Genomic DNA, 135,752 nt, shown 5'->3' with positions numbered 1-135,752 from the left:
AGTCCAGCTGCATTTTCGCATGAATAAGAACACATGTGTGATTGTGGCACGTGCCTAGCGACTGCATAAGCTGAGCGAATTTGGTGCCCGAGAACTTCTGGCTTCTGTCCTATTTAATGTGGCATACGAGCTGCGCGCAGTGAGGCTTCATTCCGAAATGGCGATTTCGGAAAGCACTGTTTATGTGGCATTATATGGCTGCATGGCAACGCCTCGTTCAGGGGCAGAAATCGAAAATGGACGTACTAGCAACTCCACTTGCAGCAGGCCTAAGCTTTTTGTGAGCGTTGCTGGGTTTCGATTCGCTGGTTTGGTTGCAATGTTTCGCTCGGAGTGAAATGCAAGACACACCTGTGTGCTTTAGATAGAGCTGCACGTTGAAGAACAACGCCCAGGTGATTAAAACTACTGCAGCGGGCCTCGTAATCACATCGTCGTCGTGGCATGTGAGACTATCGAAATCGCCAGTTGTCAAACGCTTGGTTGTCGAGATATATAATTTAGAATATCAATAATGAGGTTCACTGATTCTTTGACGTTTGAGTAGGGGACTGTAGATTTTAAAGAGATGCTGCAGAGAACAATGTCTTGGTTTGGATTAACAAACTGGACTCTGAGAACTTTAATGCCATATGTTTCACAATTGCAAGTCCATTAGTAACGGAGAAAATCAAGGTTGAAGTTTCATTTTTTTTTAAAATTTCGCGCAGAAATTTCCGCACACAATTTTCGCACAATTTTTGAAATGTAGTTTGTATTTTCGCGAGTTTGTCCCAATGAAATTTTCTGAAACTTCGTGTGCCTGTTCTATGGAACCCGCAGAGGACAATGTAGTTCACTTTTGTCGATTAGAAGCTATTTACGAGCTAGTAGACACCTTTAAAATCTATGACGTCATGGTGTTTGGTGCAGCAATCTCTCGGCTTCTCCATTCGCATTTGCTTTTCTCCCGTTTGCTCGCTTGCTAAGCGTCGTGGTGTTATTGGTATTGTGAAATTGTGCTTTACTAATACGGGAAAAATCGTTATGTTCTCTAGTGTCCCTCTAAAAATCACTTCAATGGTTATATGGCAATAAATTCATTGACCTGTCATCTCATTGTTCAAGAGTTCATTGCATTGTTTCTATGTAGAGGGGGGGGGGGTACTGAGAGGTTGAGGGGAATGTTTTTTTTTTGCCAATGTCTCTGGCTTTAAATGCTTCTGCAAGACCTTTCCAAGTCGCCATTGAATGGATTTATGAAAGGAATTTATTGCCTCTGAAATGGACCGCTGCAATTTTTTTTTTTAAATTTATGAACTACGTATGGAGTTCGACATTTGTCGCTCGCTGTAAATGTTTTGTCTCTTGTCGAGGAACGTGCTGGAAGCTAAGTAAGGGGTTATGGCACGGGTCAAAGAAGGTGTGGCGCGCGCTGGTCGTGTTTTCTGTAGTTTCTTTGAACGCGGGACTTGGTTTCTGTGCGATCACAACCGAGCGGGCACATAGCGGCCTCCTGTGTCCATTGCATTCGTTGGCTTTAATTTTAGGTTCCTTGCAAATTATTCCCCCGAGTCGGGACACCTTACACGACAGAAGTTCTCGCGCTTATTTGATGCTGCAGTTTCACCGTGCTATTGTTGGAAAGAACCTCTCCAAAGGTGTAACCTGCCGAGACAAATACTACCTATTCGACCGAGAAGTGCTTTTTTTTTAAGAGGCCGTCAACTACCAATAAATATGTGCGGTAAATGATAACCCAAGGGGAAAAATAGTCTTCTCTGCTGCATGGAACGCCTGAAGTGTTTTGGCTTGTGTCAGCGTACGGTAGCTTTTCTAGACGGTTATGCGAGCAGGGCCATTGTTTTGCAGCGATGTGCTTCTCTGCGCCGAGACCGCCGAAGAGCGAATGCATGGACACCCGATACTACGCTTCTAAGGGTGCTGTGGCGTCGAGTACGGGCGGTGTCGTTTCTACGCGAGCTGAGCTGCAGAGGCGCGTACCCGGAAGGCTGATTCATCGCCGGTGCTGGGGAGGAATGAGTCTGTGACGTGTTCCTCTGTTTTGCGCTAGGGTGCCTCCGCCGTACCACGTGGCTTGTGCACTGCACACGCCGGGATCGGGGATTTCAAAGGTGGTGGGGGGCACCCGTTCTTACGAGGTGACCTTCCTTGTTTGGAAGGCAGGGCCTCAGAAGCCTCCTGTGCATTGTTCGCTGCCAGGAAAGGGCTCAGTTGAAGCCAGTGTCAAGGAATGCCGTCTGTTTGGGAGAGCTCGCGCTTGCCGTTGGTGACTGACCCTATCTGAGTGTCTGTCCGAGCTTTCAGCGTACTCGTCCGAACACTGGGTGGACCGGGGAGGTCGGGTGACTTTCTTTCTTGGCACGTGCCGGTGTCTGATTGGAGTCGACGCCTTCCTCTTCTTTCGAAAACCCGCGCCGCGGTAATCGCATGCTCATGATGCCTCTCTTTTTGTCTGCCGCGCATTCCATGCTCGCCTTTAGTCACGGCTCGTTAGGCTACGGGAAGAGCCCCGTGCCGTGCTCTTGCCCTCGCAGCGGGGGAGGGCATTCGTGGTGGTGGTAGTAGTTAGAAGAGGAAAAAGGCACCTGATTTCTGCAGCCCGGTAGGGAGCACGGCGCAGTGCCTGCATTCGTCTTGGCGCTATCGGTGCGCCGTGCCCCCTCCCCCGATTCTTCGAGGGCTGCAAAATACAAACCACCACCCCGCCGGCATTGTTCAGGCGTGCGCCTGTGTAGCACGGTTGATACCGGTTCAGCTGTCGTCCTACCAGTGACTTTTTCCGGAGTCAAGTGTGGCACTCGCGAAAAAGTATTTCACGAGGACCTCTTGTCACGTGGTTGTGTGACAACCAGCAAAAAGGGCGACGACGGGAAGGGGATAACGTGGTCCAACACGCGCTTGACTCCCCGAACTGAACCACTTCTAGGAACATGGCTGTAGGCTTTGTTGTGCCCCTCATTGTGTTTGAGAACTTGTCCAACTCGTGTTATTTTTATTGGTTTACGCGGGCTCTCTCCACTGGTCCTGACGGGCGACTGGCGGATACCGTCGCGCGCCCCCTGTTTGTTGCCGGCGGGATACTGCGTGAACTTGGACGCTGCTCCATCATAATTTGCGGTGTGAGCGAAGTGAAGAGTCGCGGCTGTACTGCGGCACATCTTTGCGGAAGACCAGGCCAGGTCAGGCAGACCGACAAGTGGTATGACATCGTTTCTGTTTGAATTCTCGGTAGGGTAGTCTGTTTTTTATGTAGAGCGCCGGACGCGTTTTTCGGCGTTTGTTGGTTGGGTCTCTACCGGCGGCAAGTTCATTTTTCATCAACTTTCAATTCGTTCGGTAGAGTTTTGCAGTCTGCACTGCAGCGCCAGAATGCATAGCCTATAGCGGATAAAAACAGAAACCTTGCGACGGCCTCAATGTAAATGGAACGCTACGCGCGCGTCTCGCGCCCTTCATTTGTCGGCGGATTGTGCCCGGAAAACATTGGGGTCTTTTCTGTGTGTCCCTAACGGCGAATGTCAGAAACTTTGAGTTTGGGCAGTGGGAGCAACGCAGCTCCTTCTGGTCGGTGTGCGGTGCCTATTGGTGTCGCTCAAACCTGACTGGTACCAATCATTCTCTCTTGGTTTCATTACGTTGTGTCTAGCAGGAGAAACGAACCCTCGATAAATCCAGGTCTTGCGTTTATGTTGCTTATGCTTGGCTATTGACATCGAACTGGTATAGTTGAACATGCGTTGTACGCTTTTCGGAAACGGCGCGTTCGCCGACGAATCGCATTCTTAGGCCGCGTTCACACTGAGCATCCCGGCCGCCGAAAGTGCTCCGAATCCGGTTCGGCGGCAGCGAGATCCGCCGAAAGGGCCCTCTCCGCGCCGATCGCTCTCGGACCGATTTTTGCGGCGTCTGCCGCCGAATCGGTCACCGCGGACCAAAAGGAGCGCTAGTCAAGGAATTTCGAAAAATGGCGGCCAAGCCCTACTCACTTGTTATGCTGCACTGTACGTAACTGAACGTTGAAACCAACGGGAGTTTAACCTACTCTGTGCCTACTTCGCCTCCGTATTTCGTGAAAGAGGTGACCGAGCTTGCTGTTGGCGTGGCCGAGCTTGTTGCGGTCTTGCAGAGCAAAACGAACCCACCAACGCCACTGGCGTCGGTGGTTTTTCTGCTCTTCGTGCATTACAAGACAGCCACTTGCCAGCAAAGTAAGCAGTACTGTCTTTTCTTGCGTACGAGAATCGTTGAAGTATACACCACCGGATAGCGTAGTAGCGTTTGCGAGCCGCGACAACAACCGGGTGACAGCGCATCCATCCCGCGTTCGCCCCGTAGTAGATGGCAGATTCGGCGGCGCGGGGCGCGTCCAGTGCGAACGACGCTGTGTTTCGGCGGCAGGGGAATTTCGGTCGCTGTAGAAAGCGGATATTTCAGTGTGAACTAGGCATTACTGTGCGGAGCGTCCTCCGCGCACATTCCGTCTTCCGCGTGTGCCGAAGCGGCCGAGCGCAGAAAAATCCTAGCGCTGCGTTTGCTTGCCGGCGCCCTTCTTTATCTAAAGCTGCGGCGTGTGCCACAAAGTCAAGTCAAGGTGGAGAGCGCAAGCCATCTCGCGAGATGAAGCGAACGTAAACGCCCGCAGCACATGCAAGTCGCTTCCAGCTAACGTTAACGTTCATAAAAGTCTTTCGATAGTTGTCCAAACGGCTCTGGTGAAGCTGCCATGCCGTGCGAAGTAAAGACGCGTGGCACTCGATCATAACACCCTCTTGTGCCACCAGCGCGACTCCCGCGTGATACTACGCTTAGTCGTATAGTTGGGCAATCGGCGGGCACTTTATTTTAACAGTATATATATGCATCTCAGTCCCCACGTGGGAGCTGCCCGCAGCACAGTGATCTGTGTTTTGGAGGACCAAATAAAAGTTTATCCAATCCAATCCAATTGAGGCATGCAAACTTCGGTCATCTGGTGTTGATAACGTACTCTGGTATTGCACATGTACGCATGCCGACTGGGATAGAGCCCCCCGCACCTGCACTCAAACACCTTTCGAAACGCTGTACCACCGAGACGGACTGGGCACGTCACTTTATTTGAGATTTTATACAAGGAGCGGAGTTAATGGTGCCACTCTCGAGGTGAGCATAATGACGCAGAAACACGGAGCGCTTATTGTGAATGGGGCCCTCAGTTTAAGATTTGATACCTACAAACGCGACACAATAGCATTTTTTTTGTCCCTCTGCCGCTCCGCTGAATTGCAAAAAAAAAAAAAATCCACTTAAGATACTCCTTTCAGGTTTGACATTTCCCGCGTCTTTCCATTGTTTAGAGCCACTACCGGTCGCAGGGACGTTCGCTGGGCCGTTCGGATTTCATCATTGTTAATATTGATGTCAGCCGCATGCGCTGTTACAGTATGCGTTCTGTTGTGTTTGTTACACGTTCTTGTGTTTTGTTTCTTTTTGGCGACAGTTTTACGAAAGGGAAAATTTGACGCGTGATCGGAAAACAAGAGAATGTCATTTTTTTTTTGTGCTACCCTACAACTACAGTTCGCAGTATTTCTGTACGTACGTAGGACTACTTCAGAATATGAGGCAGGAAAAGTAAATAATACGTAATGTAGAGCTGTGACAGTAGGTCAATTATTTCAATTATCGACAACGATTACAATACATTTGAAACAGTACAGCCAACTTTCCCTCTACCGTCTTTCGCTTTCTCCGCAGGTTTTTTTGTTTTTTTTAAAGGACACTGCGCAAGAATTCGAAAGACTGACGAAACTTCGAAATTCGACTCGGAAGATGCCACTGTTACGATAAACGGAGCTTATTCCCCGCTTTTTTAATCAGTTGGCTGTATTTTTCATGGATTGTCAGCGGCGGCTGCTGGCGAGCCGTGACGTCACCGAAGAGCATGCAGGATGCGCGTGTTCTTGTCCTCTTCCTTTTTTCCACCTCTCCTCTCATCCCACTTCTTCCCTTCCACAAAAGCGCTGGTGACTTGTTCCATCCGGAAGTATTGTTCGCTGCTGTTGCTGTTCATACCCGTTTTGGGAACTGAAGTGGGAGTCGAGCAAATCGAGAGACGCGGGCGAAGGCTGGCATTGTTGACTTGCCCGTTTCCGATGTGTGTGACGTCACCTTCTCTAGTTCACGGACACGGCAATCATTGAAAGCGCATTCATTTAATTATTTTCCCGCAGTTTCTGCCTGGAATGAAGGTTGATTTTTTTTTAACGATTTCAGGGCCCAGTCTTTCAATTTGGCTGAAAATCTTCGCTGCAAAAATTTTGTTCAGTAATTCTTTTAAGGTTGTGCCAAAAAAAAAAAAAAAAAGAACGAGCCTTCAAAAATTTTCTTCGTTCTTTTAAAAGCGTGCAATTATTCAGGGTGCCCCCCTCGCCTACCAGTACATGTGCGAGACTCTTCAGAGCTTGGTCTTTCATTTCAATGCAAACGAGGATTCGATAGCTTAGCGTTATCGAGCTTGCTTTGCTGGTCACACTATTTTAATAGTTCAGATATGTAACCGTTGAATCTCTCACCCCCGCCTTGCAGTAACCTCAGTATGTAACTCTTTCGTGCGAATCGTGCTAGCTTTCTTTCTCTCTGCTCAACGACGACTTCACACGCATGCATGCCGGTGACATTTGAGCGAACCCCGCCTGCCGTGTCTTCTGCCATTCTTCATTGGTAATTTGCCGCTGTGTGGCGGACTTGGTGCGCCGCGCGGTCCTCCTCCCTTCACCTTCTTCCATCGTCGCCGCACGTGCGTTTGATGCAAGCAGCTGAGTGCCGTCATCGATGACGTCGAAACGTCGCGCGCCTGCCTGCCTGCTTCCGTCGACCGGCTCGTGTCGACACCGCGAAAAAGAAAAATAGAGAGAAATGATGCGGTGCAGCCGGGATGTGTTTCTGGCGGGAAGACAAAAGAAGGTGAAAGGGGGCTCGCTTCATCGAGGTATCCCAGGAAAACGATCGAGCTCTCGCTCTCCCCCGCTCTACGGAAACGTCGTTCCTTTTCGAAACATGATATCTGGGAGTCTTGCGTCCCGAAACTACGACATGCTTATGAGAAACGCCGTAGTGAAGATATAGGACGGTACAGCGCGCCGAAAACCACTAGAGACACGCGATAGAGGGACGAGGACTTCGCTCGTTCTTCTTTTGTGTGTATCTTGTGGTTTTTAAAAAGTGGGCTCTACCGCCTTATATTGCCTTAGTACAGTACACGAGGGAGGGGGGTAATCTGAATCGATTGCTGTGTACGCATACGATTTCTGGCGTGTCAAAGAATACGTGTTAATAGTATACCTGGTGGGTTAAAGTGTCCAACACGTCCAGGTTAGTCACGCAGGTTACCTTAGACGGAGTCTTTGGAGGGAGTTTTTCATGTACTTACACATAACGTGGTGATACGTCCATTAACAACACAATATCGCAGAGAGAAGCAATAATGTCAATTGGAACTATACATTTGCTCCCTTAAAAAAATAATCACATATAGCGATCGCTGGGAGGTGTTCGATTGTCTTCGTCCTCGCTTCTTGTTCACCGTGACAGCTTATCCATGACGGCTCTTTAAGCGAGCACTGATTTTCATGATCTCGCTTTAACTGTTTTTACTGTATACCGATAATGCCATCCTAAACAAATAGGGGTTGACGTGGGGATTACAATAATACTTAGTGAAAACAGTGTTGATGTTATATAAGTCAGTGTTCTTTTATTTTTGTACTTTCTTTAAGTATCGCCGCTAACATTTTTACACACAGGTGTTCAACTCGTATAATATAGGACGCGTTTTTGTGGTGCGCGAGAAATCCGCCAAAATAGCTTGGGAAGTGAATTGCTACGCTCATGTTAGGTTGGTGTTGTGCGCTATGTATGTATATTTTCGGCCAAAGGCACCGCATTTTGATGTGAATGGAATGCGACAACACCCTCGCACCTTAAAGAAGGCAGCTCCAATGAGACACGGGAACAGCGCGAACGTTCATTACCTTCGCCTGTGTTGTGCAGGATGCATTGCCTACCCGACCAGCAATACCCCCGTTCTGAACATCAACGTCCTTAGATCTAGGTGCAAGAGAAAAATAACCCCTGGTGGCCAAGAATACGGATTCCGCCGACAACGACAGTGCCTCTTACTGCCACCAGGGTTTTCGCACGTAAAACCCCGTTAACGAGAACAGCACGTGAACACTTCCCTGTCCAGACAAAAAAAAAAGGGGGGGGGGAAAGACCAGACGTGTTGTGAATATGAGTGCGTTTGAGCACGCCGTCCTGGGCATGTTACGTTTATACACACCGTCAGATGACGAAATGATGCGAATGCGTCATTGCATGGTTTTGATAGCGATGCTGTGTCGATGCCGTCTGGTTTGTGCACGCGACAGGAAGCGTCGTTTTCTGTGTGTTTATCTGCACGAGTCGGTGACATCCCGCGGCCTTTGATAACGGGGTGTCTCCCAAGCGTGCGATTGAAGAAATAAAGTATAAAAAACGGCGCCGCGTGTTCATCCAGCCGTGACGTGTCGCTAAGCGTAATCACCGATTACGCTTCACTAACGACTGTTTCTCGCATGACGAGCACGCTCGTGTTGTTCGTTCCTGTTCGGAACGCTGAACTAGGTGACGAAAAAAAAAAAAAAACACGTTGTTGCGCCGTCGCAGGGGGAATCCTCGTACGTTGTCCCTATTAATTTGTGTCGCGTTTATGTTTGTTTTGATTACGAGAACCGTTTCACTCTTGTTTGTGGAAATAATTCTGTACATTTCGTAACGCGACGAAGTTGATGGTTGGTGTTGTGGCTAAGGTACTCGGCTGCTGACCCGCAGGTCGCGGGTTTGAATCCCGGCTGCATTTCCGATGAAGGCGGAAATGTTGTAGGCCCGTGTGCTCAGATTTGGGCGCACGTTAAAGAACCCCAGGTGGTCCAAATTTCCGTAGCCCTCCACTACTGCGTCTCTCAATCATATGGTGGTTCTGGGACGTTAAACCCCACATATCATTCAATCGAAGTTGATGGTTCTTTTGGCGCGTTTTTAGCTTTGACGTTCTCTGCTCTCTCTCGAGACCATTTCGGGGGTAGTGCGTGGTCGTGTACGATTCCCCCCCTTCCCCCCCATCTTTTTCCCGCGCTTCGTGACGGCAGCAGGCAGAGAAAGAGAGTTACACACCTCGCCATCCTGGCTATTAGCGGCGCTGAATAACACTCGAATATATACCGTTCGCATACAAAGAGGACGGGGCGGTGGCCGGTGCTCATCGGACGCGCTATTCGAATGTCGCAGGCTGGGTCTCTTGCCCACGGCAAGTGATGTTTTTTCGTCCATTCTTCTTCCTTCACTGTTACATTACATTTACTACTCACAACATCCCCTATACTTTGCCTTGAGTTGTTGTCTTTTAGTTTGAATTAATCCACTGTTACGTACGTTCTTCTCAGTTTTTTGGTGCGCTCTCCGTTGTCGGCAACTGCATTGAGCGCGTTCACCGGCCGGTGTCGGGGCGTCTATTTCGAGCATCACCACCGTGATGGTGTAACTGCCGGTCTAATTGCCTCCTGCCTGTTTGCTGATAAAACGGAAACCTGCTGGTGTTGACACATTGCTTCTCATAACGGGAGTGATCTCGCCTATGTGACTTCGACAATGCTGCCTATATATGTTATGCGATACGTTTTTTTTTTTGCCTGTAAAGGTACCTGCAGTGCCGCGCTGCTAATGCAAGGGAAAATGCAATATGTTTTTTTAATTTTATTTATTTTACCCTTGAAGCCAAATTGCTTTACAAAGAGGGGGGCTTATTTACAAAAATAAATTAAATGAACAAGAAGCAGTGATTACGGTTAGATCGTAAAAATAAATCTATTAAATGTACAATGTTAGCTAATGAATCACGGAAGAAGTTTTCTCTAATAGCAACAATGTCACCGGGAAGTCTGTTTCACTCCTTTGATGTGCAAGGCAAAAATGAATTGGAGTTTTTGTGTTGCATGAAGTAATGCCTACTTTGTGATGGTCGTCAATGTGGCGGAATATGTGCTGTGGGCGAAGTGGTCATGCAAGAAGGCGCGATGGTATATCTTGTGAAATAGTGTTAAACGGGAGACTTTTCTGCGTGATGTTAAGAAAGGGAGTGCAAGGGAAGTTTTCACGGTTGAAATGCTCGCGGTTCTGTTACATTTAGACCATATAAAACGAACGGAGTCATTCTGAACAAGTTCAAGAGAAGTTACCAGATCACTATAGGCGGGGTCCCACACGGCTGTAGCATATTCTAGCTTAGAGTGTATTAGTGTTTTAGAAAGCTGCAGTTTTAAGCCATCTGTAACGTTAAAAAAGTTACGTCGTAAATAGCCAAGCGTGTGGTTAGCCTTGTTAATAAGGTATTCATTATGAGGTGACTAGTTGAGGTTAGTTATGTGAACTCCAAGATACTTATAATTACTAACAGAAACCAATGAAGCGTTCAACGAGATAGTCCACAAAAGTTGGCCTCTAATCGGTCTACAAGGTAAATATCTTTTTTTTTCTTTAGGTAGGTCACTCCTCTGTGCCAAATAGTTCTGAACCTCCTGAAAGATGGTCAGATGGTCATTGTTCATGAAGAAGGTACCGACATGTTTGTGCACAAGTTATCAGGGGTTGGCACAAGCCCTTTGTGATACTGCGGGGAGCACGCAGCAGAAAGCGCTTAAAAGTAAAGTTTACGTGTGATATAATGATAGTGCGAATAGTTTGGCAGTGTCTGTTCTTGCGATGCCGCAGATTTTTTTGTCAGGGTGTGAATGTGCGTATCATAATCACCATCGCAATATCTGTGTTGATGACTTGGCTATGATATTTGTTGATAACTTGGCTATGGTACTATGGTATCGGTAACGTTGAAGTGAATGCTTCCGCTGACGTTGTTAACCGGTCCTCGCCGTAGTCTGTAAGCGTCGCCTAACGTCGGTCTGTGACGCGATATTTTTCTGGAACCAACGGTTCAACGCGCAGTTCGCGGGAATTTTTTCCGAAACTTCTACCGCGGTGGCATTTTAGCAGCGTTTCTGCCGTGCCTTCGCGAGAGGATATAGGGGGGAGTATTGAAATTGCAAAACAGGTGGACCTCGAAAGAATGGAGAAATGCTTGGACGGCGATGAACTTTTTTTCTTTTCTAGCAAGGCTTTATGTCCACTCGAAGTGAAGGGCTCTGCTCGTTCACGTCTACTGGTGGAATGCGTTTGCTACGAATATCCCAAGGACGAGTCGCATTCGACTTGCCGCATTTGTTTGTACGTTCCCGTTCCTATACCTGCACGTGAGAAGAACCGTTGGCACACGCTGAATTTTGTCTCTCCGCAAACCGCGCTATCGCTAAGTTTGAGAAGGATGATCGATTGACGACGTCGGCGCTGTCGGCGAATTCCTCCTTTCGCCTCGCACGCGGCAACGGGCGGTCGTGTGTGTATTTTATTATTTTTTGTTTGTCATTGTTCTAGATGTCGGTGCCGCGGAGATCCGCGTGTTGGCCGCTCCCTCCCGCCAATAATGCTCGCCGCTCTTCGCGCGCGCGCGCGTATTTCGCCCTCTCTCTCGCGCTTTGACGGCTCTTCTGTTCCCGTCGTCTGTCGGATGCCTACGCTTGTGAAAGCGAGCACGTGTGTGGACCTCTCTCTCTGCCTTGGTGTAGAATGTCGCCGGTGGCTCTTCTTGCAGTGCACTCTGTTGTGGCGCGCTTCTTTCTCTCTCTCTCTCTTCCACGTCGTGTTCATCGTCGGCGCGATCCGTCTCTCGCTATTCTGTTGCATTTTGCCGGTGCCCTTCGCTGTGCGCTGCTGTTTTGCTCCGTTAAATGGCGAACGCGCGGCAGCTCGTTACTCTTGTTTTGGCAGCCGGTGTAACGCGCGATCGGTAAGAAGAGCAGGGGGGGGGGGGGTCTTTTGTTGAATGCGATTGCTTTGCCTTCGTTTCGTTTTTGCTTTTCTTTTGGAGTCGTATAGACGTTAGTCGCGAACAAGCGCATCTGGTCTTCCGCTCTCTGTTCTTCGTTTTTGTCATTGTGTTCGCTTTCGGCGCAGACGGATCGCATAGCGTTTTGTGTGCGTTTAGAAACGCCGCGAGGCCGAGAAAACACGCGAAGGGCGACATTTGGAGCGCTGCGATGCGTATTCACTTTCTGGCCTGGACGTTTTTGCCGTCTTCGCATCTGGATTTGCCGTAGTTATTGTGTGCCTTCGCGCACATCGCATGTCTTCAGCAATGTCACCGAAACTTTGAAGAGGTGCTCTTCAAAAAATTCTTTTTTGTTTGCTACGTTGTCGGCGACATGATACGGCCGCCCATATAGCTCCTTGGCCTGGCATTTCAGAAGCTCTTGTTTAGAGAAATTCATTCTCACAAACAGTGGACGTTAGTAACATATTAACGGAACATTGCGACGGAACACAACCTGCACAGACACACCTTTTCTTCGTTGCTTTTATTCTTATTGGTTTCATTAGTGTGGCGAGCCGCCCGGCCCGCAGTCGTAGTCGGTCTGTGGACTCCACGTGGTCAGTCCGGCAAGATCTTCGAGCCGTGAACTATTCGAATGTTTTGTGGCTTTAAACTATTCCTGTATTCCGAATTTCCGACATGGCTCTCTCTCTTTATTTTTTTTTCTTTGCCACGTTCTGACACCGTCTATTCTCGGTTCTTGTCGCCACGTGGGAACAAATGCCTCCTGTCGGGGTGTTCCGTCGCGAACCATGAGCTCGTGTGTGTATGCATAGCGGATGGAAACAATCGATCACTCGTTTGTTTTTTTTTTTTTTTTCGAATAAAGCCTGTGCGCACGAGGCGCTCGTAAGTAATTATGAAATGGAAGCACACAACGTAGAAGCAGACGGAAAGACAGGGACAAGCGCTATAGGGATAGCGCTTGTCCCTGTCTTTCCGTCTGCTTCTACGTTGTGCGCTTCCATTTCATAATTAGTCATATATCACCAACTCGCCCAATCAACCATTTTGACAAATTGCGCTCGTAAGATTGCGTTGACGAGCTGCTCCTGCCGAGGGCGAAAAAAAAAAGTTTCTCCAGTGCGCATAAGCCGCGTGATCGCAACGTAGAGCGTCTTTCGCGGCATCGCGCGCGTAATTGAACGCTCCGTTTTTTTTTTTTTTTCAACAATTGGCACTTTCTCTATGCGTACGCATCGAAATGTCGCGCCAGTATTTCGCTATAACTTCTGGCCTGCTCGGTGATTGGCTGTTTCTTATAAATCTTATCTTTTGTCGAGGTGCCTGGTGATTACGTGGTGCCGCCTTTTCTTGTCGCCGGGATACCAATGCGTTACCGTCGTTGTTAATAAAGCCTGCGGTGACTGAATAGCTGCGCAGCTAGCTAAACGCGTGGATGCTGGTCTAATTCCCGGCATGAAGGGGGCGGCGCAGTTACCGGGGAACGTTGTGCAATGTGACATCAAAAAAAGTTGGGGGGGGGGGGCATTGCGTAACGTGATATTATTGGCCGTACCTGGAATGAAAGCGAAGATGATGAGTGAACGTGGTGGCCGCCCCGATCTGCAGAGAGAGAGAGGGAAGACGACGACGCTGCGATCATCAATCCGTGGGCCGTTCCTGCGCTACTCTTCGCGGCCTAATAAACGGCCCCTTTAGCCGTGTACGTCCTGGTCTTCTACGCGCGTAACGGAGTGGTGGAAGTGCTGTCGATGCTGGCAACCGTTGTTCACATTTGTGAGCCGGCCCAACCTCGGAGCAAATCCTGCTCATTTTGCGATGTTCGAAAGTTTGGCTGCGCCTTTCGGCGAATGTGCCGGCTTTCTCTTCTTCTGACGTTTGAGCGTTGACCACCTTGCGGAGCTTAAACACACCTTCGATATACGCGGTGCATGTCTCGCCCAAGGAGGTTTTAAAAAGGTCTGCCTTGGGCGACACCTTATATATATATATATATATATATATATATATATATATATATATATATATATATATATATATATATATATATATATAAATTTGCTGGAGTGGAAATTATCGCCCAAGAGTGAAGTCGTACCCAGCGTAAGATGGCGGCTGCGGCAACCATTTTTCTGAAGGCATGACGAGCTGTTTTTTTTTTTTCGTACGCCCAGCGAATGTAACCTGGCACCTTCTTTTTGGTCAGACAGTGCTCAAACGCCTTTACGTTGCTAGTTATCTTTAGTAAGCCTCGAATCCAAGGCATCTTTTATTGGAGATTAAGTCACCAATAATCGCCTCTAAGGGTTATTCCGTTGGAAAAAGCTATCTTTTAATTTATAGTTCTCGTAGCCTTTAGAACAACAGATCAAAGCCACTTAATGTCTCAGTGGGCACAACCAGAAATTAGCATGTTTCTGAGATCTTTGGCGGGCGAAAGCTGGCTTTGCTATTGCTGGCAAAGCTTCCACTCCAGCAATTTTCTTTAAACCTCCTTGGTCTCACCTGGCAGCTGCGCGCGTTGAGAAAATGTCTGCTCAGCCCGCTTCCTTTTGACGCCCGAGTTTTCGAAACACGCCTTCAGTTCTGCAACAAAAACGTCGTCGGCTTGCCCTCGTGGTGAGCTTGGCGGTGCCATTCTGAGCCGCTGGACTTGCTGACTCGCTCGTACTGGACGAGTCACGCGTCGACATCATCTCCCGATTTTCCTCCAAAGGGACTCGGTAGTACTGCAGCGGAACACAAGGGGCTGCTCTGGAAAAAAAAATATATATATAGTGCGTTGTGTACGCTCACGTCAAGCGTCGCTTTTCCCAGTGGAGCAAAAGCGCCCGAGTATTTTGCGATTCGGATCGCGCGCATGTTTACCCTCGCCGTGACACTGTTTGTCAACGGCGTTCGATCCTATCCGCAGACGGCGGGCGTTGTTTGAGCTGGTGATCAATATTCGTTTCGTCAGCGCGTGACGGGAATTACTGAGGTGCAGGAGGGACACGCACGGAGCCTGTTGGGCGTAACCTTCTTTTTTCTCTCGCTACTGTTGGAATGAATTTGTTTGATTACGCTGCGGGTGGTATAAACAGGTTACGACATAGTCGACGTGTTGAATTACTGCGCTGATTGATGCTTGTTTAATTGCGATGAATGAGCGGTTACTGTCGGAGGGATGCTCCTGCGGAAGACAGTCGCCGTGCTCGGTTTGACCTATATCTTGCCACTATTCGGTGAGCTATCGCTCGTGTTATATTAACGCCTGTACTTTGATGCTTCTTGGGTTCGAGTTTCAATCACGGGAGTTGCCGTAACCATTCTTCGGGAATAGTGTGCGGAACTGTTTAGAGTGATTTTCAGCGTTGCTTCGGGAGCCTACAGTCGTGGTGAGACAGTCGTGAAATGGACAGTAAATACAAGAAATAGCAATTTAGTTATTATTGAAGGATTGGGGCTTGATAAAATATCAATATTATGCGCAACAGTGTGTGACAATTGTAATTTGCAGGCCATAATTTGTACCAGTCTGGGGACGTAGCTGGCCATCAGTATATTGGATCGCTCTAACGGTCTAATCGCTCTAACCCTTGGGGAGTCTTCTGGCTGCTCGTCTTTAAAGGTCCATCGTAAGGAGCAAACTTGCAGTTATACGGGAGACGCTGTTAGCGGAATGCTGACGAGACATTTTAATGCGCTAGCGTTAGGAGGAATAAAGTGGGGAGAAGGAAGGCATGTGTTGGTGCTCGTGAGAAGCCGACTGACAGTTTCTGACTTGCCAGCGTTATAGCTTAAGTGTTCGCGTACTAATGACCAGCACTGCGCGGTAAGTTTGGGCAGCCTTGGCTATCGAGGTAATTACAGATAATAAGGGGTTTATGCTAGCGCGCATCCCTCTCGCGTCGACAGCGGAACGGCCGTTGGATGTACCACCTATCGCTGTGCGGGCTGATACACTGTTGCGTGCTTTGCGCACATCGCGTACATCCGTTACACGCTTCGGCTTTAGATGTAATGCTGCGGATGCGCTCTGCCTCGGTAAAAGCTAAGTGCACCAGAAACGAATGAGTGTTTTCTTTTTTCTTCTGACACGCAACGAGCAGTGTTTTGTAGTGATCCGATAAGCGCAGAGGTCGTAATGGTAATTAGTGCGGAAGGAGCAGGACCATGAATGCAGGTACGTGTACTGTTCAGAGACAGCGAGTCTTTTCTTTGATAAACTGTTTTGGTGTGAAGCATTTATGAAGTGAGTGATGAGCACTCGTGTAATTTTGTTACGTGGAATTAAACCGAGCTGCAATGTATACATAAGTTTGATTCAGTTGTAAGCGTATTCGGGTTTCTCGAACCTCTCATTGTGTTTGCAACGGATGCCTAATGGAGTCGCTCTCCTCCCAAGTAATCTTGTAATGTGTTCGTCTAATCTTGTACTCATTATACGTAGTTTCATGTGTTAGTTATTATGCGTTACTTGACACAAGTCATTTAATTCCACGACTTCAGCTCGAAAATTTAGACTGGCATTCCGTCGGGCCGGAAAGCCGTCCAAGAAGTTCCCCCGATTTACTTCTGATGGGAGCAAGCGCTTCGAGACAGGTGCCCGTATTCTAGAACGCCCCCTTCACTCAACGCTCCACCTTTACTTGCGAAACCCGATGGAAGTGCCATCTCTAGGCGGGCCAAGTCACTGCATGCGAGTGATACTTTGCCGCAATTCTTGAGTAACACAGCGTCGTTTTCAGCCGAGCAGCGGCGCACCTCTGTCAAGAGAAGGGTGAAAGTCGAGTCCGGGAGTGTTTGTGAATGCGGGGGAGAATTTCCCGGTGATCCATTTCCGATGCCGCCGCGTCGCATTGACGCTCGGACGACACGAAGACATAAGATAGACTGACAGAAAGGGTGGCGTTGCAGAGAATGTGTGCGTTCGAAGTCCGCTTGCAGCTTTCGCTGCAGTCGTCGCTGACTCGCCGCTCCTCTGTTCGCAGTGCCGTGTGACGACAGATTAGATAGCGCCCCGACGAGTGTCGTCGTCCCGTCCGCGCTGTGTGTCGATAAAGCCAGCCTTCTTGCGAGCAATTGTTTCGTCTGTTTGCCCACTTCTCCGGGTTTCTCTTCTCTTTCCGGCTCGGGTGTTCGCCCGTCGCTCGGGAAGGTTAGTGGCGCACTTGAGAATAAAAGGAGAAGAAAAGGCACTGTTTTCCTTTTTCCCGCTTCCTCCGTTATCGAAACGATCGGTTTTTGGCGGCGGTGTGGTGTTTGCGTGACGCCGCGTATCGCGTCTGCAACGGCGGATGTGATTTCTCTCGTCCCCCTCTTTTTTTTTTCTCGGCCAGGTGATCAGCGTGCGCCGAAAAGCGATAATGATTTCCCTTGATAAGATAGTAAGCTGATAGCGTGTCGCATCTACGGTAATTCCAAACGAAATCCTGTAGTACTCGAGGAACCCGGTTTTCGAAACTACATAGGAAAACGAGGACATTATTGTGGTGTGGGTCGCACATACCCAGAGTATAGATAGCTTGCACGTGACGTCATGCACGCAGCTTCGTAACGCACCGGTGCACCAGCGTGGTGTCCTTGATGACGGAAATAATCGCATCGCGCCTACATTGCTTCAATACGATAAGAGTACGCGCAGGATGTTATTGGCCTCAGTGCGTCAGTAACAAAAGAATTTGCAAGTGCAGTAACGATAACATTTACGCGTGACGTCAGAAATCTTGCGCGCGCCATGCGGTGCATCGGCGTGCTGGTTTCAGTGACGTTAGTGCAAGCTACGTTAGACGTCCTTTACGTGCCAAATAAAATGCGTGTATGCTACATAGTTATAAACGGTTCGCGCGGGAGTTTCAATGCAGCTTTCGCGTGGCACCGCGCGCCCACGTGCTTGCCCGGTCACGAGCTGGTATCGCGCGGACAGGTGATTCATGTGGCGCTTTTCCTCCCCGTTTCGAAGCGCCGCTCATTCGTGTCACGTCTCGGTTAACTGCAACGCGCTCCGCGCAGCAGTGTCGCACTGTACGAGGGAAAACATGGGAGAGCCCCTCCTCGTTAATTAACCGACGTCTATTTTTTTTTCAGCGCTCGGTGATTGTGCACCGGTGGATCTCAGCGGCCTAGGGCGTACGCTGCGTGTGTTATGCAATTATATTTGTATCTTTTTGAATGGTTGATATCTGGGGTTTAACGTCCCAAAACCACCGTATCGTTAGAGAGACGCCGTAGTGGAGGGCTCCGGAAATTTCTACCACCCTAAAAACTATATATATATAGCGATGGTGAAGCTACACCAGAGGGGCACTCGTTTTCAACGGTTTAAACGCTGAGGGAAGTTTTTGCGAAAGATATCACCGTCGACACCACGAAAGTCTCCGATAGTTGTTATTTAGCCCGCGTAAATTTCTACCAATCTCAAAATGCGCAGTCAACTGTGCTCGGCGTCTTCAGAAAATCCTTGTTTGTATTGAACACGACATGAGCTTTTGGGGTGCACTGACTCTTGTTGCGCTTAATACGCTTTGCATATGCACGCATGCGGATCAGGCCCATTTTAATCACCAGTCGGGATCACATTTGGCTAGTTGGTTAAATCGACTGAGGTCGCTCCGTGTTCCATCCCTTCCGTCGCGCCTTCGTTAGGGTGGAACAGATTTTTGTAGCGAGGCTTTTATGACTCGCATATTTCGGCGTGGTCCCTTGTCTCCATGTTCCCGATACGCCAAAGTTCCCTGAAATTATTATAGCCGTCATTATTTTTTTAGCATGACCTACAGAAAACTCGGGCGGTAAAAATTCGGAGTGGCTCGCCCACTGCACTACAATGTGCGTTGTCATCGTATCGTACTGTGCGAGACGCGGGAAAATGGTGAAATTTTTGTTTTGTCAGTCGTCACGGCGGGTGGCAATATGCCACGTGCGCAATACGCCGTTAGTGCTTTTCTCGCATAGGCGGTGCTGGGCTTTTCGCTTTCGCAGCTTCTCTGGGAGAATCATTTTTCTTTGCGGCGAAAGAACTCGCGCTTTCCAGCGCCCTTTGTCTTTCTTTTCTTCTTTATTTTTTGCGCCGTCTCTTTTCGGTGTGGTGTCTATGTTCTTTTTTTTTCTTTCCTTCGCATTATTGTCTCACTTTCCTCGATGTAACTCGTGCGCGCTTCCTCTTCCTGGCTGCATCATTTTTTTGTCGGTGCTTTTATATTTTATTTTTCTCTCTTCGTCGGCGGCTTTACGCCGGGCTCGGCATTTCGCCGCCTTTTTCCACAACTGGCGCCCCCATTAAAACGGGAAAAGCGATGGGTGTTTTCTGTTTCTTTTTTTAAGTGAAGGAGGGCGACCTGAAGTGAGACCGTAAAAACGTAATCACCGATCCGCTAAAAAAAGAAAAAAAAGGACTTCGTTGTGCAGCAACAGACCGGGAAGATATTGACAGCGCACTTTCATACAAATATATATATATATATATATATATATATATATATATATATATATATATATATATATATATATATATATATATATATATATATATATATATGGGTGCAGTAGCAGCCAGACGAGCGTTGGTTGCTTAATCCATGTTTCAGTTATGCAATAGTTTTGGACTCCTTCCCGGCGGTGGCCTTTCTTTCTCTTCCCCCTAACTTGCCTTGTTTCAAAAAGGATGGGGCGTACTAATTCATTGTTGTTGTTGCCTCCAGCTGCGGTCTGGCTGTAATAACCTTTTGTACGTATCATGGACCACCGCTTCCATCACGTAGGACTTCTTGGTTTAGACGGCGTTTATCAGACTCAGGGCCTCGAAATCGAATGGGCAGAGTGCGCGCACATGCGGTGACGATGAGGACAGCGAGGCAAATAGACATTGATGATTATGATAGGGCCCAAGTAAAGAAGACGTACATGACAAATGCCCCCAGTATATATTAAGCGTTTTCTAAGCGCATTATTTTATTTAAGGCCCCTTTGCAGTTACCTCACACATCGCAGACAGCGATACTCCCCCATTGATTCCTTGGTGTATCCGTTTCTTAGTTCTATGGCCATATACAGCGTTGCTTCTCGAGGCACTGGATAATCTCCCTTTTTGCGGGCGATGCCATATTATGTGCTTGTGTTAACTCTTTTTTTTTGTACCGCCTTTGTAAGTGCGTGGCACTTTTTGGAGGCCCGGCTAGTCGCTCATCCAGTGTCTCTTGTCACGCAGTCAGTAACCTTAGAACGAGGCTAACAGTCCCCACGACGAGTGCCGAATAAACCATGAACGTTAAAAGTAATATAAACTGCAGAAACAACTAATAATTAATTGTAATAACTTACCTAACGTCGCGAAAAAGATTTTTAAAAGCGCGCATTTGTAACGGCATCGATGGTTTGACAGTGCTATGCGTGCTTGTTCGTGTATGACGGTAACTGAACTGCATAGGATTTAGCGCGGGACTTGAAAACTACGCCAGGGCCTACACATTTTTTCCCTTTAAACTTCAGTGTCACCGAAGCGGCAGTAATCTATCCACCGTGTTACACCATGAAAGTCATGGTGATGTTGACTCACGGGTATTTGTTAAATATTAATATGTAAAACAAATCACCAGGAGTCTGGGGAAGAAGGAAGCTTGATGGAATTAGTTTGGTGCAACTACAGTGGCAGCCTTCAAGAACGCATCTGCTTGTAGAAACTTCGGCCGCCGGCACAACGCCTGCCTACGACTTTCCGTCTTGAATGTTATAGGCACTCCTCTATTTCGACCTGCGTTTACAAAGTAACTCCTTGACACTTAATCGAGGGGCGTGGAAACATTGGTCCTTTTTCTTTCTTTTAACCGCGGTTTCTTTTTTTGGTAACCGCGCAGCGCAGCAGATGTGCACAATAGCGAGCCCCCGCCGGCTTCGCGGCGGAAATGGCCTCAACGCGGTCTGCTTCAGCGGCGGCGTCCGTTGGGATAGCGCCTCGCAGCCAGAAAAATCTTTCCGCGCACGGCACCGGCAGGAACGAGTTTCTTGTTGCTTCTTACGTGACGCCGCACTCGCCGAGAAGCCCACACGTCGGCAGGGGGGCCGAGGCAAGAGCCCGCCAAACTGGTCGGGCGAGTGTTGCCTGTGAGCCGCGCGCGCCCTTTGCCTTGCCTCGCTTCGCGTAGCGAGTGCGTCAGGTTCCTTCGCGCTGTGTGCGCTCCATCGCGGAAAAAACCGAGCGTGAGAAAAAAAAAAAAAAAGGTAAGCTGGTTCGCGGCCGTGGTACTACGCAGCCGCTGGCCCTCGAGCGCGCCTGCCTGTGTGTTTTGCGTGCACAGCGACGGCGCCGAGAAAAGCAGACGACGCGGAGTGAGCACGTCGTCTGCTACGCTAGTTTGTTTCTCCGCCGCTACCTGGCGGCGCCGCCACTTGAGCGCCGTCTTCAGACCTCTCTCTCTGCTTGTCCTCTCTCTTGATGAACCGCTGGTGGGTTTCGTGTTTTTCTTATGACGGGTAATGGGTCGGCGTCAACGCTGGTGGCGCCATCTCGACGCCTCCGGGCGCAACTTGGCCCCGAGCGCGCGGACCTTTGCGCGTTTTGAAACTGGCCTTTCGGCGGCGGCCCCTGTTTTGGCCAATTTGATTATCGAGCGGCGCCAGCCGTATTGAAGCGCACGTCACGCGAGAAAGTGATTTTCTCGTTTGCTTGGGCCGTGTACGCGAAGTAATCGACTGCAGAAGCAATCGACGATTCTCCTAAGGGGACGCGTTATTATTTGCTGGACCGTACGTCTCAATTTCCTCGCAGATAGGAGGAACTCGCGTATTCGAATGCAGCTTGGGATACGGCTGTTTACCACCACTATGGCGGCATATTCATGGTTACTGGTTCGTCGGGGTGTTGAGCCGTTTCGTTGTGCTGCAAGATTTGTTTCAAAATTGGCCTTGTGTAAAGCTACCTCGAATGCAGTGCCGAAATTCTGGAATATTGTAGTACATGAGTGCCGAGAGCAACGATGTTTTTGAAACATGCATTGTGTGGTACTTGATTTCAAGGTGGTGTATCCCAGTATGACGAACCCGGATTTTAACGAAATCATCAGTGTAACGAATCATTTTCACTTCCTGATCTTGGTTGCATTGAACACTTTCTTCTTCTTTGCTATTCAGCAAGTTTTGCCACATGTGGAAGTTTCAGGCGATTTCAAGTTCGCACCTGAAGTCTCTGCTGCTAGTAAATTTTTTAAAAGTTCTCAAGAAAATGTGTGCGTGCAGTCTAAAACGGTTGGCAATGCTAGATGCAGTGAACCATTACATACGATATTTGAGGCAAGGCGGTAATTTTGCACTTACAGATAAAGTTTGCTACTGCGCATTGAGCTCTTGTTTCGCCTCACTCCATCACTGTCCTACTTGCTATTGTGTCCCAATGGAGGTTCGTTCGATTATATATGTCGATATGTTGGTACTTCCACATTCCAGGTGGTGCAATCTAGGACACAGCACTGCATTACTTCGCTATGTCACTGTAACGAAATTTGTCCATCGGTGTTGCGTAGTGCGTGTGGATTCGACCGTTGCCATCAGCTAGGTCATTCCTATCTCGTCGCACAACTGATGCGGTCAAGCTCTGAATCGCGTACGGGGAACATTGGGATGGAACACTTACTTGTCTGCGTCGTATCACCATTGCCCGGCCCTTTCTTGCTGTGGTTGCCTCGATAAGTTTCGTCACCTACTTTGCCTTCGTGCAACCATTGTCGTACTCGTACTTCAACAGCCATGGCTGTGGAAAGCTAGCACACCGAAGGATAGGTATTTGTATCAGCTTGATTTGCAAACTTATTCCGCCGCCGTGGGCCGCACCTTCTTTTATAAAGCACGCTTTGCCTGACAGTAGTGTTTTGTGGACCCGGTGAAATGGTAGAGGCCCGCGTACGTTTTTAAAGAACCCCAGGTGGTCGAAATTTCCGGAGCCCACCACTACGGCGTCTCTCATAATCATAAAATAGTGGTTCCGGGACACAAAACTCCAGATTATATGATTATATTATTGATAGACGAACGACCAATCTTTGTCGTAGTGTGGATCTGCTTAGTTCAGGTGGCTTGCGTCTCTCCTCGTGCCCGGGGAACCAGCCGACGCTGCTCCTGCGGCTCCGAGCTGGTCTGCGCAATCTCCTAGAAGGAATCTGGGGATGAAATAATAGCGGGGTAGCTCGGTGGGCGTTGAGATTCTCATATGCAGTGATATCGTGTGCTTCGCTCCACGGTATAGGGACAGTTTGGGTTAGGTTTTGTAAAGGGTGAAAAGACAGGGTAACGAACTAGCTCGAAGTTGCGGGCACGGAGCAGCCTTGCGTCGGTTGAGGCATTGGGAGAAACTTCGGTTAAGGGGTAGCAGAGTGCTTCAACGTTTTAAAAGGACCCGGGTGAAGGCATGTGCTCGTATTATGCACGGTGAAAGTTCGTAATAGGTGTCACGACGGGCAGTGTTTGCATTGCAGAAAACTGCGCCTTCCGCATTGTCCCCGTGCGTGATTGTGGGAAGTTTTTTTTTTGCTCGCCTTTGTTTTGGGTGTGTGGATGTTGCAGGGAGTGTGTGGTTAATTGTTTCACTCGCTCGAATTGAACGTTTACATGAGAACAGTGGCCTCTACGCGAGGGCTGTCAGGAGGGTGTTGCGACTCCGGCTTCAGCGGGTCTCACTTTGGTAGCGGGCCCCCGTCCTAGCACCCGTCGTTCCGCAAGTCAGATGAGGCAAGAACGACAAAGAATCATTTTCATGGTTAGGTAGTGAGAAGTCGACATAAGGTGATCAAGTAAGTAAGAGTTCGTTGAACAAATGAAATTATGCGAAATGTATCTCGCTTATATAGCGCCGTGTTGCCAACCCTGGGCGCATTGTCCGCAGCTTCAGCCAATACGGGGCTCGATGGTCACGAACAAGATTTTGCGCACGTTCGATGAGCCTAGCTGATCTGGGTTTCAAGAACTCTCCCCACAAGAGGGTGATGTTCGAAAAGCCCGGCTCCCGGTCCATGTGCCAAACTTTCTTCTCTGCGTTCGGGTAGAACGATGTAGCGACCTGGCAGGTTTATCACCAAACATGCCTCCCCATGTAGTCAACGGGGAATGAGGAGTTGTCAACTAATAGACAGTTATAGTTTACGGTTAACGTGATAGCGGAGGTTAAGGGAAGGACGTTACCGTGCAGCAAACGTTCGTTCTGGACAGCGTATTATAGTCTAGCGGGATAGCGTTTACGTGCTCTAGCTGGGACCGTGGCGCCACCTATCGGATTGTTAATAAGTTAGTGAAAAGGAAAAGAAAACGAGAATGTTTGCCTATGCCACCACGCGAAGCATTGTTACAAGTTTATTTTTACTAATAATAAAATCAATAAAGTATGAACCACACACCAAACGCGAAAAAAAAAAAGATGTTGCCGATTTGTTTCCATTGATCTTGTAGTTAGGCCTAGACGCGTTCGAAATGGAAGCTATCTCAAAAATTACGCCAACTTATCCGTAATACTCGGTCATCGAAGCTAAATGAAGGCAAGCGAAGCCAATTTAAACAGTCGTTTGCTGCGAACAAGGTGAATCTTTCAACAACTACGCGAAAATCGCTTCGAAACGGGTGTCCGAGAGCGCCGCCATGTTTACCTACACTTACGCTACCACGGTAACCTTAAATCTGAAAAATACCGCGCGTGCGATAAGCGGTAGGGGTAACGTACGTATCTGCGCATGCGCACTGCGATTCCGGTATCACGGTACGCCTGGTATACCAGTAAGCCTGGTATACTATAACTGTCTAATGTCTCGTCGTTTGCTAGGTGTTACTCCTTAACACCTGCCAATTCCCCGGATTCGCTTTCCTCGAAAGGTGTAGCTGCAGCCGGTTCGGTTTTAGCTGCCACCTAATACCACAGTGGCTTGGATAATGGCCCAGTCGTCTCGTTACTTGCCAGGAAGGCCTTGTATGGAGTCGAGGTCACAATGGCCTTTCCTGTCTCGTCGGTTTTCTTAGCGCCGAACTGGTCCGACGATGCCCTTGTTCACGCTTGACTGCGAGGAAATGAACTCGTCTCGGCTGCACAGCCTTGCTTGCGATGCTTCACAAAGTCTTCGTCGGGTCCACAGCCGCCGAGAGAATTTCAGTGCCGATGATGGTCATAACAACGGCTAGACGGCATTTCGGTCTTCGTAGCACTCGCATTTTATTTGTCTTATGCCGGCTGTTACGCACTTCGGGTGAGGCCCCGCCGATCCAACACCGACGTGCGGCAGACTCGCAAGCTTCCACTTTACGCTTCGGCCTGCGACGCCTGAAAGGCCTCGAAGTGGCACATTTCAAATTTATTTGTAGGTTGGTCGACCCGTGCGGGGTTGCACGTGTGGTGATGAATGAGCCTGACCGACGCACTCATAAGCAGACATGGAGTTTGATTACACATAAACAAGCATTTAATTAAAACAGGGGCAAAGGCAGGAGATTACAAAAATAACAAAGGAGGAAAAACTGATACGCGCGATAGAAACAACAGCGATATAACAAAATGTGCTAAAAACACTACAACAGATACAGGCTAAGGACAAATATGCGGAATGTTAATAAAATAACGACAAAATGGAAATCAGAAAAGAGGGTTACAAGGAAATAATTACAGAATGATCATTGGTCGCGCTTTTGAATTTCTACGTGCGTCGCAGCGCACACAACTACAAATAATAAAAAAAGGCTGGTTAAAATAATTTAACAGTTTAAGAAAAGAGTCACAATAAAAAGTTCCATACGGACCAGGCCAGCTCTTGGTGCACGTAGGGGAGTTGACGGGTGCCGCTGAAGGTCTCGCCGGCTTGGTAGACGACGAGGGTGCCCGGAATTGCAGCCGTCTCAATACGTTGCGCGGGTCACTCCGTGCTCGCCGCCTACGCGAGACTCGCGACACCGACGACCGCACTTGTTGCTGGCTGTACGTCAATTGCCCTTCCGATGCAGTTCAAACCACCTCAGGGGCGTACACGTGTTCCCGTCTCATCTGGGGCTAATTTCTCCTTGTTTAGATCGCCGGTGCCCCTTCCGGTACCGGTGCAGGGAAGACGAGCCGGCGCCACGCTGGGTCGTTATAGTCGCCGGATGTCGTCCTCCAACACAAAAGCGCCCTTCCCTGGTAGGTGGGGCCCGCGGCTGCTCCGAAAATTGGAGTCGTTTGTGACACCGGCCGTGAACGAAACTGCAGTCAACCGACAGCCAAAGGTATCAGGGATGATGCGGATTGTGCCTCGCGTTTCTGTTGAATAATAAAGGCGATTTCTTTTTCTTTTTTTTCTGGAGGGTTGGGGTGAAGGATGGGTTTTCGAAGTCTTGGTATAGTCCCTCGGTTCAAGTATGGTATACCGTTGAGGCAAGTGGCTTGAAGGAAGAACTGATGCTACCCTGAAAAAACAACTGGGGTGGGGGGGTGGGGGGGTTGGAGGCTTCAAGTGTTACATATTGCTTGTATGTCCTGTATTACAGTTTGTTTACTATGATGAGCAATCATAGCATATAGCATCTTTACAGAGTGCCCACCTACTGTAGTCCCAGTAGAGACTAGTAGTATTGCAAATAAATACTCCTGAACAGGCAGTGTCACTGGAGTGAATGTTACGACGAGTGGAGTTGTCATCGATAGGGCTGCCCCACTTGAGCCACTTGTCGAACCGTTTGCTCTAGGGGCTCTATGTTTGACGAGCAGTAATAAAGTGTCATCTCTAATATAGCGCAGCCGTTTTCTATCTCGTCGTTAGGTTGTTCTTGGGGTTGACCGGAGGTACGCAGAGACGAGTAAGTAAGATTCGGTTATTTACTAGGAAAAAAAAACTGGCCTGACCGAACGTGACAACGTGATTGAATGTCTCATTCTTACTGGTGGTTTTGGGACGTTAAACCCCACCTATCTATCAATCAATCATTCTCACTGAGCGAGTGAAAGTATGCCGTTTCCAAACTTCGTTGGACCTTAATCGGGAGGGTGTGATCCCCGTCTCCACCGACCAGTAATCACTATCGCCTGCTTCCTCGTTTCGCTCCATGTTGGCCTATTATTGACAGATCGGGAGCGGTGGGGTCAACGCAACGACACTCTCGGGGAACGGGTTAGGTTAGACGCCGCGACCTATTATTGCTCGTGTTTGTTTGTATGCCTTCCCTGTGACACGCACGCACTTTCGTTCGCGCCCTGCGGTCCCCCCCCCCCCCTTCTCTCCTTCCTATTGGCCGTCGTGGGCGATGAGGAAACGAGCAGCGGCGGGCGACCGACGAGTGCCAGCGGGCATCTATTTATCGGGCCACAGGCGTGCCTTACGAGCTCCGATTCTCCCGCCCGTATGTGCCGCTCCTCCTTTGGCGCCCTTTCTGTCTCTACCGCGCCGACCGAACAACCTCTACTCAATGCGCCGCTGTTGTTATATCTATACTTTGTTTATCTTTTTCCCTTTCATTGGCGCGCGGTGTGCTCCTTCCGCGGTTGCCTTTTGCTGGTACATTATTCGTCCGACTCTTCTGCGGCCGTCTTGCGTGTGTGTATGTTTGTGTACCGTCGTGCGCGCGCGCCCTTGCGAGTTCGACCTTGTCTCCTTTTCTTTTTAGGTCTTTCATTTCCGAGCTGTCTGGCGATGACCTGTTTTTGTGCTTTGATTGCCACTTGCGTAGGGGGGGGTTTTCCGTCTCTCTTTTGTTGTTGCGTTTCGTTTAGTTGTTGCGGTAGCGCCAAGTTGAGAGAGCTGAACGCGAGAAGGGTAATTAAGCGTCTCTCTCTCTTTCTTTTTCTGCTTTGCACGCCACCTATATGAAAGAGAGCGAACGGGCAATCGAGGCGAGGAAATACAGGAGACGTTGTCTCTCGTAATTATGACGTAATCATGAAGAAATTAATGTCGTAATTGTGAAGCAATGAAGCTTATCTGTGGTAGGCACCGAACCTGCAACCTTCGAATAACTCCCAGATAGCTCTACCAAATGGACTGGACATGAAATTTAAAAAAAATCGGCCAGGCCATCGTGCGCGCGTGTGTGTGTGCTGTGCATTTGGCGACTTCCTGTCGTCTTAGCTGTTTACTTTTCTTGTTCTCCGAAAGTCCCTCCGCCTGCCGAACTTCCGTGGCTTCGCGTTTTCGTCGTTTTGCAGTTTTCTCTTTTTTCTTTTCAATTTTATCAACCCGCTGCCTCGGGTTCTGTTCCGTATCTTAGAAGTGCGGCAGCTTGGGCTAGTTGGTATGACATGACGATAGTTACAGCGCGAGAACAGAACGACGACACAAAGACAACAAGAAGTGTCCTCCGTGTCCTTCTTGTTTCTGTGTCGTCGTTCTGTTCTCGCACCATGATAACTATCGTCTCTTCCGCGCCTAATTTGTTTTCCGGCCTTATTGTTTTTCTTCGTCCGCCTGCGTTTGCTTCCTCGTGCTGCCCGAATGTGTCTGTCTGTCTGTGGCCGCCTGCCATTCATGCATTCGTCGCCTCTTCGCTAATGGCAAACCAGGAAGAGGGTGAGAAAGCTGGTGGCGGGGTAAGGGGTGGGGTATTCCCCGTGAACTTGACCCGCTTCTTTGGCACGCGGTCCCACTTTTTTTTCGTTTGTTGGTGCGACCGTTTCGTCTTTTGTGTGTTTGCATTTGTAGTGGCTCCTTTTATCGTCGCACCGCTGACTCCGCACTTGTTATTGTGCCTTCTTTTTTTTTTTCCTTCTTTGTCGTCTACGTCTCGTTTACAACGTCTCTTCTCTGTGCTTGTCGGTTTGGAACGATAACAGTCGGTTCTACCGCCGTTTGTTGCTCGTTTACTCGCCGTTTTTTCAGCCTGCAGACCGTGTCCGTGCGTCCCTTTTGTTGATACTAGTAGCTTTCATGCACTCCGAGCTGTTTCTTTTCTTTGTTTACTTTGCTACTCGGAACCGTTTCGAGATGCTTTCGGTGGCCTAGTCGACTTTCTTTCGCCCGTTCGAGATCCCGTTTGTTAGTTCCCGGTTGGTGACGTAGATGCCCGTTTGTTTGGCGGCGTTGCCGTTTTGTTTGTTGAAACGCGAACTTCGGTGGAAGTTCGATTTCTCGTGCGATGGTGAAAAAAAGCTCCTGTTTGCATTGCCGACGGGCTCGCTGATCGAATTCGACGCTCGCGCGGGTGTCGCTTTATTTGCTTTGCTCCTTTTGTGCTTGCATGTCTCCTTTTGTGCTTGCACTACGGTCTCCGCTGTTTCGCATTTATAGTCAAGCGGTTGTAGCCGGGATAGGGACAAAAAGCAATGAGAGTCGATCATGGGACAATCGGAAAGCATGTGGCATCTTTTAATTGCCTCCAACGTCAGGGCAGGGTGCAAACAACGCTCTGCGCTGTTTGCGTTCATTTTTACACCCCCCTTCCCCCCAATACCTGCTTTGCTCTCGGAATAGTTGCTATTTTGTGCTGATCGGAAATCGATCGCTAGACTGATTTATTGCCCGCTTCGCAATCAAATTGAGCTACTTTCAGTTAGCGTCTCATTCTTCAAGTGACGTTAATTGCTAATTGCGTGTCTTTCGCGTGATGATCGGAGTTTTACTCTGTACGAGCCTCGTGGCACTTGTTGCGCGCAAAGCATTCGGAGAGAGGGGGAGGGTAAATACGTTGACTGAGGACAAAAAAAAAAAAAAAAAAGTCGCCTCCTGTGTTTCTACGGCAGTGGTGCGGAAGACGTGCGAGAAGCGTGTGACGTAACTCGGCGCCAGAGGGGGAGTCCCCCTGTCGTGGGAAAAAAAGAACGGTGTCGGATAAACAAAAGGACACCCTTCGTCGGCGGTATGCGCGCCGTTCGCAAGGAGACACCAAGGGCGCCGCTGTGTTGTGAGCGATGGAAACGGAGCCAGCCGATCTCCATTGTCTGGCGCGCATCGTAAGGCGAACCGCTGTTGTTGCAGCGACGATGAGCTCAGCACAAGGGAGTGTAGGAATGCATACGGTGCGCCCCTACGATCCCTTCGGCCGAGTCAGAACAATGCGTTGGCGTCGTTCCTGCATCGCGATCGTATCGTGGTGTCAGACGTAGGACTGCGGAAATGTTAAGGTTAGACTGTGCTGCGCTCTTTCGGAGAAATGAGCGTGCATACGTGTATGAACGATCTTTTGTATAGGGTGCGTGTTTACTATTCGCACCCCGTCTTCTTCGAAGGGAGTCACATACGTGGCTAATCATGACTTAAGAGAGTAATGAGGTGTGTGTTTTTTGTTGCTTATTAAGAAACCAAGAAGGTATTACGTAGGCGGAATTGCAGTGACTGTCGCAAATATTAGTTCAAGTAACAAAAATAACATTAAATGGTGCGTGAACAACCACATATGGCAGTATCATTCAACTCCTGCAAAAGGAGCAAAAGAGGAGGCTACAACACGCCCCCTTCCCATCTTCTAGAAGACTCTTACCGAGCATTTTCTCGTGTTATGATTATCGCGTTGTTGCAAAAAGACGATCTAACAGCACACGCGAGAACAGTGAGAGGTACCTACTTAATCTCCCTGCTACTGCGCGTCGTCGCGTAGCGCTCGGATGCTCTCTCGCATCTGTCGCGGCAGTTCCTTCGTTTTCCCATTCCTTGAAATGCGTGGCGCCATCTTTCGCTGGTTTTGCCCGGGCAACTTTTGATGTAGCGCGAAACGACACACCAATAATAAAATAATAAACGACACACACCAAACCCACGATATGATTATCGAAAATATTGACCACCTGGTGTCACTTGACATCGCACAGTACACTACCCCTTCGCCTCCATCGAAATGCGACCGCCGCGACAGGGGTCGAATCCGCGACCTTTCGGTCAGCAGCCGAGCGTCGTAGCCACGTCCACCGGGCTGGACGAAACTAGACACCACGGACCCGGGGAGGGCACCGCACAGTGTCACTATTGGCTTGCTGGATTGCCGACAAGAGCTCTCGCAAGTGGTGCCCCGTGCTCGGACTCCTGTGACCGTGTTTCCATCTTTCCTATCTCTCCTATCCCCTCGGTTTGTCGTCGCTCCTTCTGGCTTACCACCTCACGTCTCTTCCTCTTTTCTACACCTTTACTCCTACCCATTTTATCCCTCCTCACCCCCATCCCTTGTGAGCTACTGTTGAGGTGTCGCTCACTGAGGCAGACAGTTACGGGGCTCACTTTTCTCTTCCTTTCTCTTTTAAGAATCACCTTCTCTGCCACTATTCTAAGCGCGTTGCCACCATGTGCTCGTCTCATAAAATTCAGCGGCCCGATAGAAGTAAAGATGGAAGGGGGGGGGGGGGTGTATTGAGCAACGTCCCAGTGGCGGGCGAGCCTAACGGCGCAGCGACGGGCGAAGATGAATGAGAGCGCGCATTGGGGGGGTTGAACGTGATCACCGCGCCGAATTGGAGATGGCGGCGGGGTTGAATGTGGTTCGTAATGGGTCGCGCGTGTGTTTGTAGGTGTGCGCGTGCCGCCAGGGGGCGCCGGCGTAATGATTTGTGCGCGCCGCTGCGAATGAAACAAGAAAAATATCAAGTCTTACGTAAGCGAGAGTTCGACGACGCAGAGAGACCGCGAAGCAGCGTGTTTATGGTTCCACGCCGTCGACATGAATGAAATATGATAATTAGCCGTGTGGAGCGCGCGTATGTTTGCTATGTATTGAACGGGAGCTGAAATGGAGAGTTTGTCTTCAATGGGCGATCGAAACAAAAAACGTTGCAGCCGCTTTTGTTTGTTTAACAGGCATCCTTGCGCCAGATGATGGGTTAGCACTTCCTCAACTTCGTCCGTTTTTGCAGCTTTTCGGTGGCTGTGCGACATTTTAAAATGATCTGTGAGGCGAAATAATGTGTCGCATTACTTCTGCGATTATGCCTGCGTTGCGGAGACTTCTCATGGTGTGTCGAGAAAACTATGTTTCCTTGTATGTTGAGAAGTTGTGGTAATTTAACCGTTCTGCCCGAGTTGATGTGTGCACTTGCATTTGCTGAACGCGCAGTTGTTTATTTAGCTTCACAGCACCGTTCTCTAAATGTCTTTTGTTTAAATTACTCTCTGAGGATAAGTATTGCGTGCCTTTTGGGCGTCTTTGTTTGCGATCTAAATATTCGTGTAATTTATTGTCTTTGTTGTCTTGACACACACACACACACAACACACCACGTAAAAGTTTGTCAAACTGTACCGATCTTCTAGTCAGCTTCTCGACGTCACAGCGTGACTCATGACCGCTTTAACTGGCCGAATTATTCGCTTGTCGAGTTTGTTTCGTTTTACTTTTTTTTCCCCCTCCCGCGGTGAATTCTGGCGCGCTGTCTGAGGCTCTTTAGTCGCGCGGTTATTTCCGGACCAGGTTAGAAGGTCGGCGCTTTTTCCGTTTTACCAGCCGCCGTCGTATGTGCGTAGTTCTTTAATTCTCTCTCTCTCCCCTCCAATCCCAGCCAGCTTTCTTTGGCGGCGCAGTGTTTGGGACGCTTTCGCGCTCTCTGTTGGGTGGATGGATGTATCCGGCTGTGCCCTGTAGATCGGGTGGTGTCTCACGCCACCTAGCCATAAAGTTGAGTCTGTTGGCTTTTCTCGTGCCTCGGGCTGTGCCGGCGAAAACGATACTCGCGGCACGTCCCGAAGGAGCACGCATTTAGAAGAGTAGAAATTAGAGTTGGAGCTCGTTTGCGCGAGGAGTTCCCGAAGGACGCGCTCGAAATAGACGGGCTGCGCGGAGTGCGGTCGCTCACCGAAACCCAGGAGGACAGTGTACGGCTAAAAATAATTCTCATGTGTTTTGGCACGTGCTGAGTGCAATGTCCCGAACGCCGCACGCTATTGTTGTGGAACTTCCGAGTTTGTTCTGCCTCGGAACAGGCTTATTTATTCACAAAAAGATCTCGCAGCTGTAGTGAAAGCTTACATGCGACGTAAAGCATGACGTAATCATTGGCTTAGATGTTGCCAAAGCAGCCTAATCACGTGCCGATTAGCCGGTGGTAGTGACGTTGCTGGAACGTTATTGCGCCCCTGTGCTTGGATAGGAAAGAACGGCATGCGATGTACTGGCAACACTAACGTCAAATTGAGAAGTTCGCGTACTGCCTTGTCAATGCCCCAACGTGGCTGTTTCAGTGACGTCAGTGGGTGAAATCTTTAGACTGGGAGTATTCTACCTGTGTTGAGCCACTTTCCAACATACGCGACTGTGTGGGTCACAGAAGGCCAGAAGCAGTCCCTCCAGATTATCTACGCGTGTGGGCAGCTCTAATGACCAGGAGCTAATGTGGATTATCCAGCGTGCCTGGGAGGCAGCAAGTCGCCGGATTCGGTTTTAAAGAAGTTGTTCCACTACCCTACATCCTGGCCTCGCGGCTCGACAGATGACATAGCCCCCCCACAGTATCTTCCATGGCATACTTCCAGGCACGGTATGCGTCGCTGTACAGTGCAACTTGTACATTTTAAACACTTGTTTTTACTCTGTCGTTTGACTCCTGTTCACGCTTACTACAGCCAACTGGGCAGTCTAGCTATCCACGACAATATTGTAACCGCAATGCGATGGAACATAGATGCAAAATACGTACTAACGCTTCTGTGTGCTGCCTTGTCTAAGTCACGTGATCACGCGCTGCCTCCATTCGTCATAAAACCGTATATAACTAGCCCCGAAATCGGTTGAAAAAACTTTAATGAACTAGCATAAATGACGGCCAACATTCATTCGGGGAACGGGCTCTGGCTGTCTGTCTTGTTCCTGTCGAGTCGGATAACTCGCGCCAAAGCAATTCTTTTACTACGAAATTTAATGTGGGGGCGAGTTGGAAAGCTACCGTCATATTCCTTGTTCCGCAACGACGTTGCTTTCTGGGAAGTAGCGTGACATAAGCGTACTAAATATTACACAATATGAGCGTCGTGTTTCCTCTCCACTCGCGCATGTTGTTACACGTTGCGTTTGCCCAGGCGGCCGTCCGCTACTGCTTTGAAGTCCACCTCGATAAGGGCTTACTACTCTTGTGTCGGCGCTCACGGGGGTGGAAGTGCGGACAATCATCGTGCCTTATCTCGAGTTTTCACACTCTTTGCGGTGCCACCCAGAGGGGCGAGAGCGTTGTGTGTGTACACTGCACTCGCGTGCCAGGCAAGGTCACTCGAACGGGGTCGTGTTTATTCGACTGCACGCTTCCTCTTTATTTATTTTTCTCCGCCTGTAAAGGTCAAGTGACCCGTGACCCTCGTCGATGCTGCCGTCGACACCATGCGGAGGGCATTAGCGCTTATCGTTTTGAACCCTCAGAACGTTCCACGCTTGTCGACGTGTTCCCTTCGACTTATAACGTTTCAAGAAAGTAAACTGTGGTTTTTACAAATTCAACTGCTTGAAGGGAGCGAATGTCTTGCAGCGGAAGTTTCACGTCGTTCAACATGATCGTTATGCAGCATCCCGACGACTGTTTTCGCGGCTCGATGAAAAGTTGGCGTTAGACCAATGCGATCAACCGGGTGTTTCACGGTTGGTGCTCGTGAAAAACGACGCGTTCCGATGAAGTGACGTATTTTCTCGATAAACGTAAGCTAATAATCTCCCCGCATGAGTTGGTTTTCTTACGATCGACGATGAAGCTGTTCACTTGTTCGCTTATGGCTAATTCCGTTGGGTGAGAGCAGGAACACTCAAAAAGCACGCTGAAGGTGCTCTCTTCAGAGCCGGCGTGTTTCAGTGGTGCATTGTCATTCATTGGTTGAGCGGGAGTGCTTTTGCTGCGCCGAGGGCACCACTTTCCAGTGCTCTCGCCTGAAAAGCTGAGTAGGCGCAGTACGACGAGTCATGTGGCCCTTGACCGTCACAGTCCGCGAATTTTTCTTCTGCCGGCGAGTGTGGTGGCAGTAGTAGCAACCATGTGTAGTTTCACACCGCTGTTTTGTACGGATGGCTATGATAACAGCTGGACGTAGGCCTAACGCGCCGTTGCACAAAAAGCTATTAGGATAATAAAGAACGTGTGGCTGACCGGTTTCGCGCGTATTTTGCTGCTGCCCCACGGCGAATAATATGCCATCACATGGTCTGCCCACCAATCACCCCGTTTTCACCTGTTCTCCGGGAGCGCGCCGCATTCCAGTGGCAGGGGATTGCTTTCAGATGTCGGCCCCCTACTCCTCACTTCCCGGCTCCTGTTTTCTCAATGGAATTCGCCATTAGTACATATAGTCCAGCCCCCACGTGGGTTAGCAGCAAACTGGCGTGGAGCAGGTATGGCACAAAAGAATCGACGTTGTGTGTGTGTGTGGGGGGGGGGGCGGAGGTATCGAGAGAAGCGAGCATTTGTGCTCGTCGGTTTCCGGTGTGACGGGTCTTTGGCACGTGCCTCGTTGGGAAGGAAGAATGCGCAGGTGTGAAAAAAAAAATAAGTAAGGGGAGGGAGGGGGCACGCAGCCAGCTGAAGATACAGCAAAATGAAAAGAAGGAGCAGTGTGCGTGCGAGTATGGAAAGTTGACCCATTCTCTCGCCGTCACGCTGGCTTGCTGCGCTCCATTGTGTCGCACCGGCTGCTGATGACGGGCCGTGGAGACGACTTCCGCGTGACTGAGCCGAGAGGGAAAGCGACCGGTGTGTCTCTGTGTCTGTGGCGTGCTCGCGAGAATGGGGAAGGGAGGGGTGGACGCAATAAGAGAAGCGTGGAGGAAGCGAAGTCGAGAAGCTCGGCAATGATATCATCGCCCGTGTGTGTGTATGGACGCGGGAAAAAGGAAGAGAGAGGGGGGGGGGGGGGCTTTAGTTCGCGACACATTGCTAGCGGCGAGCAGCCTTGAGCGCGACCTTGGCCGATTGATTGGCGAGCGCATGCTTATAAAAAGAGGAGGATGCGACGCGCGCATTTCGCTTGGCTCGCCGCCGGGTCTCGCTTCTCTCTTGCAAAGGGGGGGGGGGTTGAAAGCGGGGAGGGGGGCGTGCCATGCCCACGCTCGTGTTGTCGGCGGGATGCTGGTGTGAGGGCGTGTGTTCGCTTTTATTTCTGACGAGATCGTCGTCGTCGGGCAAGAGGTTAGCGCCCTCCGGCGGTGACGCCCCTCCCTCATCCGCACCTACTGCGGATCGTCTTCCTCCCCCCCCCCCTCGTTCTCCTCTAGCTTGCGTGCCCGTCGCGGATAATCGTTCGCGATGTTCTGTGTATATATACGAGAGGTCTTCCGCCCGCGCCTTCCAATCTTTCTTTTCTTTTGCTGGCATTTTCTGGGTCTCTTCCACGTGGCTCCGCTAAATGAAACGACGTCGACTCGCGACGCTACGTGTCGGGATTTTGCGCGCACTTCGCAACGCGAGCGTTTGATTTTCTCTTTCGCAATGTTCGAGACGTTAGTCTTGTTGTAGTTGTTTTACGGTTGTTGCGTCAAATTTCGCTCGATACTCTCATTCGTGGAAACGTCCTAGCTTTATCGGACCCGAATATCCCTTTGCGGACACTATTAGTTTTGGAAGTTGGTTCTCGTCGCACACCGGGATTTTGGAAGATGGGGACCATCCCCATCTTCCGACGACACAATGGCCTCCTAAAATAAGGTGATGTTAACTTTCGTATTAGCTGACGGCAATAATGTGCCTAAATTGCTTCACTTTAGCTTACACTAGCTTGCGACGTTGCATCCACACCAGGGTGATTTATTTCCTTCACTATTCTAGTTCGTCTTGAAATAAATTGGTGTTAACAAGGTTTTAAAAGGTTTTAAAAGTGTGAGAGTTTGCTCTTGTAAAACAAGAACCCTGTACTTGAAGCCTAAGCACAAAAATGCGCGCGCGGTATTAAGTAATGGTGCTCGCGCTGCCCCCAGTACAGCTGAGCAGCAGCATTCCAGAGTGCCATTGTTCTTCTAACAAGTTTATTCAAACTCCTGGAGCATGTCAAGTGAGCCTAAATGGATGGGAAGGTGACTTCTAAAACGGTGTAATCTAGAACGGATGCATTGTATCTGTCCTCAGTGAAATCCTCGTCAGTGATTTTCTCACGTTAGTGTGAGCTTGAGACAAACTAACTGCAAAACAATCCCTTTTCCTCCCCTCCACGTGAAAGTCTTCTCTGCGAGAGCGTTTTGGGAGTCTGTGCTAGCGTATGCGCTCGTTGTCTTCGGGAACACCGGCGAACGACGATAGCGCAGCAACACGTGGTTACTATCCCTCGGTTTTTATAGCGCGGGGATGGGTTTCACGTGCCCAAACTGCAATACGATTGTGAGAGACGCCGCCTCAAGGAGGGCGCTCCCGAAGTGTCTACCGCCTGGTGTTTTTCAACGTGCGCTTAAGTCTAAGGACGCAGGCTTTTACCATTCTACCCTCCGTCGAAAATGGTACTGCCACGGCCGCAGTCGAACCTGCGACCTACACTCACTAGCCGAGAGTCGTATGTGCAAGTCAGCGCAATTAACAAAGAGGGGACAGAGAAGAGGGCACAGAGCGTAGCCTATTCAGCGCTGGGAGGTCAATGAAGCCATGTCGTACTCCTCGCGGTGCGTTCACTTGCTCGTGGTTTCGTAATCCGCGTGGGCTGATGCAAAAAGAAAAGTCCATTGTTGGATGCCGTTTGCATTTCGGCATAAGCTCGTCGGTAGTACGCGCGCGCTCGCTTAAACTGCGGGTGTCGCGTTTAAACGGCTCGTAGAACAAAGGGCCTCGCGCAAGAGCAGATTCGCTGAAGGGTACCGGTGACGGCCGCCGGCTTAGGCGCTGCTTTGCGAGGAAGACTGCTTGCTGGTTCATCGTAACAGTCATCATAACCCGCCTGCTTAGCTAAGCGGCGCTGCAGAAAACCGGGCCCTACACGTTCGTTCGGCTCCTTATGATGATGTGGCCGCAGCCGTGGGTCCCGGTCACGCCGTAGTGACGACCGTAAGCAGCTTACGTCATGTCGCGGCGAAGTGTCCTAGCCGTGGCGATTAACACTAACCTGCAAACGTAGTTACGCCTCAAGGAAGACTGCGGCTTCTTCTCTAGCGTTGTACAGTATGCTTGCACACACGGAAAAAAGATTCTCGTGACGTCGGTTTGTATTGCTACCGAAAATAGCGCGTCTTATTCTCGGGTGTGTTTACACGCCATGGTTGTCCACTGGTTATGGTTCTTGAAGAAAGAAATGCACCTCGTTTCTGTCTGCCATAAGGCGACACGGCGCAGTGCCTCGACTGCTTGGCTCGACTGCCGACCCGAAGGTCGCGTGGTCGAATACCCGCTGCAGTGGTCACAATTTCGATAGAAACGGAACTGTTCAAGGCCCGTGTGAAAGTTTGAAGTGGGTCGTTGCGCGAGGGTCTTTAAACCTTTCGGCCCTGGTGTCGTCAATTGACGACACCATACAAGTTTTCTCCTAGAACCTTAAAAACATTGTGAAATCAGCCCGTTCTTGCAGAGGTATTTCTTCAACTATCCGCAATGTGATCGACACCACCGTTGTTTCATTGTTTCCGGAGCATGGAGCAGTAGAATCTAGACCGAGGTCGTTGGTGACGACGGCGTGGGCAAGCAGAGGTTGGAAGGCGGCACTATCGGGTTGAAGTCCTGAAGTTGTTTTAGGAGCTTCAACACTTTGAAATACTACGCTTGTTCAGGTTTTGTGCACTCTAGGACACTGCAGCAAAAAAAAAAAGCGATTCACGTGATTTCTGGACTATATGTCCATGATAAGCTGATTTACGTCATGGCTGTAAATTCATAAATACTTACGCTACTGACTGAATTTTTCGTTTGTCGTTTTCTGAGACCTTCATTATTAGTAAAATACGTAATAAGAACGCGTCTGACAAAAATAAATTCCAGGGCTGAAAGGGTTAACGAAACATAGCAGGAAGAAGAAAAATAGTGAAGTACAAACACCTACGTAATCTACGGCAGCGTTTGCGTCATATTGTCACGCCACATATCGTGTCATGACGTGACGTCATCATACGATAGCGTCGCTTCGTCAAATCAGGGCCGATTCCGGATGTACTGCAATATGACGCACGGTGAATTTCACGGCTGACTGTTGTCCCGTCCGCGTTGTCCTCTTTTCGACGACCGCTCGCCGATGGGGGCGGGAGGGGGGGGGGGGACTTCCGCGGACTGCTCTAACCACCTACCAATCTTTACTTTCCTCTCTATCCATTTTGATCCCTCCTTATCCCTTCTCTTGTGAAGCACTGCAGAGGTGTTCCACTTTGCTGGAGATTGTTGCGAATCACTTTCTTCCTCTTCCTTTATTAACTTTTTTTTTGCCCACCCATGTGCGTAACCAATATTTCAGGAAAGTTTTAAGAATTTCCGTAGCGTTTCGCGCGGCTGATGCTGTAAACACATTCATATCCATAAGTCTGAACAAGTCGGGGCACGACGTGTGTTTGTGTCGACCGTCTGTAAGCATTACTGCTTTTTAAACACACATAATCATATATATATATATATATATATATATATATATATAATATATATTGTTATGACCGCCATCGGTAGGCGCCATGCTGTCGCTGAGAAGCGTAGCCGGGCCACGTTCCCACGCCTGGAACCCAGGTTTTCTTGGAACCAGCGTCGAGAGCTGACGGGGGAGCGGCGCTCTTTTAATCCTCAAACAAGTAGCCGACTCGCCGAATGCCTATGCCCGCCAGGTATTGTTCCTGCTAGCCGGCGGATGAGACGTCACGTCGCCACGAAGCGGTAAGCCGTTCCAGAAGGGACAACAAAGACAGCGTATTCCTTTGAAGAAACGGCGACCGCCGCCACAAAGTGCCCTGCTAATTGAGCGGACAGATTGGCGGACCGTTTGATGTCTGCTGTCCGAAGCTTGGGACCCCTCGACCAGCGACATACACGACGAGCAAGAGCCTCTCTGGCGCCACCTTTAAGTGCAGTGATCTTGACTCGAAATTGGATGTTCACGTGCGCCGTGCATGCTCGTACCCCTCACCTGTTGTGTGTGTGATTGGTGTTCCACTGAAGAAGGAGGAGCCCGACAGGGCTTATAACGGCGCCGCAGAGTGCAGGACGTCGCTCTGAACCAAGTAAAGGTTCAACCACCACGTTCGTAGTTTGTGAAGGCTCTGAACCAAATAAAGGTTCAACCACCACGTTCGTAGTTTGTGAAGGCTCTGAACCAAGTAACGGTTCAACCACCACGTTCGTGGTTTGCGAACTCCTAACCTTTCATGCTGTAAATATTTGTAAATAGTGCCATAAACCTGTTTGTTTTTTCGTATCCCCATCTTGTAAGCGCTCGTTTCCTCAACCCGAAGCTACACCACGCTACCACAGCACCCCGAGTTACAACAACTGGTGATCAGCGGTGGGATCACGACAATATATATATATATATATATATATATATATATATATATATATATATATATATATATATATATATATATATATATATATATATATATATACATACATACTAACCTTGACATCCTTGGCCTCCATCTGTGAGTCTGCCCGGCTCTTTCAAAGACCATGTTTACGGGGAAGCGGCCTTCCAGATTCCTTGCACGTTTCGCGTTACGCAAGGGAGCGCTTCTCGATGTGCAAGTTCGCGCGGTCGTGCTTGTTTCTTTTTTCCTATTGGTAAATAAACCGCCCGGGCAGCGTTACAGTCGGAGGAGCTGAAACCCCCGGAACACAAATACGTCAAGAGAAAATGAACGTCGCGCGAACCAGATATTGCGGAAAGGTGCCTCCTCGGCATTTCCTCCGAAAGAAAACAACAGCTAAAACGGAAGTAAACGAAGGCAAATAAGAGAGCGCTGCTCCCCGACGACCTTGAGGCATCGAGAATGTTTCGACGATCGAATCGGTCTCGCCGCTGCGTATTTTCACTTTTCCTCCTCCGCTTTTCGTTGCGTTTCTCCGTTTTTGTATGTGTTTTTTTTTCACCCTTTTATTATTCGGGCGCGCGGCTTGCTTTATTTGCTCCCTTCCCCGTTTTTCTTTTCGTTCCGACTATCCTTAGCTGGCTTCGGTGTGGTTTGGTTCTTTCTCATTTCTTTCTTCGCCAGGCATTACTTCTCAGCCCACTTATTCTTCCGCCATTTTTGTTTTATTCACATGCCTTTCGTTATTCTTGACTCTGCGTGGTCTCTTTCCGTCCGCGCTCATCACGTTGTCATCCTTTTTATTTTATTTTTGTCATCTCTCGGCTTCGTTTCGCTTCTATCTTTAGCCATCAGTTTTTTTTTTTTTTCGCTCAATGTTTCCACGTTAATGTTTGCTTCGAAGCGGCCGTAGTACGCTCGCCTCGGAACTGAATGGAGGAAGCCGGGAAGTAGCGTGGACCTCCCCTTTACGCTATCTTTATGCCCGTACGGGAAAGCTTTTTTGTTTTTTCGCCAGTCTTTTTTAGCTCTTCTTTTACATCGCGGGAGTGCTCCTGTTTACTGTTAGTTTTTTTTTTTTTTTTTTTTTTGAGGGAGCGGGGGTGCTAAGTGCGCTCCTTGCGCCGTTTCGTCGTTATGGTCGGCGGTCAGCCTCATGAAAGAGTCGTCCACTTTTTGTTTGTTTCCGTCAATTGCCTCTATACTTTGCATCGCCTTATCTACGTGTACCTCAAAAGCACTTAAGGGGAGGAAACAAACAAAGAAACGTGTATTCCTTGTTGGACACTGCTTAAATTTGTAGTTATCTATCGTTACTTTCGTCGTCCGTTTCTCTTTGACTCTCTGTTGGCGCAATCCCTCTCCTGCCGATATGACGATAGTTATAGCGTGAGAACAAAACGACGACACAGAGACAAGAAGGTCGTTTTGTTTTTTGCGTACGGCCCTGCGGTGCACGAGCAGCCCGCTTGGGGAAGAGAACCAGCCCTGTGTTGCTGTTTCTCGAGTGTGCCTAAGACTGCTGCGTGTTTCTGGTATTGTGGTTTTCGCTTCGTTTGTTCGATGCTTTTTTTTTTTGCACTTTGCTGTCCTGTTTATGTCGTTATTGACCGCCTACTGTCGTCCGACTTTTCATCTGCTATCGATTATTTAAAACTAGCGGTGTGCGAGTATGGAATTTCGGAACCGAATCTTATACGAATCGAACAGTGGATGACACCGAATCGGATACGAATACTAATCGAATCGAATCCTGTTCGAGGCCATTTTCAAAACAGACGTAGAACATCACAACATTTTATCTGCAACAAATCTTTACAAGCCAAAGCCCATTGCAGCTTTTATGGGCTCAAAATGCCACAATTGCAGAAAATAAGGTACATTGGTGTAGAACAGCAACTAGAGATTTCGAGATATTTTGTAACTGTATGTTCAAATACAGCATTCACTGAGCGTTAACAATGTGAGACTTTGTCGCCCGATTTTAAATAAATTTGGGACACAAGAACTAGACAATCTTAAACCAAACAACATCGATACAGCTAAATTTGTAAAGAAGCGGATCAGCCTATCATTACAACGTTACCTGCGCACCGAAAGCGTATAACTATCTGCGTTTAAATATACATCTGCAAAAGCAATTTGCGCAAACGCAACACTCGCATCCGTTGTTAGTCATGAAGCTGCAAGCAGTTGTTACGTGATGAAGACAGCAGGTGATTGATGCGATATAGATTCAGCGTCGTAAAAAAAGTGGACAAGTCGAGTTTTCAGAAGAAGCATGCTCATCTGGCTGTTAGTATAGTGTAGATAATCTCGATAAGAGCTTGGGCTTCGTGCAGATCACTTCAGGGATTCATAGAATGACCTCTAGCTGCTACGAAGTTTTGTTGTCTTGGGGTTTTCCCGTCGGTGCCGATTACTCGGAAACTATTCGATCAATATTTGGTCTTAGGAATATTTTCGAATGTGTACTGTTAGATTCTGGTACCGAACCGAGCAACACAGTGCTATTCGATTCGTTGCTCGAAATCGTCGCATATCAGCACACCCCTCTTTGATAAAATGGCTCCTAGAGTGAAACGATAGATCGTTTCAGTTTGATAACGCGTACTCTTAAGGCTATTGCAGTTAATTTCGCATTATTATAAGCCTTGTCTCGCATCATAGAAAATACAGGTGGTAGCTTTCATCTTTAAAATTTGGCGATGAAACTTTGCGCGTCACGTCGCACATCTCGTTGTGTGTTTACGGTATTACAGTGTAATTGTCTCATACGAGTTCTGAGCCATATTACGTCGTCTCTCAACTTTGGGGGTATAATGCGTACTTTATTATTATCGATCGCTTTTATTAACTACGTAGGCGCTAGCAGATGGCATGAAAATACATTGCGGGAGGTACGGCGATCGATACCCTGCACTTCCACCAAAATGTTACGTGAATGACAAGACGCTTGTTTTGTTGACTGTATTCAGGAGGCCGACCTTGTTCACCGATTACGCACGGGCTTTAGGGCGACTCCACGTGGACAGCGACCCCCTTTGGTCCAGGCAGCAATCGCTATCGGCCTAGGTTCCTTAATGGGTGTTTTAATAAGCGCTTCCCAAGAGGCGGCCCCTTAAAGGGGTACTCGCACGAAACTTCGCGGCCGAGATGGCCTGCGCTTTTGTGAGCTTTTCATGGGGTGGAAGGTAGATGCGCCGTAGAGGTTCGTTATTTCATAAAATGAAGTCGATGCCTCGTTCCCAGAATTCCCAGAGTGGGCAAGGGACCCATACTAAATTCAATAATTTTATCACGCTGACAGTTTCTCGGAAACCTTGCCGGTTGCGTGTTGACGCTCCTTTTCTAGAGTTTGTGGTAACTCTCTTCGAGTCACTTAAAATCATTATAGTGGGGGCAGTAGTCATCGCCAAAGCAATAACGACCTCTTCGTCTTCTACAGCTAGGGCACCTGTTCCACACACTCACGGTATACCATTGGCCATTTTGTTTGACCGCGTCCACGCGTGTGACGGATGGGTAGTCTTTGTTCTTTTCATCAAGGTATTTTGCCCCGGCTGACAGCCTCCTGTCATGTCTGCCCGGTAGTATGTTCTTGGGGAGAAGCTTCGCCAGGAACTGGCGTCTGATCGCCTGTGGTGACGAGGTGTGCAGCGCTGACCGGTTTAGCTCCGATGATGATGATGATTCCGGAAGAATGGCACTACCCACCACGGGGTGATCGGCCACATGGCGTGCGGCAGTATAATTAGTTAACCAAAATTAAGAAGTAATAAAAAGGGGGCAAGGGAGAGGAGAGAAAGGGGCTAAAATATGCGAAAAAGATAATCTAAACAGGGACAAAGATATTTGTGATAATTTTGGTCTCTTTCAATGCAGTTGCATTTAAATTTGAACATTGAACTAATTAATGGATATAATAAGGCGAAAGCACACAGGAAACATAGTGTTTTAGATGTACTGGTAGTTTTTGCATGGCATTCTCTTTGGTACTTGTTGATTAATTAATTATAAGCATGGAGGGCGGGGGGTAAATGACCCTGTCGCAGTGCCTTAGTGCCAGACGACCCCAGGTAGAGCAATGCCGATGTAGAAAGCTCCTTTTCTGAAAAGCTGGCTTTAGAAATCTTTGCCTTAGGCTCTGATATCTTCGGCACTCCATGAAGAACTGTTCGATCGTGTCTGATTCACTACGTAAGATGCATTGGGGGGGATGCAACGAATCCAGGCATGTGTAGGTAGAAATTTTTTTACAATATTCTGCATTGCAATTTGGTTACCGTAACTTCCCATTGTCTTGTGCTGCAACATGAGCTACTCCACAATTACCTAAGATGCTAAAAAAATGTGTTGCCCCGCCATGGTGGTCTAGTGGCTAAGGTACTCCGCTGCTGACCGGCAGGCCGCGGTATCGAATTCCGGTGGTGGCTGCTGCATTTCCGGTGGAGGTGGAAATGTTGTAGGCCCGTGTTCTCAAAGTTAGGTGCATGTTAAAAGAGCCCCGGGTTGTCGAAATTTCCTGAGCCCTCCACTACGGCGTCTCTCATAACCATATGGTGGTTTTGGGACGTTAAACCCCACATATCATCAATCAATCATCAAAATTGTGTCGCTCATTACATAAAATTAGTATGATCCTCGTGCAGACAATGATTTGTGTATCGTGCGATCGTTTTATTGCGCGATGGTTTTAGAATATTTATTTTAAGTAATATTTAGGGACAGGTCCTTTGAGATGCTGCCGCTAAGGTGTGCGCCGCTTCATTTTTATTCTAATCCAGTGTGGCCTGGGACCCAAACAAGACGGACGTTCCGCACATGATTCGGCATATACGAATAAAGCTACGCGAGGCAGCTCGACGAGTCAGATGCTGCTAACGCAGTGCACATGGGCAAGGACTCTGTTTCACCACTACTGAAGAAATGTGTGATGGGAGTTTTGCGCAGTGGAAGGGTAGTTGCCATTAGTTCTGCCTGGAGTATTCGTGTGAAATCGGGCAAGCGAAGAAAAAAGGACCAACTAAGATCCGTTTAGCTCCGAGCTCTAGCGTAGACAGCTCGTCGTCCTCTTCTATGGGCGCCCCCACGCCCACTGTGAGACTGTTACAGAAGGCGTGAAGAAAATTAAATTGAAAATTGCAGTATGCATGTAGAAACGGGACGCCACCTTGTTTTCATGCGGGAACTTGAAGGTGGCGTGGCCACCCGTATTTTATTATTGCGCGTTTTCTTGTGACGCGCGTGGCAATTTCGGTATTGCGAAGGAGTAATTCAGTTATACGAGAAAAAACAAGTCTCTCTAGCTTTTTTTTTTGTGTGTGTTTGACGTATAGTTTTTGGCGATGGGTTTTTGAAGCCAGCTGGCCTCCCCAGCTACGGTGCGGTACATTGTACGGGACGAATAAAGCGTAGCTTGGAGGTTTCCAATTAAAAAAAAAAAAAGACGTGTATGGCGGGGTTTACAACATTGAGAAAGGATGAAGGCTGCAAGCGTGTGCGCTGTCCGTGGCGACGACGACGACGAAGCTTTTCGTCTTCATTTCGCGTGCCTCGCGTTTCTGTATTTTGTTTGTTTACCGTGTGCCGCCACTGCGCCTGCTGCTTCCGTGCGGCGGCGGCGGACGCTACCGCTTTCGTTTGGTTTCTTTCGTCGCCTTCCTTTCTGCCCGCTCTTTCTCCTTCAAGGTCGGCCGTTCGCCTTTTTCAAAGCCTTGCCCCAGTAGTCTTTCTCTTGATGCCGCCTTTGCCGATTTCTTTTTTTTTTCTTTAGCGTTTTCTTTTTTTCCCCCCGGGTTGTCTCGTTCTCGAAGGGAGATGATTATTCTTGTTCGCGTCTCGCTTTTCTCTGGGGCACCCCCCCCCCCCATCCTCTTTCTCGCCGTTTATTGTCACCTCCCTCCGCCCTCCATTCGGCTTACGTTCATTCATTCGTTTTCATTCATTCGTCGTGCTTTTATTGTTGCCTCCCTCGCCCCGCCTGGGCAACCACGCTTCCGCGTTCTCGCCGACGAGTGTCCCCCCTCTTTTTCTCGCTCTTCTTTTTGTTTTGTTTCATCGCGGCTCGCTCGTCGAGCTTTCTTTTTTTATGCTCTACTCGTTTATTATTATTGGCCTTCTTTTCGCCGCTATCATTAGTCACTCGCGGATGCCCCGTATTTCTTTGCTATTTTGATCGCTCTTCATTACTTTTTTATTTCTGTATGCGTAAGTGATCGCTTAGCCTTTTTTTTTTTTTTGAGCACCGTATTGCAGTTGGCGTGGCGATTATGAACCGCTCAGTGTCGATGATTACGTCGTCGGTTGTTGCGCGATGTTTCGCGATACCCGCCACTTTGTTTTGTTGCCCTCTAGCTGCAGTTGTATTCAGTGCATGGTCGAAGAAGTCTGTGAGAGCTATTGAAGTTCTGCAGCTGGAGGTTAAAAACAGAGCCGGAGTCTCTGGTAATGGTGTGCTCTGAACCTGAATGATTGTCCTAATGTCGTTTTGAGCCAGGACCCCTTTTGTTGTGCTGACTTTACTGGTGAGATACATCGTTTGTGTTTTACCTGTTGCAAATATAGCAATTAGTTGGAACAAACTGTGCCGTTCTACTTTTATTTATTTATTTCTGTATTACGTCTCGGGTGTCAATTCAGCAAGGTAATAGGTAGTGCTATGCGTTGGGGGAGATCTATGTGTCTCTAGGGCGATTATGTGAACTGTTGAAGCTTGATTTAACAAAGTCACGGGGGTGCTTGAACTGTTGCGGTTAATTCGCACTTATGTCGAGGAGAGCTTTCGGCCATTCGTAACCTTAATTAGCATTGCCCGCGCACACTGCAGCATTTATTTATCGCTAATACACATCACCAAGTGTGGAAACATGGACGTGGATTCCTCCCATTTGTGGACCGAACGGATGAGGTAGAAAGACAGGGAGAATGAGTGCAGTTAATTTGCGAGTAGTCAGAGCATGAAAGCAACCGCAATGTTTCCGCGGGAGTATTTGCAGGAATAACAAACCACTACTGCCCAGCACCGTTCGACAAGATGTCGCTGACCATGGCGGGCAGCATTGTAAAGGCAAACCCTAGGACTTGAATCACTGCATTTTAGCTGATATAATTCTGAAAGACCTTTGTTAAATGAGGTTGAAGCGCATAAAGGTTTGTTATTCAATGTTATGACAGCATTGAATGCTTTTCTATGGATACATGCCGGCGAATGGAAATTTTTGTTGGATTAGGGAAAAAAAATCATAAAATCAGTCTTCATGTGACCAGGTGTAAATGTAACTTGAAGGTTTATTAACAGTTTGTGTAAGTATTCTAACACTTTAAGAAATAGTATGGCGTTTGCAGCTTGATCTGTCAGTCCGCTGTATCGGGTGCTTCTAACTTTCTGCGTGAAGTTAAGAATACGAACAAGGCACAGGACTTTCGAAAATGCGTTTCATGAAAAAAGTTGATTTTGAGTTTTCGCGGTTTAAGGTATGTCACCTCTCGAAGTGTCACTAGTGTTTTCGATTGACGCGTGTTTGCTATTTTTCGGGAGTACCTATAGAACAATAGGTCATTGATACGTGAGCTCGCAAGCTGATTTTTTGTGGAGCATGTATTTTGTGAACCCATTGGAAACGGCTTGCCCATTATACCGATCTTATACTTTTGTGAAGCCATGCTTGTTGCACGATGGTTGTACATCCGTAAAGCCAGCATTTACTTGGTGTGAAATCTGATTTGTAGACAGGGTCCACTTGATCACACTGGCTTCTTCCTTTCGTGTCTCCTCCACAGCTTGGTGGCACCATGCACGATCCTGGTGGTGGTGGTGGTGGCGGCGCCGTGCCTGCAAGTGCTGGCGCTGCCCCGGCCAGCGGGGCTGCGAGCGCAGGTGGTCCAGCGGCCAAGCGGCCCTACATGGGGCCCGCTCAGTACACGCAGTACCAGCAGAGGCAACCCTACCCAGGACAGCCGAGGCCGCCTAGCCAGGGATACCCGCAGCAGCAGGTAGGTCTCACTCTTCGACGTACACTGCTGCTTGCACTGTTGTTACGGTGCAGATGAGGCTTATCTGTGGAGGCCCCGCAAGCATCATTCCTCTGGTTGCTTGGATAAAGAGAGGGCCAGTGGCCGTCGCATTACCCGCATGGCCATGATCTAGAAGCTAGTAAATATTTAAGACTACAGCTACTCTGGCCAAACTTCTGATGTGCACAGCCAGCCGGTGACAAATTGCAGCTGGCTAATGACAAGTGGGGTGCATTCCGCACACTATTTTAGGCTTTTTCATTTTTAGAGTGAGCGTGATTTAATTGGCTGTTAAGTACGCATGCAAAAGTGTAAATGAGCAGTATCTGTAATGATTTTGCAAGGCCCTTGGTTTTAACTACAGCAAGCCCGAGGCCATTGGGAAGTTCTTTTTTGGTGAAAGGCTATGTCATACTTCACGGCAGTTGCTATCTGGCCTGAGTTTCAAGCGAAAATATTTGAGAAGCCAAAGTTACAATAAAGCTTTATACGGGTGTGTTAGACCTTTTCTTATCAATAGTAAACTTTGCTCCAATGACACTGAAATAATGCATGTTGTTTGGCTAGTTGGTTAATCGATCTTGAAGAGTTGTCCAAACAACGCGAAGAAAACAACGCAACACGCTAGAGACACATAGAACATGCACAAACGGAGCACACACTGCACTTTGTACGTGCGTGTTATATTGTGTCTAACGTGTTGCTTCACGCAGTTTGAACATGTCTTCAACTTCCACAGACACAACCACACAGGAACTATAGAGAGGGTGGGTGCTAATACAAAACATGCCCGAAGTAGCCCCTACGGCATGTACTAATATTATGATAGCTCCTTTGAGGTTGTTTAGAAAACCTGTAAATTATTAAGATCATGCTCAGTAAAGCTTAGGACTGCTGTGTGGAAGCTGGAAAGTTGGACCGAGCATTAAAACACATTTTTGAAGCAGTCTTAGCCGTGAATCATATGAATTGAGTTTCTCATTTCTGTTTGGCACTTGAACTAAGAAAAATTACAAAAGCCCCTTTGTGAGTGCTCATTGCGTTTTTCTAGTTTATGCTTAGACATGTGTGTTGGGAGGAAACATGCAAGATATTGGTCACACTGGTGCATTTGTAAATGGGATTCATAAAACTTGGAGTTTCATCGTTGCTGAGGCAGTGCTGTGTGTGTTGTGTACTTGAATTTTTAGGGCCGTTGGCAACAGGGTGCGTTGCAATATCTCATTTCGATTTGTCAGTTAGATGATGGTGTGACAAGCGAACTTGCTGGCAGTGATAGGGGAGAGTTATTCCGTATTGTAGAGTCAAGTTTCTACGATCAACAGCAGTTCGAATAGTTAATTGAGGTAGAATGAATTCTGATGATAATTTTAAAATGTCTCACATCCCAAAAGCTGTCAGTGTGAAAACCCGCTCACATAAAAAATATTTAATATACGGGGAAATTACAATTTATTTTGCATAGACAGAAGCAATTGGATATTAACTGGGAAATCAAATGAGAGCTGTATATTTTTTTAGGGTCAGCTAAGCACTTTTTAAAGTTATGCAAGCAATTGGGATGCAGTTACAGGCCATCATCATCATCAGCAGCCTGACTACGTCCACTGCAGGACAAAGCTCTCTCTCATGTTCTGCCAGTTAACCCGGTCCTGTGCTTGCTGCTGCCAATTTATACCCGCAAACTTCTTAATCTCATCTGCCCACCTAACCTTCTGTCTCCCCCTAACCCGCCTCCCTTCTCTGGGTATCCAGTTAGTTACCCTGAATGACCAGCGGTTATCCTGTCTACGCGCTACATGCCCGGACCATGTCCATTTCCTCTTCTTTATTTTAACAACTATGATATCCTTAACCCCCGTTTGTCCCCTAATCCACTCTGCTCTCTTCTTGTCTCTTAAGGTTACACCTACCATTTTTCTTTCCATTGCTCGCTGCGTCGTCCTCAACTTAAGCTGAATCCTCTTTGTAAGTCTCCAGGTTTCTGCTCCATAGCTAAGTACCGGCAAGATACAGCTGTTATATACCTTCCTCTTGAAGGATAGTGGCAATCTACCTGTCATAATTTGAGAGTGCTTGCCAAATGTGCTCCACCCCATTCTTATTCTTCTAGTTACTTCAATCTCGTGGTTTGGCTCCGCGGTTATTACCTGCCCTAAGTAGACATAGTCTTTTACAACTTGAAGGGCACTATTACCAAACTCTAAGCGCTGCTCTTTTCCGAGGTTGTTGTACATTACTTTCGTTTTCTGCAGACTAATTTTAAGACCAACCTTTCTGCTCTCCTTGTCTAACTCCATAATCATGAGTTGCGATTCGTCCCCTGAGTTACTCAGCAATGCAATGTCATCGGCAAAGCGCAGGTTACTAAGGTACTTTCCAATAACTCTTTCCCCTAACTGTTCCCATCCTAGGCTTCTGAAAACCTTCTGTAAGCATGCGGTAAATAGCATTGGGGAGATTGTGTCCCCCTGCCTTACACGCTTCTTGATTGGTATTCTGTTGCTTTTTTTATGAAGCACTATGGTAGCAGTTGATCCCCTGTAGATTTCTTCCAGGATGTTTATATATACTTCATCGACGCCCTGATTCCGCAGTGTCTGCATGACGGCTGATATTTCTACTGAATCAAACGCCTTCTCGTAATCTATGAAGGCTATGTATAGTGGTTGGTTATATTTTGAGCATTTCTCTATTACCTGATTGATAGTATGAATGTGGTCGATTGTCGACAGGACATGTGGTATGAATGTGGTCGTCCGGACATCACTCGTACCATAATGCAAGTGTATCAAAGGAGCTAGACATGATTTTAGGTTATATCCGCCATGGTAGAACAGAGGCTACTGTGCTAGGCTGCTGACTTGAAGGCCGCAGGTTTGATCATGGCCGCAGCGGTCGTATTTCGATTGAAGCGAAACAGTAGAGGCTCGTGTACTGTGCATTGTCAGTGCAGATCAAAGAACACCAGATGGCCAAAATTTGTGGAGCCTTCCACTACGGCATATTTCATATTGGTATTGGGGTTTCGGTACACAAAACCCCCATATAATACGATATTGGTTTTAAGTTATGTTTTTCTCAAGCAGTGCTTTGCCTCATTTTTTTTCGTCACCTTGGTGATTGTTTGGCAATGGGCTGTACATTGCTGAGGCCACGCTTCTTCTTTGTTGATCTCTCTCATGACCTAGGCAATTTTGTATCTTCTCCACTATTTAGTCTTGTCCGGCCTGTGCTGTTCTACAGTTTAAGGGGGCCCTGCAGCACTTTTTGAAGTAACTATTGAATAGCTCCATTTGTGGTGGCCTCTTGCAATGTCCTTGTAACTATGCCATGCCCCATGTTCAAATCAAACCTATCAATTTGGGTGCATGGCACAGTCATTTGGTAATAGCATCATTTGTAAAAGAAAAAGGAAGCATTTCTATTTAACTTCGAAAATTAGTTGTAAATTTGACGTCACGTGCTGCGCTATAATGTTCGGCTCGCATATTCTCGAAAGCCTCATCTACCAATGGGCAGCATTTTCTAATCACACCGACAAGATGTTGCTGGGCCCCTTCAATATGCGCTTATGTAGCTCTTTGTCTTTCATAATTGCGGCCAGAAAGAATAGTTGAAGTTCTGTAGGGGGTTCACTTTATAAGGCACCATCATGGATATGGATCCATATTGGAAAAGCCGTTAAATAATGCATCATGTATACAAAGTAGGACACCCCAGATGGCAGTTGACATTGTAGTGCTTTTTATTTGGTGATTTCACTCATTCTTCCTTTGAGGCAGAAGCCGTGCATACCGCCATGCGTGAATCATTGGGTGTTCTCCTCTGATGGATTCTGTCATTCTCCATGTTGTCCAAAACATTCATATTTCAGCACTTTCTGAAGCCATGCATGCCACTCAGGTGGTGTGCAACATACACTACACATGTGCTGCATAGAGCGCCGCTGTGGTCCTACAAACTTGTTTTTGCACTGTACAGTAATGCCTCGTTAACTCGAAAAATGTCGGAAAATGTCTCGAAAAACAAGCAAGCTGAAATTTTCTGTGGTACTGAACATTTTCCTATAGGTTCCACGTAGATGCTTTCTGCAAAGTGCGAAGTCTCAACCCAGCAACATATCAACATTGTCAAGCAACCCTTTGGCAGGTCATGTGACACATGCACTTAGCAGGAAGCCTCTCTGCCCACGCTTGGTGTAGTTTGTTTTGTTCGCTTTGTGCAGTGCACATGATTTTAAGAGTTGCGACTTCCGTTCATCTGCGCAAAGTAAGGGGTACGGATTTTTCGCTGACTGTGAGGAGTGGCAAGCATGGCGTCAAAGTAGTGCAAGTCCTTAATGTTGGAAAAAAAAAGGTTGCCCTAATTAAGGAAATGGAGAAAGGAGGCCGAACGAAATCGAGCATCACTCCGGAATTCGGTATCCCTTTGTCTATGCTTTCGACAGTGCTGAAAAACAAGCAGGAGGTGCTGGATAGATTTCAGCAGAGCTTCTCCAGCCAGTGGAAGCGAGCTAGAGGGCCGAAGTTCCCAGACGTGGGAGCTGTATTGATGCTATGGCTGCAAAAACACCAGAGCAACCAATCTTCCCGTCACCACAGCAATAATGATGGATAAGGCAGTTCTGGTATTGCAAATGGGGCACACGGATTTCAGTTTTATCAGCGGCTGGCTTGTCCGCTTCAAAAAATAAGGAACAGTGTGGCGTTCAAGTTAATGCATGGCAAGAGTGGCACTGTTGACGCAGCTACTGCAGACAATTTGTGCAGCAGCCGGCTCGCCAAGTTGAGGGAGAGTTACGCCGACAGCAACATTTTCAACCTTGACGATGCAGCACTTTTTTTATAAAATGTTTTCGAGCCGCATTTTCACACCGAAAAGTGGAGCGTGCTCGGTAGTGAAACAATTGAAGGACAAGGTCACTGTCCTTTTCAAGGCAAATGCCACAGGTTAAGAGAAGCTGCTGTTACTCATAATTAGCAAAGCTCTTAAGCATAAGTGCTTTATAAATGCACGACTGTGGAATGGGGTTATCTATCGTGTGAATAGAGCAGCGTGGATGACTGCTACTCTTTTCGAAGAGTATGTTCGCGCTATAGATAACGAGGTGGCCAAAAAAAACAGAAAAGTTGTTTTCATTTTTGACAGCTGCCCAGGCCACTGCAAAATAGAGAGTTTGGAAACAGTGGCAGCAGAGTTTCTGCCTGCAAATATGATTTCTGTGCTGCAGCCGATGAACCAAGGTGTCATCGAAGTCGTCCGAAAAATCCACTGAAAGGACCTTCTCCGCAGAATTTCGTTGTCTTACAAAAAAAGCAAAGGCAAGGAAATTGACCTGCTGGGAGCAGTACACATTCTCAGCAGTGCTTGGCAGCAACTTCGCACAACGGCTATCGCCAACTGCTTTCCGCACACTGGGTTTTCACATGCCGCCGGTTTGCCAGAAGTAGAGACGGCAGAGAGAGATGACTTCTCAGACTGTGAGGAACTTTATCAGGAGGTCACTAAGCTTGCACGTGACGGTACCTCCGAAAATGACATGACATTTCTGGAGTATGCGCTGTGTGAGCAGTATGTGCCAGTGACCAGGGAAGCGACGGACGATGCAACCATTCAAACGGCCACTAACGAAGGGGACAGCGGAGACAAGGACAATGACGAACTACCTCGAGACATGCCGACATATTCTTAGATGAGAAATTTGCTGCGCTTGCTTCGAAATAAGGTCAAGGGCAGTGTTGGGAAGATAGACTGATGTGATGCGTCAAGCAGCTGGAGGACGCCTTCCTAGGCCAGAGTACGACCACAAAGCAGACGAGCATTAGGCAGGTTTTCTCTTCTAAATAATATGGCAGTGCAGCAAAACCCAGCCGGTTAAAGGATCTTCTATGTTATTTGTTTCTTTTTTAAACCTGTGCGAAAAGAAACCGCCGCTGAAGAGCCAATAAGTAGTAGTGATCTTTCTGAAAAGAGCCGATTTTTTTCCAGTGATTAGTACAACTTTGCTTATCTCGAAAATCTGTGTATCTCGAAATTTTCCCTGGTTCTTACAACTTCGAGTTAACGAGGTATTATTGTATTCCGGTTGCTTACTCGTGCTGCTCACTAGCGTGAACCAATAATCTATTCTTTACAGTTGATAGCGGCTATAACGGCTATGTCTTGTTTGCAAATAGTGGTGTCTGCTCGAACTTTGATGATCATTTGTGCCAGTTGGTGGCCCTTCTGCTGCGTGATTTATGTAAACACATATATGATTTTACATATAACCGTTCAAGTCAAGATAAAGAGAAAAACATATTACTCCTTCCAAGGTAGCCTCCAGAGCTTGAGGGCTTGTGACTGACACCTACGTGAGGATATCTGTCCCAATCACGGAAGAGCTCACTGGACTTTTTAAAATAAAGTTGCTTCATCCTCATTATTTCTAATGAATGGGCTATTCCATGAAAGGAAGAACTTGTGTGTGACATTTTTGAAGCAATTTAGAGCTCCTGCTTTCACATTCATTAGTTACGCACTGAAACCAGCAGAATGAAGCTTAATAGAGGCACTCAAAAGCTGCCTTTTTTGCTATAAAAGCACGAAGCAGAAAGTTATTGCCAATCCCTTATGCTACATATTGTACTACAAAAACTAACAACAACTCGAGCACATACTTCTAGTCATCACTTCTAGTACTGCATACTGTGGGAGGGTTCGTATGATATTAAATTGGTTACGCATTCGTTGCTTATTTAGTTTGTCCCGTACTCTTTACACAGACAGTTTGTGACAGGGCTGGTTACATAAGACATAAAGTGGCTTTTCGGTTTTTCGAGCAGTAATGAAATTAGATTCACTTAGAAGGCATGTAGTTTTAGTGACAGTATGCTGGCATTGTCAAGATTACTTAAGTTGTGCCGGTTACAATTTAGTCAAGCGAAATTTGGTGGCTTTTTAGTGACACATTCGCTTCTTCTAACTGCGGCTCTTTTTGTCTTGTGCAGATGTCGCCTTACCCAACTGGTCCCCAGCCGCCACCTGGGCAGGTGGGTGGACCCCACCCACCCTCGCCTGCACCATCACCTCACCAGCAGGAGAGGCCCACACCACCGCCCCAAGCCCAGGGTTCGGCGTCACCATCTCGGGGTGGTGGCCCCGACGGTCCTCCATCTCGGCAGGGCACGCCTAACTCTCACCCTTCGGCCTACGGTGGCTACCCGCCTTCTTCCTCGTCTTCGGCTGTGGGGCCTCCCTTACCACCCACCTCGGCCTCGTCGTCATCTCTGTCCTCCTCTGCATCAGTGGCCCCTACGTCTTCGTCCTCCTCGTCTTCTTCCTCCATGTCTTCATCAGGTGCGCCAGGACTTTCAGTGTCGCAGCAGCAGCAACAACAACAGCAGCAGCAACATCAACAGCAGCAGCATCAACAGCAGCAACAACATCAACAGCAACAACATCAACAGCAGCAACATCAACAACAGCAGCAGCAACACCAGCAGTCGGTAAGTTGGGGTTCCCTTCACTCTAGATAATGTGGCAGCCAGGGCATCGTATGGACAGAGTTGGAATGCCTCTGTTTGATGTGACCAGAAGCACCTTCATTTAAATGTCCATTCAGAACATGGGCAGCATCTAGATTGCGTTACCAATATGTATTCGTCAAACAGCACTATTGAGATATAGGCACAAAGCTTTTTTTTTTTTTTCTTTTATGTCAGTATGCACTAGAATACTAAGGCCTCTGTGGTTTTGTGATGTTGCCTGAAATATAAGGGGGCCGTGCAGAGAAAAAACTAAAAAAATTTTATCTTGTATATTTGAGAAGATTTCTGAAAACGTATTGAACAGTCAGAATTGCAACGTCTGAAAGTTGAATTACTTGGCATCATTCTTTCTTCATGCTGCACTACCTTACTGTTACTTAAGAAGGCTTTGAAAGCATAGCAGGTATATACATGTATTTTTTTCTACCTCTTTATTTCTGAAATTTAGTAGAAAACATGAATTTGCGTTATGTGATAAAGTGAATTCGTGCATCAGGTTAAGATAGGCACAGGGGGGTTTTGCACCTGATTCATCTCACGACCGTCCTCGGACACCTTACTGAAACTAAAGAGGAGCGCCATAACCCACCAGTGCACACACATTAACTTGTGGACATCACAAGTAGAACTCCATCAAAATTTCAATCAAAGAAAGTTTTTTCCCACAGCCTTTCGTACTGCGTCTTCCCGTATGTCATTAAATGTCACTACCTAAGGAATACCACAGCCTATCCAACGTGCCACCAGGTGGCCCCACGCTCCTGTGCACAATGCATGGTAGAAGAGCAGAATCACACTAGGCCGACCACCCTGTGAATTCCACCTGGAATGTGGGGTTTATTGCTTCCTATTCATCACAAACGGCCCTAATCATTGCCACACCAACAACGTAGTGCACTGGTACATAGGTGCACCATATTGAGACATGTAGTAGGTGCTTTGTAACTTTACAAAATGCGTTGGAAGTACTATTGTGAGGCGAGTACCTCGCAGCTGTACAGGCTGTAGGTGCCCAAAGAAAGTCGCAGGGTAGCTCTTCCAGCTTACTCCTTCACTGCTTTGTGTCCCGCGCAGGCCTTGCGATTTTTTTCTCATCCCACATAGCTTCCACCGTGTGCAACGAATGCCTTCAATGCTTGAGGCTTTAGCAGAATAGGCGGAGCGAGGACTTTTTGCTAAAAGGAAGTAATGATGTTCCAGTCCAAACGAAAGCTCCTGATTTGGAGTACATATATGTAATTTAGCCACAGAGCTAATACTAGTCAGCAAGAAAACCCCACTAGTAGCCTACTATTGAACCACGAGAGTGTGAGCACTGAAAGGATGATCGAGTGTAAAACACTGTGGTGACAGAGTGAAACTCTGCATGGATATCTTCTGGTGACAAAGCGAGTATATCTTCTTTTTGTACCTTTATATTTTGGAACGACTGACAGTGTGATCAAATGTCAATACGGTACATATTCATAGACTCAACCTGGATATCAAATGTGCGTTTGATTGTTAGCCCTAGTTTGATACTTACTATTTGCTACTACAGTTTCAGACTTTGGATGACCGTCCACGCCTTTTGAAAGGGAGTTTATGATCACCCAGATTTTATCCCTTCAAGGACTCCTCTAGTAGTCTACAGAGCACTAAGTGTCGTCACTGGTACTGCTATTGCAATTCTCGCACGGTGGCCACAATGCACAATCCATGTAGATTTTCAAACTTGTGTTGCATCTTTGCATGTGTTTACTTTTTAGGCCCTTAGCATGCTTTAAAGATTATCCAGCTTGTTCCAATACCATTACATGTTTGCGTGTTTCCACCATGCGTGAAAGGAAGAGGCCGGCTTGACATGGCTGTGGAATACGGATGTAAAATAAATAGATCTGACATTCGGGATCAATGAGAAACTTTGGCCCTGGCATTGCATTTGAGAGCCTTTCAGTAATGTGAGCGTCCGTTTTTTTTTTTTTTTTTTTCGGACTTCGGTATATTGTGAGAACTTCAATATTCCGGAAGAGAACCACAGATATTGTGCAGTGAAGTGGTTTGCATTTCTTCGGCTGCGAGAGGATGGAATAGGTTGTAGATGCTGCCTCGTGAAAAGAGGCATCTGGACGAAAGAATGGTTGGCCAGATCTGCCATGCCGGCTCTTCTGCCTGTGAGGACATCGTCTCCTCCACTGCACCTCCACTTTCTCAATGTAATCACATTTGTTTGGTGAATCTTGTCATCCTTCTTTACATCTCTCTGGAACAGGCCCGTCTGCTCAACACCAATGCAATCAGGTGACATTGTCACAGGAGAAATGGTGACGTTTATTACATCATTAGCGATATTTGCCTGCTACATTATTACTAAATATCTTTAGGTTATAGCACCTTAGCATGGTGCTAAACTTCGTGTACAATAATAACCATTAGTATGAAAGAGACGAAGCCGGTTTATAGTAGAAACCCAACAGGATAACAGCATTTGGTCCCATAGCGTACTTGGCGCCTTTGCATAATGTTAAGATGGAAAACCTAAAGCTCTTCACAGGAAAGTGAAGAAGATTCATCAATATGGTGACGGTGGTTTGCTGCAGCTTCATTAATTTATAGCTTTGCTGCAACACTCTGTTCAATCCTGATTGGAGGTTTTCATCTTCCATTTTTATGAGAGGGTGGTTTACTAGCGTGCCACTTTCCCCATTCATAGCCCTGCCCATCTCTGAATGAGCGTGCCGCTGCTATCTGCGGTTCCGTTCAGACAAAAATGAAGTATTCATTAAAAACTTGTAGCCTTGCCTCTTCCCCCCTCTTCTCTCTTCTTGTTGTTTAATTTTCAGGGCTTGGTAGTAGCCCCATTTTATTCTTTAAATTGGATCGTTTGATAATTATCTTTATATTTGTTTTTGTTCACGACTGTTGCAGTGACTCTGCTTTTTGTTTTCGGAGTAAATTTGGTGAGATGTTTATTATTTGAAAATTGGCTGGGTCATCTTTAGCCACGTTTGTTTCTGTGTCTGCATTTGGTGTCAAAAGCGATATGCGGCCTAAAAGCTCTATGTATGTTTCTCAAGCCATGGTGAGTGTCTGTGTGCTATTTTGTGTCTTTTATCAAAACTATTTCCACTCATGATCTCCTACAGTTAATAATTTTACGAATGGGTTACGTGCAACTAACACATTCTTTGTTCCTGTTTCGCATACCCTATACTGCTGTGCATTGGTTGGCCATTTATCCATAGAAGTTGGAGATGATGCGTTGCATTATTGTGAACGTAGTTTTCCTTTAAAAAAAAGTACTGTGAGCCATTTCAAGGTAAATGACCACCAAAGCTGTTTAGCGCGCGAGAAACGCGACACGGTGAAGGCCAGTTTGGTATCAAGAGCCAGGTTGTCGACAATGCCCATAAATATGCAAATGACTGTGCAGAGTCTGCCGGTACACATTGCACTGCCTTTGAGTTGCTTAGTGAGCGCAGTTTGCTCACCAAGTGCCCACCTACAAGACCAAGTTCTCAATCTCGAAACACGATTTGTCCTGTCCGAATTACTGCATGCTGTTGGCATGCATTCGTATTGGCCGCTCACTGTCGTCGCATGCATTCCTGGTCCCTGCATATTTTGTGCGTGCACGTTTCTCTTTCAGAGTGTGGAAGAGCACTTTATGTGGCCGTATCGTAGCAACTGGAGAACACGGGAAGAACTTATGCCATACTTTGCCAGCTGCTGTTTCCACTTAGTTCGAAATGCTGCGGCATAAAGACTGCTGCCCCCTTGAGGAGCTTATGGAAACTGGCAAAATTTTGGCGGACACTATCAATACACGATACCCTAGCCATTTGCAGGTTCTCTGTTTAAAAGAGAGAGAGAGGAGGAGGAGGTACCACATTTTTATTTTCTAGAGATTGTTGTCCATTGGCTGAAAAGTCAGCGTGTGCTCTTCTTTTTGCGGAAATGCATTTGAACAAACATGATGGTAATTAAATGAAAAATGATTTTTTATGTATGTTCGTGCACACAGAAAGTTGTATGCCAATTAATTTGTAGAGAAAAAAAAAAACGTTAGTGACTGAAAGTTTGGAAGCATGAGCTTAGCATTGCTAACAACCTTGCTGGTGCGCCTGTAGTATTGTCGTGTGCTAACCGAAGTCCATTTGTTGTGAATACTTGGGTGAAAAATGCAAACAAAAAGAAAAGAAGGTGAGGAAGAACGATACAAGAGAAGGGCGCCTTGCTCTTCTTCTTTCTCTTTTGCGATCGTGATAAAATATGTGCCACCCACAGTGTTGCCTATAGCGGCCGCAGCGTCGCGTTGCGCGCGAGGGTGTGGGTTCGATTGCTGACCATGGATGCCGCATACCGATGAGGCGGAAAATGTGGTGTATTGGAATTCCACCCACAGTTATGTGCCACTTGACTAAAAGACGAAATGAAGGACCAGGTAGTTGCTACTACTCTCGCCATACGGGTTGTTTCACCCATGTTACTGTGACGGTGTAAATTTTATTGTATTAACGCCCTTCTTCAGTCGTCCCCCATAACAATGCCCAGTTTTTGAGACGTTACACATGTATATCTAATTTTAAATTATTCAAAAAAGTATTCAACTGGTCCAACCGCAAGGAGACCGTCGATCTCCGCGTCAGTCGAACGGCAGGAGCGCCGCAGTTCCCCCTAGCGATCGCCGTCCGAAGCACCGCTCGCGATCGTGACCCCCTCACCCGCCGCGAGGTCTCGCTAACTGTGAGAGGGGGACAGAGCGCGCGTGTGGAAAAGACGGGTTTTCTCGATGACGCCGGGGAAGGGCAGAGATCAAGGAAAAGAGAGAGAGAGAGAGTATCGGCGCGCGCGCGCTCATTTTTCCAATTCATTCGCCCAGATTACGTCACGCCCCAGTGCCCCGGCGAATTAGTGACCGGTGCACGAGCGTTCTCGCTCGTTCGCTCACTTTCCCCCCGCTGCGCCGCTACGTGGATGATGACGTTGGTTGCGTTTTCTTTGTTTTCGTCGTTTGTTAAGCCGGTCTTTTGGAAACTCGTGACTTGTTTGTACTGTAGCCCCCGCATCAGTTACAACGCTTTTGCATACGTCCTTCTTCATAGATTCTTTTTTAGTGCACACACACACACACACACACACACACACACACACACACACACACATATATATATATATATATATATATATATATATATATATATATATATATATATATATATATATATATATATATATATATATATATATATATATTGTATGAGTATGTTGTGACCAGCTCACACGTGCGTAAGAATGAGGCACTATCTCCGAAAATGCGTACGTGCGTGTGTATTAATTAAGCTCGTCGTCGTCGGGGCGCTCTCCGCTAATTGGCACGCGTCGTCAGCGTCTGTAGCCGCGCTTTTAATGACACTCGTTATCAGCCAGTGCTGACGATGACGTCCTTTTTTTTTTCCGACGCGCACATGAGCGGGGCCGGTGAAAATGATACCGCGCGGTGATCGCTTTTTTTTTTCTCGGCTGTCTCCGTCAACCCTAGCCCTGCAATGCTGCTGTATAAATTGTTATAGGAGGCCGACTAAGTGGCTGCGAGTGATTAGTAACGTCGTGCCGCCGTTCGTTGCCGCTTGCGTGCCTTGTGGCGGCGTTGGCGAGAAAAATTATTTCGCATGTGTTAATTGAGTGGCGGCATTTCACAATACGAAGTGCTCTTTCCACAAAATGCAGATACAGCCGCGGCCACGTCTGTGTAGAGCGCTCGAGCAGCCGGTTTTTGCTCTGCCGGCCGAAATTTTGAGGGAGTTTCGGGCTCTCAAATGGTGTAACAGGAGCATGCACTGCCTAGTTGTCAGGCTGACCACGCTAGAGCCTGATACTGCCCCAAGGTATCGTCCCGCAGAGCAAGAACCGGCTGTGTTCGCGTGCTCTACACAGGCGTGGCCGCGGCTGTACAACAGGAGGCGACGTCGTTTCAAGAATTGCACCATATTGTAATATAAATTTTGGCAACATTAACTACGTACCTCTATAACTATAGTCAATGAGTTAAAGTGTCAAGTTGAGGGAAGTCATATTGAACCATTGTGTCCGAAATGGTAACGAAGTATTATTTGAAACGTGTTCAAAAAAAAAAAAACTAGGGCTCTGCAAGAGTTTTTTTTTTTTTTTGGCATGGCAAGAAAACACTGCAGATCTGTAGTCGAGGCTCCCGAAAACACGCAATGTGAAGCTAGACATGTGGCCAGGAATTTACCATTACTTTTTCGATGTCGGCTAGAAATCGTTCCCTTTTCTCGGGACAAACGATGCTATTGGTCTGAAATGACAGTTCCATAATTCCAAAGTTCTCGCCCATTGGCTGACGTGAGCGTCGTGAGCTGCCTAGCCTCCGAGGAATGTGTTAACGTGCTTCGACGTTGAAAAAAAAAATAAAATAAAAATGGGGTCGAGGTCATAACGCGTGCCGCTGAACGGACGCATCGTCTTGCCCGCTTGTCATCAACTCCTCTATTTTGCGTAACTTTTAGTGCATTGCCTGATACGAAAGAGAGAGAAAGCGCCTGGCGCGTGTGACACATGCCTGTAACTTCGCTAGCACTAGACGGATTCTCAAGGAAGGAAGGGAGAAGGCAGGGAGGTTAACCAGAAAGACATCCGGTTGGCTACCCTACACTGGGGGATCAGGGAAGGGGACAATAAAGATGAGAAAGAGGAAGGAGAAAGAAAAGAAAAAGGGAGATGCAGACAGTAAATTCACTGCAGCTTGTAGAACTCTACCGCATGTCAGAGGCGTTCACACAAACCCGTCTTGCTCAAAAAACACAAGAGGGCTTTCACTGCATTGTGGGCTGTCGAGGGATGTGGATTGTGCTGTAATAGCACCTGCACAAAAACAGGCCGATCATCCAATCGCCACAGTGCGTTGGCAAGTACTTGTCTTTCTGAGGCAAATCATTTTCTGAAAAAATTCTTTAAAATTTTGCGGCTGTCAATTCTTGAGACACTTGGGTCCTTTTACGAGGCCACTTGTGTCAGGGCTCCTTTTAAGTGAAGTCCAGCCGGACTTTGACCTACATTTTCTCTCGCTGCAAGTATACCCGCTGGTACGAAGTCAGTGTCAACAAAGTTGTTGAAAGAACAATATGTCGGCATAAGCTGCATTAGCGCTTCGTTGTAGCGTTCCTCTTAGTGTGCGATTCAGGTTGAGTTGTTGCAGCTGTATCTGAGTCCAACCAGTAGTGTGAGCGGCGCTGGCAAAACCCGATTAAGATTTCTGCACAGACGGGAGTGGTAATTGAGGAAGGCCTTGATGAACTGCCGGAATATGAACCGAACTCTTAAACCATCGGCCCCGCCGCGGTGGTCTGGTGGCTAAGGTACTCGGCTGCTGACCCGCAGGTCGCGGGATCGAACCCCGGCTGCGGCGGCTGCATTTCCTATGGAGGCGTAAATGTTGTAGGCCCGTGTGCTCAGATTTGGGTGCACGTTAAAGAACCCCAGGTGGTGTAAATTTCCGGAGGCCTCCACTACGGCGTCTCTAATAATCATATCGTGGTTTTGGGACGTTAAACCCCACAAATCAATCAATCAATCTTAAACCATCGGGATTTCAGCTTCGTTGGTTAATCGTCTGCATAGCAGTGGCGTGGTCAGGGAGTGGCACTCCAAGCTCCCCTGGAATGATATTTCGCCATGGTGTTGAGAGCGAAAAACGACCATTCGAAGAAGGTGTTCCCCCACTCCCGAAAAAAAGAAAAAAAAAATCTGCCTACGCTTCTGATTTGTAGGGAGTGTTCCGGTGATGGTGATTTTCCAGTATGGCAGGTCGCTTTGCGGTCTCTCCGAATTTCAAGCTGTCGACGCTCCAGCGAATCTTGGACGTTGGGACAACCACGTGCTGCTGCTGCTTAGGGGTGAATCAGCGTTTTGGCAGCGCTCCAAGCATCTCTCTCTCTTTCGTCCTTGTGTCACCCTGCGAAGGCGCGGCTGCATTTGGAAGTGAGGGCAAGGTAGGTAGGTAGGTATAAACTTTATTTTTCCTTTGTAAAGGAAAGGTGCAATGGAAGAGAGATGAGGAGAGATTGCTACGCTCGATAGTCCTCCGCAACCCTCTCTGCCCAACCCAGGATGGCCTCCTGGACGTCGGGTTTCAAGCTGCGCATGGCAGCCTCCCACTGCTCCTCATTACTAATTAGTTTTCGAAGGGACGGTGGAGGGGGGTGCTTAGGGCACCCCCACATGATATGATTAAGATTTGCTTTCTGTGCGGGGCAATATTTACAGGAGGAGGACGGGTAAAGAGAAGGGTACATGAGGTGAAGAATGTAAGGAGAAGGAAAGGTGTGAGTCTGCAGCTGTCGCCACAGTACTTCGCGCCTTCGTATGGATGGGCAAGATCCCGCGCGTTTCGTCAGCTCGTACAAAGACTAGCGAAGCAGCTGATTCGTCTCACGTCTGTGCGCGTTTCGCTTTTCGTCGGCGCCGTCGTCTATCAACGATCACGAGAAAGTAGTTAGTTCATCGCCTGCGAAGCGTTTGCTTTGGCGCTTACACAGTAAATCTACTTAGAAGTGTAGCAGCTCGGGCTAGTTGGTATGGCATGAAGATAGTTGTAGCGCGAGAACAAAACGACGACACAGAGACAAGGACGACACGAAGGACACGAGTGCTATGGCGTCGTGCCTTCGCAGGTGCGCACTACCACTGTAGCCCCTGTACGCTCGGCATCGCCGGTGTGTCTAGCGCCGTCCGCGGCGTTGCCTGCAACCGAACGAGGCACTGACGCATGCGTCATTCGCGCAATGAGCTGCGCAATGCGAAGGTGCGTCGTTGGCCGCCGAGTGTTCGCCGCTGAGGCCGATTGCTGACGCCGGTTTTCGGTTTCCTAGTTCCGTGCACTGCCGGGAAATTTCGCTGAGTGTGGTGGAGGGCATCATCGAGAATCGGCTTGACTGCTTCTACGACCGCGTCCAGTCATTCGAAAGTGAAGTTGTCAATGGGAGTACAGAGCGCATTGGGACATGTACCGATTTCACTGCTCCAGTTTGATGGAAGCGCCAGAAAAGTTGACAGCCAGAAATAATAATGATAATAAAACGCAACAGTTAAGAGTTTAAAGGGCAATCTGTCATTGCTAGCGCGGTGCTTATTACGCGTATAGCTCTGACTTGTTGGTTGTACGTGGTGTTTGGTGTGTTGGCACGTCGTTCATAATTCCTGACCGTCTTGCTTTCTAAAGCATGACGTGACATTCGTAAAACCTTATCCCAGAAGTGGTTTGCGTAGAAATGGTTGCGGACAGTGGTCGATATTAATTGCAATCTATTGAACATCGTTTTCGGGCGAAAGCACAACAGGTGCACGCGGCCACATAGAGCTGAATCGGTTTCATTGTTACTGTTACTAATTTCAGTATCAGCGAACAAGAGTAGCTAATTGTGACGACACGCGAACGACGTGAGCCGAATCCTCGTTGACATTGTTTTAAACTCTGTAGGGACGGGCGAAGTTGCTCAACTGTAGTTGGAGCAGAAAAAGTGAGGTAGTGCCGCGAGAGATCGGCACCATCGGGATATGAACGAGGCACGTGGGCGTGTCGTTCAGGAAGCGCCGTCCGAATGAATGAAAGATGCGCGAATGAATGACGGAGCCACGAGGGTCAGCGGCGGGTCGAGAGGGACGGAGGAAGGGCACAGTCTTTGGCGGCACGGCAGCAGCCGCTCCTCCTCCCCCTTGTACTCACGCGGCGTTCCTTCTTCGGCCGTGACACTGAACGAGCGTCGTCGGCTAAACGGAAAGGGCCGACCCTGAGGTAATAATAAACGCAACGGGAAATTAAACAGAGGCAAAAAAAAAAAATGGATGGCGGCTAGCGCCGGAATGAGAGCGAGTCCGCGAAAGAAGAAACGGCTTGCTCGAGCAGTGGCAGCAGCAACAGCGGCCGCGCGAGCGATGAATTTTTTTTTTTTTCTGGCCGGGAAGAAGAGAACGAAACGAAAAGCAACAGCAGCAGTAGCAACGAGAGAAGAAAGTAACGCCGCGCCGATGGAGAGAACGAGGGGGGGGGGGGGGCACTCTGTGGTGGTTGGTTCTATAATTGAGACTCCACGGGAGCGGCGTGTGCCACGTGCTCAACCTTCCGCATCTTTCTTTCTTTCTTTTCAGGCGCGCCGGTTTGTTTTGTGTCGCAGTGTTACGTTTGATTTCTTCTTGTTTAAGGTCGTTTGTAATGCGTGGCCTATTGGGAAGGCGGCCGTGGGTCGTTTCGAGCGTGATTTCACGGTGTATCGAAGAGGCAAAGGGTCGTGTTTAGCTTCTCTCCCCCTCGTCGTACGCGAACGGTGCTCGCGTTGTCAGCTGTCCTTTTATGCCGAAGAAAGGGAACGGTTCGGTGCCCATGCAATTTCTTTGGTTCCGAGGTTTCGTTTAACCGCAGGCCCAAATAAAGTTGTTTTCGGTTCGTTTCAATTTTAGGGAAGTGCCCCCCCTCCAAGTTGAGAAGGCCGTGAAACACGCTAGGATCGTTATAATGCGGAGGAAGGAGGAACCTTTCCATTAAGTCTACACTGAAATGCGAGTTGATACATCTGAACGAGTTTTTTATCCTTTTATCTGTATAAGCTGCTGGCTAATGTTTGCAGTGCACCTGCTGGACTCGCTGATTTTGTCTCGCGTTCATACACACACGAACACTGACAGTAGAGTTGCCAGCCAGCAATCAGGCCTGCGTATATATATATATATATATATATATATATATATATATATATATATATATATATATATATATATATATATATATATATATATATATATATATATATATATATATATATATATATATATATGTATATATATATATATATATATATATATATATATATATATATTCGAGACCTGATAGGTGGCGCTATTGCTAATGCACGTCGATTAGATAACGCCAAGCGCCGTGCCGTACGTTCGATGGACGTCTTATCTTCGCGCGTGGTGTGTTTGCTTTTTTTCCGGCCGTTACCTTCACATCGTGGGTCGGTGCGGGGAGTTCACCACGCGCATGGCGATAAGGGCACGGTGATTTTCTTCTTCCGCCTTGGCTGGCGTTGCCTTTTTTAATTCCCCGCCGACCTTGGCATGTGTCGTGCACAGGACGCGATGTTATCGACAGCGTAAAGCGTAACCCTGCGCTCGCTGTGCTTTTTTTTTTTCTCTGATTCTTTATCCCTACCGCCTGTTCAGAACGCCGAGTCGTGCCGTCTCATCAGCGACGTTCTCGTCTTTTTCCTTCCTCCTCGTGCGTCCTTGCGTGTTAGTCGTTCCGCTGCCTCCTTATCTCGACAGTCAGATAAGAGGTGCATCTTGCGCTGTCGTTGGGAGCTCGCAATGCTTAGCCGGCTGGCTTTATGACGCACGCCGCTCGCCGTGTTGTTCCGCCCATTGCTCTTGTTATCTCACCTGGTAACTTTCGTGACGGTTTCCGGCGGTCTGTGATACGCCGCTGTCTATAACGGAGGTTAGTTGTTGGTGAAACACTATACGACGTTGTCATTTTTTGATGCGCGGTGCATACGTGTAGTCCTGATTCGCACCTGGTTTGGCGGTGTTGCGATAACGCCTCTCGAGGCTTATCTTCGCACGCAAATTGTCATCTCGCTGCTGTGCTTGCAGGTCACGTGGCGCACGTGTTGTCATCAACTTAACGTACATTTACTGGCTGGGCAAGAGCAGGTGTGATGTTATTGAAAAACATTGCGTTCATGACAGCAGATGACCGTTGCTTGGAGACTAGGTAATGCTCAAAGAGTGTAGGCATTTTTTGTTTTTGTTTTGTCTTACTCAATACCGCTTTCATTCTAGCGTGGTGCCACTTGGCATAGCTGCTCTTCATTCCTTTTCCCTTTTGTATTTCTACAATCGTGTAGCATTTGCAAATATGCTTTTATTAGTAGTAAATATTAAAACAAATTATGGAATGTCCTACTGATCGCACTAATGGCATCCTGTAAATTTCTCGGTTGTCGGTCGATAGCGTGAGATAGGTTTAAAATAAAAGAACGTGGTCTTAGGGAATCTGGGAGAACAAAGTCAACTGTTTGGGCGCACCTCTGAGCAACAGCTTAAAAGAAATAACTAAGCAAGCATGGTTTCTCCACGAAGTGTCTAGACTGCTACGCCCCAGCATGCAACGTGTTTTCGAAGATCACGGGTTCGCGCGCGGCAGTTATAGGTTGTAGTCGTGGCCCGATGGCTGGTGGGCTTTACAAAAAAGAAACAAAGTCATGCGCAGGTCATTTCGCGCTCGTGAGTCGGCCAGGTAGTTAAGTGAGCGTTACTAGATGGACTCCGTTAATCTTCCGCGAGTTCATTTCTCTCTCTCGGCATGCCGTCTCCTTTCAGTTTCTGCGTCCTATCTTTTTTCCGTGCCGGGCCTTCGTTCGGCCGTGGTGCGCAGCCTCGTCTTGATCGCCGGGGCTTGATTCCTTCCTTGTCTCGAGATGCGTTTCAGATGTGTTTTTAATGGACCCCGAGGAAATCGAGGGACGTGGCACCTTCTCTTTATTTTTATTTTCCTTCGTTTTCACTCTCATCTAGCGTGTGCTCGTTTGTGCTGGCCTCTTCGCCCGTCTCTCCCCATTCTCCTTCCCCTCTCTTTCTCTCTCTTGAAGATACGTCGCCGCTTCGTGCACCCTTCAGTTTGTCTTCACTGCACGCTCCAGTCAGCCGAGAACCTCGTCTGTGATCGGAGCGCACACACTCTATAACCTTGAAGAAAGAAAGAAATTAAAAAACAACAAAAAACAAAAAGGAAGACTGCTTTTTTTTTTAGTCCTTATATCGTTCTTGTTTCCGCCCTTGCTTTTTGCGCTACCGTGTTTAACGCTCGTAGTAGCGGCGGTGCAAGCAGTAACACCGATTTCTCTCTCGTGTCTCGCATCGCTTCTCGCAGTATTTCCTTTTCACCGGCAGTACGAAAAAGAATATTAGAAGACCAAAAAAAAAAAGAAAAGCGTGAAACGATCGCGGCCGTCTAGTAGCAAGCAGTGCCGCAGCGACTCGGTGCGCAGCCTGTGCCGTGGTCGCTGGAAATGCGATGTGCGATCAGTGGCGGCGGGTGATGTGCCTCCCACCCGAAGCGGGAAAGAAAGCTGTAGAAAAAGGGACGTGAAAAAAAAAAAAAAAAGGCGAGGAAGTCCGTTTTGCAGGAGCGTCGTTGCGATCTGCTGCGTTTGTGTCTACGCACACACACACACACACACACTGTCCCGCTATACTCCGCCCGGTATTCCCATTATTGCCTCCGTTTGCCGTCCTGATGCTTCTCTGTCTTTATTTTTTTATTGCTTTTCCCCCCTTGCCGCTTCCTTGTGGCCTCCGTGCCTGCCTAATGACGAATTTAGGATGAGCGATGAGAAGGGCGATTAGGCGCAGGTTAGCGGAGGCTGCATAACTTGCGTGTGCCTGTCTATATCGGATGTGCGGGAAAAAAATGAGGCGGAAAAGGCGACGACGGTGGTTGGTTGAGCGCGCGGGGGGGGGGGGGGGGATTGGTTGCTCGATGGACTTCGTTGCGTCGCTGTATATTGCCGGCGGCGGCGCCTTGCTAAGCCGCACACGTTGCGTTTTGGTAACTGTATGAACACCTCTGACGCCAGGTCAGATATTTGCGGTGCGTTTTTGATAGCTTGCGCGTAGCATCATCGACGCACAACGTGGTGGCTCAGTTTGCGTCGAAGCAAGCGTAAATCGGGCGCGCTTGACCTTCTTCAGTGCGATAACGACGTCGCTGTATTGTTGTTAGTGGTACTCTACAATAACTACGAATGAACCGGCGTGCGATGTATACAGATAACGCTGGCGTAACATCACCTAGTTCGCGTCTGACCATGTTGGCTCGAACGTGGCTGTTTTATAGAGACGTCAGTGTGAGCCGCCCGTAGCAGTAGCCTCTCTCCGTATAATTTCACTCATCAGATGACCGTTCAGTCTTCTGTGTCAGATGACCGTTCAGTCATTTGACTCTATTGCGTTACATGACGTCACACGCTCGCTGTTACAGTTACACCTAGCGAAATTGCTAGACGGAACGTTGGCGCCGCGATCTTAATGTTGCCATGAGAACTGCCGCTGGTACGCCGGTTCGTGTTGTAACGCTCGCTACGGCATTTTCTTGCCCTAGCTGAGGTACGCCAGCCTTCGCGGTGCGGTTGTTTTGAAAACAGTGTCTGATATTGAAGGGAGTGCGCCAATAGGGCGAACGCAGTGGACAACTTCGAACTAGCTCTCGCGGTGTGCTTCTTGTGAGCAATGAACGTGTCCCGGGAGTGATTTCTTTATTCTGCGATGGGGGAAAGGGGTGGGGTTCTCTCCATTCATTGTAAATGTCCCGTTGTTCCCGTGCCCTTTCCAGTCGTACGTGGAAGCGAAGTCCGCCCCTCTCGGCGCGCAGTTTGTGCGCTGATCTATCGGACTCGCATTGATCCGGGTCTTTTTATTCCGTCGGGATGGGAAGGCTGCCTTCGATCCGAGCCCGTGGTGCACACATGACGACGACGACGTCGGGATATCGGAATATGTATGCCCTGTTCTCGGGAGGGAATCGCGCGCCCGTTATCGCCGATGCAAATGAAGTGCGCGCGCGGACGGCCCCTGTTCGCCCCCCTTCCCCTCCGTTTTCTGTTTTCTCTCTCTCTCTCTGTACTTTTGATTGCTCCGACCTCTCTCTCCCCTAATTTGGCAGCGTCGCGTGCACTTGTGGAGATGGAAATGTAGTCCCTAATTGGACGGAACTTTGGCGATCGACGTTCTCGTTCAGCGCTTGTTTTTTCTTCTTTTTGTTGTGGTTTGACGCGTATCTGTAGGAATATAAGGTATAGCTCCTGACGTCCTTGAATTCGGTTTTTGTTCTTTACGCAGATGGAAAATACATAATTAAGTAGTGTCTCTCTGATGGGTCATAATGATGGTGTGCAGTCTTTAAATAGAGCCAACTCGACTATGTCCATGTAATTCGCAGTAGTTTAGATAAAAAGATATTTCGGTTCACGTGGGGGCTGTTTCCGGGAAACGAAAAAAAACAACAAAAGTGGCTAAAGCGGGAGGAATCGAGCATTGAATGATTGGGCGAAACACTTTTACTGCGCGTGCTTTTGCGGACGAGTATTTCCACTGAAACGAACGAAAAGGCTCCGCCAACTGCTATTGCGTTGGTAGAGCGCGCACGGTGGAAGGACTCTATTCGCAGGTTATGGTGCAGTGTGGGAGCATTATGTCATGGCAGTTGGCACAAGCACAACAGTCTACGGTACTAGCGGATTGAAACGCGCCGCGTTTTTTTTTTTATTTCACCATTCAATGACCTCTATGAGCGACTGCTTGTGATGACACCGTGTCTTGTCGCCGCAAGTATGCCCGCGATAGGTAGTAGCGTCGGCTCTGGTGCGAGTCTTCGAGTCGAGGCGAGCTCTAAGATGCTGGAAACAAAATTGGCTGTATTACCGAGTCTTCACGTTTCCATTCGTGAGTATTGCACATAAAGGATTCATGTGCAAGCGCTAGTAAATGTGTTCAACCCATTACTTCGCCAAGCTTTAAGATGGGTCGTACGTACCAAAGTTGTTGGCTGATTGCTCGCTTCATTTTCAACCGGTCGCCGTTCGGTATTATGGCTGCTTCGTTCTGTCCCCGGGCTGAGTAAATGCGAGACCTCTGCCCCCTAGATTCGTTTAGGAGTCTGTCTGGGCATTCCCGGGGAAACGACGAGAACAGCCGCCGGCCCCGGTAAAAATGGCCTGGTCGGGCCGGGAAAACATCATCGGGGCGCAATCACCGGAACGTTGTCGACATAGTCCAACTGATTCCTACCCCCCTCCTCGTAGGTCCCGGGTTTCCTAGACAGCGGATATCATAAGGGATGAAAGGCTGCCGCCACCAGCACCGAGTCCTGAAAATTGCCACCCCCCTGCCTGCGAATAAGCCTCCGGATTTCTGGCCGTAATCTCGTTCCCTTGCGCACCGCCATCAATGTTCGGCAATGGGGGACCGATGTCCTTTTGTTGCGTATCTCCCGTTGTGTACGTTTTCGCGTTGCTCCGACACGCTGACCTCTCTGCTTCTGTGCACTGTCTCGAATGTGGCCCGATAGCGGGGGTTATGTCATCATCAGCATCGGTGCGTTGTTGTTGGTGCTTTTTTTTTGTTTTTGTCTTCGGATGGTGTACGCTTTGCTCAACTCACTACGTTGGCAACGACCAACCGTCTGGAGGGTCCGGAAGGCTGCTACCGGTCCTGGTACCGGCTGATTGGTTCAGCACCGATCCCTGGTTGCTAGGGCGCCGTGAGGTGTCCAAGGAAAAAAAAAGGGGCAAGAAAAAGCGGAAAGGAAGCGCTGAAAGCTGCGGGGAAAGTTCATATTTTGGCTCGTTTGTTTGCTTCTGCATTGCTTTTTGGAGGGCTTTCGAATGTGTAAATCTGTAATCCATTCACAAGTAAAGACATGGACAGGCCCTGTTGTCGGCGTTGTCGCTTTGCCGCTACTTCGCGATCTCTCGCTTCCGGGGTAGCTTGTGTTCGGGGTCGGCGTTGTGCAATCGCGGGCGAGAGTGCGTTCACGTTCGCTTTCATCCGCGGAAGAAAGATATTGTGTGAACTGGGTGGAATGCGCTTATTCTTAATCGTCATCAACGTCATCGTCATGGCATTTGTTGGGTATCTTGCATTGTGATGAGTGTCATCGTCATCACGAGAATGCACAACGGACAAGCCTACAACCTGCGAGTTGCTTCGCCCTTAAATTAACAACGTTACAGTTGGAATTCAGCATTCATTCACTGTTAGTACCAGTATTAAAGCATGTCTTGGTATTTAGACGAGGATACCTGTGGATCAATGGGAACTGCTTTGTGGTCGTTTCTTAACAATTGATTATTTAGTTACTTAGACTGACTATAGGGGCGCACGCTGGTGGTTTCATTTGCCAGGCTTATTCGATGACAGTGAATTCTCGTTCGCTTTGTGCGTCGTCCTTTGCTCGGTGTCACTGTCCACTGTGAAGCGCTCAACGCTTGTCTTAGCCTAGATTACATAGGCTGCATGACAGTGGTTGACAAATCGTCTGTGCTGTCATAATTAGGTACATGTCGAACGTCGCTACAACGAAGTCTGGTAGTGCATAAACCAATTCGTTCTATCCGATATTCGTTTTAACAATAGAGTTTAAAAACGGGACTAGAAAATGGTCAGTATGCCTCGCGCTAAAGCCCTATAGATACAAAAACGCACTATTCTAAACCGGAACACGGGAAGGGGTAACTAGAACAGAATTTTCGTTTTACAAAACAGGCCTGTCTGCTTTCAAATTTACTTAAGACGATGTGGTCTTCGCCTGGTGGCTTTGGCAGCACTTCGCAGAATGCTGTCTTCTACTTTGTTTAGACAGGAGGGGGCCTTTTGTGCGTCAGCAGTTCCGTCCAACTATTTCAATATTCATTTAGAATTTTATGCTGCCTCTTGAGTTCGGAGCTTCGTCCGAACATAACATTTTTTTCCCCTTTACAAGTGATATCACTGCGGCCGTCGCGTTTTCCGTGACGTTATAAAACTCGGTGTGTCTGAAAGCGTGAGTAGCAGAAGCTTATGCCAACTTTGCTGTAGCCGATAAATCGCTATGTAACTTGCTCTGGAAATTGCGGACACCTACTTGATTGAGAGAGATCACTTATAATTACAGAGGCTGGTTAGTGGCGCTACTCGGAAAATGTGAATCTGATCATTGCCGCCGTCGTGAAGTTAGCCGTAACAATACGTTGTTGACGTTATTGTGATAATTTTTCTTCAATAGACTTTAAAGAACTTGGCTTCCGTAGCCCTGCTGCCAGGCTTCCGTAGCCCTGCTGCCAACTCAGAAGCTGTTAGTTGCGCGAGAAAATGAGAGGCATAATCCGCTGATCGAGATAGCTTTATTGCTGTTTCAATTTATTACTTTCCGGAAAACGATTAAATTTGTAAACCTTCATTTCGTCGTACTTAGTATTTTTGCCTAGATGCGCAATACGTTTCTTTTTTTTTTTGCGTCTTTTAAAAAGCAGCCAGGATCGAAGTCATTTATTTTCACTGCATAATGTTTTAAATGATCATGCATTATGTTCTAGTGGTACCTACTTTCTTTTCGTTTGTTTCTTTATAAACCTCAACCTACCGTTCGTGTAGCTTACGTGTCCCAGCCTCAGTCCCGTGTTTGAATTTAGTGGCACCATGACGACTAGCTGTTCCTCTCGCGCCTACAGGCTTGGACTGCAGAGTCCGTCGGCATAAGCCGAGTTTGTCCTGCCAAAACGAGCGTCCCGCTAAGCCGCCGACGCAACTTTTTTTTCGTCTCGCTTGTTTTAACCGTAATTTGGAAGGCTGTCATTTGTTGTTGTTGTTTTTTTTTTTTGTGCCTTTCAAGAAATTGCGCAGCCGGTTTTTCTGCCATGCTGCTCGCTGCTTCGTGTGCCGTCCGAGCCCTGATCGTGGTCCGGTCGGTGCGGGCACGTACACGGGCGGCGCTCCTAATTCGCAATTAATCCGATTACGCGATTCTCGGGCGTCGCTGGACGGCCCTGTCTGTCTGACTGAGCATGTCTTGTGTCCCTAGCGGTGGAAATTAATAGGAGCGCGGGCTGCAAGCCGTGCCCGCCATACGAGTCGTAAAATGAAAAGGAACAATGAAAAAAAAAAAAAAAGGCGTCTCGCGGAGCAATGCTCGTCGCTACATGCCAGAACTGCACATGGTTTTAAGTTTGGAGAATGTTTTACGAGCTGGATTTGAGAACTAGCTGGAGGGAGGAGCAGGGGAGGGTCGGTAACTATCGCGTAGCGTTGCGAAGCTCTATCGAAATCGCGTGACAAGCGCTTGTCAGGGCTTAAAGAGGAATCGAAAGTTTTTTTTTTATTTGTATTGGAGGGCCTCGTGGCTCATTTCCGGTGTTGCGCGGCTATCGTTTCTTCGTTTCCGGGTTCTCGCTGTTGTGACGAGAAGCGGTGACAGCGAGAAGTCCGAGACGATCGTTTTGCTGCCCGTTTCCCCGGAAGTCTGCTATGGTGTCCTCATTCGGGAAAGTAGCCAGGGAGTGGACGTTCGACCTCCGGAGAAAGTGAAAGGGGGGCGCATTGTGGGTTAGTGAAAGACTGGACGGTGCCGATTTTACGCGTCTTATTTTTCTATTTTGGACACAAGAAAATGAATGGGCTTTGTTCGGAGACTTATAATAACCCGTAGAAAACAAATAAAAACAGAGAGAGAAAGAGAGAAAAAAAAGCGGGTTAATGGTAGTGAAAGTTTCAGCGAACGCCGGCTGCTTTCTGCCTCCGCTTTATCGCGTCAGCTGACGCCCCGACCGATGAGTCATAAAAGGCACTTCTTCGGCGACCTTGAAAGGTCGGCAGCGTCGAAAGAGAGTCGTGGTGGTGGAGGGCGGGGGGGTAGAAAGGGGGTGTTGTATCGGATGCACAGTATGCCGTTGTGTCGGGGGTTCTTCCTTCGCCGACCAGGCGCGACCTTGCCTCTCCCCGTGCGACCTTTGCATCTTTTCCTCTTTTATTATTATTTTTGTCTTCGTCTCGTGGGCTTTCTATCTCCCTCCTTCACCCGGCTGTTTACCGCGATGATTTATACGAGGCGTGCGTCTGTCTGTCTGTCTCGGCCGCCGCCGGTGTGCTTTCGCGGTGGTGGCCCGGCGGCGGCGTTGCGCCTGTTTTTTTTTACTCCCCCTTTTTTTTTCTTTCCCACGCGCCTTCCCACCAATGGCGGTTCCCTTCTTGCCGGACTTATTATTGACGGCGAGAGGTCTTGTTGTGCCGGTGGTGGTTTACCGCTATGGCGGCCGCCTTTATTTTTGCTTTCGTTGAAGCGTGTTCTCGGCCGTTCGTTTAATGGGTTCTGTTATACCCTCCCCAGCCTTCTCTTCTCAGTGCTGGCACGCGTGTTATTTGTGTTGCGTCGATCCACGTGTCCTCCGCCGGTAGCTTTTCTTTCGATGATGATGCGGTTGTTGTGCCCTCTCTCGGGGCGTGTGTCGTGCCCCGCTTGGCAGCAGCTGTTTTCATTGCGGAACGTTGACCCCTCTCGCGCTGCCGAGTGGAGCGCTGCGTGGTTAATTAAGGCGTGGCCTTGCTGCTTGCGCGCGTTTCGTCGTGCTCCCGCGTGTCAGGTTTGGCGAACGCATTCTGCGTGGATCCCAACGGGTGACGCAGTGATGTAGGTTAAATGGAAGGAACTTTGTCCCAAGCTACAGATATCGCCATCATTCTTATTTGTAACATCGTAAACGCATTCGTCCACCTATGAGAACGCCTTTGCATTCTTGGAACAAGTGGAAATCAACGCGTCTACGCAGGCTAATTGCGATGTTTGAGGCTCCAGAATGTCGCCGTCTGTGACGCAACTGGACATGGAACGGCTTTGTAACAGTTGTGCGTATCACCTCTTGTCCTTGTGAAAGAAGACGGCAACGACACCAGAAGACAAGAATAGTGGTTTTTGTGGCCGCAGGGACAGCTTGCATGATTTCAACCCGAAACAACCTCGCCCTTTTTTAAAGGTACCTTGAAGCGGCTCTATGATATTACGTGGGTGGCTAGGTTACAACTGGATTGCAATTAATGGGAGCTACGGCCGATGGAAGGTATCGAGCCGCGCATCTGCCTAACTTGCCGGCATACGGTTGTCGTGTTTGGTTGACCTCGGCGCCACCAGGTGTCGCCACGAACCCACACTAAGACTGGTCGCGCGAGTTTCGGCCTGTAAAGAGCAAACCTCGTAAGCGCGAAAATGCACGCGACAAGGACGCGCGATGCTATGAGCGACGAAACAGGGCGTTCGCGCGACGTGTCGCGTGCTCGTTTTCGCGCGATCGCTCGGTTCTCCAGATTTGGAAACCGTCGCTCATCGCCCGGAAGTGCTGGGCTCAAGCAGCAAATAGCAAAGAAACCGGAAAAGACAAAAACTACACAGGCGTTTTGCTTCGCTGATGCACCACGGATCCACTGCACGTGACCTTGCCCTAGTCACGTGTAAGCAACAAAAAATAGCGCAATGTTTACGCATGTGCATATAAAAAAAGTGCTGCAAGGCATTCATAAGCACTTTCCGTTTCATTACACAACAATATATCTTATTTTCAAATTGCATACCGCTCGCTACGCGGTTTTCTTGGTGCGAGTAGACGGCCTCATGCCAGCAACAGTGAAATTCGCTCGCCGAAGCCGTCGCGTGAATGATGTTTGTCTGCGCTAGTGACTGATCGCGCGAAGACGATCTACGTGGCATTGCTCGTCGCTGTCGCGTGCATTTTCGCGATTACGAGGTTTGGGCTTTACAGGTGGATGACTGCAAGTTGTCGGCGGTGCGGGGATGAACGAGTTTTAGCGCCTTCAAGGTTTACGCGGAGTTCTTCGGTCGCGTGTACAAGCTACTTTCGTGGTCGGCGCTGTCTAGAAAGGGTCGACCTGGTCGTCTTAGCCGACCAGGGTTCGTTTGAATTTTTTTGCATTTAACAATTTTTGTAATGCTTCGCTGACAAAATGCCCACGATGTTGGGATGTGGGCGTACCGCTTTAAATTAATATTCCAGTACCAGGACTATATATATATATATATATATATATATATATATATATATATATATATATATATATATATATATATATAGCATGGAGCAATAACGCATATAGTATCTTGCCGCATTGTTTTGAATGTCGACGGGGAACATTAGTCGACACTTTCACTATTTACCAGTTTCGGCCATTATTCACCCAACTAAAGCCAGTAATAATATACGACTAATTGAGGCGTAGACCTGATACTAAGTGCAAACATCGAAAGAAAAATTCATCTGTGTATGTTGTCTCTAATCCGTACGCCGAAGTTTATACTTCGCTAGAAATTCTTTTTCTGAGTTTCAGCTCCGAAAATGCTTCTGTTTTTTAATGCCAACACTGAATCGATGTGCTGCTCGTGGAACCGTGGTTTCCTTCCTGCCATAGTATGCTTATCATTGATAGCTTATGCAAGCGTCATTACTTTATTGAAGCCCCGCGCGTAGCTCGTGTTCTTCAGTAACACGTTATGAATTTTATACGCTCCGACGTGTGACGTCACCCAAATTTATGTATATGGGGGGAAAGCAAGGCGGAAAAAGGAAGTGGGCTGTACCTAGTGACATATATTTTCATTCTTTTTTTTTTCGAAGGCCGCTTGTTTGCCTTTTCACTGGACTCCGGAATAACGTTATTGCTCTTCCCCGCTATTCTCTTCGCGTAGCATTCATTTTCTCCTCTTATTTTTTTATGGATCTCTCGCTTCGGGACACTGTTTTCCCTCTTGACCCTTCCTTGTTTCGTGGAACACCGCCCCCGACTCGTGTTTCTTCATTTCGGGAGAGGCTGGGGAGAACCTTCGAGTCCGTCGTTCCTTTTTTCATCATCTTTCTCTCTTTTTCCTTTTTTCGTCTCTTCCAATTCGCTTTCACAATTTTCTGACGCCGGTGATTTCGCTTACACCTTATTTTTTTTTTCCACAAAGTCCCTTTTCCGTCCTCGAGTATTCTCTTTTCGTTCGCTCCACGTGTGGGGAACGCGAGGGAGAGGGCGTTTCTCGGTGTCGCCTGCGCTGCCGCCGCCTCGTTAATTCAATTAAAACTTGCTGCGACATTTCCTCCCACTATCTGCCCTTTTCTCTTTTGTTCTTTGCTGCGGTGTTCTTATGCCGGCAAGTGTTCCGATCGAAGCACGAGCCTTCTTCCCTCCTCTCCCTCCCTCCCCGTTCTCGCTGCAGGCTCTTCCGTCCGTTGGGGTTAAGTTTTCCACTCTTTCTTGGTCTCTACTTAGTTTTCTATTTTTTCCACGTCCTGAATCCGGCCCTCTTTGGGAAAGTGTTTTTTTTTTTTTCGGAGTACCAGCAAGAACCAAGGGCAGTAACGATGAATAAAAACAGAGAAAGTTGGTGTCGGAGCCGAGCCGGATTAGTTGACAGCGAGGAGCGATATAAAGAAAACAACACGGAGATAAAAAGAAAATGAAACGAGAAGATTGCGTCGTGTTCGTCCGTGAAGAATTTTCTTGTTCATTGCTTCTTTTTCCGACCGCGGGGCTCCAGAATCGTTGTAAGTGGAGCTCGAGAAAACAAGGACAAGAATAAAAAAAAATAAAAAAAGAAAGGACGCGGGCAGAACGAATGCAGCCGCTGGAGGAGCGCTTATTTGGTTTGCGTTAATTGTTGCGCGTCTTCCCTTATGTTTACCAGCGTTGGGACGAGCGCGTGCATAACTCTGGTTTTTCCTTCGCGTTCGTTGTGCGCAGCCTGTCTTTCCCGCCTTTTCCCCCTCTCCCGCCTCTTTTCGTTCTAGTGCACGTTGTCGCGCGATCTGAACGCGCGCTTGTTCCGCTGATGGCGTTGCGAGAAAGGACGACGGCATTTTTTTTTCTGCGTCCCATTAGGATTTTTGTTTGGCAAAACTTTTCTGAAGGGCAGTAGCGCCGTGCGTTTGTTAAGAGGGATGAAAAAGAAGAGAAGATAAAGTGTGGGGATGAGAATAGGGAACGTGATTCGGACGGCACAACGTTGAGAGGAAAAGAGAGAAAAGAAGTGAGGGTAAATCGGGACACCGCGATAGGAGAAGCGGTTGGCGCCAGCGCTAACGAAAAAGATAAAAATGTAGCTGTGGCGGTAAGGAAAAAAAAACACATATATAACGGGTTGTGCGCGCTGGCTGTGCCGGCGTTTCCATGGCGACGAGGAGCGGCGGCGCATGCGCGCTGGGTTGCCCCGCGATACGTATCGCGATGCGACTGACTGGTCTACATCGAGCGGCGACTGTGCGCTGCTCCGCACTTTTTCCCGTCCACGTACAACGAGCCCGCACTAACCACCACTCCATATATATTTTTTTTTCATTTCTCTTGCCGTGATATGCGTGTAAAATCGATGAATGCAATTAAGGAAGCGGGCTGTGCCGATGGTTGTGCGGAAAAAAAGAACAATGATTCGAGGGTGCATGAACATGGACGGAATGAGAGAAGATAAAGCAGCAACAAAGCCGCGCCGCCTTCAGTTTGCACAAAGTGCTTCGGATGCCTGCAGGAGAAAAGGGGGGGCGCAACCTGCATGCAGCTGGAAGCCTAAGGTTGGAAACCCTTCTCTGGTCTCTGGGTCCGATGTTTAAGGTCTTTCGTTCGTACCCTCCATCCCCCTCCTTCTCTATTTAGAATTTTGGTTTTCGTTCGGGATCAGTCGCCGTAATGCTCGCTCTTTTGTCTTTTTTGCTACGGATGGCCGTCGGTGAAGTATCGTCTCCCAGCGCGCTTGTGCCCGCGGGTGGTCGGACGGAGAAGATTAAAGGGAACGGAACTTGAAACCTTTTGATACCCGCTCGTCTGCGCTGTGACGCTCGCAACTCTTTGTCAATTTATTTTTCGGAGTGTGTGGCAAAAGCCGGCCAGACCCAGTAAACACAGCATCAGCGCGCTAAGTCGCTCCCTATATATATATATATATATATATATATAATCGGGACGCGCTAGCTCGGCGTTATATCACCCCCCCCCCCTTTTTTTTTTGGTAGTTTTATTTATGTCGTTTATTTTCATTCTTTTTTTTTCTGAACGGTAGGGGATTGACGCGCGATGAACGCGTGTCGCACGAAACGACGCTGTCTGTGCCGCCGGCAAATTGAAACGGAGCGCGGCCTGCCTTTGATGACGTAGTTTTTTGTTTCTGCTATTTCCCCCCTCCTTGCGACGAGCACTGACGCGCGTTCCCCTAGTCCGTCTCGCAACCGACGGCTGCTGCTGCTGCTGTTGTAGCATCGTCGTTTCGCAAAGTACCTGACATGGTCTCGTTGTTTTAGCGTTAAGCGATGATCGAGTATCACGCGTGCTGTGTTCTCCGAAACTGTGAGAAATTCGCTCTGGTCGCGCTATTTGAGGAAAGCTTATTATAAGCACGTCGCTTTGCTATTTAACGAAACCCGAACTCGAGTTGGCGTACTTATTGCAGACTAGCCTGCTATGGGGCGTTGTTTCTTTGGGAGCAAATTCTTTCGTGTCCTGCTTTTCGGCTAATAAAAGAAAAATGACCGGGAATGCCTGCGAACGCCCAAGATCCGAACGAGAGGCGGTGACGTTAACAATTCATTCTAAAAAACTGGGCGTGGAAACACGGACGCATGAAGGACGTTAGGACACTTCTTTGATATGTTGCCGTGTTTGCACGGCCCGTCTTCTTGGAAGTGAATACGTATCAACTAGCTCGACACGCTGTTATTCTAATCGTTAACAATCTGGTCTGGGCGTGGTCGTGACTCGACCCGTCTGAAGAAACGTGTAACTCTCGTGTATTTAACGCGCCGCTTTCGAAGGGTCTGTTCGTATACTTTCTCAATACAGCCGCATCCACCCCAGTTTGTGTAAGTTGCTCAGTTAAAGGATGTATATAGCGTTCCGTGCGACCTGCGCGCGGGTATTCTAAAAGAAAGTGACGGGAAACGACGACGCGTTGCGGTGACGTTGTACATCCGCTCCGTGAGGGCGTGGTCACGCGTGCGCGGGGTTTTTTTCCGTCGGTCGGCGGAAGAGGCTGAATTGTCGTCGCCGTTTTTTTTTTTTTTTTTCTCGGTCCCGCTCATTTCTGTTTAATCCGGCCCGCTCGGGCATGAAAGGTTTTGCAGATAGAAATCGGTAATTAAATGAATAAGTTCACCCTGTTGAAGCGCGAAAAGATCGCGAAAGCTTACAAAGGTACGCATAACAGAGACACAGCGCTGATAAACTGCGTGCGCTTTAGTATGCCTCAGTTTTCTCGTTTCTTTTTTTTTTTTCGTGCTGTGACGTAATGAATGATTACCACCTTTTCCAGTTTACTGCACTTATAAATGAATCACATGAGCATGATAGGCGCAGAGGTAAAACAGTATTAAATAGATGGAACACGAACTCGCAAAGTGCGCCGTGTAACGCCCGCAAGAGTGCCCTCCTTCAAAAATGAAAGTACTTTTTTTTTTCTATTTTTACACCTGCTACTAGGGCAGCGTGCGTTTTAAGGGAAAGAAAAGAATAAAACGTGTGAGGCTAAACAGCCGGGCAAAAGATAAAAAAAAAAAGAGAGACACGATTCGATGGAGACTAGAACGCCGCAATTGGCTAGGGAGGAGTGGGGGATGCTGGAGTGGAAGTTTAGCGCAGATTGCAAGGTCCATCCATCATTCTCGGTAGCGAATATCGCCGTTTCTCTGCGACGACGTTCAATTCGCGGGCCTCGCTCTCTCGGAAGAGGTAGGCTCCCCCCCCCCCCTTCCCTTTTTTTTTTTTTGCTCTGCTTCCTAATGAATCGCTTCGAGCAGGGCTTTATAAACGTTTTCGTAGTGAACGCGAGTTTTGAAGTTCTGGCCATTGTATTTAAAATGTATACATCGTTCTTTGCTTTCCGGTTTTCGGCGTTAATGAGTGATACGATTGATATGTGTGGGGTTTAACGTCCCAAAACCACCGTATGATTATGAGAGACGCCGTAGTGGAGGGCTCCGGAAGTTTCGACCACCTGGGGTTCTTTAACGTGCACCCAAATCTGTGCACACGGGCCTACAACATTTTCGCCTCCATCGGAAATCAAACCGGCACAGCCGAGATTCGTTCCCGCAACCTGCGGGTCAGCAGCCGAGTACCTTAGCCACTAGGGGCGGTTCTTAGCGTTAGGTGACTTTACAGGGAGCGTGCAGTGATGTTGAAAGCGTTATCGCTACCCTGTTTTTTTTCTCATTTCTCGTCTTTTTTAACGTGCCACAATTTCTCGCCCGTTAAGAGGGAGACGGACAGGTTATTGCGCATATTCATAATTAATCGCTGCGAGCGTCTGTGTCAATGTTCTGCGAAAGGAACAACTTAAATCGAAAGGGCAAGTTTCAGAGGAATTATATCCTCTCCCCAAAATGGCAGATAAAAGTCCCTGGAAAGTTTTTTTGTCAGTCTGTTGAAGAGAAAAGTCGTGCGCTGGGTTTTTTGTTTCCCTTTCATTTATTTGGCCTGTTATCGTGTGTTTAGATAGGAGAGAGAAATATGTATATATAAACAGTGGACTAACTTGGATGTCAGGTTTGATATATTTTGAAAGAGATCTACAAAGCGTCTGAACATATCCGGTTCATAACGCTTTCTGCGCGCCAGTACGGATATGAAAGAAAGGTTAATGCCGTTTCGTTGAAGTTGCAAAGTGTGCCGACCTTTGGATAAGCGAGATTTGACCATCCCCCCCCCCTCCCTCCTTTTTTTTTCTGTTTTCTTCAACTAGCAGTCTCGTAGAACTCCTTAAAAGCGATACCATGCGGAATATCACGGATACTTAACAGTGCCAGCTTATTTACATATATGAAAAAGATCCATGCTGGGAGAAGTTGTGGGTGTTGCGTAAAGATGATTTGCCGTGCTTCGGCATTTTGCGCAAGGCGTTCACCATTCTCTTCTCTCACTGTCTCTGCCAGGTATGCATGCATCGGTGTTTCCGCATTTCTTAGTGGTGAGAGTAATGTCAGTTGCTGTGGATTGTCATCTCGCTATCGTTGACAGTTTGATTGATTGATATGTAGGGTTTAACGTCCCAAAACCACTATGATTATGAGAGACGCCGTAGTGGAGGGCTCCGGAAATTTAGACCACCTGGGGTTCTTTAACGTGCACCCAAATCTGAGCACACGGGCCTACAACATTTCCGCCTCCATCGGAAATGCAGCCGCCGCAGCCGGGATTCGAACCCGCGCCCTGCGGGTCAGCAGCCGAGTACCTTAGCCACTAGACCACCGCGGCGGGGCTATCGTTGACAGTTTGCATTGTTAGTTGTTTCTAGAGCGTCCTCGCCGAAGAAAAAAAAAAAAACGCTGCCCTCTTATATCATGAGAACTTGAGCGTTCAAAGAAGATATTTCAGTCTTTTTTCTTTCTTTTCGTTAACATTCCATTCCATCGATGCTGCCTGTGATCATGATTCATTATTGTAAAACAACGTGTACCTCCGTCCGGCTTTTGCAAAGTTTCGAAAAACATGCTCACTTCTCGTCACGGCGCCGCGTCTCTGGATTTGCCTTCCCCACCAGCACCTCCGCTGGGCAGATATGTCTTGCTTCGTTGACGTCAGTGTTTTCATTTTTCCAAGGGAACCATCCTATATTTTTAAAAATAATCTCTCCTTATTCCCACTTTGCGCGCGCCTTCAGAAGACCGCGCGGGACGACAGCGGAAATTGGAATTCGGAGGAGCTTGCGGGCATCCTTTTTATGTACGGCACGCAAGTCTACTCGAGCTCGCATCAAATTTATTCCGTTTCCTTTTTCTTCTCTCTGCTCTTTTTCGGTGCATGGCGCTTGTTTTAACGGCCGATTTGAACGTACTAACTACATATATACCTATGCCCCTTCCCCCCCTTCCTTTTTTTTTTCTTTTGACGAGCACACGATACCAGTAGACGGAACTTGTGCTTCCATTATTCTTGTTGGTTTTTTTTTTTTGTGATCTGCAACGCTCGCCGAATGATTCCGCTTCTATTAATGGGAACTTCACGCATGTTTCTAAATTCTCGCGCGTGTTTTCTTTTCTTTTTTCCCCCTTTTCCTGTTCCTCGCGAATGGCGAAAGAGGAAGCAACACTTGAGACGACTCGATATTCGGGCGGTGGTGGAATTGTCTTCGTTGCACGATGGAGAGACAGACGACCGAGTGAGCTTAAGGACGAACTGTGCTTTATAAAGTAAATTCTAATTACGTAGAGGAGTGTGTGTGTAACGCACATTACGTTTCTGAACGAGATGAGAACAGGCTGTCTAAATTTTCCCTTTTATTCAATCGTCTAGCACTTAATCGGGTTAAAACTACTAAAAACGTTTAGCTGCTGTACTGAGCTGGTTCTTAATATTTACGCGTTCTTCTCATAATTATTGCCCAGGTTACAAGTTGGTAATAAAAATAATAGTAATCCCTGTAACGATATTGTCATCCTGTAATGCGCACTTTTCAATAGCTCGTAAGCCTGACAAAGTTGGTATATTATGCTCTGTTTTGAGGTATACCACTAATTCGCTTATGACGTTTGCAAAACCATCGTAAACTTGGCATTGTTTGCAGGTTGCCTTTTTTTTTTGTGTGTGTGTGTCTGTGGGTGTGTCAAGCATGTGATGTTCTTAAGAGCTTTACGAATACTGACGCGTGTTCTTGGTGAAGCGTTGGCTATTTATGCCGTTTCTGCTCTGTGAACTGTTTGTCCCGGTTGCTGACATTTTCTTTTCATTGAAGAGAATGCACTTGTTATATTAGGTTATTAGTTGTGAAAGTCGCCACCTAGCCCTGAAATTTTCAGATCGCGTGTCTCTATAGTATAATACACGCTCAAAGGGGGCTCGAACCCTATATGCCCCTCACGGACATTCCAGTTGTTAGAATGTGGTCAGTTTTGGCATCGTAAAGCATGTAATAGTCATCTCATTTTAGGGAGAAAATGGTTTTCTTTGTTGGCTCCCTTAAATATGGGAGTCCTCTGTTAACGGAATATATATATATATATATATATAGAACGTTATAGCCTGCCCTGCGTGCTCGCCGCAGTTTTGCGGCGGCGTTGGCGCTTCCTATCATCTGGATCGCAAATGGTTCCAAGTCACGCGAGGTGGCCAGCGCGCCTGGACCATTTCAGATTTCGCAATACCTTCGCGAACAGAGGCAAGGGTTGTGCGATATAATGACTTCATTTCCACACACACGTCGATGTGGAAGCGAGAAATAAGAAATGAGGTGGCTAATTCCTCTAACAAGGAACAGGAAAAAAAAAGAAATGAATTCAGATTTACATCTTGCAGTTTCCGTATAGTTCTCTGCAAGGATGGAAAACCGTTGTATTAGCAGTCCTCGTAAAGCGTAGCATGGTATTGCAGCAAGCGCAGATATTCGTTCTATTATTACTACATGCTATCGGGAAAAGGTCGTGGCTGATTTAGTTTTCCCAAAGCCCGATAGGTGGAGCAACCTTCGTCGAAGGTCTGGTTTGGTCTGATCAACTTTTTTCTGGTTGTATTTTTTATCGCTTATGTACTGATTCATTTTGTAATCGGCTTGTTACGGGGACGTGCCGGCCCACCGCGAGGGTATGCCTAATGATCATCGCGTCATTATCAAAATTATCATTAGCCATCTCTTTTTTTCTTCATTTTCAAGCGCGCAGCTGGAATGCCATACGCTCTGATTGTAATTCCTGCGAAACGTAATAGCTACACACTATGCGCAGATATATTAACAAATGAGAAATATTGGATTAACAACGAACGCCAGGAGCTCAGTTTTCACCCGCCCATCCCAGATGTCACTCATCGTTAACCGTCGAATGCTTCATCCAACGAGTGTTGTCCTTGGCTAAACGAATTCGGCTCGAGTGGTATTGATGATTTATCATTACCCGTTTATTTGACAGGCACCCGAATAATCGAACAAGAGCGACAATAAACCTGCGTCGTATAATCTCCGACACCCACCGAATCGGGGCGCCACTTTTTTTTTAACCGACAGTTTTTGCTTATAGTATACGCTGGTTTGCGAGCGCAAGCGCCATCCAAGCGCCCACGTCGCAGAATTCACTCGGGGGCTTTTTTTTTTTTTTTGCTTAAACTCTGAATAGCAAAGCAGTGGTTAACGGTCGCGGAAGTCTACGTACGCCAGCGTTTTCTTTTTTTTTTTTCGTTTTTCATTTTGTATATCTGTACTCCGTCTCGAATAAGACCTGCTCCTTCGAGATAAAAACTGGAGGACAGGTCTTGGACCATTTGTTTCGTACCCGTCGCGCTGGTTTAGCCGGGATTTCGAGCGGGCCGGGCGGGATGTAGTACGTAGCGCGTCGGTTGATGGAGCGCGCAATTAACTCTAGCGCGGGCGAGTGCTGTCATTCGGCGCTTCGGAACTTGAGCGATTCGCTTGTGTTAGCCCCCCTGGCGAGCGACGGACTGTGGTGTTGTCGTGGAGTGTGCTTGAATAGCTTTTTTTTTTTTTGTGCGCGCAAACAGAACTCATTAAAATTACTGCAGATAAATCCTTGTTGTCTTCGTATAAAAGTGTTAGACTGAATAGCCGAGCCGGCGTTATGCTATCCTCTCGCGCAGATGTGTGCCTTGTGGAAAGCAACAATAATGGCGTCATATTACGATTCGTTTTCTAAAAAAAAAATGGAATAGCAGTTACCAGCTGCTGCTAAACCACGAACGTAACGGAGCGCCCTCGTGGCAAGAAATTAAAACGAGTGCTGTTGGCAATTTACACTGCGTACTCGACAGCCAGTCGGACGTTGTTGATATTCAGGAGCTCCTTATCGTCAGAACTATTTGCTCTTTATGTTCGTAGGCATTCTTCAAAACGACGCATATGACACTGAAAGCTTAACCAAAGGCAGTAACCGAATACAAAACTGCATGCAAAAGTAATAGATTTTCTCTAACGTACGTTTCCACATCTGTTACTTTCTCTCATTCATTAGAATGCGCATGATTTCGCGTGCTCGTGCTGTGATGTACAGGAAAGCGGTGAATTGCAGTTCGCAAAGCGGGTGATTCCCCTTGCGTCCGTGCACGTGTGTGTGTGCATGTGTGTGCGGGTGCGTGGCCACGTTGTAAGCAAGCAGCTGCACTCGGGGAATCGGGTTCGTGGTGTAGTAATCCCAACTGCCCGCCGGTGCGCACTTGCGCAACTTTACTTCACCCTTTCCCTCCACTCCTTGTTTATCTTTTCGTAGTTCTCGCCCTCTCTCTTTTTCTCTCCGCTACGTTTGTTTTTTTACATAGCTCGGATGAGCGATTGGCGCTCCAGTAGCGACATCAATTAGGAAGGAGACAGTGTTATGCGTGGAGGGGGAACGAAACCCTGTCTCCCAGTTTTTTTTTTATCACTCGTCCCTTCATTTACGAGACCGTGCACTTTGATATTACGCTGCTCCAGCGAGCCTCTTGTAAGGCGTTAGAAGAAAGGCTTCGAGCGTTCACGAGGCACGATGGCCTGGGGGCCAAGCGTTTAGAAAGGAGAGGGGGAAGGGAGAGAGAGAAAACGCGATTGCTGGGGCTTCGTCGTCGAGTTTTCTGCGAGCCGGGTGTGGTCTGTCCGGTGGCCTTGCTTGCGCACGTCACTAACACTGTACAGCCGGCGACCACGTGCTCAGCGCGCGTTGTACTCGGCTGTTCTTTCTTTCTTTCTTTCTTTCTTTCTTTCTTTCTTTCTTTCTTTCTTTCTTTCTTTCTTTCGCGTTTTTCTTTTTCGCGTCATCTGTGACACTATCCAGCTCTGCGAAACATTCTTCTCAGTAGTATGCCCATTGCTGCGTGCGCGCGTTTCTTATTGCAGTCTGTAAACATTGATTGAGCACAAAGGGCGGCTATGCAAATCAGTCGCCTACGAAGCAAAACTGCAGCTATTGCTTACGCTCGGGTTTTCGTCTACATAGTTGTTTTTTTGGGCTTGCTCCTGTTGGTTACTTTCGCTTTACCGAATTTCCTAGAACGTGTTGTGCGCGTATGCGCGACCGTTGTAAATTTTTTTTTTGCGCTGATCAAATCCGTCGTTGAAGAAGGGAGTTGTTTCTTTTCCGCTTAATTCGAAGAGATCCGTTTGACCATGAAGCATTTTAAGAAGACGTTTTTGTTCCTAGGAGGACGCTTTTTGCCCTGCGCGACTCGTGGGCTGCGTTATTTATTATTTATTATTATTTGTACATACTGCAGGCCCTAATCGGGCCCATGCAGGAGTGGATACATAGAGGTAGCATGAGGCATAATAATGCTCCACAAAAAGAAAAAAAAGAAAGAAATTTGACCTCTCTCTCTTTTAAGCGCGTTTTTATTTTTCTTTAATTTTTTTTTCCTTGGCGTGCCTTCCCGTGGCTACGCTGCTTCGGAATTGAATGGGGACACCGATGCTTCTGTTTCGGGTCGGACAACACGCGCCGAGAAACGCGAACACACACGCATACACAGTACCACCGAAACAGACAAATAAACAAACGAACGATCAAAAAGTTTTTTTTTTTTGTTAGGCCCTCCGTTCTATCAATACTGAACGTTAGCGTTGTGCGGTTGACTGGCCAGAAAAAATCGCGTCGTTTAGCGAGGAATCGTTGAGGTGTGTAAAGAAAGAAGTGAAGTTTCTTGTTATTTTTGTTTGCCTTGCAGCTAATTGAAATGTACCGTAAAAAAGAAAACAAGCGGCCGCCCTGTTGTACATTTTGTAGAAATTAGAACTGCGCAAGAACTGCCTTCCTTCAAAAGAGAGATCTCGTCGATCAGCTCTTCGCACGTAGTAAACCCAATGAAAGCTGTAATTTTTCGCGTCTTATTATTTTTCATTGAGCTTAAAGTGGCTCAGCGTGCCACGTTGTCTTGGATTTCGAAAGTGTGGACGTGACCTCAGCATACTTACTCTCTTTCTTTCTTTTCTTTTCTTTCTTTCCTTTTTTGTTCTCTTCTTTTTTTCTTTATTTCTTTTCTTTTTTGTCTGTCTCTTAGTGTATTTGTATAACAAGATTCTCTTCACGAAGAGCGTTCTTCGTGAGGATTCTACACTTTGCGATCGTCGTCCTATCTGTTGCCAAATAGGCGCAGAGACGGGAAAAAATGTACGCCCAGTCGTGTTGAAAGGATTCGGTCGATCGAAGGAGCGTGTTCTTTTTTGGTGCGCGTTGCTGAAGTACAGAATGGAGCGTCGACTAATTGTGTGCCATTAGCGCCGAGGCCGGGGGGGTATCGTCGTCTCGAGGCAGTCGCAGTGGAGACCGCTAATTTTTCTTCGCCCCCCTCGTGTACCCGTCGATACGATCCTTGTGGAAACCGTGAAAGCAAAAAGCGTCATTCAAAAAAAGTTTGAGTTATGCTATAGCCAAACTTCATAAAAGTGCGAAACTAGACTACAGAAGAGAAGTAGCTAATGCTCGTGTAGCGTCGAACAATACGCATCCGTAAGGGACTCTGCAAATGCATTCATTGAGCAACGTCCAGACAGCTTCTCAGATTGCGTCGAACTTTTTTGTTCTGTGTCCGGACAAAAAGAAAAAAAAAAAGTTGACTCAGATACTAAAGGAATAAAAAAATTTAACCCCGCAGGCACGTTCTTACGTAAAGTCCGGGAACATGAAGACGTGACTTGTTACAAATACTAGTAAAATCGCACTTCCGTCGTCGTATGATCCGGGTAATAACACAGTAGTATGAACGGTACGGAAATACATTGCTTCTACAGAACGTCGGTGTGTGTGTGTGTGTGTGTGTGTGTGTGTGTGTGTGAAAATAAAAGGAAGAACATTAGTATTAAGCCGCAAGACGCACTGTGCACTTTATTACCAACGAGATTCCGCGCTGGGGTATTTCTTCATCGTGGCGTGTCACTACTTGCGTGTCTGATTTATGCGCTGAGCTTATCGGTTTCGTTTCCCCTGTTTCCGCTTACTCCACAAGTGAAAGCTCGCCTTTTATTTACACTTAAGGACCGTTTGTCATTTCGAGAAATTGTTCGGGAATGCCTGCTTTGTTTATTGGGAACCGTATTTATCCCAATAATTTCTGGGAGCTCCAAATGTCTGCATATTCAAGATTCGTAACGTTACCGAGGGGCTCCGCGCCGAACTTGAAAATCGAGGATGTGTTCGTAGCATTTAATAACATTGTGCATGAGGTATTTATATTATCAAGCAGAACCGCCATGAAACGGGTGTTGTCCTCTTTTTTTTATTATTTAGCTCCATTTCAGAGGGAAATATTCTTAGCCACCAGTTCGCAGCAAAAGAGCAACATATTGGGAAGCTCTTGCAACATATTTGCAAGAGCTTCCCAGTTGAAAAAAAAAAATCGTCCTGGTCTTGTGTCTGAATCAGGGACTTAGACCTTTCTGGCTCGGTTGCTTTTAGTAGCGAGATGCATGGTTGGCGTGCACATGGGCAGCGTGAGGCTCATTTAATTGACAACCTCGTTTTGGCAGTTTCCATAAAACCGATGGCTCTCTCTGTTGAGAGTGGTTCCGCGATTCCTGAAAGTAAACCGCCCTTATTAGTTGTTGTTATATCGGTCGTGTATGGTATTTAGTAGTAACTGGTTCTTTTTTCTTCTGTGTGCGTAGACACTGCAATTTCAGCCAGCATTGACGCTAGAGCGTCAGCTACGTGAGAGCCGTGCATGTTCCACAGCCTCGTCTATTGAGATTTGGATGCGCGTTAAACAACCCCGGATGGTCGAAATGTCCGGAGCGCTCCTCTGCGGTGTCGCTCGTAATCATGTCGGTGTTTGGGAACGTAAAAACCTAATATTTATGTGTTATTTTTTTTTTAACCGCGGACCGCTCTGACAAGCCACGAGAACACACAGCAAACGCGGCTCGCCGTGGGCGCGCCGCGTTGCAGCGAGTGCTTCGATCGTGGCCACGGCCGTTCGTGTTTCCCAAATGGTGCTCACGTTTGATCGGGGCTCCGTTATTGGAAGGAAGGCCGGGCAGGGGGGGACGCTGCAATTGTTTTGAATCGGTCCCTCTCAAACGAGGCCCGCCTGCCGCTGCTGTTTTCGCTCGCCCCCCACGTTCTACCGTGTCCGCGTACCCCCTCCCACACAACCACTTTCGTTTTACGACCGCTTAGCGCTACGCTTTTCTGCGTCGTCGTCCTGTAGCTGCGTTTCCATATACTGCGTCCGACAGCCACTTGTTTTTTTGTCGTAGCCCTGGTCGTAGCGCTCGTTTTTTACTGCATGCATCTACTGTTGCGCACGTCTGACGAAAGACTTTCTTGTTTTGTCGAGCCGCGGTGCGGCCCCCGCTTTGAAGAGACTGGAAAGAAAAAAAAAAGACCGAGGGGTTCAGTGAGGAGCGTTGTCGGGGCGTGAGGTAAGCGATGCGCGATCACAGCGTATAGACGCGGCTGCGCATAAATAACTTGCCGCCACCGTACTACGGTGGGTAGCTGCTTTTCAGTTGGGCACCCTCTGTCAGGTTCAAAGGTGAAATGGGGTGTCTCTGGTTTGAAAGAAAAAATCGGGCAGCAAAGACACTTGCCATGGGCAGTCCCTCCTAAACCCCCCCCCCCCCCCCTTCTACATTATCGCGGAACCTTTGTCGCTCCGCTCGCGAGTAGTTTTTATCCATCGTTTCTTTTTTCTTCGCGCAGCGATGTCTAAAACAGACGCACGTGCTAAATTAGAACGCTCCGTACTTCTGCTGATGAATCCCGTCTGTGATTGTGGGAAGACGTTTTTCCATTTTCTAGGTTTTCATTCGATCGGGGAAATCCGCGTAGTCGCCTAATTCGTTTTTCTTTCCTGTTTATTTTTTTTTTCATTGTGTCGCTAGCCTTTCTGTTTCGCATGGTTCAAGTTCGAGATTTATTTAAAACGACATTGGTTATATAATTGGTGTCCCCTTCATTGTAGCGTATCTGTTGGTGTGGTATGGAAACGTGTTCGTGTTTAGCGATGACGAAACTGTTTTTTCTTTTTTTGCTTCGTTATTGCACGCCTGTAATCTGTGTGCAATAACAAACTTCTGGGCATTTCAGCGAGTTAACCATAACAGTGCAATTGAAACAGCTTACTGTAAATGTAGGTTAAAAAAAAAAAGTTCGAGAAGAATGTATAAGTATTCGGCTTGTTGAGAAGGGGAAATACAACGCCAGTGTATCTCAAAGCAAACGTCTGTTCTATATAAGCTAAGAAAAGATTGCAGCTTTGATAAACGTGTTTGCGCTCAAACCACTGGGAGGGTTACATAAAGGAAAAGACGCGCAATTTGTGTGGCGTTCAAGGTGAAAAGCGAGATACCGGAATATCCAAATGGACAGAAATATAATAATAAACGCTAAAGTCTGTTTTCTTGGTCAGCTCACTGTGTCCCCGCAACTGAATTTTGAAACCTTACAAAAATTGTAATAATAATAATAATAATACGAAAAAAAACTCCTTTTCGTTTCCCCGAGGCGCGAGCGGCAGTGTAGATAAAAAGCGCATGCATCGGCTCCGGTCTTTCATTGTCTATTTGTGTTTCACTCGTTCGATAAAAAAGAACGGTGCGAAAGGCCCCAACAGCGCAATCAGCCCCGTCGCAAGGCTCGCGTGCGTGGGCTTTTCTGCACCGACAGTCTCGATGCGGTGGAGTTGAGCTAGCTGGTGGCAGCGGCCAGCGGCGGTGCTGGCCAGCTCGCTCGTCGGTCGGTCGGTGTATGAGAGAGAGAGAGCGCGAGAAGCGGAGCGGTAATATCCGCTCGCTGCGGTGCGAGAGATAGACGGGCACGTCGGGCGAAAGTTGTTCTCTCTGAATTATCCTTTTTTTTTTTCGCCGCTTACTTTACTCCCGTGACAATCTCCCGAACGCGTTCCCCCTTTTCTCTCTTTTTTTATTTGGTACTTTTCAACGGCGTGGAACGTATAATGTTCTGTCTGCCTCGGAGCGACGGCGGCAGTGGCCGTGTTTTTTCAAGCCACGCTGCTTGCCAGCGTCGTCGTCGACGAAGCAGCAGCGCCCAGGGAGATGTGTGTGTGTGTGACGTTACTTTTCTTTCGGCGAGGAGCGGCCCCGACGGCCAACGATATGGAAAGAGTAATATAAGCGCCGCGCATTCGGGGAAGTATACTTTTATTAAGGGAGAGGAGGCAAGCGCCGAGCTTCGTTCGTGCTGCGCTGTTACCGGCTCTAGCGCTTTTCATGCACGGACTCAGGAGAGCGAGGATTCTTTGTTCTTTTTTTTTTCTTTAGCCTAAGCGGCACTGTGTCGAGATGGAGGTGGGATGGGGCGATGGAACTTGCGCAGAGAGCGAGAAAGGAAAAAAAAAAAAAGAGGCACCACTACGCGCGAGAGTAGCTAAAAGGAAAAAAAAAACGGCGAAAGTTTTCCTCGTGCGTTTCTCGGCTTCCTTTTTTTGTCTCACTTTTTTATTTCTCGGCACTTTCAGGAGGGGGGCGCTTTTTCTTTTCTGCGCTCCCTCCTCTTTGGGTCGCGCGCTGGTGCTTGCAGCAAAGGCCCCGAGAGTAATTACTGTGGGATGCAAGAGCGAGCAGGCGATGGCGGGCGGGTTGGCTTCGCTTGCCTCTGCGTTTCGCACATAGATCCGTCTTTTTTTTTTTCCTCGCGGCGGCGGCTTGTGGGAGAGCGAGTGAGCGCTCTGCGGGGCGTGCTTGCCGAGCTGGCAGCAGCAGCAGCGAGCTGCGCCGCTCGCAAGCACGAGACGAGGAACGAGCCCCTGTCGCGCCGGTTCTCTCCGTGTACACAGGGCCTCTTTTTGAGCGCACGGCCTCCTCTTCTCCTCCCTCCCTCAGCCGGCTGAGCCCCCGCGCTATCTCTTCTCTTGCGCCAGTCGACCTTCTTTTATGCGCCCCCTCCGCCTCCGCGTGAGTAGTGTTGGGCCCGGCTGCGAGGCTAGCTCGGCGAGCCTGCTGGAAGCTGCGCCCGACTAGAGTCGAGCCCTGCTGGGAGGCTAGCGAGGCTAGGCCGGCGCTCTATGTCCTTTTCCTCCGCTGCTGACGCGCGCTCTTTCCCTTGCCCCTCCGGTTGCCGCTCCGCGTGCGTCTATTGACAGGGCCGCTGATAAATGGAAGGAAGGCGAGGAGGGCGCGCAGGCCCGATGGCGGGGGAGAGATAGGCGGCTGCCACGCATGACTGTGCGTGTGTGTGCGCTAGCTCTCCGGCTGCGGCGCATGCGCGCAGCCCTGCCTGCTTGCCGGCCTCGGCGGCCGCCTGTGCCGCCGGCTCTCTCCGGTGTTTTTTCATCTTTCTGCGGGGCTGCGTGCGTGTGCCTGGCGAAGCTCCCTCGTGTGTGTGCCGCTCTGCTCGGCTGATGGCGCGGAGGGAGAGAGATGGAAACTTTATAGTTGACAGCGGCGGCTGTGGGGTGAGGAGGCGGACACGAACTCTCCCGCTGCCTGCCTCGGTCGTTGCTGCTGGCAGGCACACACTGGCAGCAAGCAACGCAGCAAATTTGCGCCTGCGCCGTTGGGGCCGGCGGCGTCGGGCGCGCGCTCCATCTAAAAAAGTTCGTGCCTGTCCGTGACTTCGTTTCCTGTTTCGTTGGAAATGGAGGGCGGCTCTTGCTCGCTCTGGCTGCCAGCCAGCGCCGGTCTCTTGCTGCTGCTCCTGCTGCTTGCTGTGTCGAGGGGAGTGCTGGCTGTCGACCCTCCGGGCGGCCGGCTTTCGGCGACGCTTCTCTTTGCCGAGGCACACAAATGTTGCCAGGAAAGGAGGGAGAAGGAAGGGGGGTCCTTGCATTGGAGATGATTATTATGATGGCGGCAGCAGCAGTGGTGCGCGGTGGTTACGGCGGGGCTGCCCGAGTCTCTGTGTGCGTGCCGAGGAAAAATGGAAGAGCGGCGTGGCACTGGCGCACAAGGGAAAATGGGATGGGAACTGGAGAGGAGGAGGGGACGGCGACGCTGATGGGACAAAGAATAATAATAATAAACAAAGAATAACCCCAGCGTGGGCGCGTTCTTTCGGGACCTGCATGTCGTTCGTTCCTCTGGTCTCTGCTGCTGCTGCTGCTGCTTTGGATGGTGAAGAGCTGGCTCGCTTGGCTGTCCCGGGTAACAGTGGAGGGTATTTTTTTTTTTCCCTTCTATCTTGCGACTTCGCTCAAACGCAGCGGGCGAGCTTCCTTCGCGAGAGAAGTATCGGCCCTTCTGCGCTGCTGCTACCAGAGCGCGGCTCGCTCTTTCATTTCTTCCTTTCGTGAGCTGCGTTGTTTTTACTGTGCCCTGAATTTTCTATCTTCTTTCCCTCGGCCGTTCTCCCGACTACAGTGTTTTTCTTGCTGAGGAGAGGCAGGGGAGGGGTGCCGCTGTTTTATCCATGGCGGCTCTTTCGGCGATGCGACGAACCATCCCCTCCTACCCAGAGCTCTAGCGACGCTCCTCCGGCACGGCTTTAGCCGTTTGTTACTTGGTGCTCAACGCCGACATCCCGGGAGGCGTACAGGAGGAGAGAGGGTGGAGTTATGCGAGCGCGGGTGCGTTTTTATCTCCTCCTGCCTAGCACCGAGCTAGACCCGGCTTGCTAAGGAAGCGTAATATATATATAAACTTTCTCGTATTCTTTTCTTTCCCTTAGTGCTGCGACCGCTCAAAAGAATGGTCGGCAGGCAGCGCGCCCGGGATGAGGCGGGAAAAATAAGGCCACTGGAAGAACTTCACGTCAGAGTGGTGGGAGAGACGAAGCCGAGCGCAAAAAAAAAAAAAAAAAAAAACGTGCGCTGGATGTGCGCAGGACTGGCAACGGGAAATACGCGCGGAGTGGTAATGGCACAAAAACACAAACGAGACATAAAACAAACAAAAAAGACAAAGGCGGGGCACGACGACGTCGCGAGCTAGCTAGCTAGCTAGAGCTCCCTGCGAATGAAAAGCACCGCCGCTTGCATCGAACGACGTCTTTTCTCCCTCCTGCTGCTGCTGCTGCCGGCGCAACGTGTATCCGTGAAGGCGCAGCACTCGCTCGCTGTGCTGGCCGCAGAGCGGCACTTTTGTTTCACCCCGTCGTTGTGTGCCTTCACGGAGCAGCGTTCGTTTCTCTCTTCCTCTCTATTATTATGACCCTCGTTTTACTTTGCTGCCACGTGCAGATCTCTTCGGTTGATGCTTTTTGCGAATGCCGCCTTCTGGGTAGGCTATGACTGGCTGCTGTTTTTGTCTTGAAAAGAGCGGCCCATCGGCGGCCGCTCGCTTAATAAGGAAAAAGTGGGCCCGGACAAGTTACAAGTGCGGCCGGGACGTGGTTTGCGTCTCTCTTTTTTTTTTTTTTTTGCCTGCTGGCGAGCTCGATTGTCCGGACGTTTTATTTATTTGCTACGCTCGTTTCTCGAGACAGACTGCCTTCTTCGGTGGTTTGTTCCGTAGTTCTTTCACGTATTGCTCTGCGATGTTCCAACGCTCTGAACATGTCTCGCAACCGCAGGCGTTGTTCAGCTCTGCGCGAAATCTGACGAAGCGATGTACCTTTTTCTGTCTCTCTCTCCAATCGCATGGTTAGCTCGCTGCACAGTCTGGGCTGCCTAGTTGGCGCTGTTTGATTCCGCTGTAGCTTCAGCCCGAAAATCGAAAATATCCCCTACCATCCGCCCGCTCAGCGCGGGAAGGAAAAGGCGAGTCCGCGCAAGGGAAGACGCTGGTTGAGATACAACTCCACAAAGCGGGCGTCGAAATTGGCGGCGAGCGCTCTCTCGCTAAGTTCTAGACGCGCGAAGTCTTTCGAAGCGCGATCGTTACGTTGCGGAGAGGCGGCGGGCTCTCGCTTACTTCAGATGCTAGGTTGCACTGCGATCGACGGCGTCGTTTTCTCTCTTTATGTGGGGCGTTTCGTTTTAACCGGCACGATGCATTCTTTCTCTGTGGCATCGCCGTGCAGACGCGTTCTTCTAACGCAGCGCGTTCTTTCGGCTAAGCTTACCGCCCACCTTACCCGCTTCTGCGTGTGTCGGTTGAGCTTCGCTACGACAGGTGCGTCCTGGATAGCGCGCTTTTCGTTGGTTTAGACTCCGAGCCGTGCGTAGCCTGCTGTGCTTAGAGATGAATGTGGACGTCGTGGACGGAGGTATTATATTTTATTTCTAGCTATTTTCATGTTTGCCATAGTTTCCTTTTTCCTCCACATTCTTTGCAGTTTGTTTTTTTTTTCTTTTTCTATTCGATATGTCGCTACTTTCGCGCACATTTTGCTTCTGTGTTTGCGGTGACTAGGTTTTCAGCTTGAGTAATGGTGAGGTGTTGGCCCGGTTGTCGGAATAGGAACGTTTGGCTTTGTTGTAACCCTCGACACCGAGGAGTGGTAAATAGTCGAATTCCCGTTCCTCCCGCGTTTGTTCCTTTACTAGCTGTCAGAGCGATGCAGAGGTGTTTGTGTGTAGTTCTCCCTCGCTTCCTTAGTGGTCCTTATTTTGTGTGTGCCTGCTTTCGTGCGTGTATTGTGTGCGTGCGCGCGTCAGTTGCGCCACCTCTTCTCAACGTGTGGCTCCCCCCCTCCTCTCGCAATCCTCTGAAAAAAAGAAAACAACACATTGACACCACACGCGCTGTTGCTGTCCGCCGCATTCGCTTTTTTTCAGACGGGCTGCTGAAGAAAACGCGACGCGCGGATTAGGGTGATTAATAACGCGCTTCCTTGTCAGGGGTACTCTCGAATTGTGGGGCCGGTAGTGGGGTGCAGAGGTCACGACTTCCTTTCTCGCGTTCGAAAATGCGCGACTGTTTTAAAAGACACGGTCGTGGAATGGCGAGGAAAATGAAAAATAGAAAAAAAAGTATGCGGCTTGTGTAAACGAAGCACCACTCACTCGGCTCCTCGAGAGATTGAAGCGCTAAACGCGGAAGGAGATGTTTTTTTTTTTTTTGTCCATTGCGCAACGTGTGAGAAAGGCGATAAGCGCTCGAACGGAAAACAAAAACGAGCACAAGAAAAAAAATGGAAGAAATGAAGATTGTTTAACACAGTGGCGTCGACGTCTGCAACCGTGTGTCGCTTTTGTGCTTTGGTTTGTTTCTTTTCGTTTTGCGGCCGCCCTTGTTTTTGAGTGGCTGCTGTCTTGTGTTGATCGCTTCTGGGCGTGACGTGCGGTGTATGTGTTTGCTTTTGTGTGAGTGTGTGTGCGCGCTGTGTTCTCTAGTGCGGCGTTCCTTTGATGGAACCGCGTGCGAGCGGTTATGTAAATGCGCCTTTGTCAGATTTTCGCGTGATCGCGAGGAGACTCATTTTGAATGCTGGTTGAAGAGTCCTTGCTTTGTTTACATGAAAAATTGTAAACTTCTTTTTCTTCCTCTTTTTTTTTGTCGACTTGGAAATTCTGCTACAGATTTGTCTATTTTATTTCAACGAGAATCGTAAACCTTTTTTGTTTTACTTGGATGTTTTGTTTTTGTGATGCGTGTTTGTGTTTTTTCTAAAGAAGCACGAAAGATTTGAGTAGATTTCCACAGGTGGAATCTTATCCGGTTGTATCTTACGCGATGTTGGGTCGCATCTAAACTATTCTCAACTTTGTCTGTTGAGTACTAGAAACTGAACAGCTAAGTTCTATTCTTTCAAATTTGCGTTGAGCTGTTGGCGTCGGTAAGTTAGTTGTGTGGAGATCGTTACAAATTTAAGGGTCACGGTGCTGCCGTTTGGGTTGTTTGTGGTTGAAATTTCTGTCGAAACTTGTTGATTTGACTCATAAGTGTTGTTGCGGTAACATTTGAGGACGTTGAGCCATAACGAGAAACTTGGAGGGCAGACCCTGGCAGATCAATCGAAGTCTGTGTTGCCACATGCGAACTAGTGCGGTAACTTGAAATCCGGGTTGCTGCTTGTCACCTTCCTTTTGTGGGGGGGGGGGGGGATTATTTTCCGGCACGTTTTTCCTTTGCACTGTTTGCATCCTTTGGGCATTCAATAAGGTTCACAGTGATTAATTTTTCTTGCGTTCGCAGGTGCAGATCGATTAAGGATGCGACATGTTCTAGGTGATACTGTAGTTACGATTGGCCTAAGGTGCATCAGAAGAAGTTTATCACAAGTTGACGTTTATTGGACGGACGATCTTTCGTGCGTACCATTACAGAAGGGTGCTGTGGACAGTATGTTTACACGTATGCGTTTTTTACGTGTTGATACGTTTCCTGCACGTGGCCGTTGTTTTGGCAACACAAGCGGACTGTCCCGTTTTGCGGCATGGCATGGCATTTCACTCTAGGCCGGCTCACCACTGCTCGCTCACTCTTATCAGCCTACTTACCCTCACTAATGCCGCTAGTGTCGTGTACTCACGCATGCCAACAGTTCACTACCCTTCTGAATCAGGTGTGTTCAGTCTTAGATGCTCTCTGACGCTCGTACTTCCACTCACCCTTCGTTGCACGTGCACGACTGTAAGAGCACCCAGTCACGCATACGGCATGGACGTCCGAATGAACAGGCACGTTAACCTACTACAGAAACGAAGAGTGTAATTTGTTGTCATCTAGAAATGCAGTCTCATTTATTTATTTCTTCTTTGGTTCGCGTGTTTTACGCTTTCAGTAGTTCCGCTGCTGTTCGTGTTACTTGCTTTGTTTTTCTATATTTTTCTCTCTCTCTTCGTCGGGTGACGAGTGCTGGGCGTTGGGAACTCTTGCTCCTAACGACCGCCGCCTAATGAGAACGGTTCCCTCCGGTCGCGTACACTTGGCCGCAGGCGGTCTCTTTGCATGCTTGGCTCCCCAGCCTCTATTTTTTTGCCCCCCTTCTGCGCCGTCTTATCTGCATCTCCCGTCCGTTCGGCGGCGTTTCGCACCCTTCCAGCGTACCCGGCGGCCTTACCATCACGCGCCGTATCTTGCCGGCGAAGCCTGCAGCTGCTGCTTACCTAAAGGGGGGAAGGCATCGCACAACCAGCTCCGTGTGTTGTGCGTGGGGGATGCGGTTCTGCGGGCCTCGTCGCGTTCACTGTGTGCGGACAAGAAGGACATCGGTTACTGGCGTGCTTTGCATTGAGAACGCGGGGAAGAGCTGTGAGCGTGCCATTAAGTCGCGAGCCTCGAGAAACCCCTGCGAGAGTCGGCAAGCTCTCCAGTGCGACGCCAACTTCGCAAAAGTCCTAAGGGCGAAATGTCGACAAAAAGTTTTGGAAGGCGTAACACGCTTACTCCCCCTTCATTTCGCCAGGGGCTCGCTGACGAGGGTACCGAACCGAATGATGGCTATACAGTAGTAATAAATACATCGCGGTTATCGCTTGACACATCACTCGCGGCCTGGGAATCGTGCGGCATAGGCTCTCGGGCCACGCGGCGATCGAGACACGCACATGGTTAAAAAGCGCCTTGTTTATTCACGACGATTGCTTCGTGGACTAGTTGGTATTGCATCTAGACAGCGTTACAGCGCTGTGTGTTGTTTCACCTTAGCGAGTTTTAGAACGCATGCGTACGCAAAGCTTTACGTTTGCGCTGCGCATGCGTCGTTCGCCAACCTTCGCGAGCTCCCGTGAAATGACGCCCGCAATACAACGCTCTCGATTTTTGCGTGCGTTATTCTGAAAATCCAAATTGTTTTTCTTTCTGTGTGTACTGCTGTCACCTTTCCAAGTGCATTGTGCGTGGGAATGGGTCGCGACTGTCGCTATTAGCCTAAAATCGAAGCCTAAAAATCTTGAACGCTTACACGCTGCCGCTATCCCAGAGGGGCTGTGAGGAGTAACTCGCTCGTCTCCCAGCCAAGGGCGCATGATTGGCGAATTAAAAAAAAAAAAACACAACCGATGGGTGGGTCATGAAACAGCGAAAAGACACCGAGTGAAGAGCCGGGAGGAAGTAGCAGCAGCTGTTTCGCTCCAATCGCGGGGCGCTCGGGGTTTTGACAGGCTCGGTTACTTTTTGATCTCTCCATTCTTCTCCGACGAAGAGGAATGCGCGCGGCAGCTAGTCGAAGCGCATTCCCCGCCTTCTCTCGTGGCTGGTGGGAGGAAAGGGTAGGGGCTATTTTTGTGTTGTTCAACACTCACGCGGGTCGTGGGAAATCGGTGCTCTTTCGCCGCCGGATGCAGTGGCACGTACAGAGCGAGAAAGGGAGTGCCCGCAGCAGCGTGATTGTTTTAATAAATTAGTGTGGCCCGCGCTAATGGGCTGTTAATGACGCCGCCGCCTCCTCTTGCGCTTAATTTCCTCCGGCGACCCACTCCTCTCATCTTTGCTCCCGCCGAACTAATCCACCGCCTTCTTGGCGTTGTCGTATTTTTATACGGGGTCCGCTAGTAATCGTTCTTGGCGCTGCGCTGAAGTGTGCAACAAAGTTTCGCGTTTTGTATCGCCGGCAAAATGGGCCGGTGTTTTTTTGTCAACAGCGGGCATTGTGTGGTTGGCTCTTGTTGCGTCCTTTTCTATGTACAGGCTTGTTTCTTTGTGTGTGTGTGTGTGTGTGTGTGCGTGTGTGTGTGTGTGTGTGTGTGTGGCGCGCGTTATTGTGGAAAATATGATGAGGTATTGCTTGGAATGACGAGAGCGTTGCAGTACTGCAACACTGGGATGTCGCAGTCACCGGAGTTTTTTGCGAGGCTCGTGCAATTACTTGTACTACTTCTCCCTCTCGGCATCAGTAGCGAAACAGTAAGAAGCACGAAAGTGCGTTTTCGCAACTCCATTGTGTGTGTGTAACCGAATAAATTCTGGGGTAGTTTAATGATGTGGTCTCTTACATGTCAATCAATAAAACAAGCTAGTCACCGAGCATCGGGTAGGGGTCAATAAGTGCAGTTCAGCGGTCTCATTCTGATAGGGGCAAGATGCTAGGGGCGATTGTACTGCGCCATCTCAGCTCTCTTTGAAGAACACCAGATGTACGAAATTTTCGGATCTTTTCACTAGGTCTAGCCTCACAATCATATCTTTGTTCTCGTTCGTAGAACCCAATGGTGCAGTTAACGTGTGTGGGGCGCTGAGATGTAGCACTCGCCTCATCTCGTCTCTTCTTTTTTTTTCCCCCCCTTTGCGACTGGCTCTGATTCAAGCCTTTAGACGCGGATGTCAGGCTGCTACGTCGAGGTCTGTCCAGCGCCTCTCTGTTGCGCAACCTATCTCGCTCGCGTCGACCAGATTGTCCATCCAGGTCTTCCAACAATGGGGTACCGTTGTCCTCGGTTCGGTCTGGAGGAGTGCCGTCGACCGTCCGACGGGCGCGCCCTATCTGCCGCCGTCGCCTTTGCTGCTTTTTCTCGCTCCTCACGTGTACTTCGCGGCTCTTCCTTTTTATCTCGCGTGTGTGCTTTGCGCGTGTCGTATCTGGGCGCCGCGTGGCGTTTCCACACGCCGCCCGTCAACGTGATAATGCCGGGGTGCTCGCCATCTGCTGCCTCCGTGCTTTGCGAGGCTGTCCCGTGCATGGCATGGGGAAGGAAATTGGGTCGGACTCGGGTTGACCGGATGGAGTGCCGACAGCAACGAGACTAAATTGGGCTGTCGGGGATTCGCTCCGTCCATCTGCGCTCTTCAACGAAATCTCTGGAGCTCGAAAAGCTGGAGTTTCGTGATGACAAAAAAGGAAGAAAAAGCTACCCGTAAACACAACACAAGAAATAAGAAGGCACTCGCAGACCGTCGTCTGTTTCTCTCTCCGTGTGCGCGCATTTTTTTGTCCTTGTTTTCATTTTTTGTTTTATTGGGGCTTTTCAGAGTGTGTTTGCGCAAATGCGCGAGCATTTGTCAGATCGTGAACAAAAAAATGGGGGGCGGGGGGAATCTTGAGTTGTTGGATTCCGGTGTCAATAGTCATCCGACACTGCCCAGTAATATATACTTATGTAGCGGCGTAGGCAGAAAATTGTTTCGGTGGCGCACACCCTTGATCCGAGGGGGGAAGGGGGATCAGGCAAATGTGGTTGAGTTTCATTTTGTGTCTTGTGTCGCGTGGCAGACATAAATTTAGTCAGTACCGGAAAGTTTTGCTGGTATGAGTGGGAATAAAGCGGCTAGGTTCGATGAGTAGTTTTGTGCCTCGCCCAAGTACCGCAGGGTCTCCGTTCTTCGAACGGCGACGGATGCGGGAAATTATTTTGCAGTTTACCGGCCCCATTTGTCATGAGTTGTCGTGAGTTGAAAAGTTTGTGGGTGTTGCGAAGCGCGCCGCCGACGACGTTACGAAGGGCGCCACGAATCTCACCGCTGCAACCACCGTTTCGAAAGACGGCGACGCCAACACGGTCCCGAAGGCGCCACTGCTTCGAACTCCGCCGGAAAGGTCACCAGCCGTTTGGTAGCGTAGGTTTCTCAGCTCGCGACTGCTTCTGCGCAGAGCTGATAGACAAGCGGACGAGACGATGGTGAGTAAACAAGGTTTATGTACAGCTTAAATACAGAGGCATTACAAATTCGGCACTGGGGCCGACAGCTTAGAGACCCGAAGAGCCGAGCTCTCCTCTCTAACACATAGGTCTGCTGCGACACACACGTCTACTCGCGACGCGCCGCAGGGCTTCTTTTATATGCACCGGGTGGATTCTTTGAGTAACCAAATGTCCAACCAGAAGCGCCGCTGGTCGTGAGGTCAGACTCCTTCGATAGGGTCGCCGCTGGGCCGCGTCATTCTCATCGAATCTGGAGAGGCTGCGCTGCAAGTGGCTGCACCCAAGGACGAGTGACGTCGCCACGCATTGCGTCAGACCCGCCAGACAGGAAGGCGCCGGTTGCTTGCTCGACGGGCTCGCTGGCTGAGGTGACTCACTGTGCGTGCGCGGTAGAGAGGCACCGCCGCGTGTTGACGTCGTTGAGTTGTTCGCGTCAGGCGGGCTCGCGGGCTGGCCTTGACACAGATTGCCTTTTTTCAGAGGCATGGACGTTCGCTGTGGACTCGCAGGCATAACATGGGTCTTTTTGTCATGAGTTATCATGAGCAGCCGAGAGCACAATTCCTGAGCAGGGTGCATGGGACAATGGCACACTGGGCGCGTCGACTCTCTGACGCCGTGCAGATGTCAGCTGGCTGTCCTCTCCTGTCCAAGGGCATCATCAACGAGATGCTTTTCCCCCCAAACGGGTTCATCGTGCCGCATTTTCAACCAAGCCGTCGGTGTCCGGCTGAGCTTTGAAGGCACGAGCGGGGTCATCTCAATGCCTCGGCGAGTCCTGGAGGATTGGTGAACTCCTGGCTACCCCGTGGAGCAGAGAATAGGGGGAGGGGGGAGGTCGCGGCGCACTAAAGAGCGCCGCAGCATTCGTGAGCTGCTCATGTCAGCTCATTTCTATCGCACCACGTAAACACCGTATATAAAGTATTTTCGCTCTTCAACTCGCCGTGATGAGTGCTCCGGGCACGAGACCAACTCTAGCTACCGGGGGCTACGTTACCCAAATCGCACCGGTTTTTTGCAGCCTAGGGCAGTCGTCACGCCAAAGTCGCAACAGTGATGAAAATGATGGGAGGCTGCAACACCCCATTCTCAACAGTAGTTAGCATACCCAGTTGCAGAATGTGGGTGGACGAAGGGCCTTGGTTTGGAAGGAAGACACTGCCTTCTGAGTTTCGTAGAGGGGGAAATATAGTAGTTTAACAACAGAGCTAAGACATTGCGGCTCTAGCTCTCTACTTCGCGTCGTTGGTGGAAATCTGATTGATGGTTCTCGTGAGGACATTCAGCTCCGTGCAGTCACGATGCACGATGTGCACCAGCGTCTCCCACACGACGGAGGAGACACGACGTCAACTCGCGCTCAGCTGCAGTCATGCGAGCACGATAGCTTGGTTCCAGGCTTTTGCGATATTACGCTCCGAAATAAATGTTCCAGACCAGGCAGACAATGCGCGAACGAGTCGATTCGTGATTACAAACCTGGACAGTGTCAGACGACGTTCTCCCGGGAAGATTGAAGCTTGGCATGCCAATCAGTCAGATGAATCGTAACCCGACATCGGATTCTGGACTGACTGTCTGGTTGTTATCGCCAGGCTTGTCTTCGCCTTGGTCTAACGTGGAATCCTAGTTAACTCAAGGTGAAAGTTTAATGCAGACGCATCTGTCGGCTGTATCGAGCGACAGATACTTGTTATCTTTGCGTACAGCGTCACATAGTTTAGTTTAGATCCTAGAATGGTTGCGTTTATTTGCACTTGATGGTGAGGTTCCGCTGCCAGTGTGGTGGGCACGCGCCTTCTGTGTGTTCGCTCCTTGTCGATAAGAGGGAACGTTTGCAACGCTGTCACGGCCGTCTTTCACGAAGAGATGAGGATGTGGAGTGGCTCTTGTAGCAATCGCTGCTTTTCTGAGCGAGTTTTGCCGTTCTTTGTGGGCAGCATCATGGGCTTCGTAGTGACCTAATTGGTGCAGTCGCTTCATCCAGCGCTCGTAATTTCCCGTGTTTTTCCCTTCATCTCTTCCACATGCCCCGACGTCCGTCCCTAAACCCATTTGTCATGTTCTAGGTAGCTTTGTAGTTTGTTTCTCACATGTTCTTTCGCGAGAAGCCGCACTCCACGTGGACCTAACAGGCCTCCAGGGTGACTTCAGCCATCTCTCGTCATTTCATCCGGGGGAACGTTGGCTAAAACGCCTCGGTGTCGCGCACGTCTTATGGCAGCGCCGGACGTTATACCGCAAAGACATAATGTTGCCGCCTCAGGTCGTGAAAGAAAAGTGTTTTGTTTTCTGGCATGCCATGTCCCTCGCAATAATTCCGTATACGCTACGAGTTTTGTGTAAATAAGGAAACAGTGAAGAACATCACACTCTGTCGGCTCAAAATCAGAAACACTCGCAGGCGCAAGGTGAGAGAGTGATACATTGCCAAGACGGCAAGGCCCTTGTCTCGCAGTAGAACGTAAGTAGTTCCTCCTTAATCCACTCGGAAAGGGGATCAACGCTCGCTCGCAACGTTGGCCTTCTCCGTAATCGGCGTTTCTCGGACGTCTACACGCGCGAGGTTGTTTGTGGGCCGTGTCGCAAATCCGCACATTCTGGGGAACTTCCCGAGCTTAAGCAGGCTCGCTGTCGACGTAATCCAACAGCTGGGCGCTGCGGTGTTGCTTGCCGCTCTAGCGCGTACCACGGCGCCCGGTCACACCGCGTTCCCTTGTCGGCGAATTCGTCGTCGTCGTCGTCGCCGCCGCCAAAGAGCGCTAATACGCGCCGCGAATTAAGGAGAACCGCTGCGCAGCCCCGTCTTCCACAGTCGCCGCGAGCGCTCCTCCGCCTGTGTCTTGTGCGTTGCCTGTGCTCTCTCGTCATTCTCTGGCGTGACCCTCCGTAATGCTCGGCGCTTTTAAGCCGCCTGTGCCGCCCCCTTCCTTCATTCCTTTCGTTTTGTGTTTATTGCGAGCGCCGGCCTGACGCATCGCGCTTTTCATTTTTTTTTTTCATCTTGTCTCTTTGGCCTCTCTTTTACTTGTCGCGCTGTTCTATTCGAACGACGTTTTTCTCTGTTTATTATGTTCGGCTCGCGCGCTACTCTCTTTGTGCGTGCGCGTGTTTCTACTTTCTTTGAGGTGGTGTCCCCCCCCCCCCCTCCTCGTCTTTTATCTTTACGTGCGTTTCCTTTCTGCCTGTGTGCGTGCGTGCGAATACTGCGCGCGGCAGCAGAGGGCGGGCGTGCTGTGCCCCCCCCCCCCCTTCCTTCCAACTCGGTTGTGCGTCGGCTATTATATTTACGTTGACTTCTGTGTCGGTGTGGCTTTCGTCCTTCTTTCTTTCTTTTTTTTTTCTTTTTGTTATCTCGTGTTTTTTTATTTCCGTCCGATTTTTCTCCACGCTCTCTCGTCCGATGCCTTCCTTCTTCCTTGCTTCGTGTATTCTTTTTGTTTGTTTTCTTCCTATCGTTCCTTATGCCCAGTGTGTGTATGTGTGTGCGCGCGTGCGTGCCTCTTTTACTACGCGTCCATTCATTCATTCATTCGTGGAGCGCGGTTTCTTTGCGGTAGTAGTGATCGCGTGGCGACATGAACGATGGGGCGTGATTGAGAGGCGTCCCTCCCTTGCCGTCTCTCCTGTTCGCTTTTGTTTTGCATCCGTGTTTTGAGCTGGCTTCCCTTTTTTTTTTTGTTTCTTTTCATGTGTGGTGCAATTCGTTGGGTAATTTTGCTTACATCCTTATTTTATTTTTTTCTTTTGCTCGGTTTCCTCTAACCGAGTCGCGTGCCGAGTTGTTTCTTTGTCAGTTGGTTTAGTTTCTACTTGCTTTTCTACCGCCTCTGTCGAAGCGTCAAGGACAATGTCGCACAGTTTTCGTCTTTCGAGCGCCCCTGCCGGGGTCTTGACCTCCGATTTTCAGCCCTTCTCTCTATTTTGTTCGCGGCTGGAAGTGATGTTTTTGCCAGCCCTTCCGCAACTCGGACTCTGACAGTCATTCTTTTCTTCTTTCCCTTTTCACGAATATTGCAGCGTCGCCTAATATTGCACTTCTGTCTTCGTTTCTCTGTTTTCCTTTCTGCTACCGACCCTCCGGGGTTCATGTCTTCTATTCTACATGAGCCAAATGCGTTGAATGAACACGGGTAGGGGCCTCGTGCAGACTCGCTGACGTTTTCGATCGGTGCACCGATCCTCGTCAAAGGCACCGTGCCATTCTTGGCGTGTTAGCGAGGGCTGCTGTCGTCACGTCTTCGTAGCGTCTGTGCGTGCCATTCGAAAAAAAAAAGACAAGAAAATGGAGACGAAGTGAGCATAACAATTTCTGGCCCGTAAATTTCTTAGTGAGTCCTTATAGGAAGAAACAGCTCTTTGTAGGGAGAAAAGGAGATCAGGTAGGGTTGAGAGAGGTGATTGGGGTGTAGATCCCATGAGCGGAGGGCGAGACGAAAGTCTCTTCAGAAATTGTATCTGAAAGCGCGTTATTTGAAACTTGTGAGTTCGCATTCCATTTTAATTCCTTTTACGTAATAATCGTTACACTGCAGCTAAGAAACCACGAACAATATCCTCTAGTCAATGCAGAGGTATTTTAAATTTGAAGAGGAGGAGGAGGGGCATGTTCACTTATGAAAAACTGTGTCGTCATAACATGCAAAGGAGGATAGATGCTCTACGAAGGGTACGTGTTTACTGGTAATGAGTTCAGCCCTTGACGTATCCCATCTTCCTGGTGGTGGTCAAAGGCTTCACCGCTGTGGGCTCGCAAGCGGAAGTAAGCTCACAATAAAATTTTATAAAATGGGAAGGGGGGGCTATTATTCCTGGCGTGGTTATATAGAAAGCAAGGTACTTTATTACGTATTCTCTGACAGCGGTGGTGGCTGGAAAATTATGTACTGGTGTGCGCACGTGGTAATAGATAAGAAACATGCGGGGCAGGTTGGGAAGGCGGTGATTCCAAACATCTAAGAAAAGAGAGAGTGAGAGAGAAAACTGATAATTGTAATAATGTTTGAGGTATACGCCCCCCCCCCCCCTCCCCTAACTACACTGGCGTCGCACAGTACACGGACCTTCTGGCATTTCACCTCTATCGAAATGAGGGAGAGAGGGAATACCGAGTTATGTTAGCTTGAAAGACTTCATAACGCGATTGGTGTGGGAATCGTAGATGTCTGCTTATTTATTCAACCTGTTGTGATGGTTTCTGGGCTATCGGAATTATGCCACAGATTTTATCGATTCCAAATCGAGGTATTCGAGTCAATTTTCCGACGGCGTCGCTTACGTTGGAACATATCATCGCATGTGGTGTGTTCCATTCTATTGCGTGTTCTTTGTCTTGCGTGAATAACTGGGCTAATATGTATTATTGCTCATGTGACGGGATAAAAAAATTACCTGCTTTTTAGTATTTACAGAGCAAACAGTTTTGGCAATGAGGAACATATTTGCGAGACATAAAGCCGTCGACGATCACGGTGTTGCCTGGTTGGAGAAAAGCTGCAAGCTTTGCCGTATTCTTCGCGCGGTGAGAATATTCGATACCTGACGGAAAGTATCTATATTACGCTGTATCGGCAGGTTTTGTACCGTGAATGGCTGGGGACAATATGTGTTAGTGCGTCACAAGGAAGCGGCATTTCTTTTCTTTTCTCCAATCTGAACTTTCCACAAGTCTCAAATATTTCGGCGTCCTGAGGCTGGCGTATCGCGTTCTGGGTCGCGTGACATTAATCGCACGTTTTCTGTGAAACACCATTGCATGCCTGTTCCCGTCTTTCGTCGTTAATTTGTGTTTGTTTTGCTCGTGTTGCGTGAGGCTTCGCGAAAAGTAAAACTTCGTTCTCGAAATTATATCGCGCGTCGTTCTCTGAACGTTCCGCTAAATGCTTCTCAAGATAGCTAATTGCTTTGTGTTAGTTCATAATATTTTTTTTTTTGTAGTCAGATCCTTAATCATGTGTTTTCGGCAAAAGACGTGCTACTAAACATGACTCTGTTTTCCATTAATAAAAAAGAAAAGAAAACAAGGAGGATAGCGAGTATGCGTTTGCGATCGATTCCCTCCTTTTCAATTTTTCCGCTGTTTCTGTGCTTCGCCTGAATGCGGATCATGATTGATGATTTGATATGTGGGGTTTAACGTCCCAAAACCACCATATGATTGTGAGAGACGTCGTAGTGCAGGGCTCTGGAAATTTCGACCACCTGGGGTTCTTTAACGTGCGCCCAAATCTGAGCACATGGACCTACAGCATTTTCACCTCAATCGAATGTGGATCATCGTTAATGAAGAATGCTTATATTCAGGAAAATTTGCCCTAGTGCTGTTGCGAATTGCTGGAAACTTCCGAATCCATAAAACGTTGAGGGAGGAAAAGTGATACCCATTTGATAGTTGTTATAAATGTGAGTTTTATCGCGTCCCACCACTGTCACCACTTATGAGTTCGCTGTGTCGCGATGGCAGTGGTAGCCAAGAGCGGCGAACAGCCGAACGAACGTCGCTGCAGCCTTCTTCCGCAAGCGTAATAGGGAGGCAATCGTTTTCAAAACAGCAACAGGCAGCAACGTTTACTATCTCAGGTTATAGTTTGTACAAAGCCGGCCAGCACGACGAAGTCGGCTGGGGCAAAATGCTTCCAAACGTGGGGCTGGGTACGGCCTTAAAATAACGATAGTTATAGCGCGAGAACAAAACGACGACACAGAGACAAGAAGGACATGAAAGACACGAGCGCTCGTGTCTTTCGCGTCCTTCTTGTCTCTGTGTCGTCGTTTTGTTCTCGCGCTATAACTATCGTAATGCCATACCAACTAGCCCAAGCTGCCACACTTAAAATAACGTTTTCGGTCCTTTTTCTGAGACCAGTTTCCGCTGCTCAACGGAGGAGACGCAGCTTTACCCAAAACTCGGAGGCGACGTTTTCCCCAGAACTGCATGGTGCCGCCTTCTGCGTGGAAGGGGGCGCTGGGAGCGGGGGGTGGGGGGGAGAGTTCGCCGAACAGCGCTCGATCTCACGAGAAGAATCACTCCCAAACGAGGACCATGTATGTGGCATAAGATGGTGCTAAGGATACGCCCGTGTCGTCAAAGCTCTTTCGTCAATATTAATTTGCGTTCAAGTAGGCCACATTGAGTTAGGGAAATTTATTTTTGCCCTCAGATTTATTACCCGTGGCTCATGCGTAATAACTCGGCTGTACTGAGTTTCTGGAGAAAAATGAAAAAATGTCGCGTGCATGTGTTTGCAAACCACGACTGTAGTAGTAGTGTGTAGGGATTTCGAGGCGTCCTGTCGCTGCGAGTTATGTGCACCAGTGGAACCTGCTGCGAGCGCTGCTGTGGCTCTCTTTCTCTCTGTTGTTGACGCCTCGACAAAGGGAAACGCAGGGTTCAGAAAGATGGTCTTCGCGAGGCTTTCTTCGTTTGACGTGTCGTCTATCCTTTCGACGACACACGAGAGACCGAATTTAGGGTCTGTAGCGTCTGGGTGCTGCGAGTGAGAACATCTGCGGCTTAGCCTCATCGCTTGACTGGCGTACCTTTACCACCTGCCTTTAATACCAGTCGGCAGCGTTGAGACGGAATCACCTGCCGTCGCGAAGCGCCGCGGGGGTGGTGGGCAGGGTTCGTCTTTCGGGAAGGACGGCTCGTTGTAGGCTTTGTGGACGCGAGTGGTTGGCAGGACCGAGCTCCGGTGATGTAACCGAGGGCGAAACGAAATGGTGGTGTCAGTCCATGTAGGTCCCAAGACGAAGTTTTCCTTTGTCAGAATTTCGTTCACGGACACTTTTTTTTTTTTTTTTGCAGAATGGCTTCCGAAAGTGGAATCTAATCGTCATAGGCGGAAGGTTCAAATGAAGCAAGAGTCTATACGATGCGGCGTGCTGCCTTTTGCTGCCGTCCCAGGCCCTCACTTAACTGTTTTAGTCATCTCTCTCTCTCCCTCTCTGTGTGTGTGTGTGTTATATTTATTTTCTTAATAAAAAATCAGAGCTAGCCCCCCCCCCCCCTTTTTTTTTTTTCTTTTTTCGTGAGGCACCTTATGCAGTCACCACGTGTCAAAACAACATGACCGAGCAACAAAAACTCCTATTTCAGAATGGGCGTCCACGTTTCATTCATCGTCGTGATAGTAGTATCTATGTGTTTCTCGACATCTGACCTTTAAAGTGGCAACGTTGGCTGACATTTCGCTCAAAGTGCCGCCCTCCACCCCTGTCCAACCTTCTTCCACCAACCCGGCCCAGCGGGAAACTTGAAATCTTGTGACCGTGAATGTTTGAACTGAGGTCGTTAACGATTGAAACTCAGTGGTGCTCGCACAGCTTCTCTGCTGCAACAGTGACTGGGGTACCCCTTTAAGATGATAGCATCCCCATATTTGTCGCGTCCGATGGCATTATGTAAACGCTGCTGGTCGCATTTAGCGGTTTACCCAAGTTGCGCTCACATTCATTCCCATGGCGCTTGTAGAATATGCACTATTTTTCGGTTTGATTGCGATGTGTCGATATATTGTGTGACCAATTTACGTCCAGCACCTGTGTATCCTTGTCACATTTCAACTCACACGCAGTTTTTTTCTTCTTTCATGGATCACGCACACACAAAAAAGCTTAATATCTACTTTCGTGTTTACGATTTCACGTGCTTCTCCCGATTCTACAATTACGCTGTTTTTCGAAACTGTGGCGAATCGGGTGCGACACTTTCCACCTAATGAACATTCCACTATGTAGCAGTATTCGTTGTCGCCTTCCATTGCTTTGTATCTAAGAGAGGGAGCAGTCAGCTGCGAACAGAAATCGAATGCCCATTCATACGCACATATTGCAGATACGACGTGCCTGACTAGCGTGTCTCGTACCTTTTCGTAGAAATCGTTTGCCAGTTGAGTGCAAAGGTAGTACGTAGACGTAGAGTTAATTTGGCGGCGATAGTCACGCCACCGGCCGCCGCTGCAATCGAGGAAGCACCGCCGCACTGACTGGCTTCGTCGTCGTTGAAAAGGCTCGATCGCGTGCCGCGCACGTTTTGTATAAGCCAATTAACTGGCGCGCACTAATAACTCGTGGAGCTGAAAGATTGTGTGGAGGCTGAGGCTGTTTTTCGGGCGCGCTGTGCGGCCTCGTCCAGCCGTTGCGCTAGTTGTTACGAAAACACACGCACACGCTGCCGGGAAGAGAGAGAACCAGATTAAGGATAGAATGCTTATGCAATGCGTTTTCTTACACAAACCTGTTCAAACTTCCTAGGCGCGTACGGTTGTGTTGAGTTGCCGATGAAACAAGTGGGTTCTGCCATATATACTCTGCATTATGTCGCGGCAGTAAGCAGCGTTCGCCGCGGAAGTACTGGCATAATTGTATCGACTAAATGACTTAAGCTGCTCGAACGATTATTATTGATTCCCTCGCCGAGTGGCATGCGTAGTAGGAATATGTTTCGCAATGGGGCGACCCGCCGTAGCTCGTGCGAGAACAGTACGTGAATGCCGATTTTTCTCTACGCGTGTGCCCTTTATAAATTGCCCTTGATCAATAGACGGAATGAACGAGCTCCGTGCGTGGTGGTCGCGTAGCGGAGAGACAGGGCATTACTTTCGAAAGCTTCCGGAAGAAAAGTGGTGGCGCCCTGTGCTTACGGGGAGAAGAAAGGGCGGGCGGGGGGGGGGGGGGGGCTGAGCAAATAATGAACGCCAAGAAAAAAAAAAAGGGGGGGGGGCGTGTACGTGTGTTTGATATTACGGAAGAGACCGGCGATAACGATCGCGCAGCGGCGCCGCTCGTGATGGCGTGTGCGTTAGTTTGTATGCCCCCCCCCCCCCCAATAAGCGGTCGTCTCGCGTCTTTCTCGCCCCCCTTTTCTCTCCCTGTGCTTCGCACGAAACCTCCCTGGAAATGAATGAATGACGTCTACGCGACGACCGCTGCTTGTGCGTTACTCCGTTTTTACTACTACGGAGGAGAAGGGAGCGCCCGTGGCGCGAAACCCGCGCAATCTTTTTTTTTACTATTATTATTATTTGCAGCGTTGGATAGAAAGACGCGCGCGCACACACGTTGACTGGAAATAGCCAACGCCTTGCTACGTTTTTTGTGGACGGCAAGTTTATCGCCGCGACTACCAATGGCACTAGTCTTTGTGTTTGTTCATGCGTTTGCGTCTTGTTGTTTGAAGTGACCGCCTCTCGTCGCGTCTTCATCCCTGTCGTCCCACTCGCGTCTTCTGTTCCTTTTCTGTTTTTTCTTTCACGTGGGAACCATTTTGAATCGCTTGTTCTTTCGCGCGTGCGTACGTTAGTTTCATTTCCCTGGACCTCTGCAAAAAGGAAAAGAAAAGCTCATCTCTTTTACATCTTTCCAAGTCTTTCGTTTCGTTCTTGTATGTTTCAGCTTTCTTCGCGAGCCGTGTCTCGTCTTTGCTGGGTCGGCAGAGCAGGCGGGCACGTTTTATTGCCTCTTCCGTTTTCTGTTAGATCTTTTCGCGTTGTACGCCGCCGGTACTTTATAATTTCTTTGTGTTCCTATCGATTCCCCCCTTCTGTGCGATTTTCATTTAATCGCTCGACCTTGTTGTTGTTCCATCTTTAGCATTCACGTCCGTCGTCGCCTTCGCTTCTACAATGCCTTTCATTCATCCCTTTCTAACTATTTATCTTCCATCGAACAAAACGGTCGTGCACGGGCGTATTGTTTTGGTTTGATCTCTCTTCTCGTTCGCACGTGGTTTTCGCTGCGTCCTTGTTTTGATTTTGGGAGGGAGCAGCAGCAGCGGCACTTCGGTAGATCGCACGGCGCGATCATTTTTCATGTGGCGGCTTGCTTCGTTCGCTTTCACTTTTCTCGCTTTCCTGTGCGTGCGTGTATGTGCGGTAGTACCCTGTCTCGTATCGCCGTCCGTCGCGGATTCCGCCCGGTGGTGCGGGGTAGGTGAGTAAACGTGGCCACCTCTCTCCTTTTGTAATTGGAGCGACCGGTGAGCGCTCGTCTTTTCTCTTACTTCCGTCTTTCGGCGCCTTTTAATGCCCTTCGCCGCCAGTGTGTGTGTGTGTGTTTGCTTTCGCTCTAGTGCACTCGTCGCGATATAAATACGTGATAGAGGAGGACGAAAGGCGCGCGCGGGGGGGTCGCTACTCTTTCCTTTTCATTCATCGCGCGCGCCCTGCCACGGTAGTAGTGGTTCAGTCGTGCTGTGTCTTTCGTGTTTTTTTTTTGTATGTGATTAGTTAGTAGTATACGGTGCGGCGGCGCGCGTCTCTCCTCGGTGCGGCGTGACGGTGCGTGCTGGCAGGCGATCAACTTTCGCGCTCATTGTCTCTTTATGATCCCCCGACCGTGTGGACTTCCCCCCTCACTTCTGTTTTGCTTTCTTTTCTCTATTCTCGCTACTGTAGCGCGCTAGACGGCATTTGACGGGCGTCCCCCTTCGAAGGTGAACGAACGCCCTTCCCTGGCGCACGTGCTTCGAGTGCGCTTGGAGGATGTTTTTCCCAGTCGAACATTTTGCATCCGTTGTAGGTGGAGGTTTCTTCACGTGCTTGAAAAATTTTTTCTCGTTATTCAGCATTCGCTGTGTAAGTTGGTTACACTTTTCCATCCCTAGTTTGGACAGACAGCGCGCGGGGACTGTGTAGTGCATTGTTGTGAGAGGGAGCGATGGAAGCGAAGAGAAAGGGACGACTGGGTTGCGGGCACGAGGGCCTGCTTGTCGACGTCGCGAACCAACCGCGAGCGTGTGTTCCTCCCTCGACGGGGAAAAAAAGCACGCCAGCGAACGAACGAACGGGAGAGAAGCGCGGCGCAAGCGGCAGCAGCGACCGCCGCCGCAGCAACGAGGGGAGCTGCCTGGCGCGCCGGCAACGCGCACACATTTCGCCCGAGCAGGCCAGCCAGCCGCCGGCAGCAGGCGAGAGCGCGCGTTAGCGACGACGAAAGAGCGCGGAGGGGCTGCCTGCCTGGCCTCGCCGGCGCTGCTGCCAGCAAGCCGCCGGCGAAACGCCGACACCGAGGAACCCCCACCAAACATGGCCGCCGAACGTGCTCGCTGCCCGGGAAGGAGACCGCCGTGAGACGGCAGCCGACGACCACGCGTCATGTACGAGACGGCGCGACGTCGGGTCGAACTGGACTTCTGCGGCACGTGGCGCCGTCGCCCCAACGTACGTGTGCTGCTGCTCCGCTGATGCGTGCGCGCCGTGCCTTTTGTCTAGCCAGCTATTTGCTTTTCTTTTTTCGTCTCGCTTGCTTGGACGTCTGCTGTCCTTTTTCCCGTATTCCCTTTCGTCGGTGGTCCTTTTCTGTCGTGGAAGCGTAGTATAGTTTGCTGCGGTGCTCGAGAAAGTTTTAGCATATTTATAAGAAGGCGACGCGTGTGCTGTTTGCTTACTTCTCTCCTCATTCAACTCCGCGCTGTCGGTATGGATCGTCGTGTTTCTGCATCGAACTTCGCTCTATTCGCCGAGCTTGTGCCAAGTCTGATCCACGGGCGAATATTCCGCATTAACCCGAGGGAATTTCTACCCCTATTTTAATACGCAACTCTCCCTTCGTTTATTTCTCTCCCCATTTTGTCTATTGAGTTTATTTCTCTTCATTTTCCTCCTCTGCGATTTCCGTTTCGACGGGTTGGAGCAGTTCTCGCTCGGGTTGGACGTAGAGGGAGCGGGCGTACCTTCAGGTCGCTGAATCTGCTGCTTGCCCAGCGCCATCTGGAAGCGGCAGAGAGCGAGGGTAGGCGGAAAATGCCTCGACTCCAGCGCCGCCCTCAGGCTGCTCTCTCCACTCGCGATTGTGATGGCGGCGCCCTTCCGGCGCTGTCCGTTCTGCCGCGGTGCTGTGTGCGCGGCCTCGTCGTCGGCGGCGGTGCGGCGCGCCCGATCTTTGCTCGAGGACGGCGGCCCTTTGCGTCGCCGCGTTGTTTGTGCAGCGAGGATCTTATTTTTTTTTTGCTTTTTATCCCTCGTAACTACACCGCCGGAGTGTGAACTCTGTTGCGATTTTTTCTAGTTTGTTTAGCGCGTTTCTTCCGGCCGTTTTGATGTCCTGTCTGGAGTACCGGCGCGTCCTACCCTTCTCCGTGCTGCCCGGAATAGGCGGCGTTCCTCCGTCCTCTGCGACGGCGTTCGCGCGTAGCCGTCCCTACGGCGATGGGTTCGTTCGCAGAGGCCAAGTGGTGAGTTGTTGTATTTGCTTTCGTTTCTGCCTATTTCATAACCAAAAAGCGTGCTCCGTGTCTTCTCTTATCGATTCTGCTCTGTTTACATGTCAGTTTGTTTCGTTGTTTGTATGTTTCTTTACCGCGTTTATGAGCTCCCCTGTGTCGGGATTATTTCTTGCTCTGATAAGCGAATGGTTAATTTAGTGGTGTATCGTGGTTGAACGGCTCTGATGGATTTTCGTTGGTTGCTACTGGACTGTGTTAATCGTTAGTTCGGTCAAATTAACTACCAGCCGTTTGTTTTTTGTCACTAAGGATGTGCACGCGTGGCAGTTTGTTGATTCAGTTCGTGTGATGTATTCATTATTCCGCCTTGTTTTCAGTCTTGCGTTTGCGCCGACCTTGCCCGCTTAAAAGGCGCTCATGAATACGAGAACCGCGGATGTAAGATTTTCGCGTATTTGGGATTTGCCTCGATATTCCTTTGTTATCCTACTTGTCTTGCGTTACTAACCGCAGCATGCGGATCGTGCAAACGCATTGACGTGGATACGCCCGAAGTATGCGGGTCGGTCATGGCCGAGTCGGAGCGATTGCAGCGCCACTCGACGAGTCCCATGTGTTTAGAAGCGTTTCGGAAAAGTCCACGCTTTACGAAAGCTCTATTCGCTTAGAATTCTACGAGGAGTGGAAGGAGGTTTCCTGAAGGGCGGTCATATGCTCAAGCACCAGCCGAAGTGTATATATATATTGAGTGCTGGTTGCATATTGCACTTTAACTCGAAGCTCAGCGAGAAATTGGACATTTCCCTTCTTCTATCTACTACTACTGCGGCTACTACTATTATTACTCCTAATAATAGCAGACATAAATTTTTGGGAACTGTGAAAACATAACTGTTGCCCCGCCGCGGTGTTCTAGTGGCTAAGGTACTCGGCTGCTGACCCGCAGGTCGCGGGTTCGAATCCCGGCTGCGGCGGCTTCATTTCCGGTGGAGGCGGAAATGTTGTAGGCTCGTGTGCTCAGATTTGGGTGCACGTTAAACAACCCCAGGTGGTCGAAATTTTCGGAGCCCTCGACTACGGCGTCTCTCATAATCATATGGTGGTTTTGGGACGTTAAACTCTACATATCAATCAAAACATAACTGTTTTGTTTTCGGGGCATGGACACCACAGATGCATCATAGGTAGTAACAAAAGACCGATACACCTGCACACTTTTTCCGATGAGCTTCTCTTCAAAGGTGTAGACATTTTCTCGCCGTTTTTCCGCGATAAATGAAAATGATAGACCTGGTATAAACACATATTGACGGTCAGTGCCCGTGTGGGTATCTCTAGTTTATCGTACCCTAAGAGCGTGTTAACCGGTTTTGGTTTCGTTTCTCACTGGTTGCGTGCGTCGTACGTGACTTTAGTCTCGAAAGTTGTCGGAAAACACCCGGCACATTATGGCGTGAGCGCCATCATTTTGCGTGCTCCTTCCTACGTGGGTGTTGTGTTACTGTTGGACTATGAGCCCACCTCTCTTCCACAAAAAGAGAGAGACCCTGAAGGGGTGGTGGTGGTTACATACTCAGCACGCCACACATTTCAGCACGCCACACATTTTTGTGTGTGTGAAACACACACAAAAATTCAAATGTTGTTTGAGGTGGACAATTCTCGCATGTGAGCCTGCAGCTGACGTCAGTCTTACGTCAGAATGAACCGTCCCTCTTATCTGAGCCATATGCTTGCGTTACATTTATATTTTAAGAGTCCGTAAACACACTCATACTTCAATATGACACACTTGCATCTTACACGAAAATAAGTTAGGTGAGTTGTATACGAAAATTCGTTTTGAAAGTATATTACTAACACCATTTGTTGCAAGTCTATTTTTTGTTTATTTTGTTATAACCGATATTTCGTTATATCCTGGATCGTTTCACTAGGGTTAAGTGTCTCGTCTTCGCTTTCATGGAGAACAAATGCTCCCGTTAAGGGAAGGGAGCCTAAACGTCGTTTTTCGTACCCCCTGCCCTTTTTTTTGTGGTCAATGTCATCTTAATTATATGATTATCATGATGCTGAAACATTGTATATTACACGCCTGTTGCGTTCGTTTTGTGCCAAAATGTGTCCAGGTTTGACGATCCAGATTAAGTTTTCTTGAGTCATGTACTATCTTCAGGGTTTTTTTTTTTAAGTTTTGTTGATGCATCTACTACCTACAGTTAGCTTTGCATGTACAAAATACCACGATAGTTCCGTTGTGTTACTTCAGTTCGTACGGAATTCACGAGCATTTCTTAACTACCTGCGTATTTTCGTGTTCTCTGTCATAGCACTGACTGTTAATTATCTACTTTTGTCATTTTGCTTCAGTCTTACATAATATCTTCCCTCGTGTAGGGTCGCCAGCCGAGCTTGTGCTTGATTAACATTCCTGACCTTTCTCGGGTGCTGCCGAAGCTTATCAAATGCATGCGTAGGGAGTATTAAGCAGAATATGTCTCTGCTGTGTGTAGTCGAGCTTGCCTACTGACCAGCTTGCAACCTTCTGAGGCGTAAAATGATTCTGTTCAATGTAGGCTCAATGTTCTATGCAATCGGAACAAATAGGTGGATCAACCCTTCATTTCATATTTGTTCATTTATTGCTTCATAATAATTCCAATGGTTCGGAATGAAATTTCCCGCGCAAAACATAAAGGGGCCTAGCTACACTTTTTGAGCATGGTCAGAAAACGATGCCGATCGGTAGTAGAAGCTCCCGACAACACGCGAGCCAAATAATATAGCAGAGCATAGGACCTGAAGGTCACAATAAATTATCAAAGTCAGCTAAAAAAAGCATTGTCTCCTCTCAACAAATCACTGAATAAGCCCAAAAAATATTTCGTAGTAAACCCATCTATCAGCCATTGGCTGATTTGAACATGGCGCGTTCGGTTGTTACAAAGGTCGCCGCGAGAGGCCGTCACTTGTCTACGGGTGCGCGCGCGATCGCACTGACAAAGCCGCGTATTCAAAGAAAAAAAAAAGGGGTGCTGAAGGTCAGGAGGCGCGAGTGACGTTTTCTGTTTGCCCCTCCCGTCCCTCCCTGCTCTATTTCTATAGCTTCGAGTGCTTTCGTCGGGACGAGAGAAGAGAGAATGTAATTGCAGCGTGTGACAAATCTTTGTAACTCCGCTCATACTGGACGTATTTTTAAAATTTTTGCGTCGTTGAATTTGTGAGGTAATATGCTTTTCCAGTGAATTAATTCCATGGTTACTCAAAAAAGTGTTTCAGGGCCCCTTTAAATAAATATCCAACATCTGCAGAGTGAAGAAACTTCCTCAGTGAATCGCGGGGAACAGCGCGAGCGCTTCTGTAGATTTGGCCTCACTTTTTGTTGCGTGAGGTTTACAGCATAGTTAAGCAGATAAAATGTTAAACAGGACTTGTAGTGGAAGAACCCCCCCCCCCCCCCCTGCTGTCCGACCCCTAAGAAATGAATGATTCCAAGTCTAACGGCGTTTTCGTCTCTGATCTTTATGAACAATCGTCTATCAATCTATGTGGGCATTTATCATATCATTTAGTTTTCGCGCTGTAGTGAAAATATATAATGTCTGCTGATTTCGATCGGCGTGTCCCGGCTAGATAAGGGGGAGAGAAAGAGAAACAATAGAAGGCACGGCGGTTAGCCAGAACCTGAAAGCACGTTCTGTTTACTACCCTGCAATTTGGAAGAGGGATAGATGTAATCGGTCGCACGCTTGTGAAAGTAGATCAAGTCTACTTGAAGGTTCGCTGGGAGGCAGCCGAGAAACTGGTCGTCCGAGGGCTTCTGTACTGACACCTGGGGTCGTCGTGCTCTTCCTGTCAACTTTGACGGCGTTGTCGTCGTCGTCTTAATTTCCTTCCATAGGCGAACATCTCCCACTCGGATAAATAGAGAAGTCGTGCATATACTCAACCGCATATGCGTGGTCGTTTCTGGTTTAGGACTTGTTTCTCGCGTTTGGATTAAGAATGTTCTGAAGTACCCTTTTCGCTTGCGTTGCGTTCTCTTTATTGTTTTTTTTTTCGTTCTTTTTCATTGTTTTCTCGCGTTATCCGATTCGGTGCCTTGCTCTTCGTGCTTCATAAATCTTTACGCGTAACTTTTTTTTTTTTTTGGCCGCGTAGTTTATTGTCGCTACACGGGAAATATTTTAAAACAGGCAGGCGGACGTACTTTGAGTTGTGTGGGTTGCTTTAATTTTTTTGTGCTGTTTTCGTTGCGATGCATCGATCATGGCACAAAAGTTAAAATAATTCCGAGCTTTATGTCCTGCTTGCGTTCTGCTACGCCGCGCTACCATAAACGTGTCCGCCTTGATATCGCTTTCCGAACGAGCAGGCAAGTTTGAAAGTGCCGGATCTCATCAACCACGTGCGCGTTTCTACGTCGCCCCTGGGATTCGCTTCGGCGGGGCGACGGTACACGACGTCATCCACGGGAATACACCCGTGCACGCGGAACGCCGAGGTGCGAGCGGCACTGCCAGGCACGGAGTTTTCTAAAGTTTATTAGAGGGGACTCGCGCGCTGCGATCGTTGATCTACCGTGAGAATGATGGGCAGTACACAGATTTGCCTAGGCTTCGTGCTTGTGGGCTTCGAAGGCACGTGTGCCCTTGTTAATTGCTGGCTTAGTTTTGTTTCGAGTAAAAAAAAAAACGCTATGCCCTTCTTGTCCGATTTGAATTGGTGAGCCTAAAAGGTTAAAGGGGATGAAGCGTTCACTGCTAAACATTTGCCGATTATCGTTTTGTGACAAAGCCGCTCCAAGCCACGCAAAGCCAAACGGATCTGGAAGTATGAAAATTACGCAAATTTGTGTACTACCCATAATTCCCACGTTGGCTGAAGTGCCGTGCGTCGCAGCTCTCATAGACACTAGCGTCAGCGTTCCCTCTAGTGTACTGATAGGGAACTATGCTTTTTGGCACCTTACGCTAAAGTATCGCACGCTAAAAACAGGAACGACGTGTCACAATAGCGCGACAGGTTCACTCGACACAACACAGCGCAAAGTGCGACCGTGTCTTATTTTCTGTTGTCACTGTAGCCAGCATGGCCTATCATGTAGCAGAATGCAATAACAAGAAGCCCTTCGTTGGCGACATTCGTTGACCAAAATCAAGGATAGTGGTTGCGTCATCTTTTTTATTTTAGTTTTGTTTTTGATGATTCGTGGATGATGTGTAATGCGAAAACTAACAACACTACTTTGGATCGGTATCGAAACTGTGGCTACCCTTGTCACACGGCACTGGCGTAGCCCCGCCGCGGTGGTCTAGTGGCTAAGGTACTCGGCTGCTGACCCGCAGGGCGCGGGTTCGAATCCCGGCTGCGGCGGCTGCATTTCCGATGGAGGCGGAAATGTCGTAGGCCCGTGTGCTCAGATTTGGGTGCACGTTAAAGAACCCCAGGTGGTCGAAATTTCCGGAGCCCTCCACTATGGCGTCTCTCATAATCATATAGAGGTTTTGGGACGTTAAACCCCACATATCAATCAATCAACGGCACTGGCGTAAGCAGGAAGTGGCACCTCCCACCTCCCTCTCCTGAATTTGTTTTTGACTTGGCGTACAGAGCGAAAAATTACCATTTCAGGTGTCTGCGCTCTTGTGTTTTGGCAGTGCGTGACAGTCGCCACAACTTAAGGTAGCCGTGTTGGACAGTGTGTGTGTGTGTGTGTGTGTGTGTGTGTGTCTGTGTGTCTGTGTGTTTTAACTCGCGCCGCGGTTGAAGCTAGCGCCTCCTCCTCGTCTGCCGCCTCCAAGCGTCGTGCGCTTCTCCGCTAGATGAAGCTGCTACTGCTCGATAGAGAGACGTCTTTTCCAGCATCCTGCCTTTCTTGGGAGTTCCTTCGCGCGCTGCTCTCTATTGGCTTCACCCTTTCTGTGCCGCCTTACTTAAAGGGACTCCGGGCCAGCTCCTGCGAGACTTCCCTTTCATCGTCGTCGACTCTGGGCGTGCTTCTTTCGCCGCTAGCATCCGGTCTCCGTTGCACAAGTACTCCGCCGTCCGAGCTCGTCTTTCTCTGGCAGCTTGGCACAACGGCCGTCTCGCCACTCGTCTCGGGCACCTCTTACCATAGTGTGTGCTGTTCAGCTTTAGCCGCTAAGGTTATCTGTTTGATTTGTTCCTAATACTTGAGCAGCCAACAATCGCAGCACACGAGGGGAAGAAAGCAGCCTAGCAACTGAAACAGTGAACTGGGGATTTTCTAGGGACAGTGCGACTACGTGGTTTATGTGCCCCGGCCGAGTGTGGCACGCATGGCGCGGTCTTGTAGCTTGTTGCACGCGTGCTGCTCCTCTCCTAAGGGAATTGGTGAGCGGTCATGTTTGATTGATTGAAACAACTCTATCGATATTTGTTCGATGACGCTCCCAAATTGCCAGGAATATCCAGGCCTGAAAGTTATACCGTCTAGCTTTATTCGCTTGCGCATCTTAACCGCTTCGGCGCAACTTTACGCCGGCTGACGTAATTTTACAAGCATTCAAAAAATGCGCGAGAGTGGCATAGACCAATGCCTCACATATGTTGGTGGGTCTGGCCCGATCGGTTTGTTTTGTTTTTTTTTTTCCCAGTCCTACGCGTCCGTGGTGGTTCGGAGGGGAGATGCACCGCGTCTAGTCCACAACTGGAGCGTAGCGGTAGCGCCGCTAGTGATGTGAGCGTCGGCTGTATCGGAGTAGTCACCGTGAAGACGCGGAGCGAATCTCCGCGTTTCCGTTCCGTCGCCGTGAGTGCCTTCTTTCCATCGAGGAAGCGGCCAGGCGTATTATATTGGGAGTTGTTCGTGCTCGATAACGGCTGTCGAGTGTGTACGTCAGAGGAAAGAAAGGGAAGCTGGCGTAGATGTCCGCCACTTCTCTCATGCACGCTCAGACCGCTTGCTTCGTCGTTGCTGAGCAAGATGAATTAACGCGTATACGAGGGCTGTCCACGTAGCAAGGGTGCCAATTTGTACCGTGTCGGAGCCTCAGCCGCGTCGACATAGTTGACAGGATTATACTACGGTGACAAGACTGTAGACACGTTTTGTCCTAGTACGACAGACCGATGAAATCGAGAGTTGTGGGTGTTGTCGTTGGGGGGGGGGGGGGGGGATCAGGTTTAGCGCGCGTCCCCTCCCCACGCGTATGTCGCCTTTTCCAAGAACGTATCGGCGGTGAAAGCGCGGTCGCGCTGGCTAATTAATGGGGCGCATTGAGCCGCTTCCCTAATTGGCGCCTGCGAAGGAGCTCGTCGCTTTTCCGCTAATTGGACGCGCGCGTTTAATTGCCGCGCAGGGACGCGTGGCGTTTTCCTTTCTTCGTTCATTCCTCGGTAGTAAAGCACTTGTCGCCCCCAGCGTCTTTTTCGGGTCTGTTTACTGCCCATATATACACCTCGTTGGTGGTTCGGTGGATATACATGTATGACACGGAACTCTTTGGGAATTCGGACGTGTTTGCGCAGCCCTTTCTTCGGTGGCGGAAAGAGGAGGTTTCTCTGGTCGTTAGATTGCGCAGTTACTTACCGATTTGTTAGCGTAGCGCGCGCGCCCGCCCAGTCGATTTGAATACGAGTACCTTTAACATTCTGATGCGGGATTCTTTCAATGCGACAGCACTCGCCCGTGCATGAGGTTTTCCGGGGAAGATAGGAAGTGGGAAGTTGAATGGAATTGCTGGTCCTTGTACTAACACGTACTCTCCTCTCGACACGTCCTCCCCCAGCTGCGGTCCGGCGTTGAATACGATGGTGAGCTTCGGGATATTTGGGCGGCCTGCACATTGTGCTTTTGTAGTAACGCGAAGTCGTTGTGCTTTTGTCGTAATTGAATGCACTCGATCGGACCCAGGTAGAAACGTTAATTACTGATGGGACATTTCACAACGTGATCACGTGCTGACCTGTTCGTAAAGTCGTCTCTCTCTACGTGTCAAACGGATTGTTGCCCACGTTAAAAAATAGTTTCATTTTTGGCATTAGTGCAGCAGTTTATAATTACTTCTTTTTTAAACGTATCTATCCGTGCACCAAGTTCACGATATTTCGGGGTTGTTTAGAAAAAAAGCTTGTTGCCTAGATGAATCGCCGTGGTCCTGACTGTCGGGCGGCGTCGCAGTGCCTTCTCTAAGCTTCCACCATGTGCACGGGGCAGTGTCTTGGGAGCAAATCCGAATCTACGCTGACGGGTTACGCTCAGTCGTGGCTCTCTCCCAGCCGAAATGTGATTTGGTGACGTCGAGGCTCGAATGATCTCGCTCGCTCTTTTGGATGTTCTTCCGAAACCCGTCAAAAGATGTTTATCAATGAGGTGGCTCCAGTTCGGTGACTCGAGAAGTACGCCGCCCACTTGGTTTGTTCCTTTTTCTGCTTGACGTGACGAAGGAATAGAAACGGGGCGTTACATTCGCGGGCAAGTCTCTGTGCCAATAAAGAGGGCTTCATATGCACTTGTGTTACTGCGCCAAGTACTGTGGCAGCTTGGCACTCCTCGTGCCGTTACGCAAGCGGAGGAAGCGGGTCATGCCCGAGTCGCTGGCCTGGCGAAGTTATCTGTTATATTTTTTTTTTCCCACTCCCCGTTCGCACTCAAAATGCCACTAACCGACGGTGTCTCTTATGTAAGCAGAAATGGCATGGCGTATGTTGCTTTTTTCAGCCCCCCCCCCCCCCCCCCCAATCCACCCTTTCTGCCATTATGTAAGCGCGTTCCTTCCTGAAAGCGTGCTTGCCGGAATGGCTGCTGGAACTACTGGCATCGCTTTCCGAAAGAGATATGTTGTTTGTACGTACATGGCGCGCGGTGGTGGTGATGGTGATGAAATCCATTTGCATCCTCTTTGAAACAGCGTGACAGCCAGCAGTCAATATTTCACTTTAATTCGTTTGAATCATGCAATACGTGACATCTTTAGCTGTCTACACACACACTATATAGTCGCAACCAGTTTCCTATCTATTCTGGCTCCCAAGGACGCCGACACTCCGTGTACACTCACGTGCTCTGCCGTGAGCGACCCTGTCCCGAGAAGGTAGTTGTGTGCTTTGGTTTGACAGATTGGTGGCAGGGCGTGTCACGTTGCCCGGTGCGTGGACGGCGTTGGCATTTTCCCGAGTGAGGCGCGTTCTCACGCGGTGTGTTTGGGCGCGAGAGCGCCGCAGGGGACGGGAACGGGCGCGCCTTTTCAGCTCGGGTCTTGTGTGGTTTGCACGCCCCAAAGCAACGCGGGCCACGAGAGACGCCGTACTGCGAGGAGTTCTCCGGATAATTTCGACCCCCCGGGGTTGGTGCACGCGATTCGCCCGGTAATAAAACGCGTTTTTGAGCTAGTTGGTGTGTGGCCTGGTACAAGTAGCAAGGATAAGAGGACTAATGCTGACTAACAGAGCTTGTTCTGTTCTTTCTTGTCCACGTCGTGTTTTGTTGTTGTTGTTTTTTATCCCTTCACATTTGCCAGATGTGTAGAGTACGCAGAGCTGTAGCATTGGGTGGGCCTTTCAGGGTTCTGTGCAGTAAGCAACCGTCAGTCATCGCGATTTTTGTGGTCTGCGCTCGCGTGCGTGTTTGCGTGCGTTTCTGTGTTGGCATTCTCGGCATGTTTTTGGCAGGGTGATGCGAATAATCCTGAATAGGGGTCATGTATTCTGATGTTAGTGGTCTGTTGGTGTAGGCCGTGGCGGAACTTTTAAAAATAAGTGTTCGGAGAAACCGTTCTTAGCTGGTTCGTCGGGCTCACGTGCTAGCTTGTGGATGGATATCCAATCAATCGAACACTACGAAGTAGAGCTTTTTGCGGTTCAAACAACGGCAAACCTAGAGTGTGAACAAGGCTCCTGTGTGCGGAACCGAAACGTCTTTTCATGTTTTGTGTATTTCACCTTGCTCGGCGCTTTTGTATTTGTTATTTTTCACTATGTTTGTCCCCGACCAGACGGGATTCCGTCGGACTCTTGACTATATAAACCTAGACTATTTTCCCGACGCTTCTGCCTTTCTGCTTTAAACCGTCGGTATGCGAAGATTCGCTGCACCTAACTGCTGATCTTACGAAAGCGATGTTTTGTGTAACAGCAGCCTGTCGCTACTGTGTGTATCTTGTGTCGCAATCTCCGGGGAAAAAAAAAAAAAAAGAGCCGTCATCGCGGCAGAATGTTTCGATTCTGCGCCGGGTGGTTTCGTAATGGGTGATCGTAAACAAAGGAAGGATAGCCTCTTTATCTCAGCGTGGACGCAAATTGCCTTAGCCGAGAAAGTGCTGGTGGATCATTAGCTCTGTTTGCGAAGAAGCGAGGCGTGCGGACCGTTTATACTGGCCAGATCTCGCGTTGTCATCTATCTGAGGGAGTCCCCCCCTTCCTCCTCCTCGCAAATCCGTTCTTTGTTGTTTGGTCGGCGTTGTGTATCTGCTGCCTCTCTTGTCTGCGCGGCGGTTCGTTTTCATTGCGACTGATATTTCACGCCGGCTTCCGCAAGGCCGTCCGAGGATCGAAGGACGGCCTGGACGAGTGCTCGAAAGAACTGATCGACACGCAAAAAAAAAAAAAGAAAGAAAAGAGTTGACGGTGAGCAGGAAAAAAAAAACAGTTCAGTGCAGATGGGACGGCAACAAAGGCAAAAGAACTAAACACGAACGGACAACACTGTCGCTATCTGTTTCAAAAAAGGTGGGGGGTAGAAAAAGCCAACAACGCCAGAGCGGCTGGCCGCATCCGAAAATAGCGAATGGGCAGATAGATCATTTACGAGCGCGCTGCCGAGATACGGGAGTGCGAAGCCTGAACAGCAACAACAACAAAAAAAAAAATGTTTGGGAGGAGTACTGCGAACAGGGGACGCTGATGGTGTTTGAGCGTGCGCGCATGAATGCTTCGGCAGGAAGGGGTTACGTTGAGGTTTGGCTACGCAGTAACTTCGAACTCGGGAAGGGGAGCTCGACGCTTTCGCGGTACGGTAACGGTCGAGAAAGCAAAAAAATAAACAATAAGAATGGGGAAATAATAAATGCGCGCGCTGCGTCCGTTTCCTCCTCCGGAGCACGGAAGACCCACTTCTTTGTCGATGTTTTGTAGTTGTTTTTTTTTTTCCTTTCATGCGTTCTTCTCTCTTCTGCATCAGTCTGTGCTCTTGTCGTGAGCGGCGGGCATGTCTTTCTTGCTCTTCTTTGCTTGCGTTCTACTGCCTTTTAGTTGTTTTTTTATGACTCTGCTCGGGTATCTGTGTGTGTGCGCTCGCGCTGTGATTTTGTTTTGCTTCCTTGTGGTTGGCGCGTTCTTATGAGGGCGGAGCTCGACCGCTGAGCGGATACGGGCATCTGGGTTGTTATTTTTTCGTGTTCGGCCACCGCGAGACGACGTCTGTGTGCCACGGCGTGCGTGCCCTGAGCGTTTGAAGAATTCACCCCCCCCCCTCCACACCAGCGGCAGCAGCAGCTCTCGATGACGTAATTGGGAAGTCGTTTCCTGATTGAGAATGCGGCGTTATGGGGCTTTCCCCGCTGCCGTCGTCGGTCGTGTTTATTATGCGCTTTTCTTCGTTTACTCTTTTAACCACGCCGTCTGTTTTGATCGGGACGGTTCGCTGGCCGCCGGACAGGTGTTCGAGCGATGGGAAAAGCGCGTCCAGGCGTGAAATGGGTGAGCGGTGGTGCGCGTGCTTGTTTGTTTGTACTTGCGGGGGGCGATGCTGCGCGGCGTAAGAGCAAGAACTGCCAAAGTGCGATGCGCCTTGTCCACAGAAATGGGTTTCGAAATGGACGAGTGACAACAACAAATAATAGGAGACGTTCTGGATCTCTACGTTCGGACCCTTCTCACGTTGCGTAAATTTATATTGAATGCACGCTGCGTCGTCGACGTGGACCGAACGTGCTACGTTTTCTTTTGGCGCATTCACGAGTTCCATGTTTTTTTTTTTTTTTGGGGGGGGGGGGGGGGAGATTCTGGAGCGCGACATCTCCGGTGCACCGGAACCTCACGTATCTAGACCGATCGCCTAGAATGATATATTTCTCGCCTGTTGACTGACAGCTTGACGGAGACAGCGATAAAGCCTCTGGTTTCACGAGACAATCGAATCAAAAGCTCCACGCGCGCGCGCGCGTGTGTGTGTGTGTGTGTGTGTGTGTGTGTGTGTGTGTGTGTGTGTGTGTGTGTGTGTGTGTGTGTGTGTGTGTGTTTCAGAACTCTGTATGTAACACGGCGGATTCATTCTGTGTGTTTGTGTCGCTCAGACTTGACCCGTGGTTCGCATTGATCTCGGCGGTGCATGTTGAAACGCTTTCTTCGGGTGAGGCGGAAGGGATACAACGCAAAATTGGCTGTCAACACACCACTCCCAATAAGGCAGGCTTCAGTTAGAGCTGTTGGTGCAGATAAATTACCGAAAGTATTGCTTGGTGTTTCAAATATGCAGCCAATATTTCTCTATGCTCCTGGGTTAGGACATTTTATTTTACGGCTTTTAAATTTTTAATATATTTTGATATTCAGCTTTACTACTGTGCCACCTATTTACTGATCCCAAGTCTTCTCATGTATCGTACAGAAAACGTCCCAACTGTGCTTTTGCGGCTGTTTGCATTCTATTTTGTCGTTCATTTGCTCTGTCGTATTCAAAAGCTTTTTTCGCATTCATAACTTCGTTTACGCCACCTACGTTCGACCATGTCAAACATGAAGTCAATATGGTACAGGCAGCCCCCTTTACGTACAGTCGCGCCCAATATAAGTTGGAACATGCTGCTCGCGGTCATAGAGCAGTGCCGCCGCTGCGTGATGGCGCCTACGTAGACGACAATCAGTGACGTAAACTACTCCCTAACCATCTTCAGATTTACTGGTGTTTCAGTATTGGTTTAATCCATGCATATCGTTCTGCAGCTTGTGTTGAGAACCAGGTTTGGTACAGGCAGCTGTCCATTAGGTGGGTTGACGTAACCAGCTGGGCCGGAACCGACCCGCTAGCTTTTACGCGAGTCTGACGATGTCGCTTTGAACGTGCAGGTGTTATGTGGAGAGGTGAGTGGTGGCTGTGAGACTGATGCGTGTTTCCTTCTTGTTTCCGCAGGAGCTGAGCGGTGGCTCCGAGGACGAGCACGGCGGGGGCGCCCGTAGCCCCGCAGCGGGGCCCGTGCGGGGCGCCGCGGGCACGCCGCCTGCGCCCCAGCAGTCGCCGCTGCGGCCGACGCCTTCGCCGGGGGCGCCTGGCCCCGGAGGGGGACCCCAGCCACCGGGGGCGAGGTCCATGTCGCCCGCCATCGGTGAGACGTCGTTTTCGTGTCTTGCTTTTGCTGCTCGGAATTTTCTGTGCGACCGTTCTACATAACAGGGGTACTCAGATGAGAGATGCCGAAGTGTGGCCCGTCAATTGAGTATAGACTGAGACACCTGTAATACAATATCTAGAACCACAGCGATTGGACATTGTGACACATATTCAGTGTCTATGTTCCATTCGTATCCACAGTAAGTTCTAAAGAACAAGCTATCGGGAAAATAAATATTGTCGCTATCCAGCATCACCATCTAGTAGTCAGTACAGCCGAGTGAGGTTGTACTGACTACGTAAAATAGAATTCCATGAGAAACACACGAAGTCTGGCGCGTAGTTCGTACCTATCATTTCCTTTAGATTTGAATGTTGATGAATTTTTGGGAGGCTTAGGGAAAGGGGTTTTGAGCGAAAAGTTGTTTCATCTTCGCATGAAGGTACCCAAAAATCCCAGATTGAGCACTGCGAAGCGAAGTGTACCAGACTCTGATTTAGTGTGAATTCTTGGTGCTATCTGGCAGCGCGGATTTCATGAGGTCTTGCAGACGTCGCGTCCCTGTCAGAATTTGTGTTTCGGTGTTCATGTGAAATTTTACACTGTCGACCACCGCGTAAGAGTTCCGATCGAAACTCGTATTGTAGCGAGGTGAAGCGAGAAAAGCAATAGCCAAAATAGAAAAAGTAAACAAATAGTGGATAGTTTGTGAATAGTTAATGTAGGATAGGTAGTGTAGTGTCATTGCTATTTCTGGCTGAAACTGTTCTCTAAAAATTGCACCGTTAGCACGTGCGCTGTTATTGACAAGAAGTACTTTTCCAATATTTGGTATTGCACCGCGGAAGAGGCCTATTCAATAAATTCATTGGTTTGTTTATTCAGACGCATACACACAATTTACATTATTCTACGATCCATTATTCTAAACGAATAGTTCATCGGGTTTCTTCTCGTCGGCGTTGGCCGCCGACCTTCGAAGAGGTGAATCGCTTCGAACAATATGTGCCTCTGGCGGACGAGGAAAAACGTGTGGCAGCTCAACTAGCGTAAAACCTGAGTAAGCGCGTTGCACGGGCACTCGACGACGATTCCCGTTTGGCGACTTCCCGCCGCTCCGTTTACCGATGCCGCCAGCGTTTGAGGTAAGCATATGCAGGGTTACCGTGGCACAGCACGAGTAGAATGATCGTGGGCAGATTCGCGAACTCTGGTGTACCACGTGTGCGGCGATACTTTTAGATGCGGAGCATCTTATACTCGCGCCTTGTAGTGCGCCGTCCGCACCGCTTCTAGAACATTCGACAGCTGACGCGCGCGCATGCGCCGTCGCCCACTCTTCCACCATCTGTGCATCCCTTCCTCCTCTACACACCGCGCGCGCTTCACTCCTCCACCATCTGTGCACCCTTCCTCCTCTACACACCGCGTTCGACATCTACAATTCTCCTGATTCTCCAGTGGACGCGCATGTGGCGTCGCGCTTCGAGAACATTCAACAGCTGACAGTGCATGCGCCGTCGTGCTGTATATATACTCAAGGTCGGCGCTCGCTCGCTCAGTTGCCGCTCGTCGGTTGGTTTGTACGGCGCGTCGACGTCCAAGGTCGCGATGAAATGAATTCCAACGAATCCACAAACACAATGATCGACGTCCCTTCGACCAGCGCCGCCCTTTCGCATACCCCCTCCTACAACCACGTTAACCAATTTAGCCATCGACCCAAGTAAGTCGCAATTTAACACCCCATTTCACAACCACGTTAACCAATTTAGCCATCGACCCAAGTAAGTCGCACTTTAACACCCCATTAACCAATTATATGGTCCGCATCCTCCTCAGTGTTCCCCCGAGGGAAGCTGCGGGCAATTTTTTTTTTTTTTTTTTGCGGCGCCCTACCGACTTCCTGCACGTTACGGCAGTTTTGGTACCCGCCGTCTGCAGCGAGTTCTGTAAGGTTGGTGTCCTAACCAGACGTAGTTACGTTCCGACGCAGCGCAGAGGCGGTGCGGGGGAGAGGCATTCGCACTCTTGGCGAGCAGGTGGCGCCCCTCTCTTGCGCCCCGCTGGTGTCATAGCCTCATGTTCCCGAAACGTTTTAGCGTTATTAGGTTAATAATGTAATTACTTGTTAATTGTATCTGTTACTTTTTTAAGCCTTGTTCATTTTAACCCGGGTTTGTGCATTGCCTGCCTTGATTTGGCATGTATTGAGCGCTTCGCTGATGGAGTGATCACGCCACACATGTTGGAAACGCCGAGGCCCTGAAGTGATCTGCATTTCAACGTGAAGTGCTGTCAGCGACAAGTTGGAATAACGTTTCAAGGCAACGGAATGATTAGTAAAGTTTTAATAATTCACTCGTTTACTGTATGACCGTACTCTCTTCCATGCTGTTGCAAGTTTCCGTAATGCTCGATCGGCGTTGATATGTTAAAGATGTATCTCACGAAATCGCTTGTTCGGCACCAGTGAATCATTAAAAAAAGCGTGCGTAATTTTTTTCGTCGTGGGGGTCTCGGTGTATTTGCTGGTTAATCACAGCTTTGGATGAAGTGGCAAGTATATTCTGTAACGTAAGGTTGCGGTGCGCGTTACGGCGCCATACGACCGAGTTTGGGGCCCGTCCGCCGTCTTCTGGTCCAGACGCTGATTGATTTGGGGGGTTTATCGTCCCAAAACCACCATATGATTATGAGATACGCCGTAGTGGAGGGCTCCGGAAATTTAGACCACCTGGGGTTCTTTAACGTGCACCCGAATGCTCATGCGCCTACAACATTTCCGCCGCCATAGGAAATGCAGCCGGGATTCGATCCCGCGACCAGCGGGTCAGCAGCTGAATACCTTAGCCACTAGACCACCGCGGTGGGCATTCTTCGTATTCAGAATGTTGGCTGCTACGCTGGCTCTGTAAAATATACGGTGTTTTGAGATCACGTGGCGCCGTTCGTGGCGCTATGCGGGCAACCAATCGGCAAGCGTTACTACGGCGACGTAGCTTCCAGACACAAAGAAGGAGCCCGAAGGAACACATCTTACAGACGTATGATATTGGAGTGGGAAACACGTCTAAATAGGCTATGCTATACGCTGTATTGACCACCGCGCGTGTGTGAACGAACCAGCGGCCCTCTTCTTTTCGAGCGGGCTTCGTTTTTCCTGCCCGCTGTAGGCAGGTTCGCTTTTGTTTTACGGGGCGACAGTTCGATTTTCCATGCTTCCTCCGCGCCTTTTACACACGAGACGGACGGACGGGGGGCGGTTCCCGCCGGTAGATTCTCCTCTGCCTCCCCCAACGGCTGCTATTTTCCGGGTAGAAGGGAATGTCGTTTTCTTTTCTTTTTTATGACCTTGTGCCGAGCGTTAAGTATGCCGTCGCGTTGAGGACAGCGAGGTCTCGATCTCGCAACCATCCTCCTCCGAATCTCGTTGGGCGTCGCATTGCCTCCGTCCTTTTTCTTAGCGTCGGGCCGTAAACATTGCGATCCGGGCGCCGGAAGACAAGGGTAGACGATACACGACGCATATGGGGAAAAGGAGAGACTGTCAACAAAACTTGGAGCGGCGGTGGTGCTTGATAGGGTGTAATTGATTTGCCGGAAAAACGGGAAGGGGAAGGGGGAGGAAATCCTCCGGAGTCGGATGAATTCTGGGACTCCTTTCTCTCTCTCCTCCGCTCGCACCGAACGAAAAAAAAAAAATCCTCGGCGCTGGTGTCTTTTCTAGCTCGCTGCGGCGGCGGCGTTCTCCTTTTCCGCCCCGCTGCTCCCCGTGGCAGCAGCAGCTGCCATTCGGCGAAGAGCGGCAGCCGTTCCGTGTCTCGCCTCGGTGGCCGCAGGTCGCTTCTTGCGTCCCCTCTTCCTCTGACGTCTTCGCCGTGGCACGCCTGGGAAGAAGGCGTCGTATTCGTTCTGCTGCTGCTGCATCGCTCTCGGGCCTGTCCTCCTTCCCCAGCGCTGCCTTCTTATCGGCCATCCGGATGCGAGCTGCTGGCGTTGCCTCCTCCTCCTAGTCCGTGGGAACACGGCCGAAAGGGGGGGTGGCCGTGCTCAGCACGCCGGGAGCAGCCGTCGTCGGTGGCGTGCACGCGCGCGACCGACCGTCTGTCTCTCCCCGTGCACTTTTGGCAAATGTGCATTATCTCGAGCTTGCGAGGGACAATGTCATTGCTAAGGGAAGTTATACGAGACTTTTTTTTCTTATTAAGGACTACGTGTCCGCGGTAATGATGTCTCTATTCTATCGCGACCAGCTTGTGGATGAGCTCGATTATGGGTTTTGTTGCCGCCTCGGACGAGTCGGTCAAGTAGCGCGGAAAACGAGATGAAAAAAAAAAAAAAACAGCAGCAGCTAAGCCACGTTTCACCTGTTTTCGCGTTTCCCAATGTCGGCCCTGTAAACATAACGGATGCAAACGGTGTTGTCATTTGCGTTCGTCTGCTTGTGTCCGTGTTAAACCAACGGCTCCTTTATTAAGATGCCTGACGAATGGCTCGTGTTGCCAGCGGAGTCGCGCCCTGCCTTCAGTTTTGAGCGTGGCGCTCGCGGCCGACACTTTTATCTCGGCGGTTTTTACTCGTGGCCCCTAGCGGCGCGTCAGTCGAGAGTTGTTCGATGTCTGCAACTATACACTACTCTTTCGAAGGCAATGCAAAATGCCAAGTTGTTGCAACGTCCTCCACTAGTGCCGCTAAAAGACCGACAGTAATCGACAACAAAAGGTGAAAGGGTGTGGCAGTCGTTTTCGTTCACACGTGGCAGGCATCTAAATAGAGGAGGCGTTGGTTAAACCTTGTGCCATTTCAGTAAAAGTTGCGTAGTCGCGTAACGTCAGGCGCTTGGAGTGCATCGTAAAACGCGTCTTTTTCCCGTATGCATTCACGCTCGGCGCGCGTGGTGTGCAGAGTCGAGCCGAGTCAACGTGCGTCGGATCTGTGTGGCCTTGCTCGTATCTGATTCGCTGGCGGCGGCGCTAGTTCTTCCAAGAGATCGGCGGCTGCCATCTCCCGGGTCTTTCTGGCAGCCGTCCGCGGTGGTCTGCGCGGGGTACGCGCCTGCGACCCGAGGGCACGGAGCCGGTCCCGGCTGTTTGCAATTCAGCGACGCGACTCGAGGAAAACAGAAAAGGGTTCGCCGCCTTGCGAATCCCGTCGTAGTTGGCGCTCCGACCGAGGCAGTTCTAGAAACGTTGGCTCCGTCTGCCTGCGCCGCCGGCTAGGTTTTTCCCCGGCTGCCGGTGACTGGCTCGCTTGACGTGTTCGCTGTGCTGGTTTCCTCTGTATAACGCCTCCTCGTCTACCGCGTTTCCAAATATTTTGCCCGCGCTTGGAAAAATTTTCGGCGAACGCATTTGTCAGTGTGCCAGATAGTTCTCGTTAAATCGCACTCGCCTTCGTGAGGGCGTTTGTGTGTGCGATAGAAAGGAGGTTGGTATGAGGAAGCGTTCTAGTGAATTAACATGCATTGGCATTCCACCGGGAGATGCAACGGTTATTGTTGGTAAGAGAAAAGTGGTGCAGCATGCTGTGCAGCCCATAAAAAGAGCAGCGCCATCGGGAACGGGGTGTAAGGATACAGCGTGCGTGTAAAAAAAAAAAAAACGTGGCTGCGAGATCGCCCGTATTCGCTGCTAGTTTTGATCGACGGAGCGTTAGTTTGGTTGAGAAGAGAGCTGGGCGTTTTCTCCTCTGAGAAT

General features: G+C 48.9%; 1 protein-coding gene across 1 annotated transcript; it reads left to right on the top strand.

Moving 5' to 3' along the window:
• The first annotated feature begins 47,963 nt into the window (after positions 1 to 47,963).
• LOC142793804 (uncharacterized) lies at positions 47,964 to 130,520 on the top strand. Its single transcript, XM_075885811.1, has 3 exons — positions 47,964 to 48,223; positions 55,237 to 55,734; positions 129,855 to 130,520. The coding sequence occupies exons 1-3, from the start codon at positions 48,023 to 48,025 to the stop codon at positions 130,110 to 130,112; spliced, it is 957 nt and encodes a 318-aa protein (XP_075741926.1). The 5' UTR covers positions 47,964 to 48,022; the 3' UTR covers positions 130,113 to 130,520.
• The last annotated feature ends 5,232 nt before the right edge of the window (positions 130,521 to 135,752 follow it).

The sequence above is a fragment of the Rhipicephalus microplus genome, unplaced genomic scaffold, assembly GCF_043290135.1.
Source record: "Rhipicephalus microplus isolate Deutch F79 unplaced genomic scaffold, USDA_Rmic scaffold_336, whole genome shotgun sequence".
In the NCBI taxonomy this organism is placed as follows: Eukaryota; Metazoa; Arthropoda; class Arachnida; order Ixodida; family Ixodidae; genus Rhipicephalus; species Rhipicephalus microplus.
The sequence above is the reverse complement of the archived record's forward strand: the minus strand, read 5'-3'. Positions and strand labels throughout refer to the sequence as shown.

Coding starts and splice junctions, on each gene's coding strand:
- LOC142793804 (XM_075885811.1), top strand. CDS start 48,023: ATGCACGATCCTGGTGGTGGTGGTGGTGGCGGCGCCGTGCCTGCAAGT. Junction 48,224..55,236: donor AGGGATACCCGCAGCAGCAG/GTAGGTCTCACT, acceptor TGTCTTGTGCAG/ATGTCGCCTTACCCAACTGG. Junction 55,735..129,854: donor AGCAGCAACACCAGCAGTCG/GTAAGTTGGGGT, acceptor TTGTTTCCGCAG/GAGCTGAGCGGTGGCTCCGA.